Source organism: Dermacentor variabilis, chromosome 6 (assembly GCF_050947875.1).
Source record: "Dermacentor variabilis isolate Ectoservices chromosome 6, ASM5094787v1, whole genome shotgun sequence".
Taxonomy (NCBI): Eukaryota; Metazoa; Arthropoda; class Arachnida; order Ixodida; family Ixodidae; genus Dermacentor; species Dermacentor variabilis.
This window is the reverse complement of record NC_134573.1, coordinates 171,836,110-171,957,513: the sequence shown is the minus strand read 5'-3', so window position 1 is coordinate 171,957,513 and position 121,404 is coordinate 171,836,110. Positions and strand designations below refer to the sequence as shown.

General features: G+C 45.2%; 7 protein-coding genes and 1 non-coding gene across 13 annotated transcripts; 3 read left to right on the top strand and 5 right to left on the bottom strand.

Annotated features, from left to right (window-relative positions):
* Positions 1-205: 205 nt before the first annotated feature.
* On the bottom strand, positions 206-278 carry TRNAW-CCA (transfer RNA tryptophan (anticodon CCA)). Its single transcript has one exon. It is a non-coding gene; the product is annotated as a tRNA-Trp (tRNA).
* Positions 279-1,156: 878 nt separating this feature from the next.
* On the bottom strand, positions 1,157-32,511 carry LOC142585778 (DDB1- and CUL4-associated factor 6-like). Its single transcript, XM_075696780.1, has 19 exons — positions 32,230-32,511; positions 31,911-31,972; positions 23,189-23,281; positions 23,030-23,107; positions 22,668-22,886; positions 20,514-20,649; positions 20,101-20,261; positions 18,993-19,055; positions 18,216-18,315; positions 17,123-17,374; positions 16,494-16,704; positions 14,836-15,071; positions 13,782-13,878; positions 12,221-12,319; positions 10,947-11,103; positions 8,377-8,533; positions 6,430-6,518; positions 2,799-2,907; positions 1,157-1,535 (listed from the first exon to the last, which is right to left on the bottom strand). Exons 1-19 carry the CDS (start codon positions 32,315-32,317, stop codon positions 1,462-1,464), a joined length of 2,481 nt encoding a protein of 826 aa, XP_075552895.1. The 5' UTR covers positions 32,318-32,511; the 3' UTR covers positions 1,157-1,461.
* A 282-nt stretch (positions 32,512-32,793) lies between these two features.
* On the top strand, positions 32,794-45,359 carry LOC142585782 (mesoderm-specific transcript protein-like). The gene is made up of 10 exons (XM_075696789.1): positions 32,794-33,084; positions 33,720-33,877; positions 34,932-35,068; positions 36,015-36,064; positions 36,164-36,204; positions 36,273-36,340; positions 36,429-36,530; positions 37,166-37,242; positions 37,320-37,380; positions 37,799-45,359. The coding sequence occupies exons 1-10, from the start codon at positions 32,925-32,927 to the stop codon at positions 37,962-37,964; spliced, it is 1,020 nt and encodes a 339-aa protein (XP_075552904.1). The 5' UTR covers positions 32,794-32,924; the 3' UTR covers positions 37,965-45,359.
* LOC142585780 (SET domain-containing protein 4) lies at positions 42,865-46,110 on the bottom strand. Of its 2 annotated transcripts, XM_075696785.1 has the most exons (7): positions 45,182-45,456; positions 44,747-44,873; positions 44,201-44,636; positions 43,618-43,786; positions 43,378-43,468; positions 43,212-43,295; positions 42,865-43,090 (listed from the first exon to the last, which is right to left on the bottom strand). In XM_075696785.1, the coding sequence occupies exons 1-7, from the start codon at positions 45,330-45,332 to the stop codon at positions 42,880-42,882; spliced, it is 1,269 nt and encodes a 422-aa protein (XP_075552900.1). In that variant the 5' UTR covers positions 45,333-45,456; the 3' UTR covers positions 42,865-42,879. The 2 variants fall into 2 exon arrangements, with proteins under 2 accessions (XP_075552900.1, XP_075552901.1); XM_075696786.1 differs by lacking the exons at positions 44,747-44,873; positions 45,182-45,456 and adding an exon at positions 46,031-46,110.
* On the top strand, positions 45,672-76,413 carry LOC142585779 (Golgi-associated PDZ and coiled-coil motif-containing protein-like). 3 transcript variants are annotated; one of them, XM_075696781.1, is made up of 8 exons: positions 45,672-46,180; positions 59,249-59,413; positions 59,876-60,051; positions 61,144-61,414; positions 65,018-65,182; positions 67,721-67,803; positions 70,319-70,612; positions 71,142-76,413. In XM_075696781.1, exons 1-8 carry the CDS (start codon positions 45,965-45,967, stop codon positions 71,155-71,157), a joined length of 1,386 nt encoding a protein of 461 aa, XP_075552896.1. In that variant the 5' UTR covers positions 45,672-45,964; the 3' UTR covers positions 71,158-76,413. The 3 variants fall into 3 exon arrangements, with proteins under 3 accessions (XP_075552896.1, XP_075552899.1, XP_075552897.1); XM_075696784.1 differs by lacking the exon at positions 45,672-46,180 and adding an exon at positions 56,657-56,674; XM_075696782.1 differs by lacking the exon at positions 45,672-46,180 and adding an exon at positions 57,340-57,516.
* A 3,818-nt stretch (positions 76,414-80,231) lies between these two features.
* LOC142585783 (uncharacterized) lies at positions 80,232-85,987 on the bottom strand. Of its 3 annotated transcripts, none has more exons than XM_075696792.1 (4): positions 85,361-85,987; positions 82,934-83,116; positions 82,496-82,585; positions 80,232-81,648 (listed from the first exon to the last, which is right to left on the bottom strand). In XM_075696792.1, exons 2-4 carry the CDS (start codon positions 83,087-83,089, stop codon positions 81,190-81,192), a joined length of 705 nt encoding a protein of 234 aa, XP_075552907.1. In that variant the 5' UTR covers positions 83,090-83,116; positions 85,361-85,987; the 3' UTR covers positions 80,232-81,189. The 3 variants fall into 3 exon arrangements, with proteins under 3 accessions (XP_075552907.1, XP_075552905.1, XP_075552906.1); XM_075696790.1 differs by lacking the exon at positions 85,361-85,987 and adding an exon at positions 84,429-84,851; XM_075696791.1 differs by lacking the exon at positions 85,361-85,987 and adding an exon at positions 83,733-84,120.
* Positions 85,988-97,892: 11,905 nt separating this feature from the next.
* MED24 (mediator complex subunit 24) lies at positions 97,893-101,761 on the top strand. Its single transcript, XM_075696771.1, has one exon. The coding sequence runs from the start codon at positions 98,162-98,164 to the stop codon at positions 101,183-101,185; it is 3,024 nt and encodes a 1,007-aa protein (XP_075552886.1). The 5' UTR covers positions 97,893-98,161; the 3' UTR covers positions 101,186-101,761.
* A 4,884-nt stretch (positions 101,762-106,645) lies between these two features.
* LOC142585776 (uncharacterized) lies at positions 106,646-110,136 on the bottom strand. The gene is made up of 2 exons (XM_075696772.1): positions 108,169-110,136; positions 106,646-107,374 (listed from the first exon to the last, which is right to left on the bottom strand). Exons 1-2 carry the CDS (start codon positions 109,785-109,787, stop codon positions 107,197-107,199), a joined length of 1,797 nt encoding a protein of 598 aa, XP_075552887.1. The 5' UTR covers positions 109,788-110,136; the 3' UTR covers positions 106,646-107,196.
* Positions 110,137-121,404: the final 11,268 nt, after the last annotated feature.

The following is a 121,404-nucleotide window of genomic DNA, read 5'->3' as shown; positions in this document are numbered from 1 at the left end:
TGATAATTACACGTATGGCTGATATATATATATATATCAACGAGAAGAAAGGGGGTTAACCGAGGGGCCCGATTTTTATTAGTCATATCATAAGAAGCCAACAAACATTGATGCTGAGAACAACATAGGGGAAATTACTTGTGCTTAATAATTGAAATGGAGAAATGATAAATTAATGGAAATTAAAGTAGATGAAAAAACAACTTGCCGCAGGTGGGAAACGAACCCACAACCTTCGCATTTGGCATGCGATGCTCTACCAATTGAGCTACCGCGGTGCCGTTTTCCCATCCACTTTCTTGGGTATTTATGTGTTCTAGTAGAGTGGTGGCGCTGGCTAACACTTTTTCACTAACACTAATTTCCATTAATTTATTTCTTCATTTCAATTATTAAGCACAAGTAATTTCCTCTATGTTGTCCTCCGTGTCAATGTTGGCTTCTTACGATATGACTCTCTCTCTCTCTCTCTCTATATATATATATATATATATATATATATATATATATATATATATATATATATATAGAGAGAGAGAGAGAGAGAGAGAGAGAGAGAGAGAGAGTGTTGGATAGTTTGTGGTGCCCCCTCCCACCCTCAAGAAATTGTTTATTTCCTCAAAGGGTCTCTTGTTCACACATCACATGAGGTAGTGGGTGGTTAATGGCAAAGATAATAAAAGTCACGATTGGATGTTTTCAATGAGCTGCTTGAATGCTAATGGGTAATGCTGTTGGTACAGCACTGGGTGCATGCATTTGTGGGGTGTAGCACTACGTGACAATGTCTGCTGTTTCTAATGTGGCTGGCTTCCTGCTTCATGACTGAAGTCCCACAGCAATTCGTGTGCATTATGAACTGGTGGCATTAAAAAGCAGAGGAATTATTTGTTACACACTTGGGGAATTGAAGCGTGAAGCTGTAACTGCTGTTCATTAAAGGGAAGAATGAGGCAATTTTTCAGATTTTGTGTCGGTGCAGAAAACCTCATTAACCAAGTCGCACCCAACACCCTACGTTATACTTGATATTTGTTTCAGGCTGACATCGGTTACAACCATTTTAGATTAATATATCAGATTCTACTGTATTCCTTTAACTAAATGAAATGAAAGTGTGTAGAAAGTGAAGCAGACTCGGAAATGGACAGACAGGTCACTGGGCCACACACAATTTATTCATGCACCTGAAACCTTGGTGACATTGCCCATTCTAGTGTTCTATGGACAACTTATTTGCACATTCAACAGTGGCATCCTGGCAGGAACCACTTGCAATAAATAGTATAGGACTGCAGCAATGAGGAAAAAATATGTTGCTGCATGGAACAGTGGGCAATTAATTAAATGCGGCATGATCAAAACACTCGCACATGAAAATAAATCTGTCTGGGCGGTAGACTAGGCAATAAAGATAAGCTTTGGAAATTAAAAATGCAAAAGAAGAAAGATGAGATTTCATCAGTGGTTGCTGCTGTCGGAGTCGTCTGTTCGAGCATCGCGCACCAGCCGTCGCCAACCCTGAATTCCAGAACCTGCAACATATGTCAGCGTGAGAAAAGGCCAAGGGGAGGGGAAAGAAAAACTTCATGTGGCTGCTATAGCATCATAGCTACAGCGCTGTGCTCGAACTTCTTCAAAACGGTAAGTTGGGCCAGTTGGTTAGGATTCATTGTAAAGTTCGTAACAGCGCAACACAAGACACAGACAAAAGACGACAACATGGTGCTGTGTGTCGTCGTTTTACAAGAGAAACCACTGAGACTTGCAATATAAAGATTAGGGCCAAGGCATGCATCAGCGAACTGTCTATCGCTCTTCATGACAAGTAACTGCGTTACCTTTGTCACTTTTGATTATGCGTCAGTTGGTCACAGTTGCCTCGATGTATCTCTGTGTCTCGTGGATGTCATGGTTTTTGAACTGGCACCTATATATATGTTAGACATATCTTCAATAAATTATGAGAGTCATCGCCGTGTCGTCTTCTTACCTTCCTTTTGTGCGTGTCTTGCGTTGCGCTGTTACAAAGCTTGAACTTCTAACTAGCATGTGCGGGTGTGACATTCCTGCACGACATGGCACACGAGGCAACTGCTGCTGGGAAGAAAGAAACAGCGTCCCGGCAGCTATCGGGCGTCTCGCAAATGCTGGCAGGATTAATAGTGCCGCCAATGATGTTGGAGGTGTTGCATCTCAATGGGGCACGAGGTGAGACTGATGGGAAACCACTGGCATTAGTCGGCACCTAGTGAAATATTAGACATTAGCTTGACTTTTGCTGCCTGTTAAACTTGGACAGCAGCTCAGCAGGAATGTCGGTGTGGTTATAGTGTGCATGTGCAAAATGCTCGTGGCAGTAGAGGAAGGCAGAATGCTCTCCTGGCTCTGCCATCAAGTGGAGTGTTGACAGCGTGCCCACCACGCATGAAGGGCGCATGTGCCGTCGATAGCAGGAAGGCACAACAGCGGGAATGCGCCTTGAGTGTCCATACAATTTCTCTTGCAATAATAAGAGTGAAACAGCGTAGCAGTGAAAAAGTTGTAAATGAAGCTCGGTGTATGGCAATACTGTTCCCAAAGCCATTACCAAGTACAGTTAAACCTCACTATATCTACATTAAAGATACATTTGTTATAGTAATATAAGCATGTACATATTTGTTATATGCTGATAACAGTGAGAAACATTTTTAGATTTGCTTCATTAAATATAATAATTTATTATATATCAATTTACTATATCAAGGTTGGCCTGCACTATGAAGTCAAAGGCCAAGCGTAGACAAATCATGTACCTGAAGATCGCAGGTGGTTTAACGATGCAAGCATACGAATCATGAAGGAAGCTGGCACAGTAATTGTGTCCTTTGTTTCCTCCAGCATCACCTCGTTGCGTTTGATCATCTGTGGAGAGAAGCGAGAAGAAAAGCTGCAGTGCAATAACTGCATGTCTGTAAGCAACCACTGGATACACAGGCTTGTAAAGCGATTCTATTTTCCACTATATAGCATATGCACACTTACATTGGGCCAAGCTAAATATTCTTGGGTGGTTTAAGTGTTCAGCTCAGTAGTTCAAGCTCAGTTCACCAAAGGCTTGAGAAACATTCGACCAGCAAACCCATCCTCAACACTCTACACCCATAAAATTACATATGAGCCAAGCTCCTCTGCAGCTCATGCACTATGGGGTTAATGAACATATGATGTAATGAAGTGCATGCAACACTCAAGAAAATGAGATGCTGTTAGATGAGGGCCAATGTTTCTCCAGATATGAGCACAAAATTTCTTCAGAAACAATGGCAACAGCTGTTTTGATAGGCTGCTTTCTACAAAATGCCATGTTTTTCTCGCAAAGGCGCACAGTATCACCGAAAACTGAACATTTTTAAAGGGACACTAGAGAGAAAAGCTATTTCAACTGTTGTAGTAAATTACCCTTCCACAATAACAAAAAACCACACTTACTGTAGGAAGAGGGCTAACAAAGCCAGAAATGACTCACAAACAAAAGGCGAGCGCCAATGCCACCTTTAAGTTTCTGCTACAGCTTGTCATAAATTTTGCCAGCATCTGCTTGGGCCTAGTTAATTTGCTACTGGTAAAAATGGACTACGCTGTATTCTAAAACAGCCAAAGACTAAATTTAGTGGGTTTCAAGAAGCTTTACTGAGCCACAATGGCCAAAATACAAACAATACAATCGAAATATGTGACGTAACAATGACATACTGCTGCTGGGGTTGCGTTGTGAAATCTGAGCAATTAAAATTAGACCTTTATTTCTCTTCTAATACAGTCAAACCCACTAAGTATTCAACGGCCACAAAAATTCTATTGCTATAACCGATAATTGTTATAACTGTGTTGCATGAAAAAAATCAAAACAGGGGATGGCAAACCTGATGTGAGAAAATTATAATTGGCCATGCAGTGCCCCTCCCCACCACCTTCCTCCATCCGGCTGCTGATTGTGTTCACTCGTTTAACTGCTTCCTGGGCGCTCCGATCGCAACAAGCCACAGCTGTCGGCATTAAAAAATGCATATCTGCCAACCTGAAGATTTGGTAATTCGTAAAACTATCGCGGCGGGGAAGGGGGAGGGGGCAGGGGGGCACTTTTTTTTTATTTAAGGGATTTACTTATTGCGACAAGCTCACTCACGTTTTCACAACTGCAAGTGAAATCCGTGTCTTGGAGAGTAAAGAGCGAATACTCCACTGGGGCACAATTTATTTTTGCAATGATTTTGCTACTGCCGACTTTGCCTGCTTCAGAAACTTCTCTGTGTAGGTTTGCTCAAAGCAAGTTCCACTCTGGTGCCCCTTGACCATGAGCAGAGTTTCGCTTCTTCGGACTTGGGGAACATCTTCCGGAATAACGGCACGGCATGATCGCTAATACTCAGCGGGATGTTGTGTTAAGCTAAAAACACTGTGAAGAGGCATTCTGCACGAATCACATCGAGGTCGTTGCTGCGTAAAAAACTTGCTAGGCTTGGCTGGCTGTCCACGGCTCGCACATATCCCTGATGCTTTTTCGAAGCGATGCGGACCTTGATGTCAGACTTGCCGCCATGTGAGCTGTTCACATCACAGGCACACGTGGTGCAGAATCTGAACTTCTCCCCTTTCTTTGATGGCATGAAGCACAATTATTCTGCCGTGTACAATTTCAAGAACACTTAGAAATACTGTCGGGCCTTCAAGCCCGCCACTGCACTGTGAAGCCGCTACAGGCTAGAGTCTCACTGCGTCCAACATGGCAGCTAGTCACAGAAAAGGCGAGGCCAGCACTGCAGTGACTGAAGCTGACTGAAGTCCAAACCCACGCACCTTCGCGAACAAAGGCAACAGCATGGCAACAGGTTTGCAGAGGTACTAGAGGGGCTATCGGTACTATCGAGCTTTGGATATGGATTCGTGACCCACCCTAGTAGACTACAGAAGTCACTACAACCTTGCAGCTGCTGATGATGAGACCACGCATATGCATTGCCCTCTCGTGGTGGTGCAAGGTACACCAGGGTGTAGTTTTACTATATTTTGATGTTTTTTGTTCGCAAGTAAAATGTTTTCTGTAACATTTCAAGCAAGATTCGTAAAATTGTAAGACAGCTCGAAATTCATACATTTTACGGAAAATTCAGAAGAGTTGGCAGGTATGAGAATGGCACTGCTATAACAACTGCAAAGAGGTGTCACAGGTGGCAAGCGATATGCGAGCACCAACGAGGCATCGCTTTGGTGGCCCCAAAAGGGGCCTTTTAAAAGTTACACGAGAATGTTGCCGTAACAGCCTGTTAGCTTGAGAAATCCAGAAGAAACGCTGAGGTGAGATAGCCACAAGCATCTCAACACGTACTTCTCACTGGCTTGCACGAGAAAACCCTACGTGTCTGTTAGCCTTGCATGCTTTATGAGAAGCTTGCCAACATCCTTCTCCAGGACATCCAGGAGCTCCACGTAGTGCAGCGGAAGATTCGTCACAAAAACGTTGGCCTGCCCTACCGCGTCATCGCTGCCATCGTCGCCGTCACTATCCAATGTAAGCACGTTCACGACGATCGCCTCATTGGTTAGAAGCACTTAGTTTCCAAATCTGTAGCCGTGCACTTTCTTTTCACCAGCAACGTCGTGCAATGCCGATGATGAGGGGGTGGGTGGATCAGTCATCTGCCATTTTGGCGGTGGGTCAAACCAACTGTTGGTCAAATGAGGCTGAGAAACCATGTGGCCAGGAACGATTTCTACGCAACCAACAAAGATGAACTCAAGCGATTAAGCCGTTAGCAAAACTGTGCTGAATGAGAAGCCAGCGAGCAACATGCGAGCAATCTGTGAGCAGCACAGTTGGCACAGTCCATTCGTGTTTCAGTGGGTGGGGCGGCTTAGAGCTATGGGTGCAGCCCAATCCTGTTCGGAGGGAGGGAAGGCTGACGGGAGAGAGGCGCACGGAGATAGCTGGAAAATGAGCGCATGGTGCCTGTTGAAGGAGGGGTTCATCGTGCAGCAGCTCAAATTTCTCGTTTTATTTTCAAGGATTTCGCATTTCACTACATTTCGGCTCGGACACCCAGCAGCCAGACTTCATCATTATAACCAGTAATGCGGCATTGGGGCACTGTAGTAAATGGGTTATTTCACCATGGAAAACATACAGAAGTTGATATCATTGTTATAACCGATATATTGTTAAAACCAGTATCGTTATAAGTGGGTTCGACTGTAACTAAACTCCCACCAGGTAGTTAACGATTATAGAGTTTTGAAGGAATGCCTTACCAGTACAAACTGACTTAGTGTTTCTCTTTAGTGTCCCTGTAAGTGCAACCAGCAAAATCCAGTGCACAGAATATGGCACATGTCACTTGTGATCTCTGCTACACTGTCATGGTAATAAACGCTCATTATTAAGCATACCTCTGCAGCCTTTTCAGTGTCGAAGAAAGGTTCTTCCCGAAGAGGAGCCCAGATTTTGATGTCGTAGTCTATCCCACTTGATGCCAAAACTGCAAAGCAAGTAAGCCAAAGGAGCTCACAGAGGAGATAGATTTTGCATAATAATATACATCACAGCACATACTAAGGCTGTTCTTTTGATCACTGTTACACCTGAGAGTTTTGTTTGCCTGCTGCAAGCACCTCAAGAACCGAAATCTCAAGGCAAAACTATAATGTCCACAATAAATTAAATTTATCAGTGTTTATGTGCACAGTGATTAGTGACCCTACCAGCTACATATTATAATACTATAGATCTTGCTCTAGAACAGCTGCAGTGGCCTGGCCATTTGTGTACTAAGAACTTACTAAGAACTGCTGCTATTATACAGCTTGCTACTGCTACCACAAGATAATATCTCTACTGACAATGCCAAGCATGAATACCAGGCAGTTGTGTTGCTTAGAAATAGAATTGCATTTATGGCCTTCGAGCACATCGCATTAAATATACGGTAAAAGAAGCAGTGCAGCCACTGCTGATGCAAGCAGCACAAAAGCTTTAGTGCTGGGCATGCAGGCCTTAGTAAGGTGGATCTTGCACAGCTTTATCATGTTTAAAGACTTTCAACACAAGAACTGATTCATGTCTGGCGCTATGGGCAAACATCACGATGCAGCTGCATGAACACTTTCTGTCCCGGGAAATAGTAAAGACAGATCGTCATCATCAGCCTATTTTTTATGTCCACTGCAGGACGAAGGCCTCTCCCTGCGATCTCCAATTACTGCTGTCCTGTGCCAACTGATTCCAGCTAGCGCCTGCGAATTTCTTAATTTCATCACCCCACCTAGTCTTCTGCCGTCCTCGACTGCGCTTCCCTTCTCTTAGCACCCATTCTGTAATCCTAATGGCCCACTGGTTATCTAGCCTATGCATTACATGATCTGCCCAGCTCCATTTCTTTCTCTTAATGTCAATTAGGATATCAGCTATCCCTGTTTGCTCTCTTATCCACACCGCTCTCTTCCTGTCTCTTAACGTTGTGCCTAACATTCCTTGTTCCCTCGCTCTTTGTACACTTTAACTTATTTTCGAGCTTCTTTGTCAGTCTCCAAGTTTCTGCCCCATCTGATAGCAACGGTAGAATGCACTAACTGTACACTTTTCTTTTTAATGATACAACACAGTAAACTTCCAGTCAGGATCGGACAATGTCTGCCGAATGTGCTCCAACCCACCTTTATTCTTCTGTAAATTTCCTTCTCATGATCAGGGTCCCCTGTGAATAATTGACCTAGGTAAACGTACTCCTTCATAGACTCTAGAGGCTGACTGGTGATCCTGAATTATTGTTCGCTTTCCCAGCTGTTGTTCATTATCTTTGTCATCTGCATATTAATCTTCAACCCCACTCTCTCTGTTAAGGTCCTCAATCATTTGTTGTAACTCATCTGCATTGTTTCTGAATAGAACAATGTCATCGGCAAACCGAAGGTTGCTGAGATATTCGCCATCGATCTTTACTCCTAAGCCTTCCCAGTTTAATAGCTTGAATAGATCTTCTAAGCACGCAGTGAATAACATTGAAGAGATTGTGTCTCCCTGTCTGACCCCTTTATTTTTTTATATAGGTGCCTTCCTGCTTTTCTTGTGCAGAATTAAGGTAGCTGTAGAACCTCTGTAGATATTTTCCAAGGTATTTATGCAAAGGTTCTGTACTCCTTGATTACGTAATGCCTCTAGGACTGCTGGTACCTCAACTGAATCAAATGCCTTTTCGTAATCTATGAAAGCCATATAGAGAGGCCGATGGTACTCTGCGGATTTCTCGATTACCTGATTGATGATACGGATGTGATCCATTGTAGAGTATCCCTTCCTGAAACCTGCCTGTTCCCTAGAGATACGATCAAGCAGCTAACCTGGGTCAAAAGGGTGCGGCTGCAAGCAATTCACAACATGATGGTCTGCTTCCATGATCATGACCAGCTCGCAGGTCTCCTTGTGCCAGATAAAGATGTGGCCACAGTCAGAACCACTCATCACAAATTCATTGCCCCAGAAGGTGGCCTCCTTAATCTGCGCATACACAATAAAGCAGACATAAATAACTGAAAACTGCAAACATTACTGCACGAGCACATTATCGATTCATCAATCAATTACTGACAAATTTTAGGCGATCAAATGGCCACAGATACAAAAGTGCTTCAGATACCACAGGCACATCACATCATTCATTCTTAGCCCAAAAAGCTGGCACTCTCAAGCAAGCTAGAAAACATTGCAATTCATTTCAGGAAACAAAGGTGGCTTGACTTGATGTCTAAAGCAGTTTGCTTCTTGTGTATTGGAACACAGACATGCGTTGGTGTCATTCACTCTCAGATGGACGATTTTTCAAGCCATGCTGAAGGGCTATTGTGAGACAATTTATTCAAAAGTCCATGGAAATAAGCCGCTTCTCTCACACTTTAGTTCAAAATACGATGCTGCTTTATTTGCATCTTGTCACTGATTACAGTCTCTCTCTTTCTCTTCTTCCCAAAACCTGCATTTCCCTCAGATGCGTGCCTCGTTTCTGGATATCGCTCAAGATTTACATGCCATGCCTCAGCCACGTTATTGGCATTCCATCTGATCTTATGTCTCATGAATAACGCTCACTTCACTCCATTTGACCGCTCCTCATCGTACCACTCATCTGTGCTACCTGCTTATTGGGGAGCAAGCAGCTTGCAACATTACAGCCTTGATACTCTCCCCGAAGTGTTCACCTCTTTTAGTCATGTCAGGAATAGAACAGCACTTGATATGGCAGCCACTTTCTGGTAGCGGTGGCAAAGCTGTCTACAGCGAAACTTGGAACACACCCTTCAAAACAGCTTGTCAATTAAACAAAGTGGCGGCAATCTTAAATGCCAACTGCAATGAACTTTCACTTTGGCTAAGTTGGTTGTAAATTAGCAGTACCACATACTACTGAAGAAATCTTGGCAAAGCTGCCATGCTGGTAATTGTCCAGTTTTATTATCAGCTTAGAAGGGTGATAGGTTGGCTTAGTTAGTTTTCCACGAGACTGTGTGGTGCAGTGCAAGGCGGGACTAAGGACATGCTTTTCCTCGAGCTTGTCTGCGTTTTTCTGTGTTCCTTGTCCCACTTAGCACTGAACTACACAGCTTTATTATCAGCCTTTAAGCAGCACCTAAGCAGATGATGTGTGGTTAGCAGATATGACATAGATATCAGCGCATCACTTCAAACATCATTCAGCATGTCATGGGCAGCGATGGTCGCTGCTTAATCTCGAAGGTCATGCATCACTTCCGATGAACGATAATACCAGCCATCTTTCTTTTTCATTTTTCTTGTCAGTTTGTTCAGTTTTGCAAGCTTTTCCATGAAAAAGCATGAACTTGTACTTACAACCTAAATTTTGCATGGAGGCTGCTTTATACACTAGGCTGTGTTACAGCGCTAGTGTTGTTCACTGTGTTACGTCCGTGTGTCGAAGTGCACTGCCATATTACAGGCTTTCTAAACGGTCCAAAATTTAGTTGCAGAAGGTATTGAACAGATATTTTTTTGGGGCCTCAAACTACAAATTTCCTGTTACTTCCAGTACCTCACCGAGTGGCAAACTGTCCCAAAGATCTTTAAAAATTCTGGCAGAAACAATTCTCCACACCTATTTAAGTCAGTGCGAAGCAGTTCTCTCCTGCACATGGTGCAAAACTCAAATGAACTCGCGTCCTCCTGGGGAAACGCTCATGCAAGGACCGCCACATGCGCGAGCCACGACACCCTGACGACATACGATCAGAACTAGAGGTAGTTGCAGACACTACCTGCTGCACCAAATTCATCTTCAACAGAGTGCCTTTGAAAGTATGTGTCTGCATCCCAGAAGTGGCAGTCTTCCAATCAATGCCACTTGGTCTAGGCAGACTGGTCAGCGGCCTCGCTTAGTGTTCCACTGTTCTTGGCTGTGCATCCATTCTCTTCTTTCTTGTGCTCCATGGCCTCGCTCATTGGCTTGTCGCTTCGCTTCCTGCCTCGCCACTTCAGGACCTCTGTAGTCTCTGCAGAGCCTCTGCACTATTATGCTCCTCTTCCACTTGATACTTTCGAGAGCCCATAGTTGTAGCTGCAAGTAGAGGCCTGCACACAACATAGTGCAGCTAGCACAACCAAGTCACATCTATTTGTGGCACGCACACCCGTACCGCAGAATGGAGCATGAAGAGAAGGCACCAAGCCAGTAGTGGTGTGTGAGCAGCTGCATAGGAGTGCATGGATGTGCGTGGAATAAAGGGGTGCTGAGCCAATAGCCGCCAGCAAGTAGGTGCATGGGAGTGTGCGCGCATCGGCAACAAACTCTGTGACCTCGGACGGCTTCGCATTTGACCTTTGGCTTTGAGCAGGCAAAGGTATGTAAAAAACTTTCATGTAACCAACAATGAAAAGGAATCAAAAACAGTTTGGAGCACACCATTGTCCTGGAGTTGCGATGCCCAGTGTAGCGCTTCCGAGCACGAGGCCCAGTCACAGTTTTTGTGAATGAAGGCTCCTCTACACACTCCTTTTCGAGATGCAAGTCTTCAGCCATGGCACGTAAGACACTGTCCGAGTCGGGCACCACTGGCTGCCTGAAAAGACACAAGCAGTTTTGGGGAGTCAACAGCGCCGCCTTTCATATACTGCTGCATACATGGCAACCTTAAAGGGCCCCTGAAACGGTTCGGACAGATTTTGTAGATGCGTAGGATACAACTAAAGTTAATCGTTCGCATCACAATTTGTGTGAAGCATCTCATATTAAGAGAGCTAAGGATTATTACAAGTTACCCACATGCACAGCCATGCATTTTCTCCTCAACTCGTTCGCCGAGTGACCAGGCCTTCACTGGCTCTGCGTCATGAAGGCACATCATGTCGTATACTTCCGGTTCTTTAGGAGCGAGCGCATGAAGCCTCTCTAAGCTCTTCGCCAGCTGCTTGGCAGTCGACTTCACTACAGAATAAAATCTCCAAAGCAATAATAAACTATCAGCATGTTGAATTATCAAATAATTTTAGCATAACTGACCAGATTCTAGTCTTTTTTTGGCTCCAACTGCAATAGTTTTTATATTCTACAGTTGGCAAGTCTGCTTTGGAGTTAATCCATCAATTCTACTTCAAGGAGAGCAGAAAATCAAATTGCAATAGAGTTCTAGATACCAGCATTCAATTAAACATAAACATACCATATCATTATGGCAGCCTCAACATGTGCTCACAGCTAGGTGCAGCAAACACAACTTTGTGAGGCTAACGTGCGTGGTGAAAACTGGTCAGCACTATGCACGGGCAAGAGGTTTTCATTAGAGCCATATTCGGTTGAAATTATTAGATCTCTTTACAGTCACCACAAATTCTGTCTGGAAGCATCATCTGCAGTGCAGAGCGGCTAAAAATTGTGCAGTCTTAATCGTTCAGCAGCTTGCCACTTCTTCGTCGCCATCAATGCGCACATATTCTTCGAAGTCGACGTTGCCCATATTCAGCTTGTTTTAGTCAAGAAATAAGCCTCCATTATTTACTGCACATTGCAGTAATCCTGCTGTCTTTGTCCCATGCGTGTGTTCTCTTATGTTGTTGGCAAACTATGTCAAACCATCCCAAAGGTAGTAACTACTCTTTGACCTGAAAAGGTGACATACTGCTGCTAGTAGCACTTTCACTCGAGGCCAAAAAAAAAGAAAAGTAGGAAAGTGAAGTCACCTAGACACAGAATGTGCTCGGCTGCTCACAGGAGAAGTGTTGTCGCCTGTTTGCTGTGGGCTAGCCTCCGAAGGTGCTCGTGGTGGCGTTGCAGATTGTCTGCAGAACAAGCAACAGGACTCTGAAAGAGCTTTGTTGCATATAAATGCTATGTAGCACACTGGAGCCCCAGAGAAAGCATCCGCAAACTGTGACAAGGTCAATTCAATTGTTCTATAATCTAGTGTTAAGCACCTGACAGCACTGAGGTATGCACAGCCTTCACACCTAGGGTTGCCAACCGTGACAAATTTAGTGGGACAGTCCCAACTAGACCCAGTCTGGGTAGCAAAATGCCCAGACTTTTGCTTTTTTTTCTACTGAATAACAATAAGTCAGGGCCCATATTCATAAAACAGTTCTTCTGCTAGAATTATTCAAACGAACAGATGCTAGCCAACAGTGATGTCGGACATATCATTAGCCAAAGCACCCAGCCAATGACAAACAGCATTTACGAACACGAAAGCTTAGTGATTTTTCCCCAGACTTCCTTTTTATAATATGTCACAGCTTGACTGCCATTCTTCTCTCTTGTCTTCTGTTGCATTGTCATAAACATATTTCGTTTTTGTTGCGGTTGTAGCTCTATTGTAGGCCCTATGGCTCACAGTACCTCCCATCTGTATTGGTAGCCATATTTGCCAGGCAACTACTGCACCGTTGTTGGTGCCAGTCGCGACATGGTAGTACTAAAGAAATTTGTACAGACTGACAGCTCCTGGCACTGAAAGGATAAGTTGTCTCAAGTCGCCCCCAACACACACCCCTACCCCTGTTTCAAATTTGTCCACTCTAAACTTGGCAACCCTGTTTACACGAGTGGCCTTATACTAGGGCAATCGACTCCTGGCACGTCTCCCATGTGGCATGAGGTATGGTAAAGTGCTCTATTACATTTGGGTGCATTTGTTTATATTCTGACATTCAACAATGGTGCAATCAAAAATAATGCTGATGGGAACCACACCTGCTTATAAAAATCTTTCATCAGCTGGTGCATGATAAAGGTCTTTTTTTAAGCTCCTTGGCTTGGTAAGGGTTTCCAAAAAAACGGAACAGATATTATTGATGGCCACTCAGAGAAAACGGCAGACAAAATCGAAACAGCTGGTGCATCAACAATGGCGATTGCAACAGTGTGATGACGGCACAGCAATGACATGACAGGTCATGCACTGCAGACAAATGCCAAGTAGAGAGAAGAGCTATATAAAACACAGACCCATTAAGGACAATCATTAGTGTTGTCATCATTTCTGTGCAGATGTTTTTCACAATGGCGTAAAAAGGGTTCTAACACTCTGTCTTCAAGTTGGAAAACAGCAATATGAGATAAACATAACATAGTGCTGAATCTGCAATAAGAAGCATGTCCTCTACATTTCCCTGCCCTGTGCTTTCTTCTGCTTGCTGAAGTAATTTCGTTCATGTAGGTTTACTAGTACAGGACCGGAGGAGCAATTTCTAATAAACTCAGTGTTGTGAAAAGAAGTCCATAGATTCAGAACTAAAGGCTCACCTCCTCCAATGAAAAGCAGAATCATCATTCAGGTTTGGATTTTCATCTTCGCTCGTGTTATCAGCACTGGCATTCTTTGCTGTTGCTGATGCAGCTCCTAAACAGAAGAGTATGGTTCTGTGTTAAAATTAGCTCTACATCAGTAGCCAGAGAACAAGAGCAATGTAAACATAATTTGTTACAAAAACAATGCATTACTGTGTTGGTAAAGTCAGGGGGGTTAAATATTTTTATCGGAGCATACTGTCATGTAGTAGTGACGGGGAAGAACTCAGCAGCAAAACTGTGAATGATTTAAATTTTATCGGGCGAACCTGTGCCCACAATCGCAAGTGACACTCAAAGGACAATGACAGCAGCAAACACAGTCGGCGGTCGGCGGAATCTGATCTGTGGGTCAAGCACGTCGGCTTTTATACGAGTCATTGAAAGTTCCAGAGTAATCACTAGTGCCCGCATGTCTTCTAGAAAGTACTACACAATTCGCGTTGCTCATACAATCAAATTACATAAGTTTTGGTGACAACAGGCATCAGATAGAACCATCGATAACATTAGAGAAACTTCCGATACATGCAGGCGCATCCTCCACTGAGCAATAACCTTTAACCTTTGTTAATCGGTGAAAAGCGGTCCCCCGAAAAGTACACGTGTTAATATTACACCAGTATTAGTAACATTCTGAGCCTGTATTGATGACGATACTATCAGGTTAATGTGCAGTAAACTCCCTGGGCACGACTGTGATACCATATTCAATTAGTACAGTAAGACCTTGATAATAACTAGCAAGCATATAACTATGTATATATAAAGTTCACAAAATTTTTTCCAGCAATATCAACCTGTATGCAGCCTTTGAAGGTGCTACGGATAATAGACTGTATTGCTGACTCATAGATCTGCACAGGTCATAATCAATGACATTTTCAGTTAATTTTACTTTACAGTAAAGCCTCTAGGAGTAAGTTTTGTCACATTTGCTGGTGTGTCATCTGGAGAATAAGGAACATTGACATAACTTGGTGATAAACAATGCCAACACTGCATTCACCTATCTCTCTTGGTGGAGACGAGAAATCGTCCAACAGTGCGCTGTCTTTCCCGTTTTCACCAGCCGGAGATATGTTCTCTGCTGCTGACTGGAAGCACTCATTTTCAGAAACGCTCTCCACAGAGTCCTGGAACGCAGCATCGTCGTCGTCATCCGACTGGTTCGGTGAGCGTCGAGGACCCGCTACTGGCATTGGCTGCGAGGCATTCTTTGAGCTGTCCTGCCTAACACTGCCACTGCAATCAGGAATAAGAATATGCTGTATGTGCAAACTAGAATTTACACCTTTCTTTTCTTCATGTTAAAGCGTCAAATGGCACATTGAGCGAAAAAGCCAGCGAAACGGCACCTAAATTTGCATTGCCACTGGCTTCAGCACCACGTCACGAGCTCGCCTTGAACGAGTTCCCATTGGCTGCAACACCGTGTCACAAGCTGCGCCTTGACAGAGCAGAGCAGGCGAAAGTCACTAATGACCACCTGCTGCTGCAACAGCGCGCCAGGTGTTGCGTGAGGAGAGAGGGCATTGCCGTGATGCATCGACCGGTGGGCATCCCCACATCGGTGGCATGCAGCGTTGGCACCACAAACAGCTGCTGCTTGCTGGCTTGGGCAGCATGTACCGCTATGTTATATTACTAGCAGCACAAAACTTGAAGGACCACTCAACGCCGGATTTGGCATTCACAACTTATAAGAAGTGCTTAGGTGTCCTCAGAATTTTCAACTTACTATCGGCACCAAGCGTTCCACATAAAACTGAATTTCTGCACAGTTTAGAAGTATGCAGTCAGTAATAGGTGGAGCACCATGTTCATGACACATATAATGTGGACTGAGATAGTGCAATCCAAGCCACATGCCCAAGGAGAGAGAAAACGTTACTTCAATCAAGACTTTATGTCCGGAGCCACCTCCCTTGGAAGCAGAATCAGGTGACTTCACTAGCCAGATTAAGCATGATGGCCAGTGTGACCATGCTTCTACTTTTCGGTGTGGCCATGGTTTTCGTTAACCACTCCTCCACATTCCCAGGAATTGGATAAAGTAAGCTTTTGCACAGATTCCACATCCTGTAAACTTCACGGAAGTCTACTACACTGCCTGAATTGTTAGGGCAAATCTAGTTGCAAGGACAAACAGCTAAAACATACTGCAGAGCACGGAAAAGATGAAAGCGAGCCATGTTCATTAAATTGAGGAAATGTTACAATAAGAGCCACTTCTTGGCCACTGATCAATGCATTTCAACTCTCAAGGTATCCCGGTAAATGCAGTGTAAACTATTGGCTCGGGCGTACAAATGTGACATACCTTTCAGTAACTAACGACCAATTGAAACTGGACATTGAAGCATTTTTTTCCCTTGTGTTTTTCATTCTCTGATTCCTCACTAAACAAATTCATCCAAGTAGTGATCAATGTAGTAGTCTCCTGTGTCATCCGATACAACAGGACGCTGCATTGAGCGTAACTGCATGTACACGCTAGGAAATAAGACACATTTGAAGGCAGGAGCAAAAGTTCAGCTTATACTTGGCTGAGAAGACAAGAACTTTTCATCTCTTCCCTGCCTAATTTCTTGAGCCTTTGCATTGAAGTTGCAACCCATTTTCTATAGACGTACTCACTAATACGCATTAACGGGAGAAGCCCACCTGCTGCATGCTGGGCAAGCATCTCCCAGTCGCTTCTGCTGCTTGATTTCGTCAGACGTCGCTTGACCAGAGGTGCTGGCACTCGGTTGAGACAAGTCCAGTGCCACCACGTTTGACAATGTGCCCTGTGCCGTGGCCTCTCCTTCCCTCTCTGAATTTTCTTGCTGAGCAGCCCTGCTGGCCATTTTTCGCCGGATGCGTTGCTTGATGGCTGTAAATGCGTGATGATGCAAGATATAAAGCTACTGGGCAAGTCTATATTTGACATTTCTATTAAATGCTACTTTTAACCTGTGTTGCTTTTAGGTCACCAACACATTATTTTTCACATTTCATACACAGTAACGTGCATCAAGGAGGGCACACCCTCTGTCATGTAACGATGCACAGCCTTTGCAAAAAGCACGAGTGTTGCCAATTCATGGCTGTGTCAAGTCTGTGAAGCGTCCAAAACTAGAAAGTACAAAGCTGCAGAGTTTTTGTACAACAGCCTGCTTCCATTTCCTGAGCTGATGTTACAGGAAACCAGCTAGAATCACCAAAGTCAGCTGTGGTTATGCGCACAATGACTTTAATTCTTTCAACAAAGGCTGTACATCCGACTCATTAAGACAGCGTGTAAAGTTCACCTCTGGCAAGCCTCACACTTCGCGAGTGCCTAGCCACGGTGGCCTCAACGTCTTCATCTGTGGAGCTGTCGCCTCCGCTGTGTCCAGGCGAGGCTGAAGACGAAGACGAGAGTGACGAGCCTGCATGAGGCCTAGCAGTTGCAGCTGCTGTTCTGCCAGCTCCAGTGGACGAGTTGAACATGCGTGTCAGCACGTCCGACATGCGTTGCATCAAGCTTGCATGCAGTGAGCGCGGCTGTTGTTCACCGAGTGCTGAAACACAGACAAAAAATAATATTTTGTCAATAATGATGCACACACATAAAAAAAATACTGTTGTTACAACAAATGCGGTGTCAAGCCAGTGCCTAGACATGATTACTGGAATCCCAAATCCTTGAATAACTGTCCATCAGCACTCCTGTACAATGTTGCTCTTGGAGCTCATTCTTGAGCACAGTCAGCATAACATTGGCCAGCATTTTATGTAACCGTTTTGCTTCAATCCACTGATGCTGTTACTTTGAGAATGTAGAGCTGTTTATAGAAGCATTTCCTGGCCTCTGCTTCTAATGGAACATTAATGCGCTCGTATAATGGCAGTGCATAACACTACATGATAAAAACAAAACAACTTTTTTTTTGCTTGGGGTAGAATTGTCTACCTCAAGCATAACACAAAACAGTCTTTGCAATAGAGAAAGAAAGCAATGCTGCGTCTATTCAGTTAACAGGGGGTGGGGGGGAGTGTTGTTTCAAATTGTACACAATTTAGTAATACAACTGAGTGTGTGAGAAAATATATATATACTTATGATGAGACTGCACATAGTGCCCTGCAGAACATAGAAAAAAAAAATCTTTAGAAGGGCAATAAAATTAATCTGAGTAAGTGAACAGTGCAAGGGCCAACAAGAACTTAAACAGGACAAAGAATGGATCAAACTAGCCCGTATAAGCCAGCCTGCTAAATTAAAATTCAGTCCTGAGAGCATACAACAGGCAAGCAAGTAATGTGCACTTGCATGCTCTTGTCATACTAACCTTGACAGAAATAAGGAGAAAAAAAATAGTAGCAACCAGCTAGACCAGTTTAAAAGCATGAGGCACTCACCCCTCATTTCACATTCAGGCCTAGCATTGGGTCCGGTGTCTGACCAGTCTCCGCGAACCCGAAGACGCTTCATTGAAACATGACATTCCTTCTGCTTGGCCTGAAAACACATAATATACAAAATGCATCCAATCAGCAATCAAAAGAAGAAAGATAGCTGTACGTCCTAAATGCGAACTTTTTCACACACTTGGTCAAGAATCGCAACACTCTCAACATAAAACTAGTTTACAGCACAACTCCACAACAGCATGAATCCATGTTTCAGGCAATTTTTTCCGCTGAGAATAAGACAATGGTCCCGCAGTTTACAAATCCAGTGTTGATAAACTATGACTAGCGATTGGATTTCTCAATATTTCACATTGCTTTTTCCAGTATTTAGCCCGAATTCATTGTCATTTGTTTTCCTGAACAAATACGGTAGCCATCATTAGTTCTTTTTTTTCTTTTTTGCATGCGTGTGTGCATGCAAGAAGGAGGTCAAGAGGGGGTATAATGCTTTCTCGCACTACTGACACTTTCTGGTTTTATGAACTGCCCACACGCATTTACACACGAGTCAACTGACGCAAAACGGGGGAGGTAATATGACACCACTGGGAGGTGACTTCATTCTGCAGGGGACTTTTTGACTTATCGTGGTCATAATTGAGTTCCAAGTGATTTGATAATACTAGGATTACCAAGTCTCTTTAATCCGTTACTGGAAAGCACCAAAAGTTCCAGACCCCTTAAGTATAGTACACGATTCTAAAAGTGACTGCAAAACATCACCTCTGTAGCGCTGCAGTTCCTTCCATCTGTGCCATATGATTTCGGTTCCTCTTGTGCACTTCCCTGCATGGGAGACATTCAAAACATAGTTTGTGCATATGGTGCACCAATAATAAAAAAGATACAATAGAACTGCACACTGCCACATGCGTCACCACGAGTAAACGCCCAGATACCATGGACGATGCCACATTCCTTCCTTTATCTTTCTTCTTTATTTTTTTTCTTGCAACATAGACATCCAGCCTCAATTAAAATAGTGCAGTGCACGCTTGCATGTGGAACTAAAACAGTTCAATACCCTAGTCCCCGGTGGCATGTCCAAGGCACAAAGAAGCTTAGCCTCTCCTGTAGTGTCAAGTATTCTGCTCCCGAGAGCACATACAGATAGTGTTCTAGGCTACTAGTACTTACAAATGCTGAAATTAATTCAATCCACCTTAAATGTAAACGAAAAAAAGTGGGCGCTCCTCAATGGCAAACACATGCAGTTACAGCCTTGTCTCTGTGAAAGAAACGTGCCATTTGCGATTAAAAAAAAGAAAAAGCCAGGATTATTAAAAGAGGCATCATTATACTTTGAACCTTGTCATAAATAATCCAGCTCTTTTATTTATCTATGGCAATGTCTGCAGCTAAAGAACTTGCATTTCTAAGCCTACGTTGTGCTTGGATAGGTCTTTCGGTGTGGACTGCACATGCCACCATTCTTATCTTACACTTGTGTAAAGATTTATTATTGTTTTTGTGTTTCTACCAACTGGATGCACATCATACATTGTCTATGTATAAAACTTCACCCTTTTCACCAACAAAATTCAGCTGAAAGTTTGCATTTGTGCTAGTGGGATCTCCTGTCTTCATCTTCCAGTTTGTGTGCAAAAGCCTACCATCATGGCTTGCTAACCTGAGGAGCAATTTGGATTTTCGCATCGCTATTATTATTCCACCCTTAAGCACTGATACCTTATATAGATACACTTTTTGTAGATGGTGCTTGCTCTCACAATTGCAAGTGCTAAAAAACATTGTGGTGTCATAATAAAGACTAAAACACAGACTCAAGTGCCAACTGCACAAGCCTCAATTCAGGCTGTGCACCACATACCATTGCATCAAACAGGTAGATGTAGTCTGAAGAGTAGCTGACCAGCATCTCCTGCCCATTGGCACTGTATGTCAGCGAAGTAATTCGGTGACTTCGGCCTTCAAATTCAGGAACAGTGAGCCGTGATGTCATGGCATCCATGCTGTTACTCATGAAATTACCTGGCAAGGAAAGGATGACTTGGCTCAGTGTTACAGATGCAATAAACAATGTATTATGGTTCATAAGCCAAAGGACCAATGTTATAGAGGCAGTATGTGCTGGATAAACGTGCTATAACTACAAAGCATTTCAATCAGCAAAAACAATAATGAAGTGATGTGCGCTACTCTGCAAATATAGCTCTTCACTAATCATTCTTTAACTGGAAGAAATAATAACGAGCTCAGAGTTAACAAACACCAGGCACTCACCGGTTGCTCTAGTTCCAAGCATTCGCCGGTCAAACACCCTGACAGCCGAGTCTGAGCACCCCACAGCTAAGTAGTATGGTGTCAATGGATTCACGGCAATTGAAGTAATTGCACGATGGCAGTTAATCAGGACATCCTGCAAAACAAGACAAAAAGAAATATTAACTCAAAAGGTGCTGTCTTTCTGCCTAAAATACTCCTAGTGAAGCCAGACTAAATCAAGCTCATATGTCACCTCTTTTTTTCTGTTACATGCAGTTTTATTTGTAAACCTCAATGAAATATTAGGGCAATTCCGGCAGCCAGTACAAGATATACAGCTGGCTCACCTTAAATTGAAATCAAGAAGACTAGAGGCTCTTCTTTTAATTATCAAAGGTCTGAATTATCTGTGTGTTAAATCACAGACAATCATGCCTGTATACACAAAGCATATTTTTGTTCCCGATCTACATATTACCATATAATGTAGGGTTACATATATAAAACAGGTGAAAGATTTGCAAAGAGGGTTGTTCATTGAGCAGTAAAATGTTTTAAAGCATATGTCCATAGAAAATTACTTCATAATTACATTGAGCCATAATTTAAATACATAGTAATTCATAAATTCCTACAAATGCCGCTTGAAAGCCACCTATAGCAGCTAAATTAAAGCCACCTTTGAAATTGAAAGTCACTTATCGTTGCTAAGTTATCCAAATGAGTTATCACAGGTTGACTGTAATGCCAATCAATATGTGCAACCATATCAAGTGAGCCTCAGGAGTCCAGATTTTTCATGTGTTCATTTTCCATGCAATGCAGTTTTTTCTGCCACTGCAACTTCCAACACACAACTGCAAACAACTGGAAGCTGATTTTTTGTGGACTCTCCAAATGTAACAAAAGTTTGATTACTTTCTTAATCAGCAGGAGCACATTAAAATTTCTGTGGGGACTCCTTCCAAACTATAATAGGCATTAAAGATTTTTGATACCACTTTTTCATAGAGAAGTGGTGAAAGGGTAAACAAACCGGATTTAAAGCAACATATCAGCAATAATGCCTTCATTATAGATTTGTTTTCTCTGGACTGTTTCACATCTACAAATATTGAAAGGAAAACTTTTTTAGAATTTTTTGAGTCTTGAAAGAGGACCTTAGCTGTGCTATACTGTTGTTTCATAGACACATCTGGCCATTCAGTGAAACTTTTCCGCCAAGCAAAATGCATGTAGGTGCAGTACTTCCCCAGAATGGAGATTGGGTAAGAACCACCAGAAAACAAGCGGTTATGCAGCAGAAGGTTTATAGTTAAGAGTAACACTGTTTTTAGTGAAAATAGAAGAGGACAGCTCTACTACACGCAAGCTACTTCAGGTGGAGATGAATGAAATGATATGAAAGATTTAAATAAAGAGAGAAGGGAGGAGAAGAGCAGTCAAGCATCCGTCAACAACAGATGAAGTATCTAGTAGCCCCAACTGTTGCAACCATAAAACAGCTTCAGTAGCTCAAGTGGCATCACCTTATGTGCTCTTCAGTCTCTTCAGACTTGGCTTAAGAATAATGTATAACAGATGATTTTATCCTAAACAAGGTGATGTCACCATCCTGAGTTAGCATAGCTTTAGTCCAGTTAAAAAAATTCTGCATAGCCACACACATAATGCTGTAATCAACTGCCATAACCAAATTGGCCAAGTTCTGCACCTGCAAGTATTTTCCAACAAAGTCTACAGAACTAAACATACTTAGAACTTGTTCTCGGTCAGGCTGGTCTTTACTAAAAGACCAAATTAAGTGCTGAGAGATAAATCTACACAAAAAGGAACATAAACTACAACAATGCCGACGTTATCATTCCTTTGTGTCTTTGACATCCAAACAAGACAGAGGTACACAGGAAATATAGACTTGAAGTGATCAACAGTATTTGAACAAGAGATGTACCTGTAGCCAACAATTTAACACAGGGGCACCCTGATGAAGACAAGCTCCCTAGTTGAAATATTGGCTCCAAAAGCTTCTCCTCTTCGACCGCCGTTATCGATCGATATGTCATTTTTGTAACAAGTGTGTTTTCACACACTCATACAGCAGGGTTAAAACTCTACAAACAACAACAAATTCACATGTCAGGTGTGCAAGAAACCCTCCACAACACTAACCTCGGAACAGTCATCAGCAGAGCAACTCGTCTTGGTGCGCAGGTCAAACCAGCGCACTGTGCCATCTTCTCCACACGAGAGGAAGCTGTGGGGGTCATTTGGAACCGTGGCAATCTCGTACGCAGTGCCAAAGTGGCAGTTGAACAGGTTGCGCAGGCTTGTCTCTGGACGCTCCACATCTGAGAAAAGTATGGCGCCATCTCCTGAGCAGGACACCACCTGAAACGAGAGTGTGCAATCACATTTCATGTATTCATTAATTTGCTACAGCTGATTAACAAACCAAAAATAATTGTTAAGTCACCAAAACAGAGAACATTGTTATCCTGCTTACAAGCATAACAATCGACAAAGACACTCACCAAACGATCTCCAGAACTTGGAAGAAACTTTGCACTGAATATATTTGCCGTGTGGCCAGTCCTTATCTGTGCCAGAATCTGCAGTGGCAATGGAAAACTCACTCTGTGATCATTGCAGACATTACTCCTTGTGTCTTATGCTGCACTGACATAACATACCACATGTGTGTGTGCATTTGTGATGCACAGATGTTGATCGTCGGAGCCGGACAGCAGATATGTGCCCGCATCATTCCAGCATATGGTGTTAACCTGCAAAGTACAATTTTCAAATGCAAGGCACTAAGCAAGGAATGCAAGCACAGGTGAAAGCTTTCTTTAGTACATCCACTGCAGCAATACTTTTGGGGGTCCCAATTCCTGTGCATCATGAGACAACAGTGGACCAAGCGTCGTTGCATCTTTCTCAAGCTTCAGAGAAGTGACACCATTGCATTTGCGAGTGGAGGCAACAAACATTTTAACCTGCATTAATTTTTTGGCAGAGGATGGCTACCATGCTACCACTACCACTACCATACTACCATGCTACCACTACCATACTACCACGTAGTCAGCGGCAAAGCGCTTCTTTGTGTAACCCTGCTTTTCGCTCTTGGCAGGCCGATCAGGTGTGCTGCGAACTTCAAAGGGGGCGGCTGTGCCCGCACAACGATCCCGGACGCTTCCATCAGGACTGCCTCGTTGCGCATGCGTTCACCTGGGCGGTTATCATTCACATACAGTCGGCAAGCCCAAAGTGCCCGGATGCAAGAAGCCAGGCGGAGGATCACGTGGTGTCTGCCAACAGCTATGTAAACCATTCAACACCCAGGCATCATCGCAGTCAGCGGCAAAGCGCTTCTTTGTGTAACCCTGCTTTTCACTCTTGGCAGGTGAGTTTGATTTGCCAATTGCTGTAACTAGTTATATTGTATTATTCTTTTCGCCGCTGACTGCAAAGATGCCTGATACATGCTCTGCTTGCACTAAACCCGTGGACGGGAAGTGTTTGACTTGTTCTCGTTGCAAAAGATGTTACCACTTTGGAAAGAACTGTTCTACTATCTCGAAAAATGCATTTTCAAAAATGTCGACTGCTAAGCATGAAACCTGGACATGTCCATCATGCGAATTCAGTACAAGCAATCACTCCGACTGGGATGATTGTGATGCTTTTTTTGATCATGAATTCTCTGCTGTTAACAGCAAGCTTGACCAACTGAGAGTTACAGTTGAAGCACTCACAACTATAGTGGCGGAACTACTTCAATTTAAGGGCACAGTTGAAAAGATGGCCGTAACTGTTACTGAAATTCAAAAGTCAATTGAGTTCCTTTCTAATAAATATGAATCTGTAAAGTCTAGCCTGGAAGCTAACCAAACAGAGTTAACTCAGCTACATGCCCGAGTGGAATCACTTTCTGAGACTGTTGACGCTCAAGCTGAGCTACTGGATAAATCAAGGTGCGCAGTTAATGATCTTGAACAGTACAGCAGGCGATGCAACTTTAAAGTACATGGCCTCCGAACCAACCCAACGAGAATTTGGTTTCTTTCATGGGAGATCTAGCTCAAAAACTTGATTTTGTGGAATTTGAAGCGAATACTATTGCTTCAATACATCGAACGCCGAACAGAGACAGTTTGACTCCCCCTATCCTTGTGCAGATGCGTGATGTGGCGTCTAAAGAAAAATGGCTTGCGCTACGAACAAAGCTTTGCAATTTGCCTACGGATGAGTCTCATCCTCGGTTGTATTTCAATGAAAACTTGACAAGGACAAACAAGGAGCTTTTCCGATTGGCCAGGTCCAAGGGAAAAGAAAACCAGTACAAATTTGTGTAACACGTAACGGCAGAGTTCTGGCCAAGAAATCGGAAGAAGTGAAGTCTGTCATCCGCATTGAGAAGATTTCTGACCTAGATAAAATCTGCTAAGCATGAGCAATCTCGAATTCCTTGCGTGTGCAACATTTTCTGAAGCAACAAAATATTTCACAAGTGACGCGCAACTTGCATTTCACGCAACGCACGTTAATATCCGTAGTATCCGAAAGCACTGGGATGAATTCATGGCCGTAACTTCACCTTTTCGTTCTACATTTGACGTTTTTGTACTGACGGAAATTAACATTTCAGCTGATATTTTTAACCAGTACACAATACCGGGTTACCAAGCAATTTCATGTACACGACCTGCAAAAAAAGGGGGCGGCGTCGCAGTTTTTGTGAGAGACAGTTGGACTATTACAGAGCTAAATTTTGACTTCCAGCAAGCAGAAGTTGTAGCTTTGCGTATAAGCACGCCAGCTCTCTCTTTGATACTCTTTGACCCCCCTGCTTTAATGGCAAGCTCTTTTTGGCCGAACTTGACACCGCCCTCTCAGCTCACTCGCATGAAGACTATATCTGTGTAATAGGCGATATTAACATAGATACCTTTCGCCCTTCTATGGCTCTGGTCGCAGATTATCTACCTTTCGCCCTTCTATGGCTCTGGTCGCAGATCATCTTGATCTGCTATCAAAATGGGGACTGCAACCAACTATTCAGAAAGCAACATGAGAAGAATTTCTGGCGGGGCAACCGGTCGTCTCTTGCATCGACCATATAAATATAAGAGCTCCAAATTTCGCCCTACAATCTGCTATCATCTAAGCCAAACTGTCAGACCATTACTTTGTTTGTTGCTCTTTAGCCCGGAAATTGAGCCCTCCAACAGCGGATCGCGGCAAAAAAGAAATATCCATCTGTGATCCCAAAATCTTCTACAGACTGGCATCGGAATACGATTGGGTAGTGTTCTTGGAAAAAGTGTCCCCGATAGACATTTATGATAAACTTGTTGAACTAGTACAAGAGTTTAAGAAAGCGGCTACTCGCGTGGTTGAAATCAGGCAGCGCAATAAAGAAAACTTGTGGATGACTTCCAAAATACTATCAGCTATAAAAGACAAAGATTTTCTCTGGGCCCAGTCGAAAAAGGCACCTGCTTCTATCCTGCTACGGTCAAAATTTAAGGTTGTGAGAAATAAAGTGAATTCAATGATTCGTCAGGCTAAACGAGTACATTTCCGTAACAAGTTTGAGAATTAAGGCTCAGATACTAGAAAAATGTGGTCTTTGATTAATAATCTAAGAGGTATCAAAAGGCGTGGCAATGATGGAAAAGATTTCGTGTCGTATTTCGGCACTGATGAAGAAAACACAGCTAATGAATTCAACAAGTTTTTCTCGCAAGTTTCGGGTAGTGCGCAACAGCATCCCTTATTTTGTACTCTTAAGAACAGCACAGTCGAATCGGCACACCTACCTTTGCTAAGTGAGGATGATTTAAGTTCAATTATTTTCGGTCTTAAACGCAATAGATCTATGGGAATAGATGGCATTTCAGTAGATGATCTGCGAACCTTATTCGACATACTTAACCCTTAAGCGCCCGCAGGGAATATATTTCCCACTTCATTCAAATGCCTATGCTTGCCAAAGGCATGTGACTTCGCTTACAATATTGTGGCGCCCTCTAGTGTAAGGTCTTGGAAACATAGCTAAAAAAAAAGAATGGTTTTTTTTGCGACCCGCTAGGTGCCACTGCACGTTTTCTGGAACTTGGCGCCTTTTTTTCGTTCCGAGTGCTCTGGCGCGCATCGATCGCCACGAGGAGATCAAATTATGGATGCTGTGTTCCCTGCTGCCAGTGAAGTAAGTAAATTATATACAATCGATATTTTGAAGTCTCCTTTAACGTATTATAGTGTTTTGGAGCCTTGTTCAAGCTGTCATGTGAGAAAAATGTGGTGTGAATCAGGCCTGTCATGTGGGAACATATTTCCCTACGGGCTTTGCACGGAAACTCAGGCCAGTTTCCCTATCTTTTCTCTGCCTCCAGATGGCCGGACATCTGACTGCAGAAGAGGCTTTAGATCTGTTTTTCTCACTTCGTGACGATGTAGACCACTCGACGGATAGTGAAGAAGATGACGATGTTGATGAGCCAGCAGCAGTTGTTACCCGATCGAAAGATCTAGACGACAGCATTGCAGCTTGCATCAACTCCTCAGATGCCAACTCGAGCAGCGATAGCGTTGCAGAACATGAAAGTGATGATGAAGATTGGGGCATGCGCTCTCTTCCGCATGAAAAAAGCATTCCGAAATTTTCGTCACTTCCGCCAGCGTCGTCAAAGCTCCCCGAGACGTGCACACCTCTGCAGATTTTCGAGGCACTGTTTGGTGAAGCTGAGGAAATTCTTGTGCGTGAAACCAACTTGTTTGCAAAACAAGAAAAGTTAAAATGGTGGAAAGACACAACAATCGAAGAGATGCGTGCATTTCTAGGTATGATAATAAAGATGGGTTTTCACAAGCTTGAGAACCGAAGGGATTACTGGTGTACCGACAGCGACCTCACCGTACCTGCGATCAATTGCATCATGCCAAGATCCCGATTTTTTATGCTTTTACGGGCTCTCCATGCTAATGACAACACAACGTCAGTGCCAAAAGGTGAGCCATGTCATGACCCATAGCACAAGATACGGCTGCTTATGACGTCAGTAATGAGCAAATTTGGAGAGTGCTACCAACCATCTTCCTGCTACTCAATTGACGAGAGCATGGTTCGTTTCAAGGGGAGGAAGTCCTTCAAGCAGTATATGCCTCTAAAACCCATCAAGCGCGGCTTCAAAGTCTGGGTGCGCGCAGATGCCACTACTGGTTTTGTGATCCAGTTTGACGTTTATACCGGAAAAGAGAGTGATGGAAGCGGCTTAGGCACTCGTGTGGTAAAGAAGTTCACTGAGGAACTGGCACAAACCGAGTGCCTTGTGGTGTTCGACAACTTCTTTTCGTCGCCAGAACTGCTCCAGAACCTCTTCGAAGAAGGTATCTATTCAGTTGCCACAGTACGACAGCAAAGGAAAGGACTTCCCGAGATTCTCAAGAACAAGAAGAAGATGAAAGAAGGGGACCACACCTTCCGTGTAAAAGGGAATGTGGCGGCCCTACAGTGGCAAGACAAGAGGCTTGTGAACATACTCACGACTACCCACAATCCCTCGCACACAGTGAATGTCTCTAAGAAAGCAAAGGATGGCACTAAAATTGACCTGCAGTGTCCTCTTGCTATAGTCGATTACATGAAATACATGCGTGGAGTAGACCGCTTTGACCAGCTGAAGGAGTACTACACGGTCAGCAGAAAGTCTCGAAAGTGGTGGATGCGTCTCTTTTATTTCATTCTTGACTGCGCTCTTGTAAACAGCTATGTGCTGTACCGTCTGTCAAATGTTGGTAGCGATGACCACGTACACTTCCTAATAAGGCTGTCAAGGCAGCTTGTCAACGGCTACACAAGCAGGAAAAGATCAGCTGCCCTTGCGCCACGACGACCTTCCATCAAAAAGCCTGAAAAAAATCTTGGCGTGCCAGATGAAACTCGCTTTGCCACCACACCCCACTTCCCAGAAGGGGCAACATCGTACAAGCGCTGCAGGTATTGCTCCACTGCCAAGAACGTCAAAAGGTCAAAGATCATCTGTTCAACGTGCAAGGTTCACCTCTGCGTTGTTCCCTGCTTCATGAAGTTTCACCATAAGTAGGACAGCCCTCATAGCCCACAGGGAAGAATATTCCCATAGCTGTGTTTCCCACCGCATACAAGCTGATGCATTCTTTTGCTTGAAGATGAATTGAGAGACTAATAAAAATTGTTTCTGAAACGTTTAGCCAATTTTTTCATAGTAGAAGCACTATGGGCTTTTAAGGGTTAAAGGTGTGTTGCTATCGCTGTTCAACAGCATTATCTCAAGTGGCATGATCCCGGCGAACATGAAAGCGGCAATTATTACCCAATTCACAAAGGTGGTGCACATAATAGGTATGAGAATTATCGTCCTATTTCAGTCTTGCCCTGTTTGACTCAAATATTAGAAAAACATCTGCTGTTTACAATGACAAGTTTCTTAGATAAGCATGAAACCCTGTCACCGTGTCAGTATGGTTTTGTACAAGGTAAAGGGACGGAAATGCTTTTGGAGGACTTTGCTGACATGTTAAATCGTTCTTTTGAATGTAACCAAGTGGTGTGTGCACTGTTTCTGGATGTCAGCAAGGCTTTTGACAGCGTTTGTCACACTGTGTTATTGTGTAAACTGTCCAGGTTAGGCTTCCGTGGAGTGTTTCTTTCGCTTTTGGAAAATTTTTTGCAGCAGAGAACGCAATACGTCTCGATTGGGCGGGCAAAGAGCGCTTCTTTGCTAATAAAAGCTGGCGTTCCTCAAGGTTCCATAATTAGTCCCCTGTTATTTAACGTCTATGTGAACGACCTTCCAAACGCCGTGCCTGTAGGCCTGTATCAGTACGCTGACGACACTGTCCTCGCATCCCAGTCGACGAACTACTCTGCCTCCCTTTCTTCTCTTCAAGCTGCAGCAACTATTGCTATGGACTGGTTCTCACGCAACCTAATCAAAGTAAACAGCTCTAAGACTCAATTTATATGCTTTCACAGCCCGATGAAGAAAGTAGACTTAAACCAGCAGCTGCTCTTGCACGGATCTGATTGTTCTCAATGTCAATGTCTACCCTTGAGCTATAAAACTACAGTAAAATACCTAGGATTATACTTTGACAGTGCTCTTTCTTGGAATGACCACTTATCTCACGTTTGTAAAAAGCTCCGAACCGTCTCCTGTGTGCCTTACAACATTAGATACTATATGCCGCTTTCAATATGCAAAGTTATTGTAAACGCTCTCGGTTGTAGCGTACTGCGTTATGACATAACAATCTATGGTCACTGTGCAGTTCGTTGGAAGAACAGGATAAATTCTCTCCTACGACTTTTGTTAAAAAATATTGGCTATGATTTAGGCCTGTGCCCCAATTCTGATGTTTTTAAGGTATTTTCGCTACCTGATTTTGATCGCCTTTTGATGGAAACTATCGTCCCGAAACATTCTTGGTTTAGTGACTATGAGATTCCGTATGTTCCCACACGGTCTCTCCGACCGAAGGAATCTTTTTGTATTCCCTGACGGTTTACAAGATATGGAAAGCGAGTAAGAGATTTTTACGTTCCCTTTTACTTCAATAGGTTGCCTCCAAGTGTTTGCTGGGCAAAAACTAAATATAACATAAAAAAGATGCTGCGATACACTACTTAGTGGGTGTACGACGTTGTACCGACATGCTCCACCACTTGTCAAATGAATCCTGTGAATTCACTGGTTACTACAGTATTTGTTGCACTGATCTGAGTATTGTCATGCTATTTTGTTTTCCTTCCTCGCTCTTTATTCTGGTGTGCTTTCTATATGCAACTTAGGTTCTGTGTCTATCTTTTGCCACTGTACTAATTTGATGTTCCATAATTTTTAATGTGCGTTCATGCCTGTGTGTATATCTGCGCGGCTCCGCTGTCTGTCAGGCTCTGCCACTCAAGCCCAATGAGGCTTTGGAAGGCCGGATGTTTGTACATTTTTTTAATACTTGGCGCAATAAAGTATTATTATTATTATTATTATTATTATTATGCTACAGGAAACACCTTAATTTTCACAGTAATACAGAAGGAATAAGCACCGTGACCAACTGGTGACGATGCCACAATGAATTGTTCGAGCAATTAAAAGTGCCATGAAATTGGCCTGCTCACTTTATGTGTCTTGCCTGCTTTCGTGCATCATAAGGTGTGAGTGAATTAAGCCGTTTTTCATTTTTCCACAGAGCAACACACCAAATTTCAAAGCATACAGCAGCTGTACAGAAGTGCTTAGCTAACATTTTTCTCGAAGACTATCGCAAGAAGATGCATTTATTAACTAGCTGGCTCTAGCAGCATGGCCACATGCATGATTGGACACAAGTGTGTGATTCAAGTAGTTCAACTTGAATCACACACTTGCTCTGAGCAATGATGCAGTAATTACAATGTGTGGACATTGAAAGTATGCTCTTGTGAACGAATTCTCTATGATTAAAAAATGACAGGAATTTGATATACGGTATGTAAAGTGTCAATTTATTTTTTGTTCACTGCATCTGCACTGCATTGGTATATACCAGATAGGACCGGCCAGTAGCAACTTCAATAATACATTACATTGCCATTATCATAACAAGAGCTGGAACGTGGTAACAATTGCAACTTGTATATTGTATATTGTATGTATGTATATGTTGTATATATATGTATTGTATGTTGTATGTATTAGTATGTATGTATGTATGTATGTATGTATGTATGTATGTATGTATGTATGTATGTATGTATGTATGTATGTATGTATGTATGTATGTATGTATGTATGTATGTATGTTGTATTGCAACACATATTGTATCACACACTTGCATTACGCACATGTAAATACAGCACCAGAACAAATTTGAGATGCGAGCCATATGGAGAATGTACCAGCAATAACAATTTCATGTAACCAACACTAATATTTATGTCACGAAATATATAAATGCGCGTCACCTTATACGTGCAGACATATTCAGTATAGACAGGTGACTGCAGTCTCAAATACAATACAGCATATGCAACGAGACATTTCAGTCATAATATATACGTGTTACACGTAATTAAGTAGTCTGCACCCTTGCCGACATGTGCACCTTATGAGTACGAGCTTTATGCAAGGTCCAACGTAAACAGTTTAAGTGCTACTGTGTGCACCCATAGTTTAATGGCACCATCGTGATGTAAAAGAGCCTGCTCAGCACCAGTAGATCTGTATAGAGCTAGCAGATCGTAGGCACGCGCAATATGTAAAGCGAATAATGTCACATGCAGCGCAGAAGCATACAGTTGCGTGTTGCGTACTACAATCATTTCGCAACAGCGAAATAAAACTAGAAGAGAGCCAACAAAAGGATATGCGCGTCGCACTTACACAGCCGTTGTGCACAGGAAGTTTGACTTCAAGGCGCAGTTTTTGTACGAAGGACAAGCTGCCTGAAAAATGATGAAAGAACAGAGATGAAGCGAAATAGTTAGTAAATAATAACAGACAAGCGCGTCTCACAGTAACAAGCGCGTCTGGACGGCGGCACCTAGATGGTGTAAATTATTGGGCGAGGTTTATTTTTAGAGACTTCAGCGCCTTGACGCGCACATCCGTGCGGTATGCTTGCGGCCTCCAAAGGCTCTGTCACAACAACACTAGAGCATATCAGGTCGGCAACACCGAAATAAACGCAGGTCGCACGCACCTTTCGCGGCATCAAATAGTTGGTACGGCGTCGAGTAACCGTAGTGGAATCCTTCGGTTTTCCAAAATAGGCCTTTCCTATTGAACATCACGATGCGTACAACCGTTACCTCTGTCTAGAAACGATCATTTCACTTTGACAATTACCACAGCGTGCGTGAAGCAGTCCTGTGACGCGCGGCTATGATATCAACAAACAGATCATCGCCTCTTCGTTTCACCCAACTCCACCGACCAGTTTCTGCTTTGGATGGCCACGGCCGCAACAGCACCAAGCGCTGAGTGGGCCAAGTGATCAGCGCGCAGCTTGAGCAGCACAAGCTACAAATTGGTGACGCTAGCCTCACGTAGAAGCTAAAATATAGTCACAATTGGTCATGAGACGTTAACTGCGTCGTTATGAATTGCTGCAACGAAAGTCTCTGGACGCCGTTTGGTGAACGTGCTGCTCTAAATAACCATCGCACGAATAAATGACAATTTCGATTTCGGTTTCGCTAGTGCGGGGTTTTTGTGGTTGCTGGCCGTCTCTCGGCGTTATTGAGAAGCTCCTGCGCACGTGCTGTCATCTATCGTTAATAACAGAAAAAAATAGACGCATCTTTAGTTTTGGAAAAGTGGGCGCGCTGCTTCCGTGAAAATTTGGCCGGCAGAAAGTTTTGTTGCGCTAATGAACCTAAAGCTGGCGGCTTTACTATGAATACGCTTGTCAGCATTTTGATTGCTGCCTGCGCTGCGGCTTTTGCCATTTTTCACACTTATCCCGCTCCGCCGAAGTCACCGCTACTTTACCAGTGGGAAAAAGAAGACGGTGGTTCGTACTTCAAGTTTCAGGACTACGACATATTTTTTAAAGGTAAGTTTCATTGACATTTTGTTTTGTGCTGGCAAATGCACCAGCTTTTCTATGGCGTCTGTAACCGCACCCAAAGCAACCGCGAAGGACATGTTCTCACTTCGAGCTTGTTTGAGTGAATTGCTTTTCACCGCAACGAACTCTGCACACTCTGTGCTGGTTCGTTGTTTATCCAGCCGTGAAATGTGCAAGGAAAAAAGAAATGGTCGAGTGCAAGTAGACTGACGTAAACGCTTCGGGAAGTCTCCCTAAATTTTAGCAGCGTCTATAAACTCTGGGACCGCCGGAGTTTGCTTCATCGTCGAAAGCTGTTATTAGTAAACGACGAGAAGATTTCACTTTTTACCTTGCACAAGATAGACCGGCGAGTTTCGTTTCTACATTGAAAGGTATCTGTATAGCGCTACAAAAGACACAAGAAGAATAAACGAAGACAAGCGCTTTTCTTCATCTTCGTTTCTTCTTCTTGTGTCTGTTTTGTTTCGCTATACAGATACCTTTCAATGATGACCGACCGACAAGCCCATATCGCCACCTTCGTTTCTACAGTCAGCCTTTTATTTTTTTTCTATCTTCAAGTTTCGGCATCCGCTGAAAATATTACTTGTGTATGCGTGCCAACTTCTCTGTTGCAGATGTCAAGGGCAATGCAGAAAACAAGGACGTGCTACTGTGTCTCCATGGCTTTCCAACTTCTAGCTTTGACTACTACTTGGTCCTGCCATCACTGCGAAAAATATTTGGCAGAATTGTGCTGTTTGATTTTCTGGGGTTAGGCTACAGTGATAAGCCAGTAAGTATGTAGCCTCCACTGGAACACGATTCTGTAAAGGAGCACATATGTTAGCGGTCCGATTAATTATATAGATGAACATTTTTGTTTGACTGCCTCGCTGTGCATACATACAGCATGTCAAAGTTCATTTAGTAGTGGACGCTATTGCCCAATGAAATGTTAGAATTAAGGAGTACTTTTATATATAGCGCTGTAGCATTATATTGTTACGCATGAAGGAAATGAAAATTGGTGAACGTGCTTGCGGTCCCGAGTGGGGGAACGAAGAAGAGAACGATGCTGAGTTGATCAACCAGCTGGCCGCTCTTGCGCTCACCTTCCCCCACTCGGGACCGCAAGCATGTTCACCGTAACAATATATACTGCCTTTATTTACACAAGTGAAATAAGAAAAAAATGACTTTCTTTCTGTGCACTAATTGTTATGCACACACATAAGTAATACTCAGAATTGGAGTTCTATTCAAGCCACTAAGAAGTTGTTAGCTTCAGATAACCTTTGCAGTGTGTGCTGTAACCTTTGCAATGTGTGTGTGCACTGCAACAGCAAAATTAGGATTGCATACCTGTGTGTTTTATACGTAATAGAAAAAAATGGCAAGAAGGCTAATTGTTTGCCTCAAAGACCTAGTCACTGTATAAAGCAGTCTCTATAATTTCCCAAGTTGGCTTACCATAAGTGTTATCCATGCTTGCTACAGGTTCTGTAAAAATAGTGGCCTCTATAGCATAATCTCCATGTTCAGGTGGCCCAGCAAACATGCACTTTATTGCAATTCTAAAATCTCAGAAGATAGACAGGAACTTGGTTGAAAATATTCAGAAATGCTCAAAGGTGATAACCAGTATTATTGAAAAAAGATGAATATGTGAAGGTAGTCCATAACTGGTAGAAGTTGTGCTTTGTTCCTGGTAATTTGTGAGAGCTGTAATTTACCACAAATGGCCATCAGAGAAAATTCTTAATTTAGCAAGCCACTTTTCATGAAGCCGCAGCATGTACTTGCTGATTTCAGAGGTTTCGCACATGGCATGTCCTTGTTTGTTCTAGAGGTTTCACACTTACTCCATCTTTGAACAAGCCAACATTACTGAAGCCCTCATGAAGAAATTGGGCTTGCGCAGCGTTCATGTCCTAGCTCATGATATCGGAGACACAGTGGCCCAGGAACTTCTTGCTAGGCAACAGTAAGTTAGTTATTGCTTCTCAAGTTCTGAACAGTGCTACCAAAAATTTTGCACTGCATTTTGCGAGCGCGCAGGCGTTTTGTGACTGCGCCGAGGTCATTCCTACGAGCCTCAGGATATCCCTTTCCTTGTTGCACAGTCCGCAGTTATAGCCTGTTGATTTCTGTTGTAGCTTAGTTCTTTGTATTCCACTGGTTAGCAATGCTTCCGCTGGTTATATAGCTAAGCAACCTCAAGGTTTGGGCTAGTTGAGTATGGCATAATGTAACAAAGTGTTCAGCTGTTACTGTAGTCATGTTCTTCAGTCTTTTGTACTGTTGGATGTGGCAGAAATAAGAAATGTTTTTATTTCCAACGAACTTTGTTGGGGGTTTTGCTGGCAAAAAGCTGCGACGTGCAGCTTTAATGTGCCTGAAGGCCCTCACATGGCAGCAGTAATGTTCACAGGCTATATGGTCCTTATGCAGCCTGCTAAAGAAAAAAAAATTATGCAGTTCATTTTTGGTATGAAGACCAGTTATGACTGGCGTTCATACCAAAAATTTGTGAACACTATTTTGCTGTTGGAGAATCTCCTAGTATTAATTCTGACAACTCCCCCCCCCCCCTTTCTTTTTTGTTTTACTAAAATATTAACCACATGTTCGCTTAAACAAGCTGTGTGTTAAACGTACGTGCCTCATTGAAGAGACTCTTGTTTGCTGCTACAACTAAGCTCATATTCTTAGTGGAACAAGAAAATTTGAAGGCAGCGCATGGTGATATATTTGTCTCAAGTCTACTCTGAACTAGTAAGCTTGGACAAACATTGTCATTGGAACTTCATTAGGACGTCTTTTTTTTATGTGTGTATGTGTCAAAAATGGGAACTGCGCCTTTTTCCTAAGGTCAGTGTGTGCATCAATGTGCATCCCGAGTTATCATGGCATCTTCTGTTTGTTTCCAGGGAAGGTGTCCTGTCATTTGAAATTTCGACTTTGTGTATGATGAATGGTGGTATGTACTTCATGCTTGCACATGTTTCATTGTTTATAAGTGTTGGATTTATGGGGACTCGGGACACATTCTTACAACTTGCTTTATTTGCCTGTTTAGGAATTTTGCCTCAACATCATCATCCAAGATGGTCTCAATTGGTAATGTCCTTGAAAGTTTAAATAAATTACAGTGACTGACTTCCCTCAGCATCTGTTGTGCATTGCAGATCTTGAGAATGCCTGTCGTTGGTGTTGTGGCTTCAAGGTTCATGAACCACCTGGTCTTCAGAGTAGCGTAAGCTTCGGTCATGCTCATTCTCAATGTCTCGTTTTCCATAGTTGCACTGATCAAAATTTAATTTTATTTGCCTTTTCTCTAACAGACTGGCTGATGTCTTTGGCCCCAACACTAAACCAACCGCAACAGATGTCCACAATTACTGGCATTTGGCTCGGCTGAAAGATGGTTACCGGGTATTTGGCCTGTAAGTACTTGCATGGCTGACTTTGGTGCAAGTCCATTATTGGAATTCTCTGTACGCGGAACTGTGCATGTAAAGGCCGTACTGAATGTCCAGAACTTTCATAATTTGGAAGGTACACAAGTATGGATATTGTAAGCAAACTATGCTTGGTTGTTGCAAATGAAATACTATTGGTTAGCAACCATTGACATTGTTTTTTGTGCATCAGAGGAATTGGAAACAGTTTTCCAAGTGCACGCTCTTCTTTGTGGTACTATGTCAGTGCAGCAGTGACTGACACAAATTAATGCCCACTCTTGAAACTGTACGCTGAAATCTAGGGTTTGACAAGAACTAATCTGGTCAGGGATGATCATGGTACAGTTCTGCAAAAAGAAAAGAAAGAAATATGGACAGTAACCACATAAAACACTACAAGTTAAAAAGAAAGATGCTTTATCCCATATGGAATCCTTGTTTGCATTACTGGAGCCTTGTGAATAAGGCTCCCATATGGGTGTTGAAACGTCTTTTGTATTTTCTTCTAAACTTGTAGTGTTTTCATGTGGTCAGTGTCTGTTTTTTTACACGACTCTGATGAAACCTCATGCTCAAAGTTGCACATCACGTATTTGCAATTTGTGCTTTTCATTTAGGCTCCTCTCCTACATCGACGAAAGGTTCGAAAATGAAGAGAGGTGGGTTAGAGCGCTGCAAAAGTCGGCTTCCAAAGGTAACTAATTTAAAACCATACATTGAGCTGCCTGAGACAGCTCAAAAACTCCTTCATTTTTACTTTTCCTCTTGAAGTTCACATGATATATGGCCCGGCCGATCCTGTCAACAAACCACCATTTCAGGAGCACTACAGGTCAGTGCTCTCTTTCTTTCTTCCCACAACCCCGCCACTCTTTATTTTCGTCATTTCATACATCATAGAATTTTTGTTTTTGGTGTTTGCTTTTCTGAAAAAAAAATGTCTACGAATGCCTAGCACTTTTCATTATTGTTGTAATGGCACTTTGTACTCTCCACTACAATAGTAATAAACGGTAATAGTGCGCTTGTGTACAGAAAAGTCCTTGCAACAAACAACCAGTTTTATCCTGCAAGATTCATTGAAATTGTAATTAAATAGTACACAATCACTTGGCGACATTCTCCACCTACATGTGCCACAAGAATGTTGTAATGATAAGCGCAAGCGATGCAAGTTAATTCCAGAGTTCTTATTCCAGAGCTTTGATGTTTGCACTTCGTAAATTTGTGTCTATGCCTTCTGCCCATAGGAAACTTGTTCCTGGCTCTAGCATCCACATTCTCCATGAACACATTGGTCACTATGTGCACCTTGAAGCTCCCAAGGAAGTGGTTGCAGGCTACTTACCGTTCTTGGAGGCCCATGGTGTAAAAACAAAGACCATATCTGTTGCACTCCCCGACAGGTTGCTGTAGGCCTAACCCCATTTTTATACCACTTGGGTGGCACTTTACTGTACTGATCCTCTTTTATTCACTTCTTCATAGGCTCAGAACAGTATGAATATTTCATTGTAATCTCATAACAATGCCTTCAGCAAGAACTTACTGTGATAGTCTCTCCACTATGCCTTAAGCTGACCACCGTGCCTGGTCATGTTATCTTAAACACTGGTTGAAAAAGAAGTCAAAAGAAAATGTGATTACTAAAGTATGTCAATAACTTTCAACTTTTTTTTATCTTATTACTTCATGTTATGCTTCTAAAGGGCCATCTCAAAAGCCTTTAAAGTGTGCTAACCAATGAGAAATATAACATTTCTAATTAAGTAAGCAGACTATGCAGTGAACTAGGATATTCATTTGCCATCTGATTAGTGCAAAGTGCATCATAGCTCTCCCCCTTTTCCTCTCCCCCAAATCTGCCATTATCATCATCAAAAGTTAATTATTTTCAGTTAAACTGTAAAGCCTAAACTGTAAAGGAGCTTTATCAAAAAATGTTTGTGGTGAATTTGTCAGTGCTCACAAACAAGGATTTCTTCCATTGAAAGTTTCTTACAACTTTTGAGCAAAACAATATAGACACCCAATTTTTTCTGCAAAAATGTTGAATGTGTGAGGGTGCTTAAAATGTCTAAAATAGGCAAGCTTTATTTTTTTGGATGCTTTGGTGACATACCTTAACATAAATCCATGTGCTCTGGATGGCATTACATGACTAGGTAAACTGTTGCATGACGGAGCTGTTGATGAGAAATCTGCATTCAATGTTATGTTTGTTTTTGTTGAGATTAACACAAAGGGGCCTTAACAAGTACTGCCTGAAAGCTAGTATGCCTTCACTCACACACATATGCAGCAATCCACTAAGTATGAACAACTGCCAGCCACCCAGTCACTCACTCACTACACAGCATCTGGGCGACACATACTTGAGGAATGAGTGTGGTGACAGACCATTTTAATTTTGGCTAATGAAAACCACTGTTTTGAAGACGCATACATGCTCATATACAAGATTCTTGTGGGCTCAAATGCACATTTTCTTATTTCCTTATGCACTTACTATAAGTTCAATTTACTCGCATGAGACCATCTTAGACTTGTGTGGCTGCCTTGCTCATAGGCCGTGCCACCATGTGTTAGTGCACTTAAGCCTGTGTATTAAGAGAAAGGCTTAAGTCATGCCATATTGATTCAAATGTGTGTGAAACACAGAAATGTTCTCAGTTTGCAATGCCTGAGCCAATATGAAAATATGTGCACTTTAAAGAAAGATTACTGTGCAAAGTGGCCCTTAGTTTTTTTTATCATTATCCTATTTTACAGATATTGATAGAAATCTGCAAACAGACTGCAGTTCTGTTGATAAGTTGTTTAAAGCAGACATATTCTCTATTATTTTAACTCTACATAATATACTTGTATCATTTGCTTCGTTTAAAAGAATACCGACATGAAAACTTTGTCTCGCCTTATTGTTTCTTTTAAACAGCTGTCGACTCTCCAATGGTAATATGAAGTCTCGAGTTGTTTAGAGTGCAACAAATAGTTAATTATATCACCTTTTAATGATAACAGTTAGAGATGCTCAAAATACAGCACAACCTTTGATGTGTCAGCACTCCTTTAAACAACAGTCTTACAAACTGGGTTATATTTTAGAGTAATGTGCAATATATCTCTCTTGAACATTTTCCTTACAGATTACTGTGCAAAGTGGCCCTCAGTTTTTTTTTTTTTTTTGTCATTATCCTTCATCTCTTCATTGTCAAGTTAAAGTTGTAAATACGATGCTGCAGTTTTGTTGAATTTTCCTCCTTTCGTAAATTTTTTCAAGAACTTTGAGGTCCTAAGCATAAATTCTGCTCCCCACAGTGATTATATTAATGCTGTTTTATATATGCCGATATAATTCAAATCAGTTCATTGATTGTCCTTGTACATCACCTTTCTTTTCATTCTACACATCCTTGCATAGGGCCAATAAAAAGCTGAATTTAAATTCAGGCAGTACCCAAGGCCTCCAGTTAAACTGCACAAAATCTGACAAAAAGAAAGTCAGTTTGCTGTATAAAGTCCCGAATTTCAACCTTGTGCTGCAACTTTACAATACATATCAACTCATGTTCTTTTTTTTTAACATTCCTTAAGTGCAAGTATATATATATATATAATATTAAGAATTCGTTGCAGCAATATCAAAGTGGCATGTTTACAGACTATTTGCCAGTATCGCTGCTGAATAATTGTGTAGTTTCTTTCAAGTACATATGGCCTGTGTTAGCTCAAATTGAGAATGAATTAATGAATGAAGCCTTTATTTTAAGGAAGGGGACGGCTCTAGGCCGCTGTTGGGAATTAGGAGGTAAAGGAATGTGGGATACGGGATTGTTGGCTGAAGCACATCTTCATCTCAGTCTTTGATCTTCCGTTTCATGCAGACTCAGGTGCATGTTCAGTTCCGCCGCTCTTGCATGGGCTGGTCGACCCCTTCTACACTACTCGAAACAAGCCACTTTGCCATATGTCGCAATGGCTTTCTGTGTTTCAGGGTTAGTTTGTATTCCAATTCCTAGTGTTCTAATGTCTCCGTGTAGTAAATGTTGAATGTTGTATTTCCCTTGTTAAAAAGCTGCACAGCTCCAAACAAGGTGTTGCAAGTCTGCTCTGCATGACTCCTGGCAATGTGTGCATTGGGTATAAGTGTTCGCAATTGTGGCTTGTCTGGGTTGGTGCCATTTCTCAAGTATGTGTGGTGTGTGTATGCAGTGTTGGCCATAACCTTATTCAAAAAAACCTTCCGTGCGAGTAAGCCCGCCCTTGTCGTCGAATACATGTACTGGTGTAGCTTCTAATAGTCTCTGTTTACTGTCTGCTTTTGTTTTAGTGCAAATGTAATGCATCAGTGCTCTGCTAGGAGAGCCTTCGGCCAATATATTTAGGTACGGATTTTGGTTCACGGGGTTTGGCAAGGAAATGGAGTGTGGGGAGCTGTACGTGTAATCAAGCCCAGCCGCTTGCACGGCAACTGCGTGAGCGGCTGCGTTTCCCCCATCCGTGCCGGTGTGCCTCGGTGTCCATAGGATTTCAACATTTGTCCCATTGTCCTGTATTCTCTTTAGCTTTTTTCTGGTGCCGTTGGCCACAGCATCATCTTTCGTAGGCACCGCTAATTCGGTCACCACTCTGTACGAGTGAGTAAGGATCCGATAATTATTTTGCACACTCTGCTCTACAATGTCTCCCATGTCAATGGGGGTGGTGTTGACTGCTCCCCATATAGCTAAGAGTTCAGCATGCAAGGTTGCACCCCCGGAAAGCTGACATGTGTGATAGCCATTGTGTTGGGGTGCAGATGTGCTAACCCAGGCCATGCTTGCTATGTCATTTGTGACTGAAGTACACAATGTACTGTGTAGTTGTTCCTTTGTTCGCAGGAAGATATGCTCAAATAAAAATAAAAAAAAATTAACTTATTGAGTTTCCTCATGCCTTAATTTCTTGACCATTATGCTCTGTAATACACTGTCAGGACAACTTCAGTTGAGTTTGTAGCTACACCTATCTAGCCTTACGGTCATGAAAAGAATAAAGAAAATTTAGACCATCTGTTACTTTAAAAAGACGGCTCCAAACAGCATGCCATGTTACTACATACGAGGGCATGTTAGAATTGGGTCAACACAGTAAACACAAGTAAGCGGCTAGATGTTCTGTGACAGGATTTACTCACATCCTTTCCTACTTTAACCATGGGACACCTCATGTGTCCATTGCAAAATTAAGCAGCTGTGGTGCTTGCACCTGTGCACTTTCTCACTGCCTCACGTGCGGCTCTGAAAACATTCAATAAACGACAACACAGAGCAGGTGCATTCAAACACAACTTAGCTGTTTAGTTCAGCACTATTTAATGCACAGCCGTCGCAGTACTTGTGAAAGTCTTGCAAAACAGTATTTCTGCTTTACTGAAGGGCAGATGGATGAGTGCAAGTTCTTCTGCAGGGTGTTCCTACTAACTTTAGCCAAGGTTTAAGCTGCAGCAAGCCAGACTAAATCTGTTATTCCTTCGTATGTGGCATGCTTGAGAGCACTGCAATCGCTGCGTACAAGTGGCCATGTCACTTGCATTTTTCTATGTTTGATAGGCTTTCTTTAGGATGCAGAAAAATATGTAAAAAGCAGGTATTGCTGGAACAGATGTTTCCAAGAATGGCCCACAACTTTCTCGTTAGAACTTTTGCCCGAAAATGTTAATAATTAAGTAATTAATTTCAGTCCTAAAGGTGCACTGACATTATATTCTTGACTATTCTTTCTTCCCCCACCCCCTTCTTTTTATTGAGTCTCAGACCATTTAAACCATCGAAAATATAGACAATCCCCAGATCACCATAAGTAATTTAATGAAGATGTTCTCGCAATTTCTGATTAAAAACTAAGAATATACTCACAATCACAAAATCAGTCAATAGCTATTGGCGAGTCCAGCTCCTTACGATGACACTGCATGCAGTACAATAATATTTGGCTCGCATGTTCACAGGTGCTTTAGTAATCGATCAACAACAGTTTCTTACTATGTTTAAAAAGTGTTTCAGGGCCGCTTTAATGCAAAAAAATGGACATTAAGAAATATCATGTCAGTACCCCTTTAACCAATCGTGCTATTAAGCAGAATACAAAAAATAGTTCGACTTGCTTCATGCAATAGCCAACAACACTCATTTAGTCGCATCCTTCTAGGGGGCTCCAGCATAATTTTAAACGGTGACTAAAGTTAGCTGAACACCCTTTACGTGGTGAAGTAGACAAACTACATCACTATGACCAGTTATTATGACCTGTGTGTTTCACACTACCACATTCACTCATGGAAGTACATTTATTTCCCATAGAGTTGTAGCTGTTTCTTGAGAATTTTCGTCTCTTCTCTGATAAATGCAGCCACTGTCTGTGAGCAGAAGTCTTTGCCTTCAGGTAGTGCAGCACCATAGTCGCACAACATGGTTTCTATTAAGGTCACCACCAATTGACACTGCTGTTCGTCGAGTTCCTCTTCTCCGGACCGAAACAGCAATTTGTTCCACTCCAACCTAGAAAGAGTACCAGACATGACAGTACGTCATAAACTGGCAAGCCACTTCGGCTTCATATATCACAAGGCTAACGAAATGTGGAGCAATCAAATCGCCTTGATATACAACTTGAGCACACCTTGATGCCTTGGGATGAGACAGTACTTGCATGACAATTCGCCCATTCCATGTCAATCCATCCGTAGTAAAGCCACAAGACTCACTGTAATGCATGCGAATTACTGTTGACAATTGGAATAAAATTTCTCTGCCCTAGCAACTAGAAAAATGCAAGAACAGAATACCTCATAGTATTTTTTGCCTCCAGAAAGGAAAGCTTTGAGGAAAAATGTGGGATTGCTTGTGCCTTCCAGGAGTGAAGCTTACATAGGTGCTCTGTAAAGGTCATTATTGTTTAAAATTGTGGTTACGCCATTACTACCTACATGGTATGCCTTTCATCACAAGCACTATATGGTGCAGGCACTGACATTTAACTTTAAGGCTATGAAGCTGAAAATACAGCCTTGGTCAAATTTTCTCACCTCTTGTGATTGCAACCACATCATTTGGATTATCGGCAAGAACAAAGCCGTACTCCAGAAACAGCTTCTTGTTGTCATGCGAGCCATAACTGATGAAAACTTGCTCATTTGGCTGGTAGTTATTATTTGTAACAATTTCAAAATAGGAGTCCACTATTGCAGTTTGCACCTACAAGAAATGAATAGAAGCAAAAGTATTAAAAGAAACGAAGCCTTGATTAAGCTCTATTGAAAGCTAAAAATTTGTTGAGAACAGCCAAAGATTGCACAATAATACCTGAAAACTTTATTATTAACATTGCAAATTGTGTAAGTTGGCAATACATTTTGAACAGCGACACTTGCAACAGGGATAAGGAAAGAACACTGGACAGTTGCCATGTCACATGTTCTTTACTCGTTTCTGTTCTACGTGATGCAGTTTAAGTTGAATAACTAAAAAATGTAACTTAATGGTGACCTATAATTTGCTAAGATGCTAGTATTTGTTATGTACAGTATGAAGGAGCTACACATAATTTTAACACTGGAACATTAAACAGTATTTGAGAAAAACGGACAGTCAGATTGAGTGCTTACTTACACTCGCCTTCCAGTGGTGGTTCAAGCAGTCCAGAAATGGAGCTAGGGCACACTTGTCGTCGTCCCAAAGGGAATGGCCTGTCTTGTGCCCACTAAAGATGCAGCGAGTGTTAACAGCAGTCCAAGCCCAAACAAACAGATGCCATGTAAAGTTCTTGGAAAGGCTAGAAAGCAGCGAGTTGCCACCAGTGCTTCCTCTTGTCAACAAAGTTCGTAACTTTAAAAAAGTGCTTCGTATCCTGGACACTTGGGTCTGTGCTTTTCGGAACAGACCGCAGGGCAGTTTGGCAAGCAATTTTTTTCCAAGGAACACAGGTGTTGTGTAGGTAGCTGGCAAGCTTTTGATGAAGAAGCGCCACTCTGAATCATGGCCTCGGAGCTTTTCGTTCATAAGGAAGAGAGTCAACACTTCAATAGGAGTAAGTTGCCCATGATTTCTGGAAAAAGAAATAAGAGTAAGTATATTTGTTGCAACCAAAGCAATTAAAACAGCCAAAATGTAAGGCTTCCTCATAAACGGTGGGAGTATACCAGCGTGCTTACCAACCTGATAACAAAATAGTGTAAGCTGCTCGACAAAGCTGTCTGAGTGGTTATTAGGAGACGAGTTGGTACCCTTAGAAACGCGTCGCCAGAAGACAGCACTTGTTGCGTTGCCAAACCTCTCCCAGTTTCTACAAGTACAAAGAAAACAAAAATGTCAGCAGAAGTTGCGACTTTGCACAAACACCTTACTGCAGCGACTTTGGCCACTTAGACCATGGATGAAGGAATAAACCGACTACTCCACCCTTCTGTCGCGCGCGCCTGTGTGTGTGTGTGTATACACGCACTGAAATTTTTACTTTTGCTGAAATTAGTGAGTCGTAAGAGCAAGGAGTACTGCATCCAACCTCCCCTGGGACAAATATGTGAAGCAGAGTAGTCAGTATGTTATCGGTTCCAATTACCTCATTGCAGTTAACGCTGCTTAAAAGCTTACCGCGGAATTCCCTGAGAGACAGCTGCGTGTGCAGTTCGAAACCGTTTGCAGTCATCCACTTCAAAAGATTAGCGCTCACATCTTCAGTGCGCGACATACGTTCCGCTCTTCGCCTCGTCTTCTTTCTGTGGTTACGTCCCTTCTTAGCCATTGCAGATCCTGGACATTCAATTGATAATTAATGGTTTAAAATAAGATTAATCCATACAACGCGATAAGAGAACATGCACAACTTCAGTTTCTCAGTTCAAAACAACAGTCGACATAGCATGCCGTCCATGGCATGCCGAGAATGGCGACTCCCGATTTGGGCGTTCATCGGTTTCGGTTTTTGAATGGTCACTTACGCGCACGTTGCATATCTTGTTATTTGTTCGTCGCTTTATAATTTTATTGCAGTAATCGCGCGATACAACTTATTAATGTTTTTCTGCGTCATACAGATGTGTTTCTTCGCACTGACGAATTTGAGATTAGCTAAGAATCGAGCCAAGACGAGTCTGCCGATATTCTGTTTCGCTCGCGTGCGAGGAGGGTGAGCGGAGCTCGCGTTTGTTACGTTTCCGAATATTTGCCGTGGCACTTCACCAGTTCACCCTCGGCGGGCATGTTTTGCGTTTTTGTTTCCATGACATGCTCGAGGGATACTGAAAATCCTCCCAGCCACAGGCCCTGACGGCGCGCACCGAGTGAAACGTGCATGCACTTTCCTTCGTGTTTGGTGCCTCCCAAATCGAACGCATCATCGCTGAACCGAACGTCTCGCTTTGACGTCCATTCATCATGGCTACGTCTGCCGTGGCCATGAAATGGCTGGAACTTCTGGAAAAGGAGTTTGACAGGGCCTACCTGGACTTGGACATTCTTTTGGGAGAGGTGGACGAGGAGCAGTGCGACATCACGTACGAAGCCCGGCGGAGGATGTCTGCCCTCAGCAGCGCCTTCGCCCAGCTGTGTCACAAGGCTCAGACTGTGTTCGAAACCAACGAGAAACTGGAGGTCAGTGAACGCTACCGTTTCATTACATTTCTTCATTTCAGTCGAAGTAGAAGTTCTGATACGGAGCTGTCCGATTGCTGTCGTGGGTATTCCTCACCGTATTTATCGAGGGTTTCTCGAGGTACATTTGTTTCTTGTTAATCTCAAGCGTGGGTGTAAGTTGCGGCAGAACCGGTGACGATGTGGTAGGTCGGTAACAAGACATGCCTGCGACTTTGCTGGGTCCGGTGAGGCTAATTTCGGAGCGAGAGAGTTACCCGACATATGCTGGGCTTTCGTTCTAACGCTTAGTTTTTGTAGGAGAAGGCGCACATTAAGAATTCGAACAAATGTAGAGCAGTTTTGTATAGAATGCTCATTTTTCAGCGCATAAATATATGGTTGACGTAAGCTACTTTATTACTAGTGCTAAGCTGGCCCATGTTCATGCACTACCCAAGAACACGAGTCATTTATGTGCACAGGGTAGCATCTGTGTACATAAACACATATACGTCGAGCTAGAGTTCAGTTACGAGTCGGTCATTCGACCGGCTGTATTATCTAGCCCTATAATTGATTGTAGGAGACAGGTGTCACAGCAGCAGCCAGGCCGCATTTGTGTCCTAGCGTCGAAGTGACATTTTACGTTGAGCGAGCAGATGCGTGCGGCGCCGTAACATCTCGACACATTTTCATATGCAAAAGTGTTTGTTTCTTTACTTCCGGGTGGAAACCGTGCCACTTGCGCTCGCTCCGTCTGGCTTTCGTTTTAATTTTCTTCCTTCTAATGAGAATCACAATTTTTAAAGCGCTCAATGCAAATTATTATTATTATTATTATTATTATTATTATTATTATTATTATTATTATTATTATTATTTGAAATCATGACCCGACTCTCTCAGTGGAATATGCCTCTCCGTCACAGCCGCCTTCACACCGTGCGTCCTAGGCTGCAGCCGGTCCCTATAATATTCTAGGGACCATAATGCAGCAGAGCACGCGGGCAGGCAGGGACGGTGACGAAGGGCGAGTAGGCCACGATTTCTGGTATCCGTGAGCAGGCAGCCGAGCTGTCAAATTTTTGGAAGATGCTTCGCGATGTCACTTCTGATAATTGCCGTGGAGTTCGAATTATCACGTCAGTAGAGTTGCTATAGAGAGAGGAGCAATGGGGCGCAGTTTTCCTCAAGTAGTCTACTTGCGCGCTTAGCAGCCGAACTATTGTGCAGGGGCACCCCTGAAACTGCCCATTCCGAGTTTCGGGAGAGCTCCTGGCTCTCCCTGTATTCGTAGTGCCAGACGTGCCTTGCCACAGGGCACGGCGACGGGTATTGCGGAGTGGCTTCAAAACTGTTTTGGCATAGACCGCGCTAACTTCGAGGCCGTCCTTCGCTCATCGCCGATAAGCCATGGCTAGTCTGACAGTAATCCAAGGAACTCGATTTCTTTCTTTTGCTAATCCCGAGCATGCGATGAAACCGACAATGAAGCATATGTAGGGGGAATGAAATGATATGTTTAATTGAAATGTAGAAATAATAAGGTAAAGGGAAATGAAAATGGACGAACCTTGCCGCAGCTGGGAGTCGAACTTGCATGTTCGTCAACAAGGCTTGTTGCTCGGCTAGTTGGTCCATGGTATTAAAATTAAAAGAACGCAAAAAAAAAAGACACTGACAAGACTAAACACCGCTACTGCTTGTGGTGTTCAGTCTTGTCCGTGAACCTCCCCCCCCCCCCTGTTTTTTTTTTTTTGTGCTCTTTTAATTTTACTTCATCACCTATATCACAGCCTGATGGCCGGGGATCAGATTCCGGCCGCAGCGGCTGCGTTTCGATGGGGGCGAAATGCAAGAACGCTTGCACTTCAAGGAACTCCAGGTGGTAAAAATTTATCCGTAGTTCCCCACTACGTTGTGCCCCATTATCAATAATGCCACTGTGGGCCATCCACAACTTTTCTTCTTTTTTTTTGGGGGGGGGGGGGGGGGAGCGAGTGCCAGCGGCGCTCATGGCTAAGGCGTCGGATGACCATCCATCCTTTCAACCCCTTCCTCCGTGTTTCAACCGTTGGCGTCACGTGGTACGGGATCTTGGGAGCAGGCAACCGGCCAATAAACTTTTAGCAGGCTTCCTACCTCATGGCATCAAAGCTGCCAAATTCGTGGCCCTCGCTATGCAACGAGCGGGAAGAATAAGGGAATCCGAGAGGCTCTTTTGTCACAGCCATATGACTGACAGTAGCCGTTCTGAGGTGTTTGCACGTCCTTACAAGGGAATAGCTAAAAATTCATTCAACCTGGGACGCGATCATATAACAGTGCATGATGTGAACCGCCCGTTGCTCTCACGTGATTGGTCAGAATCACGCCTTCGTCAGTCCTGAACTTGCGTTCAAACACGTACCAGCAGTAAGCTCCTACGACTATATATATATATATATATATATATATATATATATATATATATATATATATATATATATATATATAGCGTCCTCCAAACATGCGCCGCTGCGTCAGTATGTGAAAACCCTCGTTTGCTGACTCGGTTGTCAGCTTGCATAATCACTGCCACAACTTCGAAGACAGATTTTCTGCTTAGAACGACAGGAAGCTGAGCAAGTTAGCGCGGATTCGTGGTGCGCAAAGTCGTTTGTGTTTCGCTCGTCTGCCTTTCCGTACGCGTGCACGAAGCCACCGGTCCTGGCAGCGTCGCCGGCCATGTCGCGTACACACAGGCTTCCATTCTATATCTGTTCTGTAGACGCTGCACGAGACCCATTATAGGCCACTGAAAAGTGTAGTGAATAGCACCGCACTTGTCGGGAATCTTTGCTAAGCTAAGAGGAGAAACAACACCCTTGTCATCGCAAACCGAAACGCAGCTCTTCAAGGGCCTTTACGATCTGGTGACTCCCCTTTCGCGTTATTCGAGCTCGCGAATAGTATCCTGTAAATGCGCTATGCTGTCGCAGTTGACCCAATATTTCTCGCGGAGCAGCAAACTTCGCCGCAACGTTATGGTTGCATTGATTTCGTGTGGAAATCGCATAAATAACCTTTGACAATGAAAAAAGAAAAAAGGTAGACTTCTTGAAGCTGTACAGACACTGCCAACTTCGTTGTTCGATTACATAAAAGACGCATAAACGCACTTACAGTGTCCCGAAGAAATTTTGTGTATACATGTTACGCAGTTCTAATTTATTTTGTGTTGCTGGCATCACAGCTTTCTGCAAGAAGCAGATTTTGGGTTGTCTGTTTTTGCCCGCTTCCAGCTGGCCGTGTACGTGCGTTCAGAAGTATACACCTCATACACGTACTCTTCATCAAGTAGCACGTACGCACATGCCCGATTCGCCGCGCATCGATTCCAGCACGCAGAACCCTCCTCACCACCGTACATATATACAGTCAACATTTAGTGGCGGCAAGGTGTCCGCACCAACGTCTGTAAGCACGACCGAACATATCGCCGAGTCTTGCCGCCCCCTATTTGAGGGCGTCGTCGTAATACTCGTAGTCCTGCGTCGCCGCCGAAACCGCAACGCCACTGGCGCCTCCGCCACCAGCACCGTCCCTCGTCCTGGCACCAGCAGGGGGGGAGCCTGCGGAAGGCGCCGTCGTGGCAAAACGTGGTGCCAGCGGCGTCGTAGCCGCCATCGCAGCCGCACTCGATGGCGTCGTACCGTTACCACTGGTGTCGTCGACCGCTTGGGGGCTCCCGCCGGATACCGACGGCTTGCAGTCGGACCGGCGGCTGCCGAGCAGGTTGCGCACCTCGGCCAGCGTGGTGTTGCCCGCGGCGAACACCGCGCTCACGGCGCCCCTGAGGAGCGCGGCGACTTCGTGGCTGTGACCCTGCAGCTCGTCGCTGATGCGCTGCGTGTCGTCCAGCGACCGGTTGCGCATCTCGAGGATGATGCGCTCGAGCAGGTCGTACAGCTGCACCTCTTCCTCCTGGATGCGGTTGCAGGACGAGATGAACGAGTTCTGCGCCACGAGCAGCGTGGCGAAGCTGTGGTCCACCGTGGCGCCCAGCTCGGCGATGCGCTTCTCGAGCCCCTCGCTGAGGATGCTGAGCCGGGGCTCGATGAGCGGCAGCGGCTCGATCTGCTCGTGCAGCTTGCGGAACTCCTCGCGCACCAGGACCCGGGTGCGGTTGCCCTGCTCCACGGTGTCCTGTAAGGCGCCGCGCACAAGCTCGTCGGTGGTGCGCCGCAGCTCGTAGATGCCGTTGATGACCTTGCGCGTGTAGCTCTCGACGTCCGAGTCGATCTCGCGCAGCTGCTCGCCGCCCACGCGCACCATCTTCTCCACCAGCTCGGTCAGGTTGGTCACCTGCGGGGGCGCGCCGCGTTCGTGTGAGCGCCAGCGAAAGGGCACGACGGCCCACATGCTCGGCGAGATGCGTTCACCTTTTCTGCCTTCCTGTCAAATCGTCATTGGCAACCAACACGATTAAGTTGACGCGACGAGTCAAGTGTGGGATCGCTTGTTCCTCCTTTCGGTGAAAACGAGCGTTTTGCGTCCTCTCACGAGGGTTGTGCCTCTCTGGCGCGAGTTCAGTATCACAATCGTGTGCATTACATGCTTGCCGGTCAGCCCTACCAATAGCCTTTCGCGCCCGCGCGCACGCACGCACGCACACTCTTCCCTGTGATGAAGGTACTCATTACAATGTTGACGGTTTTTCCAGTGCCCACGTGCGACTATCGTGTACTTTATTGCTTGAGCGGGTAACTTCTCGAGGTCAGGCAAATGTGTGTTGCCTTATATAGGCGAAAGAGCGTGGGAGTTCACCCTACAGGGACCGGGTGCCTGTGGATCTGTATATAGGAGTGTCGGTGCCCATAGAGTTTCTCACTATAATACCTAGAGGGAAATCTGGCGCCACCGTCTATGGGAGTTTCTTAAGGGGGCACCGTGCCGTCATGGGAATGACGGTATATGTGTCTGCGAGGCTCGTGTTGGCTGGTGTTGTCAGAGGCTTCGTCTAAAACGTGGATATGGCTACATAAATAACGCGCTCTCAAAGTAAAATCCTAATGGAATGTTTCCATTCACGCATATTACATCTTTACTCACCCACAATGCATGATCAAGCGGAGAAAAGCAAGAACAGACGACCAACTATTTCAGAGCGAGCGCGAACCTTGTCGTCTGTCCTCCAACTTTAGCGGCCCGCTGATATTTTTTACGTAACATATAGCCGTACACGCAATAGCAAGTTTTCATAGTTAAACAAAACATGTTTTCGCGTAATAATAAAGCTAAAATAGCTTTTTACGCGCTGTTTTAGTAGAAAATGAATCATTATGACAGACGGAACGGTACTTGCCAGGCGCGTCTTCAAGGTGTCCTGTCTCTCCGAGAACGATGTCAATCCGAATTCACAATATACCGGCATTCCCATGCATACCACAGCGCAGCAGCGCCAGATTTCCCTCTAGGTAATAGTGAGAAACTCTATGTCGGCGCCCTTGTCACGTGGACGAAGTTGGCTAATGGCTGGATCAAGATCTGCTCTGCCAGAGCGTTTGAAACGGATGTGACACCGAAGTCCGCGGGTGCGTGGTAGAGTCGCTCTCCCTTGCCCTCCCGCCGCTTTCCGACGCCCCTGGGTCTCTTGAGAGGAAAAGTTCGTCCGTATCGAGTTCTCCGGACAGCTATAGGAGCCGGAATCTCTACTCGCCTGTTCCCAGCTAGGCGCATCAGCCGACATCGCCTGGCAGGACGATGCCGCCTGCTGCGTGGCATTTCCTTGCTGCTGCAGCGCACGCAGTATGGTGTTCGCCGTGAACATCTCGTGGCTGAACAGGTCCATCTTGGCGTCCGCCCGCTTTATGACGTCGGCCACGTCGACGCGCAGCACGGTGGCCGTCTGGCGCTGCGCGGTGTCCGCACGCTCCGCCAGGTCGGCCAGCCGCGACAGGTCCGCGTGGAGCCGCGCGCGGGCCTCGTCGCCGCGCGCCATTTTCTCGAGTGCGTCCTCCGAGGCGTCCTGCAGGTCGCGCTCGAGCAGCTCTAGCTTGTTGGCCAGCCGGTCGGCGCGCATGTCCAGCTTGGTCTCCAGAAAGGCCAGCCTGCGACACGGAACGGTCCTGGCTATGGCATCGGAGACGCTTGCAGCGTTCCATCGGAAAAAGAAATTCGATAGAAAAGCAGAGAAATATGACAAGACGGCAAGCACGTGACGTTCCCTTGCGGCGCACGTGAGATAGCCGAAGTTAATTCGATACCATTGCTATATAATGTACGGCGCGTCTCCGTGGAACGTTAAACATCACGAATCGCTCGAGTGCGTTCACAAAACGTATTTGTAAACTGGGCTTCGCGCTCACATACGTCATGCGCATTTGCAAAGCAGAGACGAAGCCATAGTGACGTTGCTGAACTATGTGGGACATTTGACTTATTCGAAACATTAGAAGGGTGCTGCGTGAGCCTCTATTCAAGATGCGCTACTCAAAGCAGCGCGCGTGGAGCGCGCTGCATGTGTAGTGTGCGGTGGGGCTCTGCGATGGGATAATTTTTTTCGCAGCGTTGCGCGCATTCTCCGGCGGTCTCACTTGTTGTTCAGCTTGTCGGCGAGCATGTCGAAGCGGCGGCTCAGGTGGAAGGCATCCGCGGCACCTTGCTGCTGCTGAGCCGGCGACGCGGCGTCCTTGCCGCGTCCGTTGAGCGCCTCCTCGACTTTCTCGAGTCGCACGTCGAGCTTGGCCTCGAGCCTGCCCAGCCGGCTGTCGAAGGAGTCCAGCTTGCGCAGCACTTGCTCCAGCGAGAAGTCGAGTCTCGTGAGCCGCAGCGCCGATCCGAACGCATCCAGGCCGCGCAGCCGGTCGTCGATGGACGTCAGCACCTGCGCCCCGCCGAAGCATGACCTGAGGACGGGCTATGCGCCGCGCGTTATCGAAAAGATCCGCTCGCGTTTAGGTGGTTGAAAGAGTTGACAAGCTTCATTACTATAGTTGGTGTCAATTCGAGAAACCCCCGACAGGCGTTGACTACAACTGATTCTTTGTAAGTCTGATTCTTTATAGTGTATGTATGTGTATATTTATATATATATATATGAAGTGGGAATTAGGTAGGACTTTTTTTTGCAAGCCATCTGACCTTTGCTCTCTCTCTCTCTCTATCTCGTTTTTTTTTTTTTTTGGCGTCCAATCTGTTAGATGCTGATCTGCGTGATGAATTCCAGTGGCATGAGCAGAGCCTATCACTACCCGCCGTGGTTGCTTAGTGGCTATGGCGTTGGGCTGCTAAGCACGAGGTCGCGGGATCGAATCCCGGCCACGGCGGCCGCATTTCGATGGGGGCGAGGTGCGAAACCAACCGTGTACGTAGATTTAGGTGCACGTTAAAGAACACCATGTTGTCGAAATTTCCGGAGTCCCCCACTACGGCGTGCCTCATAATCATATCGTGGCTTTGGCACGTAAAACCCCATAATTTAACTTTAAAGGGCCCCTGAAACGGTTCGGACAAATTTTGTAGACGCGTAGGGTACATGTAAAGTTAATCATTCGCACCACAATTTGTGTGAAACGTCTCATATTAAGAGAGCTACGGACCATTACAAGTTACCATCCTCCACAGACATGCATTTTCCCCTCAACTCGTTCGCCGAGTGATCGAAGCTAAGCTCCGCCTTGACTGGCTCTGCGTCATGATGGCACGTCGTGTCGTCGACTTCCGGTTTTCTAGGAGCGAGCGCGCGAAGCCTCTCCAAGCTCTCCGCCAGCTGATTGGCAGTCGACCCCAAGCGAGAGCTATCGAAGCAGCGTGCGTTGCGAGCATTCTGTCGCAGCGCCGAGCATGTGTAGTATTCCGGTAACCCACAGGCTAGCCGGGCGTTTCGACGGAACGGTGGAGGCATAAACTCAAGCTGATGAAGGAACTTTAGCGTAGACGTACGTGAGCTGCCTGATCGGTCTCCACGGTCCAGCCACCCGTTGGCGCAGTGCTTAACCAGGTAGACAAATAGCTAATATTGCTCTAACCAAGTGTAAAACATTTTAAACCTTTACAAAAGCAACGTGTTAACGATTACACTCCTGCAAAAAATTTACGCCAGCAGCAAAGAAGAATACATTTTGTTACTGCTACTGTGTGTGGCTGAGCTCTGTGCCACCAGGTGGCTGCACGGCCAGGCCCTGTCCCCTTGCGCTTGCGTTTACCCTAATACCGGACTCGCGAAACGCTATTGCGTTAGTAATCTTCCGTTGTAAAGTGACGGCCTCAAACGAGCAAATCCTGGCGCCGATCGTATAGCGACAGTCCGATGCGCTGCTGCCAGTCCGCTCGTTTGCTGCCTTGCAGCGGCACACGATGTCGCAGCTTGACATATTGCCAAAAGCTACGTTTGCATTCCACAACGCAACAAAGTCGAATCATAGTGCTCACGAAAAGACTGAGGCCGACTCTGACCGCGGAGCTCTCGTCAAAATGAAGCACGTTGCAGACGACACTTGCTGTGTGCCGAAAGTGCTTAAGTGTAGTGAGAAATTGTTCTTGTGCATTCTCTTTCTGTCATTTTCTTTTTATAGAAATAAATAACTAACATTCCAACTATTACGAACATCATTTGTTCACCTTAAAGGTGGAAAAATTATCGATGACGTGCCCTGAGCAGCCAATCGGATAGCTCGCCCACACGACGTCATATGGGTAGGGGCGACTGAAAATTCCGCCGAGCAGTGTGCTGCGATCGGCAGCAATGTACATTTTTAAAACCTTATAATAAATTACACGCTTTACGCGGAACACTTACATGCGTCAATTAATAATCAGAAGGACCTCCTCTAACGACTCAGTACGTTTGTAGAAAATCGTCAAAATCGTTTCAGGGCCCCTTTAAGAGCCTATCACTGAAGGGCCATGCAGCCGTGACGAAATTAAGTGTATTCAAAGTATATGGGAAATCTTGCCGAAGGTCTCAAACATGCGGCCGTCTCTCCGCGAGGGCTGCGCGCATCTGTGTTGTATGTGCGAACCAGAACCTTCCAGCCATCTGCCGTGTCCTCGGCATCCAAAGCTCTGGAGCCCAGCGAATGCCGCAGGAACCGCACTATGGCCCAAAATTGAGCTTGACACATGTAAGCGCCACCAGCAAAGCCCTCAGGACACTGGTTGCTTTCCTGGCGCTGTGGATAGGGAGCGAGGAAGGTACCTATGCCCCGCTATCAAGTGTAGCACCAGGAGTGCTGCGCTGTTCCACCATGCGGTCGGGTCACATGACCCGGTCACTCCTGAAACAGTCTACCTACAAGACTTTTGATAGACGCCCGTGGTGCCAAAAGACTGGTTACTTAGTGCTCGTACCCAAGGGGAATCAATATTTAGCGGTAATGGACTTTGTACTCAACGCTCGTGCCTGGAGCTCCTTGCACTCGCGCGTCATGCGTAGCTTGCAACCCTATTCTTGTTCATACCAGACGCATCGCGATATGATTGGCTAACGTTCGGAAAAGCCATTATATGGCTGCGGTGCAGTAAGTCACGCATGTGCAATAAGAAAGCGGGAAAATGTGATCATTAAGCTGCGTTTGGAGCAGTGGTATACCTAAGGGTATGGTGCACAGGTTCGCCACGCTCCCCGGTCATGTTTGTAGCCCCGCCTACGCCACTGGTCTAAAGTGACGTTACTGAATAAACGTGGTTTATTGAGTGGTGTTAGCTGTGTTCACGGCCTAGTAGATTCGGCATAATAAAGGCAGCAGCGCAGGAAGGATGAAGAACACAAGCACGTGACCCGGCTGATGATTGTGACGTCATTTTTACGTTGTTGTGACCTTTGTCCTTCCTGCGCTGCTGCCTTATCCTGCGGAAAGCGCCCGGATTTGTGTAGTATACACATCATAGTTTGCCCACAGTACATCTGGCACATCATGCTCGAGTGATCGCAGCACGAATCTATAGGCATCGGAAGACGAGGCCGCGTTCCATTATGACAGCAAGGCTCATCAACTGTCAGATGTCCACGCGGAGGAACTCAAACTGTCAAAAGACGGCGCAGGTCCCATTTGACGCGTTTTTTTTTTTTTTTCATTCTTTCGCGGCTCTTTCGCAGCGCTCTGCAAGATATGGCGAGCTCTGTTTTCATTCGTATGCTCGCGGTTCTTGCCACGTGGTTGCACGCCTGAATGGAAGGACACCGCGCGCATTGGCCAACTACTCCAAGGCTGATTGCGAAATGTAGGAGTTTCACAACGATGAGAACTGCGTGGCTCACATGTTTATCGTTGAGATAAGGAGCAAAAAAGAAAGCGAAACAGTATAAGCTTTAGTAGCTGGTGTAGCCTGCGTTGAAAGTACACTTTTTTTTTGTCAGAAGTGTACTGGTCACGTTCCCTGCGAGCATAGGCTGCTGGAGAGAGTTTTTCTTGCGATATGCCGCAAGTTCCAACGCCTTAGGGAACGAAAAAAACTCACGTGCTCCCCTTCCAGAGGTCTAGAGTGTCAGGAACACTCTGAACAACACACAGCCAAACAACATATATGGTGAGCACGGAGAAGCCCGTATATTTTTGATAAAGGCTGCACGTATACACACGCGCGCGCGCGTCTATTATTTACGTTCGCACACCTCGCTGTGCTTGTACCTCATCATGCCCTGCACACGTGGCGTGGTAATTAGTCGCCGCTAATAGCACAGATACCAAGTCGCTGGTCGTATTGCTAGATGCGGAATGCAAAAAAAATTATGCCGTTCTTATATTTGGTAGGCGTGGAGCTCAAAGTTGTCAAAATTGAAATGAAGATTCCTACTACGAAGTTCTGTAATCACCTTAATTATAAGTCATAATAAACTTTGAAAACCTCAGCGCGCGTAATTAGGGATGTTCTGTCGCATCATATTCTCGGTGACTGAGCGAGACAGTGCTCGTGGCAGACCTGACGTGCTACCAGAATTCTGTCACAGCGCCCGTTGACTTGGCAGTCTTTTAAAATCTACAGGGTCAAGTGAAGGCAGATAAGCACACCCTGCTTCGGAACAGTAAGCTCAATCGATCGTTTATCCTTCGCTCTAAGCTATAACCCAGTCTTACCTGTTTGAGATACGGGGGAACGCTGTGCCACAGGTCGGGGCCCAAGTCCAAGCCCTTGGGATTCGCCGGCGTCTGTTCTGGCGGTTTGTTCGTCGTGGCGTCTCGCCGGCTTCTTCCATGCTGCGAGCGCCGATGGTCAGGCTGCACCGCCACCACGGCACCGGCGTCGACTTTCGGGAACGGACACGTCGTCAAGAACACCAGGAGCACTGCGACCACCACTGCCGGCTCGCGCATCTCCGCCAAGTTTATATGAAGAGCGAACTGCGGCGTCTGCGTCCGTCCCCGCTGGCCGTGGGTGCCGACCCTCTATCGTACAACGTCGTCTGCCTGGGAATCCGTTCCTCTTCGCTTTTTTGTTGTTGCCTTTGCCGCTCTTCTCATTTTCTTTCGCCCGACCTTAGCCGGGTTGTGATTGTGCTTCGCTCGCCGGAGCGGGGTGGAGTAGCGTGGGCGAGGAGGTCGCGCAAAATGAGAGACGCGCCCTGTAGGAGCGGACGTCTTGCGCTTGCATGTTGGCCACCGGCGTTTGTAATCGCCGTAGGGCTACGTCAGACTACTCGGGCGTCTGGGCACGCGGTCTTCCCTAGAAGAAAACTGCGCGGTTCTTGCCCCGCCGAGCGCTTCTGTGCGAACGGGCACGACGATCGAGGCAGTACCCCCTGTCCGAAAAGCTGCCACGTTTGGAAGCGCGAGCGACAGTTTCTAAACTGTGCGTGTCATGACAGACGTTGCTTTGTGCTAGGCCGGTAGAAGATTCATTCACGACACCGCACCACAAACTTTTGAAAGCGACGTGAAGGTTGGATTGGCTTTATAGTTTGCGCGATCGAGAAATGCGCACGTTGTTGGCTTCTCATATCATCGTCCCGTCATTGTGTCAACTGTCGCGTGACTAGGTGAAGAACAGCCGCGTGTTTCACGGCCGTGGCGAGACGGCGGCTCCAGTTGCAGCAGCCGAGTGCCGCGAGCGAGCGCTGCAGGATGCGGGCCAGGCCCGCCTGGTGGTAATCTCCCTGGAAGTCGGCGGCGGCCGAGAGATGGGCGCTCGCGCGGCTTTTTTCTCTCAAGTCGCCGCCGCTGCCGCCGCGGTCAAAAGTGCGCCTTGGGCTGCTGCTTTTCGTCAGGGAGGACGCGCGGACGAGGCGAAGCGGGAAAGGACGAGGGGATTGTGGGGGAAAAGGGGGCGCAGGGTCTACGGCCCACCCACCGCGAGCTCCAGCGCGCACCACACTGTCGCCGTCACTGAACCCGTCACGGTTGTGTGTGCTTGTTCCTTCTATTTAGCCCGACCCTTTGAGCACTGGGACATGCCTCTCTGACGCCGGTGGTGCCCCGCTCGGCATTTTTTTCTTGGCCTTGAATACCGCGTTCCACCGTGCCCTCTCTCCGGCGTTATGACATTCTGCGTCTGTGAATGGCACGCGTTGCTTTCGTGTGTTTCAGCGTGGTAACAGTTGGGACATTGTTCAGGGCATAGACAAGCGATGGAAGTGCAGAGATGATATGGGCAGATTAGCGTGTTTGTAAACCTAGCTAGAACCCATCCTACACCGCGCTCAACGGCCGCTGCATGAGGCGGCTCATTATTGTCAATCGGTGGCAAATTTTTGCTGGCTGTGCACATTTGTTTATTAAAATACAGTAGAGGAACTGTGTGCACGCATGACACATCATGTATTATCGTGAGAAATTCATGTGGTCGTGGGACATAACTCAGGACTGGACTGAAGCAGAGCTGGCAAACACATCGAACTGACTGTTTTCCAAAGACCAAAATGTCCTTAACAGATGGTGCATTTACACTTGAACTGTTTCAGAAAAAGGCTGTTCTGACATATTCTATGCCTAAATAAAAAGTATTTGGTGTAGTTTGCTTGGTTTTCTTTCATATTCATAATGAAAGCACAGGTTAAAAATTAATTTTGAGATCCATTCTTTTGTACAGAAGTATTGAGTGGATCTACGTTATCATGTCCATGTCATCAAAGTTGGCAGTCAAATTCCTTGGCTTTGTGTTTTTCAGTGTGAACTACAGGAGCTCAAGTCCGATCTGTATGAGGCGCAATCTACTAGTGCTGTGCTGAATAAGGAGCTTCAGCATTTGGTGCTGCAGCTGCATTCAGCCCAGTTGCAAGTGTCTGCGCAGATGGGGCATGCAGGGGACTCCACTGCAATCAAGCAGAAACTGGTGAGTACCCTGTTACAAGCGAGTGCTTGAACCTTGGGTTTGACAGCACGTATTGTTCAGTCCTTGCTGGTTAGTAGTGACAGACTGATCAAAGTACTCAGGAGAAAGACATCATCTATATTTACATGTTTGCAGGAGCATCAGAGTATTTGGATTGAACCATTTTTGACATTGGTTGAGAATTGACATTGTTATGAATTTGTCTTCAAGACTGTTGAACCTATTTACCACCTTGCACTGTTGACCCAGGTACAACCACTCCTAGCCTTGCTATGCAATTAACGTTCCAACTGACTGGCATGGCCTGCAATTGAGTGGGTGTTCAGCTAATGCCATTTCCCCTAATTAGCCAATAATTGAAGCAGGTGCATGACTGTTAAAAGTTTCTCTGCAGTGAATTATGAGCCCACCATGAGAACAGCCGGAGTTCACTTTTATGGCTGTATGTGTAATGTCTTGCAGGAACAAGAGATGACTATGTACCGAATGGACCTGGGCCGTGAGATGCAGCTAGAGGCAGAGGTGGCCCAGCTGCGCAAGGAGAATGCTGCACTTCGCAGGGACATTGTGTCCCTGCAGAGTGAAGTGTTTGGGGCCAAGCTGGCTGCCAAGTACCTTGACAAAGAACTGGCTGGCAGGTTAGCTTCACTTTTAGAAGTTGCACAAATGCGAGGCATCACTTAAAGGAACACTGCAGCACCTTTTATGAAAGATATGGAATGTTTATGGAATCGGAGTGCATGCTCTGGCATATCTTTACTGGTGAGATATATTTTAAAGCACCTTATATGAATACATTTATGACCAATCAAGTGTTGCTGCCAAACCCTTGCAGCCTTCGTCTCTTAATGTCAATTAAATGGCATTTGAAGCTGTGCTACACTGCCCACGTGGAACAATGCCTGCCATCCTCCAGCTGCCATCACACCGAGCTTGTGACCTAGAGATTGTAGAGCATGTTGCGTCACCTGATCTCATAGGCCGTTATATCAGTGCCATGGCATCATACTCTGCCACTAGGTCGCACCACCACCTTATCATTGATTTCTCCACATTTGAATCTACTGGAAAGACCACTTAGTCGTGTGCATCTGAAGAAATCTGCCCAATAGCTTTAGTGTTCACTCCTCCACAAAAATAAGGAAAAAATATATGGCTTAGTTTTTCATAAGTTGAAGGAAATGACAGGAAGTCTTTTGAGCAAAATTTAGACTTCCAGCAGGTTTTTTCTTTAAATTTTGCCACACCTTGTGTTGTAGCTGCAGAAAGTTAGTGGACAGTGTCACATTTTCAACACTTATGCTTATCAGAAGGTCTGTCACTTAATGTTACATGTTTGTGTTTCTTTTTTTTTTTTTTTCTGAATAGCACACAGGGCAGACTGTGTGTAACTGTAACTAACTCAATGTGTAATATAGTGGAGCTCCTCTGAAGAATATTAAAAACCCTCATGCTCGACCTCCAGATATTAGGAATGTCAGCACAGCACTGGCCACTCAGTGGTTTAAATACTTTTGATCAGAACTGTACCAATGTTTTGCAGCATAGTAAAGCAGCCTCTTGAACTGTGCCTTGATATTTTGTAAATGCAAGGCTTGATCATGTTTGCTAAGAATGCAGCGTGCTTTTGCACGTGTATGCATTTACAACATTGAGCACAGAACACTAAGACATGGCTGGTTCAGCCATTTGTTTGATGACAACACCTCCCTTACCTTTGCATTATTCAGGATCCAACAGATACAACTGCTTGGCAGAGACCTCAACCCAAGTGAACATGACCGGCTTTGGAATCAGCTTGAGTCTGAGATCCACCTGCACAGGCACAAGGCAGTAATCCGAGCCTGCCGAGGCCGCTCCTCCAATGCTGCTACCCTGGCTGGGCCAGAGCTTGCAATGCCCGACGAAGGCACTCCACTGCGCCGCCACCAGGGAATCGGGGATGTGCGGACCGTGCGGCTGACCAAGGGCAAGGACGAGGGACTAGGAATCTCCATCACGGTGTGTGATTCACACTTGAGCTGGGGAGGAATGGTTGAAACCATCTGCTCATATCATGGACGTAGAAGAAGAAAGAGTAAAGAGCTGCAACTTTGCTTTTCAGTCGAGCAAAATAACATTACAGACGTTCTGAGCAACTGGGAGATGACAAGCCTGTTGTTTCATGGTAGCTTGAATGAAAACGGAGCCATTGCTGTTGTTGGTGTGACAATCGCTTGTGTTCCAGGCCTTCAGCTTCTTGCTTTCAGTACTCGCACTTCCCTGCCTTTTCCGTAGTTACGTTTGTAATGTTGTGTGGAGTCAAACCTCGTTACAATGAAATAGCAGCTGTGACAAAAAATACCTACGTTGTATCAAATATTCATTGTGAGCATTTATTTGTTATATTGATAATTAATTGTACCAAGGCCTGACTGTAGTGTTTCTTGGTTCACCATTGTGAGTGAAAACTGGAGATTTTTAGGCAAAATGATTAAGAGTGCAATGTTGTCTGTGGGATATTTCTGAAGAGCTACTGGACTGTGTTTTTATAGTTATGCTGCCATTTTTTTTCTTATCCCTTTTTGTTCTTAGAATGCCAGGTGCTTCACATCTTATCTATATCATATGGAGGCTCACTTTTGTGAGGCCTCATATGCAGGTCAACTCTTGTAAGCTGGTATACTCACCTAAAGACCAACATCATTCGAAATTGGCCGTCTTTTTCATGACATTCACGCCAATAAAGGAGGCCTTTCATCATAAGGTAGCTGGCCTGCATTTTGACTGCCACTATATGTTGTAGCATTACTGCACCTAAATTGCTTAATTGTAAGCTCATAACTTCTGCTTAGTCAGCATCCATGGACAGCACATATTAAAAATTGTTGCCTTGATATTACGATGGGACAGTTGCCGCCATGGGCAAACACCATTTAGCATGGGGAAACTGACAAAGAACCCTTGTGTATGGTCCCTAGAATATTGGCTAGTCAACCATCCAATCACCGTGCCGTATGGAACGGACGGGATGTTTCCTAAATGAAAGTGCAGAGGGTGCTGCAAGCAGTTCTATTGCTGAGCATGGTGGCAGCTGCCATCACCCCGTTTCAAAGGGGACGCTCCTACCTTCCTCCCCCCTCCCCCCCCCATCCATCCATCCATTGCTACACTATTCGCTGTTGTCTGCTTGGCTGCCTGCATGCACCGCGGCGGCTTTGCACGGGTGGGTTTACAACCTCATCTGCATCTCCAGTTTTTCACGAAGTGTCTCAATAATGAAAGGATAGCAAAGAAAGAACAGCTAGAACATTTGAAAATTAGAAGATGCAAATAATTGCATTTTGCCAATTGCATCACACCGGGGACGCACGCCCAGTGGCCTTGTAATTTTTTTTTTTTTTTCATAATTATTTTTATTCACGAACCTCTTGCCACTTCATTGGATGTTGTATGCTGGAATTTGTTTACACTGTTTTCCAAAGGTTCTTCATTTCTGTCTTTATAATTTATTTTGACTGTGTACTGTTGTAATCGCGCCGCTGGCACGAGTTGTTGGGAACTCGGCGCTGACGCCCGTTGTTGCACCTGGGTCGCAAGCCCCAAGGGTAGCGTTGGCCTGGCGGCCTGGGGTACAACTGGAAGCATCCGAAGGTCCCGGCAAAGCATGAGTCGACTGGTAACAACAAAACAACTTGTTTATTCTAACATCGCAAAGAGTTGGCGGTCAGGTTGACCGAAGTAGAGAGACGGGAGTGCACGTTACTCAACAGAAGAAATCGGAGCCCTTTTTTTGTGTCCGGGGGCAGCTGCTTTTATACTCTCGCAGTTGAGGGCAAGAAGGAACCCCTCTATAGACGAGCACGTGACTGTGCCGCTCGGGCACAATGGGATAAGGTGGCGCAGCGTCGTGTCGGCGCCTGCCAGACCCCCTCGCTTCACAGTTGTTGGGAGCTCCTCTCCCCGGCTGCCGCGCTTCGACAAGCGTGGGCACCAATATGCACATACACTCACACACGCACATGAAGACACGTGGCATTGGAACATGCCTGGACGCGCTTGGCAGGGAGGCGTAGCGGCGGCGCCGAACGGGCCAAAATGTCTGCCGCTTTGAACGAAGCCCCGGCGTCCGTTGCATCCGCGCCGGCTATACCGCGCGTCGTAGGCGAAACGTAACAGTACCTGATTGCATATGTGCTTGATTACTTTTGTGGGATTATTGTGGAGTGGAATGGGCTTCCACAATTTTATCTAGTGTCGAAACATATTCGGGTTCTCTCCTTGACCATGCGCAATATCAATTTTTCACATCATTTCCTTGCATCACATGTGTGTGCTTCGCAAATGATGTTTATTTTTTATGTACTTCTACCGTTAGCAATTTTATCTATTACTATGTGTTGATATTTCTTCTCACTGTTTTGCTCGCCCTTAACTGGAAGTTCTCTAATGACTTGTATAGGTTTTGAACAAGCTTGGGTTTTTTTTTTTTTCCTCTACCATGCCAAATCCCACACCTGTACCTCATGTTGCTTGGTAATGTGCAAGCATTATATGGCTCACCAGGCTGAAAATCCGGCGTTGTTGACGTTGGTGTGACCACGATAATCCAAAAAGTGAGCTAATCAAGGTATTGATAATGTCACTTAAGGCAAAGTTAATTCATTAAGGTAGTCAGTTAAGCCAAAGTTAATCAAGGCAGGTTTAATTAAGCTAGCATTCATTAAGGCATTCTAACCCACATCCTTTGATGTTAATTAGGGTGAAGTTAAGGCACAGTTAATTAAAGCACTTGAACCCACAACCTTCATAGGGAGTCAAACCCTCGACCTTTGGTATTAAGGAGAAGTTAAGACGACTGAAAAGAGCATAGACATTGCGCGGTGGTCACAATGCTTTCGCATTTATCTACGTAGGGATAACTAAGTGTCCCTTGAATTTGATTGTTTCACTTTTAAACACTGCAGGCCTTGGCTTCCAAAGGGCAGCAGTATAAATAAATTCAGTGCTCAACCTATTCCAGGCTGCGCAATCGCTTTGTGCTCTAAGTCGCATCCCCACTCCACAGGCATGTTTGATACGGCTCAGCATAAAAGTATTTGCAAATGGATACCACTTCACGCAGGTAAAACCTCTCATCACACCCGTAGCAAATGCGTACTGCTCTAATGTGGCACAAGTACGTGGTGACAGAAAATTATTTTAAATATACGGAATGGCTAAATTACGCGCATTGCGCACACACTTTGCTAACACGCAGCCGGGCAGCCGAGTGCCTCGCCATAGTATGACGACCGCTCGCTTTGCTACCGCCACCGTCCTTCCTTCGGAAACAGTCCTCACTCCTGTCGGCGAACGGCAGACTAGCCAATATTCTAGGGACCATACCTTGTGTGAGCGGGACTCCGTCTTGCTCATCGCAGCACACTTCTTGTGAATACAACCAGTAAACATCCCTAACACCTGTGCTTCCTTCTGCGTAACAATATTCAGTGGTACCAATTTATAAGTCAGATTACTCTGTGACATTTCTGTGTACTAACTACGCAGTGAAAAACAACTGCATATGTGCAGGCATTGAGCTGTTTGGTGTGTAATCTTAGACAAACACTACTGTCCTTGCAGGGTGGTCTAGAGCATGGTGTTCCCATAGTCATTTCTGAAGTACTCCCAGACATGCCAGCCTGGAGGAGTGGCAAGTTGTTCGTTGGAGATGCCATCCTTGCTGCCAATGGTGTTGACTTAAGGGAAGCAAAGCACAATGATGCTGTCAAGGTTCTTTCGGGCTTGGTATGCTATATTTAGTGCCTTTGCTTATTCAGAGCTTATGTTGAAGTCAGGTTAGATGGGCCCTTTTATTTTATTTGTTGCCTTTTCAAGCTATCTTTCACATGCAGATCAAGCATTGGACACCTCGCAATACAACCAGGACAGAATTATTCCTTCATTATACAGGTCATTTCATTATATAGGCATTTGTTGTAGAAGCGCTTGACTGTATACTTATTTCATATGTAAAGGGAAATGTTTCGAGTTGCTTGGCTGTTGATAATCAATCCATTACAGACTTTAAGTCTTGCTTCAATACATGCTCATAAAAGACAACATGGCTATAGCAGAAGCCTTAAGGACCAGTGGTATCTTCAGTGCCTTGCTGTGAGATTGGATCTCCTAACCACAGTTATAGTAGCTCTAGGCAATAAGCCAAACATATGCCATTAATGCTAATCCCATGTGGTCAGTGGAGCTAAAAAACTTTTATAGTGACATACTGTGGGTAACATAGAAGTCCACATGAGTAGTACCAAGACGAGCTTCATGAGCCAATCTAGATTTTCACATGTGTCATGTTCCAGGTGTGTTAATTCTTTCAAATCTGTGTTTCAAAAACAACCAACAGAAGTTGTCCAAAGTGCAGAACTTAACATAGCAGAAAACATAGGAGGAGGAATGTTTTCATTTTGTCAGACATCATAAATCCTAGAATTCAGAGATTTTAGGAGAAGTTCATACCTTTTTTTAGATTTCATTAGCTTTGTCCAAATAAGCTTCGGTGCCTTTTGAGTTATGGTAAATTGTATCACAGATCAAGAACAGCAGGTTCATTTTTTTTTAAGTTTGCTAAATGGTATGTAGCTTGTTTCTGCTACCTGAATAAACATGACAGGCTTAAAAAGACTTTAAAAGTAAGCCTTTTCATATCATTGGTGATCGTTCTGTGCAAGATATAAAACAAAACAGCCACAGCATGCTAAAGCTCTTTACTGGTATGAACTGTCTGTTTCTCAGGTAGCGTAGCTAGCAGCACAGATAGCATTGTGCATTGAATGTACAGTTAAACTTTGATATAACAAAGTAGGTAAAATTGGCAATTCGCTTTGTTATATCGAAATTTCGCTGTATTGAAATTCGACTTTCTATGCAAATAAGTACAGTCGCCGATCGATTTTTCTTGCACGGAAAGGGGCCGCAGAATTTTCCGAATTATCGGGCAATCGAAAAAAGCAAATTTGAATAGGAAAATAATTCGTTTTGATGAATTCGGGAGTCGGCGACGAATGTACGGTTTCATGCCGCGTCGACGATATATTCACATCGGCGGCACAAATTAAGCGAAGCCAGCCATGTTTTCGCGTGCCCTCCACCCCCGCGGCTGATAGCGTCGCTCGCACTGGGACGACGCTATCATGATAAGCGCCGACAGCGGGGACCGAATGCTTCGTCTGCCTCTCGCTCCAACGAGTCACCGAAACTCGAGATTACGCAACCTTCAATGCTAAACGCGCGGGAAGACAGCTTCCATGATGCCACGCGTCTCGGCACGCCTACGCTTTGCACACGCGGCAGCAGGGTGCGCGGCTGCGTATGCGCTCAGCGACGCGCGCCAACTTACTTCCCCCCCGCCCGCCTTTCGCGCGCGCTTGATTGCGTTACCGCGAGCTTGCTCCCTTCCCCCTCTGTCCCTTTGCTCGCGCGGGAAGGCGGCACTTGTGAAGCCACCATCTTTTTTGTCTCACCCTCGCGCACTTTCACTCGCACCTAAAGCACGAAGTGCGCGGGGCGCGATAGGATCTTATCGCGCTCGGACTTGATACGGAACATGATGCGGTTCCACTTCGGCGATCGCGCCGAGCGTAATTTGAGAGGTGTGTTTGCAAGCAGCCACTTTTAATTTATTCATTTGACCATCTGCGTCCGCGTAAGTGTCCATTTATTGTCTCGGCATTCCTTTACTGCGGAAGCGAAATTGCGTTATATACAAACACACTTCGTCATATTGAGGTTCTAATTACATGGTGGTTAGGAACAAGAGGTTAAGAAAGCCTAAATACTTCGTTATATAGAGAATTTCGTTATATTGAGGTTCGTTATATCCAGGTTAAAAGATGGATGTGACGATGTGATGTGACATCATACATGCTGTTTGTTTCATAAATTCAAGAACTTTATATTTGTAGGGATGCTAAGGTGCAACACCAAATCGTTTCAGCACAGGAAAATTATTGAAACTTGCCAAGGTTGAGTTTTTAGTGCCTGCAGAATGCTGCATAGTCATTTTTTGGTGATAAAGCAAATGGTAACTAGACCTTAGTAGATGCTGGCAAAATGAATGACATCACAGCAAGCTGGTGCAAAAACATAATAACAGCAGCACCACGGGAGTTTCTATCATGTTTTTGCATCTTCATTGGTTTACCAAGCCTCCTCTTGTGGTAGCACCAGCCATTTCGATGTTGCAGAAGCATAATTTATGGATACATTTTTACTTAATAATCCTGTCTAATGTCCCTTTCATATCTTTTGTTGGCAACATGCAATTTTTTGCAGCAAGGTGAGATTACACTCAAGGTCCTGTATGTTTCACCTGATGAGGACAGCGATGATGAGACACAAGATAGCCAGCACCTAAGGTAAGAAAGCACCCAATATCATTTATGTATTGTACAAAGTGCAGACTTCTAATGTATGAATTGATTAATAATTGGGCATATGGAGTGATAGATATATGGTGTTCAGAAAGGCGTAATCATTTTTAATCAGGCTGTTCTGCTGGGTCAACTTTTATCCTGCTGCTGCAAATTGTGGAAGTCTGAAAAATGTGTGGTTGTGCAACTGGTGCATCGCAAATTGCAAACTCCAACTTGTGGCTGCAAGTACACATATGGCACATAAACCAGCCACGGCACATTTTGCTCTTGCAAACAAAGAAAATGGTGACATAGATGATCACACAAAAAACATTCATTAGTTGTTGTTTTTAGTACTAAATGCTGTCTACTGAAGCTAGAAGGACTGTAGTTCCTTGGAAAAACTCTTCTTAGGAATCAGTGTTTTCACCCTGTGCCTTTGGGTTCCTGAGCTAATGTTCATGTGCCCATGGCAAGCTCTAGAGCCCAACCTGAGCATTGTTTGCAGGTGCTGCCCCATAAACTCAGGCAATTACTACTGATTATTTGCCTATGTCAGTGCGGTGCTTGTCTTCTGTTCGCAGACTGTGTGTCTAAAGATGTGTCGCCAACAATTTTCCACTCTCAAGAAGAGGGACAAAGTTTCTTGCATGCACCTGCTACACTCACTGGTGCCACTGGTTTTACTGGTGCCAGTAAAAGAGCAGTGGTACCGTCTCATTGTAGTTACTGTACCTACTGGTTCCGACTATCGCTTGACTGTCATGCAAGGCAGACGAACATGAGGGAATGCAAGATAGTGGGCTTCTTCGATTTTCCACTTCTGGCTATCCGCAGGCTGCCAGAGCCAGCCAGAGCGTCTTCGTTTTTCTCGGGTTGCTCCGCCCACCGTGCTACGCACTTCCACCGGGCGTTCGTTTTGCTCGCGCTGGACGGTTCTGGCTACCCGTGGGCTGCCAGAACCTGCCAGGACGATTTTGGTCTGGCTGCTCTCTGAAAGTTCTCTGGCTAGCAGACGACTAAAAGAGGCGATGGGCGCTCGCCGCCATCTTTACGGGGACTTCACGGATTGCAACGCGGGTGCTTGAGGACTTAAATTTACCTCACTCAGCCAACTGTCTACGGTCATCTTCGGATTTCCTTACTTCCAGCGTTATCTTTTTAGGTGCTAACGCACCGTTCCGCATCGCAAAGCGGTGTGATACGAGCCGTGGTGAACCGTTTGAAGCTTTTGTGTGCGTGTCCCCAGCTGATTGCTTCTTCGCGGCGGTGAACAGCGCGTCGCGCTCTCATGCGTGCATGTTATCTGCATTGTGTTCCACGCAAGTTGTAGACGCTCATTCACACATTGCAGTACATTTTGGGTTCGTCTTTCTCTGGTGGCGTTCCTTTTCACATATCTCCCCTATGTATATCTCCTTTCTCTGCAGTTAGCGAAGGCTTTGCAGCTAGCCCGTGTTCGCTCCGTCTCTCTGTTGTATGCTGTGGCAGCTCGAAACTGATATGTGTTCGAACTGCAGGCCGTTGATCTAAGAATACACTGATTGCACTCGGTACATTTAGACACGCATACATTGGCTTATTGCTCTCATGATTGCGACCAATGTTGTTTTTCGTGTGAAACGTTTTGCTCGTCACAGGTGACGTGCATTTTCGTGCGCCAGCCGCGTCCCCAGCTCCTTAAATGAGAAGCACCATCAGCCACAACAAACTTTATGAAATCGAAGCCCAAGCAGGTCGGCGCGAAATTATATGCGTATGAGCTAGACGTACCCGATAACCTGTTTTTTCATGTCTTGTGATGACACAACGCCAACTCATCAATGTCGCCGGTGGTCGACGTGATCGCTGCGAGCAGGGATCCTCCAGCTATTGCTTTCGAGTATACAATCACGATTTCGAGTCTTGTCATCCGCCGCGTCGGAGGCCATCTGTTGCGCTGCGTAAGCGAGGTTGGCCGAGTACGTGTCCTGCGCTGAGTCGCGCGAAAGTGATCGTATTCCTGAATGCAACAATATATTTTCAAACTGGCAACGCATACATGGGCCGACTACGCCGAGCGCGCGCCGGCCTCGACGGGCACTGCCATGCTGGTAGCATGTTTACATTTGTCCAGCTGTACCGGCGTTCGATTTTCCAAACTTCGGGCAGGTTCAGGTTGTCTTGGGATCCCAGCCCATGTGACTTCCTGTCAGAACCGGAACTAGCTGGCTGCCATCTGGCTGCCAGCACTCCGAAAATCGAAGAGGCCCAGTACTTGAGCATTCTCATACAAGTTGCCTCACTTCCCAGAATGATGCTTACAAGTTACATAAACCTTTGATGGCACACAGCCTCATTCTATTATTGGTTGCAAAGAAACAACAAAACTGTTCCTGAAACACGGCGAGGGTTGTTCTGAAATTAGGAGCTGATCCCTCAGCAAAGTTGGATACCTGTGTGCTACTTCTCAGAGGTGGTGCCTGTTATGCCTGCGTTTTGCCCAGCCTTAACAGACTGACTATCGGAACCTGTGCAGGTACCACTTCTTTTATCCAGAAGACATCAGTGAAACTAGCGTAGCTCCAAGTGATGACGAAAATGGTCTGGTGGATCGGTCCCTGTCACGCTTTGCCACATCACCTCACACAACACCCGCTCATGGGGCCACTACAGCAGTACCTGGTATTGCAGTGCCTGCTACACCCGAAGTCAGAGCGAAGTCCAACGAGAATATCGGCCCAGAAGCCCCACCTGAAGTCAAAGCCGTTACCCATGCTTCTCCTTCCAAGTCAGCCACTGAAGTGAATGGAACCACTGTCACTGAGCAAAGGTAATGTAAATGTTACTTGTCATTTGTAGTCCAACTGGTTTATGTTCACCTGGGGCTTTTTTTTTAAGAATGAATTTAACAGTCATTTGCAGTGCCAGACTGCCTAGATGTTATCCGGAGTGTATTCAGCTGCAGACTCTTGTTAGTCTTTCTACTTAATCTTGCATTTAGTATAAGTTGCAACTACTTCACTTCAGTGAATGAACTTTTTAATGTAATGTCTCAGTTCAGTGCTATGCACTAGTTCTAACAGATGTGCAGGTCCTGTTGCAATAGCAGATAGGCCATCCACCATCCCACTCTAAGCCCATTCTCTATAAAGCCCACAGATGCAGGTGCATTATGAATTGTGGGTTTGTGCTATAGTAGTTATGTTAATAACTGTGGCTGTAGAGCTGAAGGGCAGTTCGCATATGCAGGTTTTTGTGTGCCACTAGTGGTTCAGTTTGGAAATTTTCTGTATTTTAAATGCCTGTGATATGCCGTTTTTCTGACCACATTTACTGATGCCTTCTCTATTACCTTTCAGAGTTGTTGCTACGTGAATGGAGCCATTAGCTTACCACATGCTGTGATGAGCTTAAAATTTTTTACAGCTTTTTTTCCTGGCGGTACAGAACAGCAGTTTTCCAACTCTCCTGCTGCTCTGTGCAGCTCACACACGCTTGTTGTTACTAAATTAAAAGATTGTTTGAGTACAATGTGATTTCATCATTCCAAACAGTTGTTGATATCTGTACTTTTATACACATTTGTGTCAATTTTTTTAGCATTCAGTTTCATTAAAAATGTTGAATAGCCTCCTTAAACTATAGTTTACATGCATGTACAATAGGTGTTTATGGAGCTGTCACAGCTTTTATTGACGATTTGTAGGGTGTGGCATGGAATCTCACATTTTACTGTCAGTAGCATATGTTTGTGTACGTTTTTATACTTAGCAAAGTGAGGAGTGATGCTGGCCACAGTCAGAAAGTGCTTTGAAAACTGTTGTCAGTTTAGCATGACTGCTTCATTAGCTCGTGCTACTGTTAACTGTGTTAATTTCACACTGCAGCTTAGCACAATGTACATTCTACTACCACAGTGCATTGCCTCAAGGCAAGGCATCAGGTGTGCTAGTGCTAAAACAGTTGCACAAGCACACTCTGCAGCTGGGAACAGTGCCTTCTCTGGCAAAGAGGCATCTTTGTCGCACAAAACGACAAGAGCTTTTTGTGGTATTATGGCCAGAATAGGCACCATTTATTTCGTTAGTGCATAATTGTCTTAGTGGTCATGTGTAGCTGATATGATGACAAAGAGGATAATAAAAACACCGCCCAAGCACTCTGTACAGATGGTTAACCAACAAAGCTGAAATGTGCGGCCCCAGTGTTTATCACTGGGTTAACTATAACGGTTCATCAAACAACGGCTTGGTAGGCCTGCTGGATCCTCTGTACGCAGTTGGTGCTTGCACTTGGCTGCACGAGCCTGTTCTTGTGCCCGCGCTGCAGCACCGGCAGGGCATAGACCAGCTAATTCTCGGTTCTGCTCATGGCATTGCTGATCAAAAGCTGCCTGCTCCTCAGTAGTACATATGACGCGTGTCATACCCATTTCCGAGCTAGAGAGAAACTGCTGTGCATGCACTCGGCTGCAACGGAGAGCAACGTCGTCACTACTGGCACAGCCAATTGTGGCCTCTCTCTCTCTATTCTCTCGCCCCTCCCCCCCGCGCATGCTCATGGGCTTGTGCCAGAGGACTGTTCGCTGTACAGGCGACAGACCGCTAGGCGGACGAATCGGCTAGCCATATACAGCTTCACTGTAAAAATAAGGCATTGGCCATGGCCACCACTGCAGATTGAAATCACATCACTGTGGCAGTATGAATCTGGGAGCTGGATGTTCTAACCGCTCAGCTATTATGTAATTGTGGCTTGGCATTTTGTGTGGGATTTGGAGTATAACACTGATTCAAGGAAACTGTGCATGTATTTCGGAAGCAACAGCAGACAATACAGTCACGCACCATAGCTTATGCATAAGCAGGCAAATGAGAGCAATGAAAGGACAGTCGCCAGCCAGGTAGCTTGGTCTGTATATGTCTCGGAAGCATTCAAAGATAAATTGCCAATGATAGACTGCTCATCACAAGTATATACATTTTTATTCCCTCTGAGAAAGGCCTCCTGTAATATATACTGTGTTGTACGTTGTGTGGGATACCTGCCGCGGTGACTCAGTGGCTACGGAAATGCGCTGCTGAGCTTGAGGATGTGGGTCGGAATGCAAAAACACTTTTGTGCCACGCTTTGGGTGTTTCCCACATCTTTAAAATTAACCCAGAGTAACCCCCCTCCCTCTGCCCACCCACTACAGCATCCTGCGTAGCCCACTGTGCAGTTTCGGCATGTTAAATCCCAGAATGTAATGAACATGTTGTGCAGCATGCACTGTATATCAAGAATTTGAGACATTTTTGTTATACATGTTTGCAGCAGTGGCGGCTTGATATTGTGCTACAGTGATAGCTGGCTTGCAAAAGAATACAGTAACCTTCCATTTGTAGTGCTGGACATGTCCTTCTTCACTGATTTTATTTCATGCTTATCATCCATCACTCCCAAAAGCTGGCATTTTGGCAAGGAACCCAATGATGAAGCTTGAAGTTAACAGAATTTCTAGCCTCAATGGCTTGTTGGCGTGAATTGTGTTCACAGATTGTGCATTGTGCTATGCTGTGGCATTGTGATGGTTACTGCATAGGTTCCTGCAAGCGTTTTCTTTATTTTTCATTTCTGCACGAAAATGTGTACTCTTTGGAACAGCATCTACGTTGACAGAAGCGTATGGGCCACTGCATACATGACCGGTATATTCTGTATTGTGCTAGGGCTCCTGTGACAATCCTGGCGCTGTGAAGATTTTAGGTAGTGAAAGCAAGAGTCCTCATTCTCCAAAGCCACAAGGTGCTGCAGGTGCTATCAAGGCCATGCACATAGTTTTGTCTTAGCTCCAGTTGGATTCAGTGCATCTGGAGTATTTTGGATGAAGAGTATGCAATGATTGTACCAGAATCAGCTTTCCGTGTGTTAGCAGCCTTGGATAAAACAAATATAACTGCTTGATGAAATTTCATGCCGGTATACTATTGTTTTGTCCCCGTTAGGCTTGCTAAGCCTAAACATAGTCTATATATAATTACCTTAAACAATGTATATGTCATTGACTGTGGTTGTCAAGCATATGATGATAAAAACCTTTTAGTGTAGGGAAGTGTATAGAGCTGCACAATTTCTTTTGGGGACTTCAAGTGCTGAAAATTAATTTTCAGCACTGTAGCTGTGACATCAGAGATGTCACTTTGGACTGTAAAACCTCATCATTTGTTGGCCAGGACTGAAGCTTGGGCTAGTTGCAACATGAAGACCACTTTTTGGTACTGCTTTACTGATCTCCAATCCTTTTTTTGTCCATAGAAGTTCTTGAAATAGATGTGAAGTGTGTTTGATGTGGTTAGGAAGGCAGGAGGTTGTAATGAATGACAGGTCGTAATTACATACTAAACATTATATTTAATTTCCATATTAGTGTTTATACTTGCAATATTGCAAAATGAAAAATTGTAATTTTGCTTGTCCGACAGCATGTTGTGAAGCATAAACTTGTGAGACTGTGCAGCTGTGCATTTTATTTTGAAGTCTTGTTCCTCGCAAATGTTTAGTAGTCACATTATCCATCGTGAAAATAGCTTTTTTTTTACCATAGCATTTACTTTTACAGATCTTTCATACTTGGAGTTCATTATTGTTGCTGTGAAATACAAGAGCAGAACTGATTCGTATACAAAGTTACTACATTTATGCAGTGTTCAATTCTCAGCCATACAGTCACATCCATTTTATTTCTTAGTGTGTGGCACATGCCAGAAAAAGAATCAGTCAGTATTTGTGCCTTTCGTAACAATTTGCAAAGGAAGTATATTCTGCTTTGTCAACATTAGTTATTTAAAACGCAGAACTGTTGTAGCACTCCGCTTGTGGACAAAACATTACTTAGCACTGAAGCTAAACGTGGCACTGAAGCTGTTGTCAACAAAGTATATCACTGTGGAGAACTTGTATACAGTATCACAGTTTTGCCGTAGACAACTGTAATGCACTTGGTTCATCATGCTAGGCTTAGGTGACTACTGTATAGATTTTCTCTGAAGTCTTCTTGTAGCCTACGAAGTTCACACACCAGTTCCAAGTTTTTGGTTTATTTTGTCTCGCACACTACTGGCTTTGCTTAGTGTGTGAAATTTGCAGTTTGCAGATGCTTGTTGATGTGATTGCAGAAATAGCATTTTTTTGCTAGTGTAACTCTGACTGGTCTGGGAGAAACGGCAAAGGATTGAAAGAACCTGCTTGAACATTTCAATCTCGAGCATTGCAAACGATATCTTCACTTGGAACACACCATCTCATCAGCATCAAATGTGCTATAAGAGGGTTGAAATTCTCAGTTTAGTGATTTGCTTCCGTTGAAGCTGCTGCTTTAGGGGATTAAACAGCCGGCTCACAGTAAAGACTGTCTCATAAGGCAACCCAGGAGATCGAAATACATCACTGTAGTGTACAGTCCGAAGCAACTTGAAGCTGTCCGCCCCCCTGCAGAGTGATAATTGAACAGCATCAAAGCACAGTGCTGCAGCCAGTTTTAGAAATTGCTCCAAGCTTGGTTCATTATTTGGCTTCACAATGCTTAGCAATATCTACAGAAAAATAGATCTGTACATGTGTTAGTGCTTATGCAGAAACACAGTCAGTGTAGTGGCGCTATAGCTCTGCAACTCTGTGCTGCAGATATGTGCAATCTTGTGTAATTGTGTGTTAGAAGTGGTCCAGTATGTTGTAATATAATACCACTGTTGATGCTTTGCCTTCATCTGTGCCTTTGCCAAAATATTTTTCAGTACTTATGAGCTGCTTCAACCACAAAATATTTGGCAAAAGATTTTACTGGCAGCATGTGCCTGTCATCTCATATCTATCCATTTGTGTGCTCCTACATGCAGTGTACTGGGTCAATCCCAAAGATGGACATTTTTGGTTAAACATGCACTGCAATCTTGCAATCCACATATGGAACCCTTAACAGCCACTTTCCCACAAAACACAGCTGTTTTTCCACAAAAAGCTTCTCCAAGTCTACTTAGGGTCTAGTGACTGCTTGGCCAATTGCCTTCATGCTGTTCCAAGCTGTACAGCTAAAGAGAATGTCAATTGATTTTATCCTAACAGGGAGTGCTCATAATGCATATACCATGTGTATTTGGCTGAAACACACTGTGCAATCTTTATTTGAAACATGTGGTACAGTCCAGTACGAGATTCAGCTTGTCACCCAGTGACCAGGACTGCGGGTGAGTTATGCATGTGCAAAAATGTGGTCGCCTGTGTCTGTAGTCTGATGACACGAGAGAAGAGCTGCTGTAGCAGAAGGCACACTGCAGCTAACACTGTCTTCACTTCTTTGCATCATCTACGCAAACTTGCTGCTCACACTTTATGTTGCATCACATATCAGGCTGTTCTGTACTACTTTTACCCACTGCAAAAAAATTTTCTAAAACACAGAAAGAGCTCCCATATCTGGTGTAAAGTCTTGTCTGATGTGAATGTCTAGTCCTAAGCTACACATTTTAACATTGCATTTGTTATTCAGTGTTCTTTGAACTTGGGCATGTTACATTGACTTCTCATTGCATGCAAGGTGCATAACTTGTGAACATAGAAATAAAATCATAAAATGTGTTGTCTTGCATTTAGTGCCATTGTCCCATTTCAGTCAATACTTGTAAACACCCTTTACACATGGCCATCTGAAAGGCCTTGAAGTCCTTTGCAATCAACGTTCTTGCAAGGTGGTAAATGAAAAGACTCTTACCTGGGCAGTGGTCTTTTGTAGGAGTCATATTGAAACAAAAAAGTTTAATATTGCCTGCAAAAATAGTTATCTCTAGCAACTGCAATTTCTTATTTGGAGCCATGTCCAATGCTGTAGCGTTTCTATGGCACAGATATCGCCTGCTCTTGGGGCCTTGGCAGCCACATGCGATAAACCTCGTGCATCTACTCCCTGCGGTGTTCTGCGCTACCATGACCATTGTCCAGTATTGAGCTTTGGGACATCCAATAAGCCTCTTGTGAAAATGTTTATTATTCCCTTTCTCGAAGCAGTTTGCTATAGAAAAACGAGATAGTGCATTCAATGGCACGCTGCAAGCTTCCTCAGCGAAAGCGCACGAATAAGAAACCATTGCCTCTTCTGCCCTGCTTCTATGTGTCGAGCTGTTGGAAGTGCAACTGGGTTTTCACTAACGCATTGTGCTCCATTCATGCTGCAAAATGTGGAGCAGTGGAGTGTGCAACTGGAATGAATCTGTGTGTCCAAGTTCATGAACCACTGCTGGCTCTTTGCGATGAACAGTTTCCCTCAAGGATTAAAAAAAAAACACTCATCCGCCAGCGTTCTAGCGATAACCTACAAGGAGGGGCTTCAACCTCGGAATGCGTGAGTACCGTTACAGTGACAAATGGAGTAGCGCTGCATCATTGGCCTATAATAAAGTTTCTCGCACGCAAACTTACGGCCACTCTATCGCCAATATATTAAGTATAAGTGAACGGCCGCACACTTGAATCATTCTGCCGAAGTATGGGTGACTGCAACTGCACCGACAGTACACGTTCGAAGCTGAACGTTTTGCAACGGGCCACACAGTAAGCGAGTAACTAGCAGCAATACGCGTTTGCTACAAGCTATTGCGACGTACAGAACATGTACGTTACAAGGCTTGTGCCCAGCAAGAACAAATCTATCGAAACTGAGCACACTTGCGAGCAATCGGGCTGAAAATAATCGAATAGTGACCGTTCGGAGAACATTACTTAGTTGGATATGTGACAAGCCGTTGCTTAAAAGTACTTGCTTAATAAAGAATTAAAAGTTACACACTGGTACTGATTCAATTCATAGCGGGAAGTTATGATAGCTTGGAATACATCTTTAGCCCCGCTTTTACTAAAAGCATGGTATACGCTGCTCGCGCAGTTTGGACAAAGCATAACGAGCTCTGAAAGCGTTTACATGTCCTCTGAAGCTGTAGCCAAAGCTTCGCGGGCCGTTTACCCACTCACCGTCTGCGGTATCCGCCAAAACGGGGTCATGTTACATCCATCGTAAACACTGGCAGCTGAGGCAAGCAATGGACGCATCACGGCGATTAAATGACAGCACCCGCGGCATCACCATGAAAAGGGCCAATATGAAGTCGCTGCTAATGCCAAGAAATAAGCATTAGTATGACCAGCTTTGAATTGAACGCGTAGCCCTGACAGCCTTTGCAGACTAGGAGGGCTTTCAGCTGCAATGTTACTACACCTTTTTAATAGGGGTTTTACTTGCCAATTCAAGCACACCATAATGGGAGATTCCAGAATAATTTCGGCCACCTAAGATTCTTTAATGTGCACCCAATGCATGGTGCACAGGCATTTTTGCATTTTGCCCCCGTCAAAGTGTAGCCACTGTCACGGGGATTTAATTTTACGCCCTCAAGTTTAGCAGCACTGAAGCCATTACTCCACCACGGCAGGTATTTTACTGCACTGCCCCAATGAAACCATTAGACTCTCCCTTGTATTCACAGATGTAGTGTAAAGCAGCGCCAGCTCTCAACTGATGTGAACAACATGCTTTAATCTGTTTGCGATGTTTGCAATGAGGAGATGCTGAGAAACACCTATCTACTTCAGTGCCTTTGAGCAGACATTAAAAGTAAATGGTCACCAAATTTTATCTTGGCAACTTCCCAGAAGCATTATGGACGTGTACTCATTGTTCCAGCTGAAAGGCAGAGTTGTACATACGTGAAAGCAGGGGTCAGTGTTGATGTGTGTCTACTCGCTTCTAACGAGTCTCGGCGTGCATTTGCATTGAGATGTGCTAGCAGCATAACATGGCTTCTACTTGCATAGTGGCTTGCTATTATACATATTGCACATACATATTGTGTATGGCACTGGCCTGCAAGGTGGTATACACACTAGCGTTGCTTCACTGGTGGTATGTGTTGTGTGTGATGTGCTGTTACTGGTGCAATAATTTTTGCAAGTGTTGCCAGCAAGAGTAAACAACTGCGCTCGCGTTTCTCAAAAAGTGAAGGAACTATTTTAATTGTACAAGGCGACTTACATACTTCCACCATCACCGCGAGGAAAAGAAAAAAGAACAAGCAGTAGCTTTAATTGAAGCTGTGCGGCGTGTGCACATAACATGTCGTAAAAATTTGGGCAAGCAGCTCAACTGCAACATACTATAATTGTGCACTTTGCTGCTCCAGCGCTCAACATTCCTTACTGATGCATTGAAACATGATCAGCTTCTTTAGGCAACACAACCTTCATGAAGCACAACGAACACGTACAGAGGCACCTGGTCAATACACGACATCTATGCATTGTAAGAAGGAAATATGGCAACATTTTAGCCCTGGGCACACCATGAGAATGTGTGAAAGTACATTCTCGTGGTGGTAGTACACTAAAAACCAACAAGATGGCCTAGTGCTAAAAGGTTATCCAGAATCCACTTCTGTAGCAGTAACAGGCCTAGAAACATTCCATTTTGATTCGTGTTGGCACAAAACTGTGCTTGCAACAAGATAAATATACATATTTTTTTTTTCCAAGGGTGTACCAGAGTTCTTTAAGACTTCGGGTGTACTCTTAACTAGGTACCTCGTGGCATTTCAGGTGCGAGTGAGGAGGGAGTAGGTATGTTCAGAAGCAAAAACAATAAATAATCGCACTCATCACCAGAAATGAAAGATTGACACTCACAACTTTGCTTGCATTTCATGGTCACAGGAAGGGGCTTATGAGCTGTACAATTAACTGCATATTATACACAAGAACATGCACAGTCGCTGAAATGTTTTGCACACGTGGTTAGTTTTCAAGCTTCCACAGCGTTTCATAATGCACGCATGCTAAATGCCTATGCTTGTTCTGTTGCTTTTCTGCACCAACACTTCGGCCTTGAGCAAAACGCAGTCAGTGGTCGTCAACCAAAAATGCATACCGTGTCACAAGACTGAAGGTGGCGGCATTGAGAGTAATAACTGCTTAACAATATTTTCCTCAAAAATGAAAGTCATCCCAGCTTCAGCCACTGGTCATTTTCCATTAACGATTTTTCACTGCCTGAGCAATCAACTTTGTTCAATCATTATATTAGCTTTGTTCAACCGTGACTCAACCATGCTATCATGCAGCACTAGTATTAAAATAATTGAACACAATATGCAGTAATCAATAGGAAACAGTGACATTTTCATTTTGGTTCAGTGATTTGCTGTGGTTTAAAATTGAACATTGTATACTGGAACACTCATAATCATGCTTGCATGCGCAAAGTTCAGTAGTCTCCTCCGATCACTCGATGCAAGTAAGGACTAAGAACACACAGTCCTGGGTTAGTGGACAGGCAGCACACAACCTATACAGGCAATCCTGCAGGCTAAGCACTTTTTAAAGAAAATGGTTGCTCCTTGCAGTGAATGCTGAAAAACCACAATGCTTAATAGACGTGATGGAAAAACATTTGTTCAGGCAGTAGTAGTTGTACAGGCTTTAGGTGCACACGCACGATCATGCTGCAAGAAAAAAAAAAGACATTGTTAGAACGTCGATATATCTATAACGAACCACTTTATTAAGCTCTAATATAAATGTAGTTCTAGGAAAGAGCTTTTTACAGCAATATTGGCACATTTCGTACCTGCAATGATATATACAAATATGCAAGCCTAAAAAATTGAGCATATAATCAGTAACACCTCTCATAATAGGATAGATATCCTTAGCTGCTGCTTCAGGTGATATTGGCAAAGCTTAGCAACTGAAGTTCATAGTTCTAGGGTGTGTGTGACAAATGAGTTCGAGCTTTCATACTTTGCCAAAATATAGCTTCTGTCTCTTTCTAGAAGGGCTATGAAAAAGAGAATATATGCACAAGGCAAAATAAATGTCAGATAAAGCCACCAGTGGCATAAGCCAAATGTAGCCTCTGTAGTCATTTATGGCATAATGAATGCTCAGCAAAACCTAGTAGTACCCAGTGGCCAGGGCAACAGCTTTCTACTCTCTTGTATATGCAACCATAGATTTATGCAAAAAATAATGCTATGGTTACGCATCAAATGCTTATTATGCTAGCATTCATATTGTGCCACATGGGTGACGACAGATTTTTATCTGCAAAAGGTGCAAATTTGTACAGATAAGCATGCCTGATTACTTCATGTAATGTGTTACACATCAATGACATCCTAATACAGAATTGGTTCCAAACTGCTGATGGCAGTGGTTTTGCTAGTATACACCTTACTGTTGCATTCCCTCTCAAACAAACAAAAGAGACATCTGACCTCTGCTGTTCCACCACATTGAACACAGCAAACAATAGAAAATTGCACAAAAATGTACACAACCGCAGCGAATTCCTAAAGTTTCTTTTTTCTTCCTTAATGATGTAAGAGATCACTCTTCTTTTTCCTCTTCAACATCCGCCATGTCTTCTTTTTCACCACTTAGCTCTTCTGTTGCTTCATCATCGGCTTTCATCTCATGGTCATCGGCCTTCTCTCCTTCATGTTCATCATTTGGAGCACCTTTGGTCTCTTCTTCAGCTTTGCTGTCAACTTCGTCACCCTCAGTCCCACCCTCATCCTTCTGCTCCAGATCTTCCTGTTTTCCTTCTTCGACGTTTTCCGTACCTTCGTCGACTTCGCCCTTCTCTTTGGCATCTCCCTCCTCTGTACTGCCTTCCTGTTTCTGTTCTTTGCTGTCACCAGTGACCTCCATGTTTTCTTCACGGTCCCCGGTACCACCCTCACGTGTGCTGTCTTCATGTGTACCATTCACCATACCAGACTCGACCTCTAAATCACCTTTGTCACTAGGAGAGACAATGGGCTCCAAGCCTTCGGGCACCACACTCTGGAGAGAGGAATAAAACAAGCTTGCAAAGACTGACCATATGGTGAAAAATATGGTGCTTTGCTGGCTCCCGATTCTCCTTTGCAAAGGGAGATTTAAACAAAAAGAAATTAGATAGGGTTGTGCAAATATTAATTTCTGAGACCAAATTGATTAGTGTCAGAAGCAATTTGAATACTTCTTTAATAACAAACAGTAATTTTCACACTTACCAGAAAACAACGTTCACATTCTATTATTATTAGTTATTATATTAGTTATTATTATTATTAGTTCCTGCGATTACATTGCAAATTATGAAGCGTCCTTTAATAGAAATTGAATTGGAGCGTTGGGAGCAAAAGAAGCAGTTTGCGTATGCAAGATTCCTTGGAGATCGCAAATAAATGCTGACTGTAGGAAAGTTTAGCTCTCTTTGTGACATAGCCTGCTCCACTTCATAAGATCTCATGTTATGCCTATACTATGCACATGGTGACAAAGTTTATTACACTATTGCTCAAATTTTATATCTTGTTGTGCAAAGTGGACATTTTCAAATGGTCAAAACCTACTAGAAAAATATTTGTATTTAAGAATAGTGACAATTTTAATCAGACTGAATCGAACAGCACATTATTTGATTCGTTATTCGAAAGTTTTGAATATGGACAGTGTCCCTGTCAAGTTTTGCAGTTCATTTTCCTTAGGCATAACTTCATACAGGCAAATAAAAGAAAAAAAAAGGACAATACAGAGACGATTACACATGTAACACTTAAGGTAAAAATGCTAAACTATCCTTTTAACATTTTAAAATTTAATGTTAGCATACCATATATCAGCAGTAGTAAGAGGACTGACTTACCGATCCATTCAGGTTGTACTCTGAAGGGTCAAGCTTCAGGAAAAGGATCAACCTATCCTCTTCTGTGGCCTGGTCAAAGTCTTCAAAATCCTATAATAAAAATAACAGCACCATTAGATTATGTGCCTAAGACAGGGCTCGCATCTCTGACTCTCTGCAAGCACAATTAGACCTGTGAAACAAAATATTTCAATTGCAGCTTGCCCTGACATTAAAAATATAAGACAAACCAAGCACAAAGTGATCTCATTGCTGACACACACCTACACATGGCTACACAAGTGAAACTTTTGCTACTGAAAACGGTCACAAAAGAAATGCAACCAACCAACATTTATGCACAAATAAATATAGGCTTGCAGTAGTATGAGACACTATAAATGTAGAGGTGAACTTGTCTTAAGTACTGTTCAAATAGTGTATCAACAGCTGTCTTACCCCACAGTATTCCTTTTCGTTGAAGAAATGTGGTGGGAGAGTGCAAACACCATCAACCTTCTTGCAATGCTCCTTCATGAAGTCCCTGTCTTCCTCTTTGCCAGGTTCAGTGATATCGATACTCTCAAAGGGCACCTTTATCGACTCCAAGATCATTAAGGCCCTTTGCTGGTTCTTTTTAACCTGAAAGGAAGACAGTTTAAATGGTTAAGCACAGTTATCAGGATTCTGTAGCATAGCATGTGCACTGCATAAAATTCAGATGGGTTTGTATCAATGGTCATTTGAAATACGTGATAACATATGCATGAACAGCAAAATAGTAGCAAGTGATTAAAATAGTCAAAGCTGCTACATCTGACATGCAAATTGCGCTTAGAGATAGAAAAGGTTACAACCAACTACAAAACAAAACCAGTTACAATCTAGAAGCAATAACATAGACCTGCTGTAACCATGGTCTAGACTGCTAATTGGCAATGGACAGTGGCTTTAATCTTGAAGATCCAGTCATGGCCGTAATCTTGGCTTATTGACAAAGGTTCACAAAGATCAGTCGCTATGGAACAATGTCTTGTCAAATTCTCCGGTGCACATATAGTGTGCTTTTCGCTGCACCTAAACTTTCTACACTTCTACATTCCTTTCTCGACAACCGTTAGCACGTGCCATATGGTGCATCGTCAGAAACAAAGACACCCATCTGAAACACGCCGTTATACAGTAGGTCGTGTCTGAAACTGCAAAAGCAGTCTGGCAGTTGGCAGCGGCGACACACAAATGCTGGGGTTTAACTTGCCGGGTGATTGATCTTTTCGTTTGATTTTCCCTCTCTGTTTCAATTAGTAACGCAAACGCATTTGACGACCGTTCAGGAAGCGCACGCCAGTGACTTTGTTTTCAATAAGTTCCCGGGCACATCACAGGAGCGCTTCGGCGCCAACGTCTACGAAGGCACGGCTCAGAGCTCTTTTTTCGACCAGCAATAGAAAGAATCAACAACAAAAAAAGTGGCGCATTGCTCGGCGTCCCGGCGTTTCAACACCGCGCTATATTCTAGCGGTTCTGTCGCACAGCGGAAAGAAAGACGGCCGTGCAAAAGCCCAAGAAGAGCGCTGCTGGCAGGAGCCCATGCGTGCGAGCCTGCGCAATCCGCGATATGCGCTGGGTGGGACCGCGCGGCCCAACCCCTCCGGCGGGCTCCTATGCTCTCGTGGACCTGTACCGCTATCCTCGGAAAACGCGGTCCGGAAGGAACGCTCCCGGCGTAAACAGGATGCGCCCTCGAGGCGGTCGCGAGCGACGTCCCTGCTTTGCACGGTCGTTCGGCTTCCCGTCTTCCACGCCGCGCTCGTTTTGATGGGAGACTCGAGCTCGCGATTGTTGGTGCAAAGCCGCTGAATAAGGAGCGGGCCGGCCCCACTCCCTTCCTCCCTCACAGCCACCACCACCGCCGCCGTCGCGGCAACCGGCGTTGTCGAACGAAACGACCTACCTCCTTGCTGGCGGAGATGCCGGAGACGTACATTTTGATCACCATTCTGAACAATCCACTGTGCAGACAACAGAGATACTCCTCTCCGACGAGTTTCTAGCAGGAGAAGCAATGCGATCTCACTCACTCTGCAAGGGCACGAGAGAGCACCCGAAAAAAACGATGACCGAACACTACAGAGCACTACTATAGCACTACTGCGTTCTCCACGTCGCACAGCTACTCTCTGCTCGGCCTCGGAGCTGTTTCCAACGCACTCGCTTCCAGACACGGGCGCCCGCCGACAAAACTGGACGATTCAAGAACGAGCATCACCAAGAAAAACAAGACGGCGTGGCGTCATCCGATCACGTGCCGCGGTGGGCGGAAACCTTTGCCGCGACGCTCCCGCTGGTTTTGGTTTCTGTTTCGCCCTCCACGTCTAGTGGCGCCCTTCGCCCCGAGTTCATGAATATATACTATACCTCCCCTCCTCCCCCCCCCCCATTTTTTCTTCTTTCTTGTCTGTTTATTGCTGCATCTCTCGTTGCGTCTCTTAGTAAGCACCGCTTCTGTGGCACCGCGGCACTACGCCGCCCGCAAGGTCGATGAGCGTGAGCCGCTGTTAGTCATCATCGAGCGTCACGTTCTGCCACGTCATTGCGCGCTTGGCGATTGAAGTATTGTTTGCATAATAACAGAAAAATAAATTCGGTGGGAGCTAATTTTTTCAGCTGCATGTCACCAAGAGCTTCTGTGCGTGTAAGGCACATACTCGCGATTGTTAGGGCACGACGTAAAACTAAACCTTACGTACCCCTCACCTTCTGACAGTGAAAATCGGTTCGTCTAAACACAAGTGATAAAAAAAAAACTTGAGATATATATTCTTGTCGCACCCAAACATCCATGACATAAAATTATAAATGCAAATGCTAAGTACGTCTACTCACGTTTCGTGCACTCCTCTGTGAAATTGTGAACTGTGTGTGTTCTCGTGCTGGTATTTACATATGCAACTGCATGCATGTTTATCGTCTGCTGATTGCTAGAATCTTTCACAGCACTTTGTGTTCACGCTGTCTTCCTGTATCTTGTGATACATTTGTCGCACATATTGTGATAACATGTTTATTTCCCAAGTGATGAGGAGTCGCCGGTGCCACGCGCCAACCTCTCCTACTACATCATCTCAAATAAAATACTAAGATAGGATTAACGCATAAATACGTATGTAGAAACCGACATTTATTGGACTCGTTATGATACGAAGCGTTGCTTTATGCCGCTGTTGAGTAGTAGTAATTGTTTGCTGGTACTGTCCAAACCTCTGCGTTGTCACAGAAGCTGAAATTTCACCTAGAGCTTGCTACAAAATTGTACAATATATCCTTGTTTTTCTGAAGGAAAAGAATTTAACAAATATATATTCAAGTTATTATCAACTCTGTTATGTGTGACCACTCAGCGGTGTCCTCCCCGTAATTATCATCCTGCGCAATGGCGTAACTGACTTTATTATTTATTTCTTTAGTGGGAGGGGTGTGCACGCACTGGGGACAGTGAAAAAAAGAAAGGGGGGGGGGGGGTGCTTGGTAGACTGAATAATCACGCATAAACAACGGGGGGGAGGTGGGGGGGTTACGTGGCCAGTGTACCACGCCTTGGCTACGCCACCGAGCCTGCGGGAGCATTTCGATGAACTCCTCACAAATTTCGGTTTCAGCTCCTCAGGTTTCCACGTCGTTGTCGAGACGCTGGCGTAGCTGTTTGTGTCCATTGAAACACCGTTTGCTTCTCATGCAGCTAGCAGAGCCACCTTCTCCAAGTCTGCCGATACGGGCCTTTTGCTGAGCCGAGTAGCAGAAAGGCTACAGGGCTGTCCGCGGAAGTTCAGTCTAACCGAAGTATCTGTTCCTGTTAAGCGTATTCGTTCTGCATTGGACCCTTGGAAAAAACACTGTTCCTTATATCCGAAAGTTCCGCTAAACGGGGTTCGTATTAACGGGAGTCTACTTTACTTTTTTACCGACATGTTAAAAAATAAATTAGTAATTCTGCAAAATCCGCTTTGCAAGCATCTGAAGGAAGAAACCTTTTGCTGACAAAAACAGGAATATTTAATAAGGGAAACGTATTAAGGGAGCGTTTTGAATTTCGTAGCTTCGCGTATCGTGTTGATCAATTAAACCGCGTACAACAGGTAGGTTCAGCGAGCTTCGTCTGGTATTCATACGTTCCTGTTTAGTGCCGTGCTGTGTTTCAGGAAATAGAGTTCCCCCCCCCCCCCCCCCCCGAGACACGCTGAGAGCAGTGTAGTATTTATAGGCACAAGCCTACTGCTGGCCAGAACCGTTACGCATGACGCGGCGTTCCGCAACGCAGAGCGTTTAATTGCAAGGCTTGGAATATATGAACGCCACGGATCCAGCCACCTGTTCGGCATGACGTGCCTGGATGGTTATTTACGGTGACGGAGCTGTTCTCTTCGACATGGGAACGAGTACGTGCGCATCGTGGAGAAAAACAAACGAGCTCAAAGAAGCAACGTGATTGGATAATGCCGGCTTTCAATAGCATTGCGGTACGGCAACGATAACGATCCCTCAGCGCCTGAGGGATCAATATTAGTGGTTTGATGGGTGTAGCATAGGAGTATACGTTCTTCGCGAGTGAAGCTCATTTGCGATGTACTTGTACTGTCTGTGAACTTCGCTTCTTGTGTACTATAGAGGTGCCCGCACAAATCAGGCGTTGCGAAGTTTTGGCGTCGTGTGGAGCTATTTATTTATTTATTTATTTATTTATTTATTTATTTATTTATTTCAGCAATATTGCTGGTTTATTATGACGTTTACGTAGTATGTAAACTGATGGGCGACCTCATTGTTGTTGCCTCCTAACTATTACTTGAAAGGATTGACGATAAGCATTATTGCTTGTCTATCATACTACTTACGTAGTAAACCGATGGATGACTTCAACGTGGTTGCTTCATAGCTATTGCTTGAAAATACTGTGGATATAATGGGGGTGCGATATTTTGTAACGACAACAGAAAACAGGTGGACTCCGATTAATTCTTCTCTGTTGATATTGTTACGTGTAGCTGATTTACAAGTCTATTTACAATATATTTACACGTAGACCAACGATGGCAAATATGGCGACGCTATATCAAGCGGGCACACGTCGTCTTCTTTCTCCTCAATGCAGCCACACTGTGGCGGCTGTTCCGTATCAATATGTTCGTGGCCTGATGGGTGAAAAGAGACAAAAGAGAGAAAAGGAAAAAAGAAAAGCTTGTGCTGAATTCCAATGGCAGATCGAGATCTCGATCCGAGATCACCTTGCGGAGCAGTCCAGACCGCTCCACCGAAATCGGCAGATTCGATCGAAAGTCTGCGGGACGTAAGCATGTAGTTTCTCCACTAGATGGTTCATGTAGCAGACGACATAGAGTAGAAAGCAAACTGAGCAGACGGAGCACAAGCGATGTGCTGTTCGGCCGCAACGATGGATAGAGATGAACGTCCTAATTGACACACATTTTCTTCTTAAGAAAATCACTGCTAGGAAAGCAGCTTCTCGGATTCAAGGGGTGAGTAAATGGGCGAAGACGACAACAAATGTCTTTAAATAGCGCTTGCAAACGCACGTTTGACGATCTGTTCCGTTCGCCGAACCAAGAAGGCCAAAGTTGCGAACTTTATTGTGGGGGCCGCGGCTTAGATGAAAAGGTAAGAGAGACATTGCTTCTTGATCAGCTCAAACTTTCTCAGAGTTCGCTTTTGAGTTTTTATGGAGCGAAAGACCTGAAGTTCCGCACTAGCCTTGCCACACTCCATCGTGGCTCTATATACATACATATATCAAGCCATGATGAGTGTGGCAAGGCGCTGACACGGTGAACTGGCTGACAGCCAGGCTTGTGTGTATTCGAAACTTGCCGTTCGGTGACTAAAAGACAAGTGCCACTTCGGCGTGATGAATGCCGGTACTTCGTATGTGGTCAACTGCGCAGCCATGACTGCTCTGGCTGGAGCGCGAGTGCTCCATATGCGGATCTGGAGCAAGTGCTCTGCGCCGGTGGATGACGCTTTCTATCAGAGCTTGCGGACCGCTCTGGATCTGCCATTAGAATTCAGCATTATTAGAGATGCATTTAAAGTCCAACAATTAAGTTAGCATTAAACCGAACACGGGGGAGTTAGCATAAGCGGGCTCACGGAACACGGATTCAGTTAGCATATAAACTGAGAATGACCCAGTGAAGACAACTCGGCCGTACATCCGAATCACGTCTCTGTGTCTGTTCACCGTTTCGGATATGCTACCACGGATGTCCCAAGGATATCGCACATGGACCTTTTCTTTTATTTTTTTTTTGGCAAATACGTACGTGAATGTTTATTCTTCAATTGAGGCTTTGTCATTGAGTTTCCTAGTAACAGCATTATGTTTGCTCGCATGTTGGAATTACAATACGAAGCTGTCCTGTCTGCAGCTCGTGTGTATATAGTCGTACATTAAGAATTCTCTGACGTAGTTTGCTTTGAAAACTTCATTTAGTTCAATAATTAAGCCACTTTGCGCTTGTCAGAAGGCCTAGAAGGAGGAGGAGTATATCATGCTGCAATTCAGCACACGTGTGCGCACGCGTAACGTGTGAACGTTCTTGGTGTGTGTGGGCGCTCGATAGCGCCCGTTGCATCTGTGGTATACATGTATGTGCTGCGACTGTAATACATGTTATAGCAGGCGCTGTGCAAAAGGCACTCGCATATTTCCGTAAAAACGTACGCAGCGCGTGCCCGTGATGTCGTCCTCGCGAACGTGCAAGGGATATGTCCGCGCGGGACACGGAAAGTGCGCGCAAACGATCATTTGAGGGACGTTCGCAGGACGTATTCGACACATCTGTATAGGATATCCATGTCCGGCCAGTTCCATGGACATGTTCCATGGACATATCGATAGGACGTCATTGTTGTCACTGGGGTGTGAATTAATGTATATATATATATATATATATATATATATATATATATAGAGAGAGAGAGAGAGAGAGAGAGATTATTTTTTGAGATAGGTAATTGGGGAGTCCAGTTCAAAACAAAAATTCACACCTTTTGAGGCCTATCTTGTCCCTCAGAAACAATAATCTTGCTCTACCTTGCTTGCATTTCCTTTTCTTTCGCGCTGCGCTCCGGGTATTTTCTGGTCACGAACAGCGTGCGCCTATTCGCGCCACATAACGTTCCTGACAGGAAAGTAACCAACGAAGAAAGGAATGACAATAGAAGACGCGCCACAGGCTTGCGTTTCGCTTTCTATATACTCAATTGAGCCGCTAGGATCCCTTACTCTCTGTTTGGGTACAAAGTAAGACCCGAAGGGTGTAAAAAATACCTTAATTAGAAGTAATTAGACGCGACGTACTCGTCGCAATCTGCAACTGTCGTTATATATATATATATATATATGCGCGATGAGATGCCGCGATACGCCCGATCGAGCGCCTTCCGAGGGACGACCTTGGCTCGATTGACGGCGGCGACAAGCCGTGCGCTGGACCGAAACCGTTCTCGGGCGAACCCGACGCACCTCGCCGCTGAGCTCTTGTTCTCCAATTTCGCGGGCTCTCGCCACGCTTTTTCGGCGAGGTTGGCTCTCACCCGCTCGTTGACACGGAAGCGTCCGTCGCGAATGACGCAGTGCGCCGCCGCGGTTGTGGCGCCGCTGCGGACCGGTTCCCGATGTTTGCGCATGCTCGTTGGCGAGCGTCACGACCACGCGCTCAACGGACCTGCGTTTCGATGTAGAACCGTTCAGCGCGTCGCAGCCATTGTGCCCGCTGAAAATTTCGTTTCGCGTTGTTTTTTTTTTTCTTATATCTTCAGAATCGTGAAAGTTGTACAGCTGCGTAACGGATTAATAATTTTCAATATACTTCGGTGACGTTGTGTTGCAAGTTCACGGAATGTGGACTCTATTCGAGTGGTTCCTGCATGGAACGCGATATATGAGAACATTAACTTTTTTTTCATGTCCAGCATACTTGGAGAGCACCTATATAAGGCCACTGAATAGAAAAAGTGAAGAAAAAATATGCCTGATGTTAAAACATTGTGAAAAACTTTGAAGTGATCACGGCACATGACGGCATACTGACCACCGTCAACCTTCCGACATCCTTTAACGACATTTAGCTACAGGTCTATCAGAAACGTTTCACGATGTAGGCCAGAGGGTGGCACATCAGGCATGTGCGCCCCCCCCCCATAAAGAAAAGATAATTCTGGCTACGCCACTGGTGTAGGTGACACGTTTTAAACATAATTACTGTCATCTGTTATCTTGTTTTCGATGCACTATCTTCGCATATATGTAGCGCCTGCAGGAGGATAGATTAGGAGCCGAATTCGAATGGCTCGACAGATCTGTGGGCAATTTGAACACTTAACTCCAATGTCATTGGTGCAGTTAAAAATTGCGCTACCTTGTTGAAGTACATCGGCAGCTACTCATTATTTAGCCGAAATATTCTACAGTCGAACCTCAATAACACGAAACTCGATTTTACGAAATTTTCGATTTAGCGAATTGCTATCGATTCCTCGACAGATATTCAGAAAACCTGATGCGTTGAAAACGTCGAAGCAACGAAATGAACTCAACGTGTCGCACGATTACTGTGGAAGTACAGGTAAAATATTGGGGAAAATTTGGGTATGCCGGGCGACAGACTATTTGTCGCTCCCATGGAGGATCAAAGGTGCACTCTCTGTTTACAAATGCAATAAATGCCTAGGAAGGCAAAAAAATAAAATTGGTTGTTCTTTTCCTCCTGAATAAATATAATGTCATAACGAAGATCTCGTTTTAACGAAGTAACTGTCTGGTTCCATCGACTTCGTTAAGTCGAGGCTCAATGTGCACACCATATACTTTGTACAGGTCTGCTCCACGCATAACGTCCTTTCTCTCGAATCATACTCCCGAAAGATGCCCGATCGGGCGTGCAGAACTCTCATACTTCGGCACAGTTAAAATGCTCGAGATCGCATCTGGCCGCAGGACTGACTACATCGCAAGCTATCGTGTTTTGGCCAGCGCACGAGCGACGGTCAGTCCGGAACTGTTCTTATCCTATGCAAGTGTTTCGAGAATTCCGTGCGTATACATATTACCTGCATGCTCCATGCCACTGCGCGGTATTATGTAAAACATAGCTGTATACAGCTCGTGGTACGCGCTGCAAATTACATGATCTGGCTGTATACACAAACTGGTCCAGACTGTCTGCCTCGTTCGTATGCCTGCGAGGGTCGGTAAACGTATACGCTTGTGCGCGCTTCCTGTTCACGACTCCATAACCTGCATGTCGACCGGCTACAGGTCTGACTGAACGTCCAGGAAATGCGCTTCCCTCCTCCCTGCACTCGCTATCACTGTGTCCCCGCGCTGTTTCTTTCTTGCTTACTTTCCTGACACGGGTGTGTGCGTCACGCTCTCCATGCAGTGGAAAAACGATGCCGGTGTTGTTGGCTGCTTGCTGAACAAAACGAAAAAAGCGCGCTTGCACTAGCCGTGGTTTGGATGTGTAGTGAATAACGCCTATTGGTTCAAGCACATTTACGCAACTGACGAACACGAATTAAATAAAAAAAGAAACGTAGCACTTGTCAATTCTGGGACGACAGCACACGTCAAAAATGTTCCGTGTATATATGCCGTATTAACAAGCCCACTTCTTTACGCTTTATAAATATGGGCGCAATTGGGATATAGTATTTAATGCTGATTTCACATTAGTAATAGAAGCAGCGAGTTCAAATTCTGGAAGACCAGCCCTCAGACGAAGTACCCAGAGAAGAACGACACACGCATGCATCGGTGACGACAGAAGCAGTCGCCCCACGGTATCCTCCAAATGGCATACACGTAGAAAAAAAAAAGAAGAAAAAAAAAACATACACGTACATTCCAACTTGCTGTAATGAACTTCACGATAGGCAAAAGGTCGGATATGCGCCGCATAAATGGTTATTATCGACGTGTGGACTCGCTCACATACCCTGGCATTGAATAAAACCATCAAAATTGAGCTACATTAAGCCGCGAACGACTTTCTTATGACGGTTGCTGTAAAGTCCCACCAGGTTACTGAGTAGCTGCACGTGAACAATTGTGGAATAGGTCTTCACACTGATGATATATTTAACTAGATCGTATTCTCTCTGCTTCAAACAGTCGCTGCAACGCTGGTGGGTGGAACATTCAGGCCAATAAATAGGAATTTCTTGTTTTCGGACAGAGAACGACATTCTGCTTTCGAGTTCGTTATAAACTGGCTTCGATGTATCCCTGTCAAGCGGGCTGATTGACAGCCGTATAACTTAAGAGATGTAATTCAGAGGAACATCAGTAAGGCACGTATGGCTTGGCTCGTATCATTCCCCCCCCCCCCCATTTTTTGTATTATATACACCCTTTAATTGGTTCGTATTCTGTCTAGAAGACGACGACCGAGCGGGACAGACGCGCTGTGTATTCATTGCAAGACAGAGGCCGAGCCGGCGTTTTTAGTGGGCAGCTCCTGTACAGAGTGCGCGGAAGATGATATCTATAATCATGATGATTACGCCCAGCGAAAAGGATGATGAACATGAGGAGCGCCTGCCACAAACACAAAAGTAGTTCAAAGACGAGCATCTGGCGCATGAGGTGGACAACCTCTGCACTGCGCCGCCGTTGATCGCACACCAAGAGCACCGCTGCTACTGGGGCTGTTTTCGAGCGCACCACGTAATGGCGGACCTAGCGTTGAAGGAATTTCTCGCAATATATCTCTGTTTACATACTCGTACATCCCCCTTGTCGCTTCGCCCCGAGCCCGCCGCTTCGAGCTCTCGTATGCTGCACATTCCGTGCGACTGTCGTTGCGGTATCGCTGCAACCGTCGCGTTAAACGGGCATTCTCCAAAAATGTGATGCGCACACAGCCTGCGCGCGCCAAGCGGCCAGAAGCGATGGCTTCACGGTCGGCCGCCGGTTGACCGAGTACCGGCGCCTAGCCACGCAGCCGCAGCGGGAGGAGGAGCGGGAGGGAGTCTGGGGCTCGCTCCCTCGATGCAGTGCGTCGCGGTGTTATCGAGAAAAAAAGCGGGCCCTGCCCCGGTTTGTTGACTTCTTCCGTCGGGCAGGCCACGGCGTGCGGTCACCCGGCCTGCGAGCGACGGGCCTGCCGTCGCCGCCGATGCGGGACTCCTGCCGTTGCTGGAGGCGGTGCACGCAAGACCGGGTCCACGTGCGTTGCGGCCCACCCTCCCCTTAAATCTGCTGCCGCTACCTTTTCTGTGAGCCGTGTGACCCCCTCTTAATGCGCCGACTCCGCCGTTAAATGAAGGACGCGCCCGCTAAGGAACTGCGCTGAATGCGTATACGTGCAGCCCACGTGACCTCCACGGCGCAACAAACTTGTGCCTCTTGCACGATACTCCCTTGCCCTCTTTTACCCCTTTCTTCGTCATTTACGTTTTCCTTTAATTTTTTTCTCTCCCTTTTTTCCTGAGAAACCCGTTTATCCAAAGCAGTAGTTGAGTGCACGGTTAGAACTGGGCTCGGGCAATTCGTATGAGGAGTGCTAGAACGTCTAATATGCAACAAATTCTCGCTCTGTTGGGAGAAAGAAATAACAAAGCAGAAATTAGATCTCGTAAGTGGAAAAATAATGGAATGACCGAAGCAGGCAGGGCGTGCGTACTGACAGATAACTGATAAACTGAACGGACGTGCTTGCGTGGCGCGGCATGGCTCTCGCTGTCATTTGCTGTCAATGTCACAAGGCTGTCAGCCTTTTGACATCTTCTTTCTTTCTTTTTGCCGTTGCTTGACTAACGAATTTGAGATATTTGGTATGCCGGCTCTGACGTAGCCTACCTTCCCGTGTTTCTACATCTGAAAAAAACGAAAAAATACCAGACACCCTATCGTAGTTCGTTTATCATAACTGCCCGATTCATGGACAACAACCACAAAAACAAGAATTACAAACATTTTCAGAGATGCCTTCGTAAAGGGAGTGTGAATGCATCGACCAGTACAGTGCGTTACGTACGTATATATACGTTGTATGTCTGTTTACTTTTTGGCCGGCAGCCTTTACAATTATTTCTTAGGTAGCCCGCATTTCTGATTATACAGAATGTTTCAGCGAACACTTTCAAAAAATTTTTGACGGTTGCCTGCGGCAGATGTCACAATTCTAGTTCATGAGCCGGTCTAATCGAAGCGGCGGACACTGCTTGCACAAAAAATTGGGATCCAAAATCGACGAATTAATAAAAACTAATTAAGTTTTAGCTAATTACATTATGGCCCACATTGCAATTTACAAATTCTAGCCGTGGAGTTCACAAGGCGGATCCACTTGGAACGAATTTTCACGATGACACCAGTTTCGAGATATAAATTCCCGAACTTTGCGGAGAAATGCATTGGTGTTCCAGTTACTTGTGTACTTCAGTGCATGAAACGACGCTTTGTTAACAAATTAACTGGAAGGCCAATGCATTTATCCGCAAAGTTCGGGAATTTATATCTCGAAACTGGTGTCATCTTGAATATTCGTTCCAAGTGGATCCGCCTTGTGAACTCTACGGCTAGAATTTGTAAATTGCAATATGGGCCATAATGTAATTAGTTAAAACTTAATTAGTTTTTATTAATTCGTCGATTTTGGATCTCAATTTTTTGGGGCAAGTATTGTCCGCCGCTTCGATTAGACCGGCTCATGAACTAGAATTGTGACATCTGCCACAGGCAACATTCAAAGTTTTTTGAAAGTGTTCGCTGAAACACCCTGTATATCCACAGCAGCTAGGTTGTGAATGTCTATTTCTGATTCTCCGATCCAACTATTTGAAAGACATGTCAACAAACGATGTTCTTTAATTCACGAGACAGCAAAAAATAATAAAAATAAAAATAAACGGGGAAATAAGTGAATGAAACCGGTTAAAACAACATTGAAACAAGTACCCTTGATTATCTCATATCGCAATTAGTTACAATGACTGTTGACCTATGTGCTCGCGTTAACGCATGGGTCGACGAAGAGGACCAACGTGACGCGTGGACCAGGGGCATCTGCATGGTCCTCGCCACATCAGACCTCTCAAAAATAGACATTCACCACCTGCTGTGGATATATATCAGAATAGAGGGCTACCCGAGAAAGAATTCTGAGAGCTGCCGGCCAAGAAGTAAACAGACATACAATACATACGCGTTGGCTAATGAAAAGCAAGCTACCAAAACTCCTACTACAACTACTGTATGTATGCATGAGTATAGGGTTCCACGCTTTCATTGAAATATGCCAGCACATGTCGCAGGGAAAGCTATTCATGCAGTTTTCTGAGACAAGAGCCAAACACAAGCAAATAGAAACCAACCCGTCGAGGAGATTTTATTTACAGCAACCGAGGTTCGTCATAAAATTTCGAGAATGTCTCGGCCAACGCTACACATATGAGGCGCGTTGTGTACGGGCAAATGCGGTAACGTCTAACGCCGACGTGTCCTTCGCGTCCACTTCTTGCGTGTTTCGCCTCTCTGGCGCGCGAATAAAAGCGAGCGTGTGTCTGCGCGTGTTTCCAAACAACTGCCCGACGCTCGCGCGTTTAAAACGTGCCTTGCGCGACGGTCAGAGAAACGTTCGTGTTTCGTCTGCGGTTCGCGATGATGACGATGACTTTTGAGACGCCGTATAGCCCAGCATTAAGCGCGCTCCCGACGCTTGCAGAGTGGCGACACACTGTGAAGCAAGCATGGCACTAGCACGACGGCGTGTATCACGTCTTTCTTCCTTTCTTTCTTTCTTTCTTTCTTTCTTTCTTTCTTTCTGCGCGCTGTGAAACTGGTCGGGACTCTGCGCCCCACTTTCTGGCAACTCGAGACGACCACGAGGAGATGCGGACCGACGCGGATCCCATGTAGCGCTGCGACTGCGAGCGTTTGTAAACAACGGCCGTGCACTGCATGTCACCGCCAAAGAACATTGCGCTGCGACATAGCGCGCGTATACATTTCTATGAACGTCAATTCGCGTGCATGGGACGATCCCACGGACATCCAAGAATGATCCACAGACTCCTTACATATGTCCTAGGGACGTTCGAATGTCCCGCTTCGGATCTGTGCTGGACATCTGCAGGACGTTTGGTGGTTCAATGGGTATAGTGGCAAGACAGCGATTCCGGTTAGTTTATTGATGTTCATGAAGTTTCTCGAGGCGCACATACACGCGATGACAGCCGCAGTGGTTAGAACACGATGTCCTGTTTTATTTATTTATTTATTTATTTATTTATTTATTTATTTATTTATTTATTTATTTATTTATTTATTACCCTCAGGGCCAAAGGCATTATAGAGGGGAGTGTGTTACAGCAAATGAGAAAAAGAAACAAATATAAGCTGTTAGAACGTTTAAGTACAAACAGTATACAGTTTTAGCTAGGGTTTACAATGTCATGATAAATTGGCAGCAAACTAAGATAGTAAAGCGGTAAATGCTAAAGCACTTAGGTTAAAACCATGCAGTAAACAACAACAAAAAATGCTTCGATTACACAATGTTAGCTAGAGCTGCTCGAGATCTTTGGTTATTGTAAATGGATACGACTTCACCAGGAAGGTGGTTCCATTCCGTGGATGACCGCAGAAAAAATTACTGCTAATTCCGGCAATGAACGATATTTTTTTTTTTTGTGAAAATAATCTTTATCTGTTAGAGTAATCCAGCACAAGGAGTATATTTGCGCTGCATATCACGAACACTGATCTCTAGTTACGGGTAATACTACTAGCATCGGGGAAAAAAGAAAGCAAGAAAGGAAAAGAAAAGAAAACGCCACGCTATATGTGAAACGTTATCATTTATGCTGACCAGCACCTATACATAATTTCCTTTAGAAAAGTTTGAAAGAACCGCCATTGTGCGTGCGAAGCATTATTCCCATTTTCCTGTCTATATCGCATATCACTGGTGCCAGCTGGGTCGTCTGGTGATCAGGAGATGAGGCGCTTGCTGTAGCTGCCCACGTAAAGTGAATCGCAATTGTACCGTCTCTTCTTCCTTTTTTTTTTTTTTTTTTTTTTGCACCGCTACATGTCTTGGTGCCTTTTCTTTTGGGTGAACTGTATTACATTTAACGTTTGCAGTTCTGCGATACGGACTGCATAGGTGACGTAGAAGGGCAGGTAAACGGGCAGGTACAACGGCAACCACAAGTTCAAAAATACCGCCACACTTATTGGCCAGTAGCAAAACAGAACTTTTGCAAAAAGCCATTAGTAATAACTTTACGAAAAATCATTTGGTTTATGAGGCATGATAATTAAGTGAGGTACTTTATACTAATGTGCTCAAATTATGTAACAGTTGCAGCTTGGCTTGCACTCACCCTGGCTTAAGGATACGTTAGCGGCCATGTTACCGGCAAACAAAATGGCGCGTAGAGCTTGAGTTTTCTGCTCATCTTCTTACATCACCAGTTGACATGAGGCGCTCCGGATAGCGTTGCCCTTATTCTATGATTCTTCCGAGTTCAGTTGCTTAGTCCCAACAATGTGACGCGTGAAGTGTCAGATGGTGTGGTCCAAGCGAATGTCACAGCCGGAGACCGACGCGTCATAGCAGCGCGGCGCGAGTGCGGGTTTGCGATCTGCTGGTGTGCTTCACTATGGACACGAGCAAGACGAGTAGCATAAAATCGCTGCTTCTTCAGGCGTGGCGAGAGAGGTGGACTGATGTGAGGTGGGGCATCAACATCAAGAATGTTCTTCCGCGCGGCGTCAGTGGCGACGTGTACGATCTCGCCGACTGCATTTTGCAAGAAGCGTTGGTGGGTCCCGGGCCCAACAATCTTTTTCTGTCCTACCTCACGCACTGCTTGAGCGCCCAAGTAGTGTCTTACGGAGCGGTGCTGTCGAGCATCGGCCGATTCCAGTCGTTCTTTAAGCCTCCCTGCATTTTGAGCCTGCTGCAGCTCCTATATAGCATACAAGCCAAGATAACCTGCCACGGCAATGAAGAGGAATGCATCGCACTATGTAAGGCCATAGTGGGCGTCACCCACTGGTTGTATCTGTGCATGTGCCACTCAATAGGCAAGATCGTCGAGCTCAAGCAGAGCACAGAGCACGGGCTCATTTTGGAAAAGGCCTGCGAGTCGCTTTCCTTCTTTAGTGAGTCGACGTTCCTCAAGGCTCTCCTGTACATCGGCAAGCACGAAGAGCCCACCGTCTACTCGCAGCTCGCGCAAAAGCAGCAAGAACTGGAAACCAAGCTGAGCCAATCACAGAGCTTCAGCATACCCAAGGACACGCTGGAAGGAGCTTTGAATTTGGTTCGCCTCGTGGACGACATGCCCAAGATATCGCTGTCTTCTTGCGTGAGTGGCCGCGTGCCGAAGCAGCCTCTCGTGTGCAGCCTCAATGCCAACGTAGCGATAGAGGCGGTGCTGAACCCTGCCAGCGATATTCAAGGCACTGTCGACCATCTTCTGCTCATGAAGAAGCTTCTGAACCTCTCTTCTGCAGAGCTTTATTGTGAGATAATTAGAGCTGGCTTCATGGGGCTGGCAAACGGCAGCAACGAGGACCTAAAGTGGGCCGCTTTCACATTTCTCAAGGTCCCGCAGCTGCTGTTGAAAATACACAGCACTCGAAAGGATGACCGGCAGTGGGAAGAGGAGCTGGAAGCTGGACTGATGCAGCTACTCAACTACTCTCCATTGCTTGATCTTACTGACTCAAAGTGTCACTGTGATTGCCTTCAATACCTTTTGAACGAGCTCCAAAAAGCTGAGCTATTGACTGAAACACAGGCAAAGGCACTCATGCATCGAAGACAGACGAACACACAGAAGCAGAACTTACAGCGACCTGATCAGCAGACTCCGCAAGCAGGAGCTACACTGATTCTTCGTGCTGAACCCACAGTTACTAGCATCCTGAAGACACTCGACTCGGACTATTCAAAGAATCAAGAGGGTCTGCTGGGCATACTGTGTCACATCATATCAGGAAAGAGCTTTGAGCTTATCCTCTCTGCTGCTGCAGCTACCGGCAAACTGAGCAGCTTTGTGAAGAAGCTGATAAAGTTCAATGAATATAACAAACAGAGTAGCGGAGAAGCAACTAAGAATGCACAAACAAGAGCACTGTTATTCGACATTACATTCTTGATGCTGTGTCACATTGCCCAACATTATGGTATCCATTCTATGACCTTCAGTGAAGAGACAAGGGACTCTTTCTTTGCTGCTTGGGTGCCAGAATGCCTGGCTGAAGGTGGAAGGTACAACTGTCCAGATAAGATGCTAGCAGGATGTGATACCACTAAGGTTGATTTGCTCTTGGAACAGTTCATGAGCAACAGCCCAGATTTCAAGAGCAATCAAGCTAAGTGGCATGAAGTGTGTGTAAATGTACCTATGGCAATCAAGGAGATATTGATAGCATGGGAACATGGTGCTATCTCGACTGACACTGTCAAGATGATCCTAGACAATGTCAAAAGCCGCATGTGCTGCCTTCCTGTGTGCATATCTGCTTGGCTGTGCAGCTACATCACTGTCTTGCACCACGAAGAACGGTTAAAGCCAATGAACATGCTTCAACAGTTTATGACTCCACTTGCTAGTGATACCATTGTGAGCACGGAACCAGGTGGCGAGCGCTCAGGTGCACAGGAACAATCCCTCCAACAAAACCCCTCGTACAAGGAGCGCTCAACACTGATGGCAAACATAATCAAAAAGATGATGTATGATTTGCACCCACCCCAGCATATTCAAGTGATATCACATAGCCTGACAGCCAAGACTCCCTTGTGGGAAGTTATGGATCAGGTATTCAGCATGGCTCATTCGAGGGGCTGGATTGATTGGCGTGCAATTCACAGCTTGGACACGCTTATGTGTGTTGGTGGTCCCCAGTGGTTCACTGACACTTTAGTGAGACAGGCTTTGAAGCATGATCATCTTGAAGACCTTCATCGTGCCATTGACCTTTCTTTTGGCCTCTTTCACGTAGACATTGAGCAATGTGCACTTGCTCTTTTGACTCAAGTGCTCCCGAACTACCTCCTGTGGGAAACACGACAAGACTTTCTCACTGAGCCCAGAGGCTCTGCTTTGGCAAGGCTTGTGGTTCTCAGCACATTCGCTGCGCTGCAGGCCAGGACAAACTCGCCTACCTTGGGCATGCAGAGGGGCGGTCGCAAACGGCCTTACTGGGACATGGAACTTGAAGAAGCCATGGACGAATCTAAGCGAATGCGGCCCAGTAAAATAAGGCGGGGCCTCAATGACTCTGAGCTTCTGGATGACACACCGTTTGCATTGCAGTGCCACTCTGAAGAAAACTACCGCTCCCTGGATCCTTTGAGCAAGGCAGTGGCTGACACGATGAGACTGTTGATGGCTATAGCCTCAGACTCTGTTATCAGCCAGCGGTCAGTGTTCCCACTTCTTTTGTTTGAGCAGGTTGTGCTGTGTGCAGGTGAAGAGGCACACCGTGTGCTCCAGTTTGCCCCATTGGGCCTCGTACCACAGCTGGTGCGAAGCATGCCTCTTTTGATGTCCCACCAGCTGATTCTAGCCCTGAGCAGTTTGCAGACATCCAGAGCACGCAAGGTGACTGCCAGGGCCACCTGCCAGTTGCAGATTGCTCGGTCACTGAGCAGCACTCACCTTACTTGATGGAAAGGTAGATCTCCGTTGCAGTACTCGTCTTCAAGTATGGGGGGGGACCAAGGCCCTGTTTACACATTAGGAACTGGCTTTTGCAGTCCTCTTCCCTCATTACAGATATCATAATGCAAGGATGAGCTGCTCTGGCAAATGTAAAGCTGTAACCATGCAGTGTTTGACGTGGTTGAAGGAACATGGGGGCACCTTGGTTTTTATTGTGTTCTAAAGCTTGTTCTCATCTGCATATTAGCTTTGCTAAAAAGTTAGCACAAGTTTTTTATGCAAAGTTACCATTCCTCTTTTCAGTTCATTATCTGAATAGGTTGGAAATGGTATTGATGCAGGCTGGCATGGTGCTTTATAATTAAGCAGCAACAGCTTGGGAGCGGATAATTGTAAATTTGATATTTTCTCATGTAGGCTACTTTGGTATGTGTAATGTTAAGGTGTGAGCGAAGTGATGTCCTTGTATCTTTCCACTGAAAGAGTCGAAAGCTTTTGTTCTTGCTGTAATCATGTCACATGTTTACACAATAATGAAATCAGATTCGTCAGTCCTGAATAAAACCATGTAATGTAACTACACGTGAACGGCCATATGAAACTGCCTTTTTTGTTTATATAGCATTCTTGTATTGTTACTGTAGATTTAAGCAACAGTAATGCTACAACATAGACACGAACCAACAAACGAATGATTTGGCAGAAGCTTGTTTACTTGTTTATTATACAAGTCATTACTATGATAAACTACATCAAAAGAAAGAAGAAAGGAACTGAAGTGGCTGAATGAACACTTTATATTGGTCAAACTACTTTCAGTTAAATTTCTGAATAGGCTTGCAGAATTGTAGGTGATGTGCTCCCTAAGAAGAGCACTTGACTGTAAAAGCAAGCCCTGTACAAAAAGGCAAAGTGGGTACCATCAGTTGGCCATGGCCCAGAGGTGTATATACAGTGCTCAGTGATTGAAACCTGATGCTCATAGCGCATGACTGCCGGCGCATTTTGTGCTCACCATGCTGATACATAGACACCGAGCTGACGCTTTGGATGCATTGTGGTATACGATGAAAACGAGAGCCTTTGTGACACGCTGTGGTTGCATTTGATGTCATAACAATCATCCAGCATTCACTGGTGGACCAGCACCCACTAGTGGAACAAAACAGTGGTAGCAGCCATGCACTGTGAGTACATTGTTTTGATCACTGAGCACTGTACATTCATTGTAATAGTAAGCCAGTGGACTATATGAACATTTTACATATAGACAGAATGATGCACTTGAGAGCAGGTACAGTCTCCCACTCACATTTGTTCTTATTGTGATCTGTACGAGAGTCAGCATGACAAGTGCACACAAGGCTGGAATGTGCCGAGGCAAGCACTGTTAGTGGTGCAGTGTTGATGGTGCGCTAAAGCATTCTAATAGTATACAAGGTGGTATCAAAAAGTTTTGAGACTGGCCTTGTTCTGAAGAAAGTAATTTGTTTATGCGCATTCAAACACTCTCACCTTCATAATATTCCCCTTCCGGAGCAATACAGTACTTCTGGTGTTGCCATTTTCCAAATATTTATTGGAGGTATTTTTTCCTATATGAGTTGAGCACCTTTTGTAAGCTATGCTTGATTTCAGGAATCATGTCAGAGCAGTGATCTTTGAGCTAGGTTTTTAATTTTGGTAAGAGAGCAAAATATGTGGGACCAAAACTTGACGATTGAACTGTCTTTCACGCTGACGATCATCACTGGGGTTGAAACTTAGGTGTACACGTACAACCTTGAGAGGAAGCAACAGTTGTTGAAGCGGAAAAGCCCAACATCTCCACGACCAAAGAAAGGCTGGGCATGTGCGCAGCTTGACAAAATGCATGCTCATTGGCTTTTTTGGCATTGGCGGTATTGTGCATCATAAATTTGTCCTGAATAGCCAGACTATGAGCAGCAAGTTTTATTGACATATCTTAGGGCTTCTGAGTGACGACGTTCGGCAAAAACAGCCTGATCTGGCGCAGATGAGCTGGGTGCTGCATGAAGACAATGTACCCTGTCGCAGGTCACACACACGCTTCTCGCGGGAATCATAGTTTTGCTTCCATATTCACCCTATTCGTCAGATTTGGCGCCTGCTTATTTCGCTCTGTTCTCAAAATCAGAAAATTTCGGCAGAACCCATCTTACGATATATGTTGACTTTAAAGCAATTAGCATCGAAGCAATTTAGCGACATTCTGTAGTACCACCGAAACACGTCATGTATGATACATGTATGCAGCCTGGCTCCTCTCTTGGTCTTCGCTTTACGCATTGTGCCATCTGGCAGCCCCGTTGCAAAGTTCTTATGTGGTGCATGTGTGAATATTCAGAGAAGATTGTCTGAATATATATGACGAGGATCTAGTACCACCCAACACTAGAGAAATTTCAAGGTTTTTATTGATAAGCAACGACACAGACCCAGTGGCATGTACCCAGTGGCCCCAAGTTGGCATCAGAGAGGTTCATTGATGTGAGGCACATACCCGTTGAAGAAAATTACTGAAGTTTGGCACATGGCCTGTTGCACATACCCAGTGATGCAAATTAACGTCAAAGAGGTTTTTTTCAAGTTCATATGACTCGTACCTAATTGCACATTGTTGCCAGTTGCCACAGTGACGTTAAAGGGACCCTGAAACAATTTTGACAATACTGTACAAATGTCCTGAGTCGTATGAGTACATCCTGCTGATCATTGATTGATGCATCTAAGTGCTCCGCATAAAGCGTGTAATTTATTATAAGGCTTTAAAAATGTACATCGGTGCCGATCGCAGCACACTGCTCGGCGGAATTTTTAGCCGCCCCTACCCATATGACGCCATGTGGGCGAGCTATCCGATTGCCTGCCCAGGGTGCGTCATCGATAATTTTTCCACCTTCATGGTGCACAAATGATCTTCGTAACAGTGAGAATGTTGGTTAATTTGTTTCTATAAAAAGAAAGTAACAAAAAGAGAGTGCACAAGAACAATATCTCACTACACTTAAGCACTTCCGGCACACAGCAAGCGTCGTCTGCTTGTGTTACAACATGCTCCATTTTGACGAGAGCTCCGCGGTCAAAGTCGGTCTCAGTCTTTTCGCGAGTGCTATGATTTGACTTTGTTGCGTTGTGGATTGCAAACGTAGCGACTGGCAATATGTCAAGCTGCGACATCGTGTGCCGCTGCAAGGCAGCAGATGAGCGGACTGGCAGCAGTGCATCGGACTGCCGCTATGCGATCGGCGCCAGGATTTGCGCATTTGAGGCCGTCACTTTACACCGGAAGATTACTAATGCAATAGCGTTTTGCGAGTCTGGCATTAGGGTAAACGCAAGAGCAATGGGACAGGGCCTGGCCGCTTGACCGTGTCGTCTCATGGGATGAGCAGAAGTGCAAATGTGAATGGTCTGCACGGTGCAGCCACCTGGTAGCACAGTGCTCAACCACACACAGTAGCAGCAACAAAATGTATTCTTTGCTGCTGGTGTACATTTTTTGCAGGAGTGTAATTGTTAACTCATTGTTTCTGTAAATGTTTAAAATGTTTTACACTTGGTTAGAGCAATATTAGCTCTTTGTTTGGCTGGTTAAGCTCTGCGCCAATGGGTGGCTGGACCGTGGAGATTGATCAGGCAGCTCATGTACGTCTACGCTAAAGTTCCTTCATCAGCTTGAGTTTATGCCTCTAGCCATCCCTCGAAGCGCCCAGCTCGCCTGTGGTTACCGGAACGCCAGACACGTTCGGTGCTGCGACAGAATGCTCGCAACGCATGCTGCTTCGATAGCTCTCGCTCAGGGTCGACTGCCAAGCAGCTGGCAGAGTGTTTGGAGAGGCTTCACGCACTCGTTCCTAGAGAACTGGAAGTCGACGACACGACGTGCCATCCTGACGCAGAACCAGTGAAGGCAGAGCTTAGCCCCGATCACTCGGCGAACGAGTTGAGGAGAAAATGCATGACTATGGAGGAGGGTAACTTGTAATCGTCAATAGCTCTCTTAATATGAGATGTTTCACACAAATTTTGGTGTGAGTGATTAACATTAGCTGTACTCTATGTGTCTACTTTGTCCGAACAGTTTCAGGGGCCCTTTAAAAGGCAACTCTGGCGATTTTTCAATGTTCACTGACCTTAGTAAAAATTTGAATATACATTCTCTTTTGTGCTCTGATTATCTGTGCCGAACAATATGGCTGCAAGTCATTTAGTTTTCCTGAGAATGAATTTTAAAGATTGGTTGCGTTCTTGACTGATGACTTTCTACTGGTCACCCTGTGTTTGTGACGTCAGAGACTACATCGCCACTGTCGCTAAAACAGCAGCTGAAATCGCTACTGTCTGGTTCCGAAAATCTGTACAAGCTCCCTGTGTCATCAGGAAACATCATCGCATCGCTTCTATGGCATTATCTCCACGTTTACTGCGTGTTTAGCACGCATTCTTTGTGTTTACATTATGGTAGTATAGGATCTGACGTCGTTGACTCATCGTGACGTCACACGAAGCAGCTACACATTTCGGTTTTGATATCTTGTTTATTGGTTATTTAAAATTATTGATGAATTTATAAGCAAATTGAGCCACCCTATCGGTGACAGGACTGTCAATGCCATCTGAAAATGACAGTACCCTAATATGATTAGAAAAACACCAGAGTTACCCTTTAAGGAGGTTCACTGAACAGCACCACATTGCCAGTGAACAAAGTTGTACCGAGAGTGGTTTCAAACCCTGTTTCCTCAGCATGACAGCAAGATGTGCTACCCAATAGACTGTAAAGTACTTAGTGATCTGAGTTGGCGGGAAACAGAGACATAGATGGATAGATAGTCAGCCCCTAGAAAGTTTGTGATGTACCCTAAGCATGCTGATCGCATTAAAACCCAGCCCAGTGGTCGCCATTTTGACACTAGCTGAAATCTAGCACAAATCACTGAGGTACCTTATTTTTCAATAAAAAAAAAATGTAAGGCAAAATACAGTAATTACCATTTGGGCCTTTAGCTGTTATAGCTAGTCACTGGCCCCTACAGGTACAACATGCACAGTGCTGCAAACTACAAACAAAACACACACCACAAGGACGTGTAACCATCTGTCATACATACTAAAATGCACATCCAAGAAAGAATACTTCCATTAAAATTTGAAAAGTGGCAGGAACACTGGAAGGACTGTATTGCTGTGCAAAGGGATTATTTCAAAAGTGACAGTGTTTTCATGCACACAAATTACTTCTTTTTTCAAAACAGAGCCAGTCTCAAAACTTTCTGATACTGCCTCGTACTGGGGAAGTTATGTGACCCACAACTGATCAGAATATCTTAGAAGACCACGTTGGTAATTAAAAAATCCCATTATGTGTTAGTGAAATTCTAAGAGATAAGTGGTTAACCTGAAACTTCTAATTTTAAACTCACAAAGGAATCTAAGCTGAAATAGGAGAAGCTATGCTCACTGCAACATTTAGTAAATGACTAAGTATGTACACATCGCAACCGTAATCCACTGGCAGTACTTTAGATTTGAAGAAACACGCTAGCCTTTCATCATCCAAAATATAATCTTTCTTTGTACTTGTAGTATAAGTATTATTTTACAGGTTCTTTTTATTGCTGTACAGGAAAATTTTGGAAATATTGGTTTGCAGTCCACATGAACATAAAAAAGAACCTGGACAAATTAGCAATAAAAAATAAATATGCTGTGTAAAGGACAGGGACTTGCATTTTGTTTTCTTTATCAGTATACAAGAAAATTTCCCAATGCATTATGTTAATTCATTCGTCTGTTATCGGAGGACATAAGAATGTTGCCTGATAACATAGATATACTTGTCTCTGGCAACCTCATGTACTTATGTTTACTTAAATGAACTGTTTTTTGAGACCCCTTGATATTTGCTCAGTGACATTTTGCTTTACTGCAGTTGCAGGCTTGAAGCAGTTAGCACAGACACTTTCTGTAAATATAACACCAGTGTGTTGTCATCAGTCCTTGTGGTTGTAGTCCCAGATATGTTTTCCATGGCCTCCTCTTCTGTCTGCCCACACAACCACAGATTTGACACGGGGGCCGTCAGCCAGCTCCAGCCTTCCAGTGAAATGTTGGTCATTGCCTTTCCTGTAGCCAAAGCGGTGCTGTCCGTGTGCAGAAACCTCTGCAAAACTTTGATGATTGAACAAAAAAAAATTTCTTGCGATTGAACATAAGCGTATTTGCACGATTACAACGACAACTTTGTAATGCTGGTCTTGCACAGTGCTCGGGATCGTGCTGCGATTGCAACTTGACTTTTTTTTCCTAATTCACTGGGCTTTGCTACTAAGCTCCTCAACGAAATGAGAAAGCCGGCCCATCTGCGTAAGCTTCTCCACGCTACTCAAGTGCCAAAGGTGAAGCACGGTGCGACGGCTGCAGGAGTTTGATTTCGGCGAATTCTCTTGTCTATTCATTTAAATGGACGTACGCGACGGATAGAACTAATGGAAGGCTTTGCTATATTTATGCATAGGTATGCGCGTAACGGGCCATATGAGCGACATTTTCCTATAAAGCTAAATATTGAAGTTATATCAGCTTCGTAGCTGTGTTGTCTTTAAGAGAAGACCATATAGTACGTAATGGGCATTGTGCCACTGCGCAAATGCGTTTTGTTGAATTCTGGTACACTACATCCCGCACAAGTACCTGCAACCAGCTTGTATTCATTACGTATTGTTAAAAAATAAAAGGAGTTGAGAGCCATCGAGCTTCTTTTGATTTCCCCTTGAAACACGCGTATCAGTAAGTGGATTGGCAGAAAATGCGCACTGCCAGTAGCTTTCACTCCTCTTGATCGTTATTTCGTTCATTAGTATGTGCAAGCCGCGAATTCTCGAGGGATATGTTTTCATCCCTACACGAATTGTAACTTTGATATATGATGGTGCGAATGTAATCTTACGTAAAAAAATTATCACCTGAAAAATTTGGATGCTCCTGTGTCCTCTCTTCGATCGCTCGAAGTACTGTGTGCACCTCCGTGAATGATGTCTGCATCGCGAATCAGCTGGACACCCGACATAGCGGCAAGTTCCGACGCAGCCGCTGGCGTTGGGTCTGTGCGCGGCAGCTTTATTTCACCGGGGTCACGGCTCGGACCTTGCTCGACATTTGTCGAATTCGGTGGGTCTCGACGCAATCCGACGGAGGCGAGCTCGCCGTCACTTTCAATTAGAAGTGTAAAGCCTTCCACTGTGTCGTTCAGCGCACGAGAGCTTGCGCTTTGGTTTGCCGGATCCACTGTGTCCATGCTTGCGTCACTGTAGTTTAAACGGTCAGTGCCCGTTATCGATTCGTAGTCAGATCCGACATCATTAGCGGCTGCTTTTTCTAAGGTCGAGCTGGCGCCGATTTTCGGCAGGCCTCCTTTCTGTGCCGGAGCATCAGGGCTTGCGGGATTACTTTCTCGACGGTCCAGTTCTTGCGAATCCTCGTCGCTGACGTCTTCGGGGTACGAGTCGTGGTGGTAGTCTTCTTCGGCGTGGTATTCCGGCGAATAGTCGTAGTAATCCTCTCGCGACTCACGACTCGTTGGTTCTTCGGGCGGCCGGTGCACTTGACGAGTGTGTTTCACGGCAAGCTGCCTCGTCTGCTGTTCCCGCTCTTCGCTCCCGACGACGGGCTCCAAGCCGTACACTCGCGGTCGAACCACGGACGAGTCGGTCATGTGGTCCTCCGGCCTCCGCTGGTCTGGTTCGCAGGTACGCCGCCGTGCTCCGATAGTGCGGCACTTGCTTCGTCGGGGCCACTGAACGTCTGCTGCCAGCTTGCGCCGTCTTGGTTGGAAAAGGTTTAGCTTCGGCCGTTTCTTCCTGCGCCGCATTCTCCGGGGCTTGGAGCTGTTTGAGCTTCGTTGTCCTAATATAGCGCCCTCGTCGCGTTTTGTTGCGGTGTCAACTCGGTGGGCTGAGTTGTAACCTGTGCTCGTCTCACTGGTTCTGGTTGCCCCTGGAAACTCGGAGAGCCGCGTTGTTGCGGTTGGCTTGATAGTAGCCGGTCTGCCGCGAAGCAGTCTTGGCCTCTTCGGGGATGTCGCGGCGGTTACCGACGAAGATTGCCCGCTAAAGGTGTTCCCGGCGCTCTTAGATCCAACGCTGGGCTCTGGCGCTAGGACCTTGTAACCGTATAGCCTCGACTGATTCAAAGGTACTCGGCTGGCCAATGCGCTCGTGCTGCCGTTATCTGACGCTAGTGGACTCGCGTTTAGTAACAAATGCTTCGACATAGCACTTGGTATAGCACGGCCCGGTCCACGGGCATGTGCAGCGACGTCTTCGGTTACTACACGTACTCTGGAGCCTTCCACAACTGACCGGGAAGTCCCCTTTTGGCATGACGGCGTGACTGTTGGCGTATGTACGCGGTTTTCAGGTGATGAAACGTCGGAAGCATTTGTCAGACCATTGATCACCACGAGCTCGAGTGCTGTATTTGCCGTACGAGTGTTCAGCTTGGACGACACTCCATTCGTAGAGTTGGTGGGCTTTACCTGCTTGTCAATGGCGTCGACGAACCTATTGGTGTCCGCGAGTAACATTTTCCAGGCTGGATCTTCATGGTACGAAAACCTGACAGACGTAGCGGGCTTAACGGCTGGTCTCTTCGTTAAACCAGCTGGAGTGCGGATTCTTGCTTTTTCTCGATTTCGCAGTGGTTCCACGTGCAGATTCCAACCCAGTTTGCTGCTAGTGTCGGCCGATACAATGACTGGATATTCTTTGGAAGCTTCTCCAAAAGCTGGTGGATATAGATTGTCGAGAGGAAATGTCTGTATTGCTGTCAGCACCGTGCAGACTGCTGATAGCTGCGAATAACGAACCAAAACGCACACTTTACAGCTGCTATATTAGTGTTTTGTTTGCATAATATACAGACAAAACACGAACCCCGTGCTCCACACACGAGTTTGTTTACTGTTTAGGTTGCAGCATGTGCACGTTACTGTTTGCACCGTAACGTGCACGTGCTTGCGCGCTGGAGGCGTTAGGCGAAACGCATCCGACACACACATACGCGCACGCGCACGCATGCACACACACACACATGTACGCACACACGAACCTGGCGCTTTTGTCCTTTCAGATGTGCTACGCCTAAGGCCTTCAGTATGCCGTGCCAACAAGCCCAACGCGCAATCTTTGTGGGCTACTACGGCTGTTGAGCGCTCCACTTCCGTGGCACGCCTCGTATGTCCCTGAGCAACGCACTCACAATTCACAAAGTGACAGGTCACAAACGTAGCGTCCGTTTTCAGCATTGCTGTGTTTCGTGCTACATATAATCATTGTATGTTTCTAGTCGAGCGACGGAAGCGCGCTGCCACATGCATTTTTCGCACATGCATACCACGCGCCGTGATTCCTCGCATACACGAATTATATGAGGTGCAGCGGTGCAAATCTGTTCCTCCAGGATTTTTCGCTTGTGGAATTCCAGTGAATGGACGCTTTAGCTCGGTGCCAACTCCGGTATACCTGATGCTCGTACAACCACTGATCGAGTAAAATTTGTTGACTTAGCGGCTAAGGCTCTGCGCTGCTAAGCACGAGATCGAATCCCGGCCGCGGCAGCCGCATTTCGATGGCGGCAAAATGCAAAAACGCCCTTGTACCGTGCGTTGGGTGCACCTTGAAGAACACCAAGTGGTCATAATTAATCCGGAGTCCTCACTACGGCGTGCCTGATAATCATATCGAGTTTTTGGCACGTAAATCCCATAAATTCAGTTCAACAGCGTGCTGCCAGAACCCAAAGCTGTCGTTTATCCTATTGGCCTCGAGCTCCACCACTGGAAAAGCTGGCGCCACCGTCGGCGTGACGTGCTAGGAGGGATCACGTGGACATAGCGGCCGCGTCGGCTGCTTCGGGAGCGCCGAAGCGAGCTGAAAACAAGAGTTTAAATTTCCTCGTACGATGCGGTCCTCATTTAGTGGCGAGATTTTCCCGCTTCGAGTGTCTCCTTTACAACGCTTGAAAGCACTACAATAGGTAGTGGCTGCCTTTGAAGGCACGCAACATGGTAGGCTACTGCTCAGTGCCGCAGTGCCGGACGTACGCAGCGGAGCCCGGTGTCAGCCTTATCGGTAGCCGCAGGACAAGAAGCTGCGTGAAGCTTGGCTCGCGAAACATAAAACCGGCAGTCATCGGCTACAACTCGGGTATGCAGCAGGCACAGCCGTGAGGAAGATTTCTGCTACGGCGCCGGGTCTGCGATGTTCGGAAAACGCGCACTGAGACGCTCGCCCGAGTCCGCTGCCCGACTAATGTCATGACGGTTTGGTCTATGAACTTGTCGATGCTATAGATACTGGAAAGTTTAGTGGAGTGGAAAGGGAGCGGTAAGAAGCGCATTAAAAGAAAGCATGGCATATGGTCATGTTTGTGTTATGAATGAATACACTGGATTACAAAAAAGAAGCAGCGGGAAATCGCACGCTGAGAACACCGATAAACGTACTGTGCGACGCAACTCGAGAAACAATATTGAAACGTCCAAGAATTTAGAAAAAAAAAAGATTCAATCGTCGCGACGGCACATCACAGTCCCCGTAGGCTTCGAAGTCTCTACAATGAAGTTATTTTTGAACATCTCTGATAGTGGCCAAGCAACAATGGTTGCTTGTATACTGTCAAATGCTCATATTCTGCGGCCTAAACCTGACACGGTGCGAAAACGCGCACGCACCGAAAGCGAAACAGTGCACGGACAAGCATGCAGACGCACTGTCGGTCGCTGCGAACCTGTGCGATCGCTGCATTGAAGCTTCATTCTATTACGCTCCATTTAGTTATACAAACACTATAAAAGCATATTTCACACGTTTGTTCTCAGCGTTTACCTACCTTTCAGGCAAGAAGCCGGTTCGGGAAACTATCGCGGCGACCGCGCGCAGTGGCGTTCACTGTATACGTATTCGGTAAAGAGATAGCGTCTGTAAACGATTCTGTGCTTTCAGTTTGCCCAAGATTATTATTTAGATAGTAAAAAACTTCTCTCGTTTCGAAAGTACTTACAGAAATGTCCGGGAGAGCTCGCGCGTGGTGTTTTCAGTGAGCGCTGACAGCAAAACCTATGAGGAGCGCGCCGCGCGATCCCTCATACTACGCCAGCGAGGCGCTTCCGATGGATGGCGACTCCGTCACTCCTCGCCGCCAATAGTTTTCTTGCATAAGAAAGTCGTTCACTACGAAGCCTTCATATTGAGTGTATCCTCAATTTCTAGCCGCCATTAGCAGCAGAGTAGCAGTCAAACAAAAATAATTAGGAGCTTCCAACGAAAACGTTCCAATATACCCCCCTTTTCTTATTTTCTTCTCAACGTGGCGTCCATTGAGCTCTGCGTATTTTTTCTGAGTACTATAGAACAATATTTTAAACAACTTGGCACGACAGTAATTGTCTCCGCGAAGCATCAAACACAGAGCCCTGCGTACGCACCAGCATGCCGAACGATTGAGGCGTTGTCGACGACCACGCGGAGCTGCTGCGCACACGCTGCAGGTCCGTGCGATTCGGCCCAACGTGGAAGACGTGTCTCATTCGGACAGTTCGCCGCCACTGAAGGCGTCTCGGCTGACCTGCTTCCCCGTCCAACCACACAATTCTTCGTAAGCGCGACAGTGGCTTGGATCCTTTGTTCTGGAAGGCGAAGCCACAGTTCCGTGACGGTCTTCGATTCGGCACCACTCGCTGCTCAGCCCACCAGACAATGCGGAACGACGGTCATTTACGTGCAACTTGCGGTAAAAGTGAAGCAAACGAAGTACAAGTACAAACGAACAACACTTTTTTTTTGTTCCCCACACAAGGCTGCTCCACTCGACGAGTTTTGCAAAGATCTTCGCCTACGTGTTCTGTGGGCTGCACGAAGCGCACGCGTCTTCCGCAATTATGTTCGTGAGAGTCGGATGACTCGCTTTTTCTCAGTGGAGTTCATTCAGAGAATTCCTAAAGATCTAAGAAAGTAAGCACTCAAGGCCCAGTCACTTGGGACCAGTGATAAGCGTTTATTCTTTAACAATTTTGTTAGTGGAAAATAAATTAAGGTCAAAGTTTAATTCCTTAAATTTCGTGCCGACACCTCCACGCCGGTACGTCACGTGACGTCGCGGATTTCAGAGTTTTGCTCGTATTTGGGCCGCGTTAGCTCAGTGAAAGTTCCCAAAACTTTCCATATTCAGTCTTTGGCTCCTTTAGCACATAATGTACTCGATATTTATCCCTAAATTAACTATAGGCCCTTGCAGACGCCGTCGAAATCTGTGTCGTCGCGGCAAGCTGGTGCGGGAACTTCAAGGCGGCGTCGCCATCCGTCTTTTAGTTTTGCGCTAGAGTGCACTATTTGGCGCCTTCTCGTGCTCATCGAGCGTCTCCTGCCGGTAAGAGAGGCGTGTTTTTTTTTTTTGGTATTGTAAAAGGATAAAGTACCAATACAGGGGAAATAATTTTTTCTCTTTAGTGTCCATTTAAGACGTACACACTTATCAAGGCTTCTCTCAGCGGCAATGTCCAGGAGCCAATGTTAATACTTGTCACACTGCAAGAGAAAATGGAGCAAGACAAGAAGCAGCAGCTTGCAACATATGAAAAAAAAAAAAACTAAATTCATACAGGAATTCCTCTGGTAGTTGTCGAAGTATGCGTAAGCATTGTGAATCTTGCTCATCACCATGCAGCCCGGTGTCATTATTAATGTTATGTGCCTTCATCCGAAAAGTATAAACCCTTATCAACCCTTATCAGTTATCAACATTATCGGATTCCCGACCTGGGTATCATGGCTGCTGCTCTACATGTCAGATGGACCCAGGTCATCCTTACCTCGGGTATGCTCCTGACTCGAAGCTTTTTTTTCTTTTCTCTTAGCACTTGACTTCGTTTGTTTTCGCAAAGCACATTTTCTCCCCGCGTGCCTCGCTCGGGTTCCCCTTCCACCATTTACGCGGCGGCTGCCAATTTTCTGGTGCGCCTCCGCAAGGTTCACCCCGGCATCGATGTAGTTCCAACTCCAATTCAAGAACTAGTCGATATCCTTACCCCAGGTCTCCCCCCGCATTTACCCCAGGTCTCCCCCCACGCCAGGCGGGCTACGTTCATGTTCATGCACCGCCTGGCGCGGTGCTGTCTGCCGGTGAGCTACAGACGATTGACAGCCAGCCCAACACGTGGCGTGTGCCCTTCTTGTGGTAGATGTGAGGATACGCTACATATTTTTTCACAATGTTTGCTTTCCACAGCTTTCCTTCAACGGATAGCTAGTCTTTTTAGCCTCCCAGGTGTCCCTTTTCAGAATGTTCGTTTTTTGAACCCTTTGCCTAAGCAGGCGATCGACCATTTCGTGCTACTTCTTGTAGAGTACTTGTACCAAGTTTGGCTATAGCTCGCTGTGATGCAGTTTTCGAAGGGTGGGAGCCGGGCCTTCACGAAGCGCTTGCAAAAGCACGGAAAGAGGTCTGGTTCCATCCCACCTGGGAGCGGCTCCATCCCACCCTGTTAAGTTGCGATGCATGCGTCTAAGGTCTCCCGACTTGGCCGTATGCGCCATTCGATACACGTGTTTTTCGTTTTAATGGAACCCAGAACCATTCGTGGCGCACCCTCGTGCGGTCGCGTTGAACCGCGGATGGCTTTGGTGGTCTCCATGGTTGTTTGCCCTGAGCTCTTCTGTGTTAAGGCAATCCGAGGGTCTGTCGAGCTCAAGTCCTGTAAGACCGGCACGGCTGTTTGTGTGGTTAGCGCAGTAGCTAAATGTTTGTGCTGCTCCGCAGCAGCCCCCTTGCCCGGGATGGACTGTAGGCCCGAGCCGAAGCCACCCACCCAGTCAACCCAGGTAGAGGGGGAGCGCCGGGGTCAGTGTACCAAATGACGTTGGGTTGATGAGTACATGAATGCTCCGGGACGCGTTACCTACGGGTACCAAGTCTTCTTCCCATTTGACAACGGCGCGCCCTTAACGATATATCGCATTAATAGGTCGCCTGCTTCCCGAGTTGCACCCTCGAGGTGCTTCGCCATCGCAGTATCCATCGCTGTGCCGAAGTGCGCGCTGCCGACGTACTTGCACGAGTGAACACCAAGATGAAGTTTGCTCGGCCCTCGTAAATTGTGACTGTCGTAGAGATAAGTGCTGAAGGAAATGTGCTACTCATGTCACTCGGTGCGAGAGTAGCCGCGCGTAGCTACCTAGAAACACATCAAATGGATGAGACACTGTGGACTCAACCGTGAGTTGAGGAATAGCCTCCGAGTTTGGCGCGTTGTACGCACCAAATTGGCAGTAGTGGCGTCTACGTGAACATCCAAAATCAAACTTGAACTATGCGCCACGGTGACGTTCAGTAGGCGGAGCGTTGTGGGAATTCGTGCACGCCGCTAGCCACCTCAATGCAAGGCATTGAAGGACTATAGGAGTACTGCGAAGGGGATCAAACGCGATCTTTGTCAATAACTACATTTATGCTGAACGCCTTGAAGTGCTTTTTGTTGTTGCAAATCATTTCTGAAATTGTGTATTTTTAATGTCTTCTAAATGTCGACTTCGATAAGTGTTTCGGACTTGCCCTTTCCCTTTAAAGGAATTCCTCTTGAGAGCGACTGATCAGCAGCGTTTAATGGTCGAGCACGTGGCAAATCAAAAGTGCTCAGAAAGGACGAATAAATTTCGAACACAGATTTGTTGCAAAGTGTCTGGTCCCGGGCTTGCCAGACATATTGTGCTCATTTCACTTGCATTAAAATCCCTCGCATTTCACAAGAATGCAAATAAATAAACAAACAAAATATCAAGCGACATTAGAGGAGAGTACATAATCACTTGAATTTAATGAGAGGGCTTCAATACCAGGGAATCGATCTAACAGGGCGAAACAGAGTTATGCAGTTATGTGCTGCAGTGCTAACCCGCATAGAAAAAAAAAGTCGCAGTTTCGCACGAAAGGCGAAGCATTGTTTTAATGTTTGAATAACAGCGCAGTGACAGCAGAGAGAACAGGAGAGAATAGAGCGCTAATGCGCCTCTGTCCCCTCTGCTGTCCTTGCGCTGTTATTCAAACTTTAAAGCATGGTTCACCAACAAGTCCAATCCTACGCCCTTAATTGCGAAGCATTGATTGCTATAGCAATTTATTAGACAGCTATGCGCAGTAAGGCTTGCTTTACCAGCTGAATAGACTGCTGTAAACATACGCTCAATAACAAACACGGTGTCACGCGCGCACGAGCAAACTTGAAGACTTCTCACTCGATGACCGCGGAGCGGCAGCAGCGTTGAGCGAATTCCCCTTCGTGCTGCCTCTCGCTTCAGCGCGAACCAGGCTCACGAGAGCACAAGCGCTCACGAAGCCATCAGCTATCTTAGGTCGGCTAGCCTACGAACCCAGCGCAGATTACCTCCAAGCATGGAGGAATGAAATAATAGGGGGGAGCATGCCACAACGCGATTGAAGCCGATGTGGCGGCCCAACACGTGGTAAAAACGTCAGAGCGCCCGGTAGGTTTCAGTACTCCCGGTTGATTTTTCTTTTTCGATACATTCGAAACCATTTGAAACTCTTCAAATAAGCAAGAAACACGGCTACCATCGCGGCACTTTCGCTTAATGCCGCACTCAAGTTTCTGTAATGTGGCACGGAATCGCGGTGCTGCGCTATGCGTGTCGGAAGCTGAAGGCAAATGTTGCAAGCCTCTCCGAAAGGTGCGCGGCAGGTGTTCTGTGGCACGGCGTCACTACACTGCTGACTGCTTTTGCGGTAACTGTGCGTTGCGGTTCGTGTTACAGTAAATTGCATAGTAATGTCTGTTGTCATTTCAGAAGCTAAGCACGCATATCCTTCACTTATAAAGGGAATCGTAAAGTGGTTAGTTCTCGTGCGAGGGATAAAGCAACGTTTAGTTTACGAGTTGGACGTTAAAGAACTCCGGGTGGCCCAAATTATTCTGGAGTCCTCCACTATGGCGTGCCTCACAGTGAGATTGTAGTTTTGACACGTAAAACCCCCATAATCTTTTCTAATAAGATCGTATGAGTCCGATGACCTACCGCTCGTTCGTGTTCGCAGTACGCAGTGTTCGAAGCAGGATCAGTGCTTGGGAACATAGCGGAGATCGCATATGACCCGGCCATTAAGTGTCTCAAACTCCAAAAGTTGGAACAAGCGCTGTTTGCAGTTGCTGCTGCTTTTCTTGGGAGCAGACAGATTGAGCACGCACCGCCTTTCACGAGAAAGCAGCACAGCACGTACGTAGCATATGCGATCAATAGCATATACATGCAAACCCTCGTGCGTAAGGTGCCACTGATCCAGCGACAATGCTAATCAATAGAGCTGGCGTAACAGGGCAAAGTACACACGGCCAAGGCCTCTGTCAAAAATGTGACGAATACATATCGCTTATTAGCGTTCACAACGGTCTGTTTACTTCGGCCGAAGTATACCTGTAGCTTAAATGCACCGACGTTGGATTGTGAACCTTTCACAACTCGCCCTAAAAGCGCAACACATGCCTTGCAGGAAACAAACGAAGCGGAACAAGCATCAAGAGAAAAATGTGACCACAGATACAGGCAGAGCAACTGATCCGCCTTCCTCCCTTGCGCGCGCGAGAAGACGCCGTTGCATCAAGTCACAAACCTAGGCTCATCTACAGCGTACGGCCGGGATGTTATCACTTTCTTTACAGGTGAGCTCATGGTGACGCCGAAAATTTGCCTGGAGTGTCCATATAATTGCTATTGCAATTGATGAACTGCCAATAACTATATTTTTGTCTACTTGATATGCAATGGTTTTCCACTTCTGCAATAGACCTTTCCAAAGAGACTGCCCCGAGCATCACCATAACGCACCCTTTAGAGCGCTGTACTTACTCGTAGAACAGTTGCACCCTTTGGGGTGTATATATTTGTCCCACACTGCTCATCTGTCTTGCTTGCGTTTCCTTGGAAACGCTGCGCTCCCTACTTTCCTGTCGAGAATGCTAGCTGTCATGCTGATGACGCACATGCCGTTCGAGACTTGAAAGTACCGGGCATGCAGCTATGACGAAAAGAAATGCGGACGAGACGGATGACGATTATTGTTGTTGGGCAAGATACGCCCCAAAGGGTGGAAACTTTTTCATTAAAGAGTATGCGCAAGCTCTCGCAAAAGCACTGCACCAGCTGCAGTGCGTGCGTACTCGCATACAAGTCCCAACAACCCCTCCCATTTTCAGTGAAATTCACCGTTCTCGTCAACTGCACCTTAACTTATGAAGCATAACTGCGAGTCGGCCTAGTTGGAACAGATTCATCTTAAAACCTTTTGAGCGCAAACAGGGACGAAGAATAGGAGCAACACAAGGACGAGCGCTTTCTAACAACAGATTTCTGGGTATTTAAGCAGGTGGTTCTTCAAAAATAAAACCAGTTGTTAGAAAGCGCTTGTCCTTGTGTTGCTCCTATTCTTCGTCCCTGTTTGTTTGCGCACAAAATGTTTTAAGATGATTAAGTTATGAAGCGCCAAATGAACGGAAGTACGAGCAAAATGATATTCGTGCTTATATATGCTGTAGCTTAGGTAGCCAATCTGCCGCTCCTCACTTCAGGCGTTAGTTTGTGCTTCTGTTCCAAAGCCGAGACTAGCTTACCATACTTAGTGCAATGTTTTATGACCTAGTCACGAAAGCGTGTTCGTGACCGCGATGACTGGTTTTATGGAAAGAACATATAAATTTTAATGCTTGTTGGCCTCAAAACACAATTAACATAGCAAAGAATATGCAGTAACTGTAGTGTCATGTTGCTTGAGCATGCAGCGAGAGCGAGAGCACAAAGTTGAAAATTGAGCTGTTTTATCCACAGCATAGACTACATTACAGCAGTGGTGCCATCAGTTATGTGTGTGTGTGAAAACTTTTATTGTAGTGAGGTCCGGAGGCTCGACTTCTTAAGCCAAGGCGGGGGCCGCTCCCACGTTGGCACTGTCAGGCCAAACCTTTCAGCGACATCATGGGCCCTCTGGACTGCCCTTAGTTGGTGCTGAAACAATGGGCTTTGTATCCTTTTCTCCCACTGTGTCCATTCTTCAACGAGGTGTGGGAGAGTCGCGGGACACCCCGCCAGCATATGTCTTATTCCAATGATGCCATTACAATCGTTGCAGTCCATATTAATCTCCCTCTCTGGATATATTTTAATAATGGTGTACGGTGTGGGATATGTACCCGTTTGCAATAAGCGCAGTGAGACTGCCTGAGCTTTTTCAGTTTTGAATGCGGCAATGGGAATTGTCTGCGTCCTAAATAGTAATGTTTGGTAACGTCATTGTATGTTATTAAATGATCTCTAGATTCCCTGGCTTGATGGTGAACGGCTCGGTTGCGACTGTCACGGTTAGCAAGTCCTTGTGCCAAGTCATGAGCAACCTCATTGAGGTTTACCCGAGTCGCGTCCACTTTCCCCATATGCGCAGGAAACCATCGGATTTCAGTTCTCATAATCCCAATGTTTTCAAAAAGTTTAGCTGAAACTCCAGCTACGTAGCCTTTATCAAAACACTTTACAGCGGATTTCTAATCACTGTAAATGCAGGCCCACTTATTACTCCTGATGGCTAGAGCAATTGCCGCTTGTTCTGCCACCATGGGGTCCTCAGTAAAAATAATGAGAGCGTCTTGCACCTTCCCTTGATAATTTGATACAATGGCTGTATATGCTTCTTTACCTTTCACTCAGGCAGCATCAACTATAGTTGCAAGTTGGTTCTGCTGCTCTATTTCCTGCAAGAGTGCTTAAGCTCTTGCCTTTCTCCTTTTGATATTATATTCTGGATGCATGTTTCTGGGGACAGGGTTGGTTCTGATCTTGTTCCTAACCTCAGTCCTCAATTCTACTTCAGCCTCTATTGGGCTCCTTGATGTATTCAGTTCTGCACCTATTGCCTGTAATATGTTCCAGCCAGCTCGTGACTTTGTCAATCTTTCGCGTTGCGCTAGCTGTTGGGCTTCCGCGATTTCTTCCATTGTGTTGTGCACCCCTAGACTCACGAGTTTGTGCACGAGGCCAATACTCGCCTACAAAACCTGTGAACAGCTTGTAATGTGGTTCCTGCAGCACATTTGAGTACTTGATATTGGAGTGTCCTGCTTTCTTTGCCCAGTGCACCTCACTACTAAGGGACCATGATCTTTTTCACCTGTGGTGCATGACCCTCGAATGCCAGTGTCTCAATAGTTGCGCATCTTGACGACACCAGGTTCATTGCGTCCTTACCTTTCTAAATGATACTACTTTGCTTCTTGTATAGTTTTTTTGGATGATGAGGTCTTGGACAATGTTTTTTCCATCATCATCATCATCATCATCATCATCATCAGCCTGGTTACGCCCACTGCAGGGCAAAGGCCTCTCCCATACTTCAACAACCCTGGTCATGTACTAATTGTGGCCATGTCGTCCCTGCAAACTTCTTAATCTTATCCGCCCACCTAACTTTCTGCTGCCCCCTGCTATACGCTTCCCTTCCCTCGGAATCCAGTCCGTAACCCCTAATGACCATCGGTTATCTTCCCTCCTCATTACATGTCCTGCCCATGCCCATTTCTTTTTCTTGATTTCAACTAAGATGTCATCAACTCGCTTTTGTTCCCTCACCCAATCTGTTCTTTCCTTATCCCTTAGCGTTACACCTATCATTCTTCTTTCCATAGCTCGTTGCGTCGTTCTCAATTTGAGTAGAACCCTTTTCGTAAGCCTCCAGGTTTCTGCCCCTTAGGCGAGTATTGGTAAGACATAGTACACTTTTCTCTTGAGGGATAATGGCAACCTGATGTTCATGATCTGAGAATGCCTGCCAAACGCACCCCAGCCCATTCTTATTCTTCAGATTATTTCGGTCTCATGATCCGGATCCGCGGTCACTACCATATGCCTTAAGTGGATGTATTCCCTTACTACTTCCAGTGCCTCGCAACCTATCGTAAACCGCTGTTCTCTTCCGAGACTGTTAAACATTAATTTTCTGCAGGTTAATTTTTAGACCCACCGTTCTGCTTTGCCTTTCCAGATCAGTGAGCATGCATTGCAATTGGTCCCCTGAGTTACTATTACTAAGCAAGGCAATATCATCAGCGAATCGCAAGTTACTAAGGTATTCTCCATTAACTCTTATCCCCA

Coding starts and splice junctions, on each gene's coding strand:
- LOC142585778 (XM_075696780.1), bottom strand. CDS start 32,317: ATGTTCAATAGGAAAGGCCTATTTTGGAAAACCGAAGGATTCCACTAC. Junction 19,056..20,100: donor TCTACCTGTTTGATGCAATG/GTATGTGGTGCA, acceptor TCTCCCATGCAG/GGAAGTGCACAAGAGGAACC. Junction 16,705..17,122: donor AAGTGTGAGGCTTGCCAGAG/GTGAACTTTACA, acceptor ACGCATTTACAG/CCATCAAGCAACGCATCCGG.
- LOC142585782 (XM_075696789.1), top strand. CDS start 32,925: ATGAATACGCTTGTCAGCATTTTGATTGCTGCCTGCGCTGCGGCTTTT. Junction 36,205..36,272: donor ATCCAAGATGGTCTCAATTG/GTAATGTCCTTG, acceptor TGTGCATTGCAG/ATCTTGAGAATGCCTGTCGT. Junction 37,381..37,798: donor CCATTTCAGGAGCACTACAG/GTCAGTGCTCTC, acceptor TTCTGCCCATAG/GAAACTTGTTCCTGGCTCTA.
- LOC142585780 (XM_075696785.1), bottom strand. CDS start 45,332: ATGGCTAAGAAGGGACGTAACCACAGAAAGAAGACGAGGCGAAGAGCG. Junction 43,787..44,200: donor ACCACCACTGGAAGGCGAGT/GTAAGTAAGCAC, acceptor CATTTCTTGTAG/GTGCAAACTGCAATAGTGGA. Junction 43,296..43,377: donor GAGGCAAAAAATACTATGAG/GTATTCTGTTCT, acceptor CATGCATTACAG/TGAGTCTTGTGGCTTTACTA.
- LOC142585779 (XM_075696781.1), top strand. CDS start 45,965: ATGGCTACGTCTGCCGTGGCCATGAAATGGCTGGAACTTCTGGAAAAG. Junction 59,414..59,875: donor CTGCAATCAAGCAGAAACTG/GTGAGTACCCTG, acceptor AATGTCTTGCAG/GAACAAGAGATGACTATGTA. Junction 65,183..67,720: donor TCAAGGTTCTTTCGGGCTTG/GTATGCTATATT, acceptor AATTTTTTGCAG/CAAGGTGAGATTACACTCAA.
- LOC142585783 (XM_075696790.1), bottom strand. CDS start 84,473: ATGGTGATCAAAATGTACGTCTCCGGCATCTCCGCCAGCAAGGAG. Junction 83,117..84,428: donor GCATCTCCGCCAGCAAGGAG/GTAGGTCGTTTC, acceptor TCTTCCTTTCAG/GTTAAAAAGAACCAGCAAAG. Junction 82,586..82,933: donor ACGAAAAGGAATACTGTGGG/GTAAGACAGCTG, acceptor TTTTTATTATAG/GATTTTGAAGACTTTGACCA.
- MED24 (XM_075696771.1), top strand. CDS start 98,162: ATGGACACGAGCAAGACGAGTAGCATAAAATCGCTGCTTCTTCAGGCG.
- LOC142585776 (XM_075696772.1), bottom strand. CDS start 109,787: ATGTTACTCGCGGACACCAATAGGTTCGTCGACGCCATTGACAAGCAG. Junction 107,375..108,168: donor GGAGCATCCAAATTTTTCAG/GTGATAATTTTT, acceptor CAATCATCAAAG/TTTTGCAGAGGTTTCTGCAC.